The following is a 144,179-nucleotide window of genomic DNA, read 5'->3' as shown; positions in this document are numbered from 1 at the left end:
CCTCAGGGTACACACTGCTCCTCTGAAACCACGGAGCCAGTTAACCCGTCACCAAACCCAGGAGGCCCAGGTTCCTCACCAAATTAAGCTTGCCACAGTATCTTCTCAACAAAGGTAGATATCTGCACAAAGGACCTTCAGTCCGTTAGTGAAGGGGGCAGAGACTTCTCCATCAAACTGCATTTCTAACAATCTTGGAGTTTGGTGTTCCCTACCTGTTCCACACTTAAGAAGTTTTCAGTAATATAGGGAAAGGAAGAAATATGTCTACGAAGATGATTTCCCTATGAGATAATTATCCGAGAAACTCACATATCAATATAAATTAGAGTCATAGGAGAGATAGTATATAAGGCTGTGATTTTGATGGCCAGCAACAAAATCTTATCATGCCACCTACTAGCTGCATAACATAAATGAGTTAGTTAACTTCTTTGTGCCTCAGTTTCCTCATCTTTAAATTGGGGATATTATTAGTATACATTCTACATAGGTTTATGAGAATTGAGTTAATATGGGTAAAGCAATTAGAACATTACCTGCCACACGGTAAATGTTAGTTGTTACTGTTATTATTTTTATTTATATTAAAAGACACAATTCCTCCAGGCTAAGTCACACACATTTGCTGGGTGTGTGGGGGAGAGTGAGCGTGATAGGGGTAACCTTATTTTGTCAGCTGCCACCTGGAACAGGGTCGGTAAGTCTCTCACAGCACATAGTAGCAGGTGGGCCCGGTGAAGGCCCCTGAGCCCTGACCACCTACCTCTCTCAGACAGATGGCTTTAATGGCAGGGTACATGAGGTCCAGCATTAGGAAACTGGCTAAAGCTAATAAAGATAAGTTACAAAATGTGCCAAACACTTCTATGACCTTTCTGGGAAAAAAAATAAATTCTGAAAGCAGCCTGTTTCTTCACCAGTCTTCTGAAAAAGCAATGACTTCTAACCTGATGGTTAACGGAGTTTCCCAGCGTTAAGCAGAATAAGGAAAAATGAACTATCTTTGATTTGCCAATGCTGAATAGAGTTCAGAGGTGTCACATCTTCAATGTCAATGAGAGCATGCTGTCAACTATAAGCCTCATACAAATATTGCAACTGATGTTTACTGGAATCTTTTGCCATCGTCTTCTGTAAGTGAAAGAAAGCCCAAAGTAAAAGCGCTCCCAACGGCGAAAGCTAGAACAATTTGAGCAACAAAAGAAATAACATAGGATTAGAGTATAATACAAAGCATAAAAGTATTCATGAGTCCATGCTAATATAAATAAAAACAATTAATTTTAAGGGTAAAGGTCAAATCTTTCTTACAAAATTTCAAATAATGTTTGTAGATACTGCTCCCTCCAGGTGGTACAGCTTAATTTCCCCTCTCCATGAGTGGGCTGGACTTAATGACTCACTTTTAAAGTATAGAGAATGGAAAGGAATAAATAGTAGCTTTACATTAGAGGAGCCTAACAGACACTACCCTAAACAAATGATCAAGATCAAGGTTAACATCACCTGTAATAAGTCTTGTTGATATCATGCACCCCACCCCACCCCCACCCTGCCATATGATGTGATGAGGAAGGCACTTCATTTCCATGGAATCCTTCCCAGAAGCCATTAACTCAAATCTATCTATAAGGGAAATACCAGACAAATTCAAACTGGACTCATTCTCAAAAAAAAAAAAAAAAAAAAAAAAACTATCAAGGTCATGGAAAACAAGGGAAATCTAGGAAATTATCACTGACTCAAGGAGACTAAGGAGGCACCACGACTAAATTCAATGAGGTATCCTAGACTGGATCCTGGACTCCAAAAGGGAGTGCGGAGATTTAGTGTAAAAATCGGCAAAATTCGAATGAAGTCTGAACTTTAGTTAATAGTAAGATACCAATGTTAATTTCTTAGTTTGACCAAAATACTGTAGTTATTTTAAATGTTAATACTAGAATATATTGGGTGAGACACATATAGGCACTCTCAGCACTATCTTTGTAAATTTTCTGCAAGTCTAAAGAGTATTCCAAAAGTGAAATTTTTTTTTACTGGATCCTAAAACATTTTTTTAAACCAGTACTTAACCCATAATAAATGTTCAGTGAGTGCTAGTTATTATTATTATTGTTACTCTCTTACATCTCCTGTTCTCTTAACAGGTCTATTTCTTCCCACTCATAGTCCTGCAGTTTGGCTTCCTCTGTTTTTTTTAAGCACATAGTAGAGGGTAGTCACACCACAGTTTAGCACCTACACAATGTAAATCATGAAACCAGCATAACACTGACTAGTGTCTCTAAGCCCCAGCTGCAAACTTCCAAGAGAGAAAACTCGATTGGTCCAGCTCGGGTTAGGCATCCTCCTATGGTCTAATGGCCTGTGGCTGAAGGAAACGTCCATGGAGTGCACACGAGTCCCCAAAAACCTATTATTCTGGAAAAAGAATAGGAGTTTAGGGATGGGGCAAACACTCAAAAAACTGTTTATCTCAGTAGTACTACTCCAAGTGTAGTCCATGGGCCAACAGCATTAGCAGCATCTGGGAGTTAGTTAGAAATGAAAATTCTTGGCCTCACCCCAAACCTTTTGAGAATCTGGGAGGGAAGGGGTGAGGGGGGCCATGAATCTGTTTTAATACAAACTCTCTGATTCTTATGCATGTTAAATTTTGCAACACACTAAAGTACAGCATTATTTAGTCTGTGAGAAAGAAAAAAAAGTCTTAATTACATCCTCTCAAAATGCTGGAGGAGAATTAGACTAAAATATGTACATAAATATTGTAATGACTTAACCACAAAAAGGCGACGCAATTTGAAAAATGGGCAAATGATCTGAATAGACATTTCTCAAAAGAAGATGTACAAATGCCCAACGAAAACACAAAAAGACATTCAATATTATTAGTCATTAGGAAAATGCAAATCAAAACCCCAATTAGATACTACTTCACACCCACTAGAAAGACTAGAATCAAAACATCACATAATAGCAAGTGTTGACAAGGATGTGGAAAAGTTGGAACCCTAGTATATTATTGATGATAAATGGTTCGGCCACTGTGGGAAATAGTTTGGCAGTTCCTCAAAAAGCTAAACATAGAATAGCCATATGACCCCACAATTTAACTCCTAGGTATATACCCAAAGAATTGAAAACAGGTACTCAAACAAGCATGTGCCCACGTATGGTGATAGCAGCACTATTCACAATAGTTAAAAGGTAGAAAGAGCCCGAATGCTCATCACCTGTTAAATGAATAAGCCAATTGTGTTATGTACATACAATGGACTATTATTCATCCATAAAAAGGAATTAAATACTTATACATGCTACGACATTGATGAATCTTGAAAACATATGCTAAGTGAAATAAGTCAGACATGAAAACATCACATATTGGGTGATTCCACTTAAATGAAATATCCATAATAGGTAAAAATATAGAGACAGAATGCAGATTGGTGGTTACCAGAGGCTAGGGAGAAGGAGAGAAGGAGGGAGAAATTGCTAAATGCTTAAAGAGTTTTACTTTGAATGAATTGTAATATTTTGAAACTAGATAGAATGGTGACTGCACAATATTGTGAATGTATTAAATCCACTGAATTGTTGACTTTAAAATGGTTGCTTTTATGTTGTATGGATTTCATCTCAATCAATTATTTTTTAAAATATTCTGATGGCATTTTTCCTGATTCATCTCCCACTAACAGGAGGAAAAAGACTTAGATTATGTGATTTTACCACAGCCAGGATTGACCTTAGCTCAAGCACCAGTGAATTTAAGACAGCGTAAAGGTCCCCTAAGACCCCCCTAAATTCTTCCCCACCAACCTATTCCTAACTCCTAAATAGTCATTATTAGGCGCTTATTTCCACTGATTAGAAATAAAGCTGAAACAGAGACAATATCTTGAAGAATAATGCCAAGATTCTTTTCAGTTATTTGAGGGAAAAACTATTTTAAATGCCACCTAGCACTTTCTATATGAAGTCACCATAATGATCAAGAAACCATTCCTTCCAGCAGTTGAAGGTCGCTTCTCCTTAGTCAGTCCACTGTTGAGGTAGAGACCATGGCAGTGATCCTAGCAGTGTCTTAAATACAAGACAGCTATTAAATCACTTTCAATTCTCCTTTTTTTCAGGCTAATGAACATCAAGCCCTCTATCCTTCTACTCAAAAGAATGATGTCCTTGCCTTTTATTACAAGTGTTGTATTTCTCTGTTCATCGTGCCTGTTTCTCCTCACCTGTCAAACCGCACCGCTATAAACTATACAAAGTTCTTATGTAGGGGCCAGACTAATATCAGCTAAAGTGTAGAGAGCATTTCCCAACTCCTGCATGTTATATTCCTCTTGGCACAACCCAGGAAGCCTTTCTCTTGAACTAATTATCTTTTCTTAGTTTTCAGCCCTAGCATTTGTCCCAGCTGGCCCTGGAGCACAGGTATCATCTTCTCTCGGTTTGGGTCTTGTCCTAAAGAGTCAGTCGTTGGATTCCTTGATAGAAGAGGCTGTGATTCAGCAACAAACCAGATGTTTGGCATTATAATCCTGAGAAAAGTGGTGAAGTCACAAACTCATTTAGGGGCATTTTCATTTTACTTCTCAAAAGGGCTCATACTAAGTCCTTGATTTTATATATTAGGTTGAATAATTTGCATTTGGATTTTTGTAAGTAAAAGAAGGGAAAATAGCAGAAATTTCGTATTGTTCAACCAAATCAAAGAAAATATGAGCAATAATTCATAGGCAGTAACATACAATGTATATGGCAATTCAGAAGCATAGCTAGGGCTGGCCTAGATGAGCAGATGGTGCCATATCAGCATGATGACAGAGCAAAGAAGCCTCCTGCCCCTCAGAACGGCCCCCATCTGTGCCCAGAAGGCTAAAATTTAATTCAACCATTTGAATATTGGTAACCCCTTGGATAATCTGCTAAACGCTATGGATGGACCCTCTTCATAATAATCTCCTTGAAAACATAATTACCACTGAAATTAATTGTACACAAGTTCATTTCGCCAACATATGAATTATACAGACAATGCTCAATGCTTATAATCTTTAACCTTTAATGCAAATAAAAAACACAATATAAATTTTTTAATGATCCACAAGACAGTTATTATCGTAAACTAGAAGCCAGCAATGCTCTGAGATCAGACCTTTGTGTTAGACAAGCTACATAAACACTTGAGAGAAGACAGCATGGTGACTCACACCTTCATGCATTCGCCACCTCAAAAGGCTCCTGAATCCAAATTGATCTTCATGTATACTAAGAACTGCCTCTCAAGCCAAAGTAGGGTGCTTAATAATTTAGCTTGTAAAACTAGTTTCACTCAATCCAAACAGACATGTATCATGGCATAACTGTCAAGACCTAGGAAACAGAAGAATTTTCTATGATCTGGAGCTAAGCTAGGAAACAAGACTTCTTAATACTCACTGCCCCCACCACACCAGCACTCAGCACCCAGAAAGTCAAGAAATTTTAGCAGACATGCACTGGGGTGCAGGGCCACGACTGCTTTGGAGGCACAAGGCAAGAAAAAGCTCTTGTCTTCATACCAACCCCAGCCTGCAGAGGTAGTCACCTTTAACAACACGACCAAAATTGTGTGTTTTAATTTGTTTGAATCTCATACACTCATATTACAGGAAATGAGGCATAAAGTTGACTTTTCATGCAGCGATTTTTCTCTTTTAGACCCACCTGTCATTTTGTTTCTCTGTTTTTCAGCACGAGCTTCCTGTTTTATATTACAGCTATTTGTCTATCTGACTATCTTCTCCAGATTACAATTTCCTGTTGGACTGCAACCATATCTTACTATCTTCACTGCTTAGCATTGCTTCTGACACTAATTTGACGCTAAAACCTCTTTTGAATGAAAAAATGAAAAATTAAGTATTAAAGTTGCACATCTTAAAAATACAATTGCTAATGACAAGTAAGAAGACATAAGCATGCCAACCATAAATCTGGCTTTCGTAGCAAGCATTGACTTAAGTATTATTTTTCAGTTTTGCATATTAAATGCACTAATTTGTGCTGTTATTATTCTGTCATATATAGCTGTAAACTCTAGTCTCATCCGCCTCTGATTCATAATTCTTAAGAAATTTACTGAAATCAGCATAAGAAAAATATAAAGTCTATCTTAACAGGCTGTCATACTAAGACTTCCTTGAGAGATTTCATTTGAGGAAACAAAGGCAACTCTATTTTAAATGACTTTAATGTTTTTACTGACTTCCTTTCCTAGCCAAGAGGTGTCATCTGGCAGGCAACAGAACATCCCACCCCCTCCTTGACTAATTAAAATGTGTGGCTCTCCTGAGGAGAAGAAAATAACATTTGGCAACAGGTTGCCAGTTTTAAGAACCAACAAATAAAAATGGTATGAGAAAAAAATCAGCAACACCACCCCTCGCTTGTATGGTAATTGACATTTACAGTGCACTCAAAGCCTCATAGCTGCTGATGGTCTTTTAGGTTAAACAGAAGAGTCTTCATGACTCCTGCCATTTTTTCATTCAACAATAATTTGATTCCAGCTTCGGCAGCACATTACTTCCTGAATAATCTCCTCCTCTAAGGTGCTCATCATGGCTGCCATGTTCATAATCAACTCTAAAATGGAAGATGAACACATTTTAGAATGGAAGCGTCCAGATTTTACGGCGCATTGAAGCTAGCCTAACCAGTCATGGTAAGTTAGAAATAGGCATTTGGTCTAATTTTTATTTAAAATAAATGCATTTGCCAATAAATGTGTGGGAAAATATTCAACATCATTTTAACCAGAGAAAAATAAATTAGAACTAAAATGAGATAATATATGAGCCTATTAAGATGGCAGGAAAAATTAATTACTGTATGTAGTATTGTCCAAGAGTTTGAGGAGAGTAACTTGATATTGTTTTGTGCCAATTTACCAATATTGATAAAAGCCTTTAACTCGTTTCCTGGTTAGAAAAAAAAAAAGTGAAGCTCACTGATAGTATTAATTTAAATTTTTTTTTTTTTTTTTACATAAACATGCTCTTTGAAGCTGAAGCAAATCCAACTGGTTTTCAATGTGAAAGTAAAATATAAAAACTGTTCTTGGAGTTATTTCTAAATAGTATTTGTTTCTAATCCTACTGTAACAGAAATGTATACATAAATCAGATTCATCAAATGAATCTTTAGCTAAAAACTGTTCAAGAACAATGTTATTATGCGTAGGAGTGCTACGTTTTTTAGGATTTGACATTTTCAGCCATCAAGAATTACTATATTTTGTAAATGGAAATACCACTACTAAAAACAGAATGCTGTAAGTAAAATGATATCATTTGTTTCCAAATACTATAGATATACTAGAGTGATGCAAAAACAATGATACAAGCGAGCTATTTCATGGCAAACTTTGGGGACAGGGTTAGTTAGGACTGTCAACCGCGAGTTACCTCAGGGTAAATGCTGCAGCCACAAGCACCACTGGTATTCTCGGGGCAAACAGGAAATAGGTTAAAAAAAAAAAAATGCCTTCTGACCCAGTAATTACATTTATAGGAATTTATCCTGAAAAAGCAATTAAAAATGAAGACGAGATTTAACTATAAGAGTGTTCATTGCAGCACCGTAGCAAAAAAAGATGAAATCCACTTAAATATCCAATAACAGAGAATTTATTGAGTACATTATGCCACAATGAAGCATGATATAGCCATTTAGAAAACATTATCAAAGTATCTTTAATGACTTGGGGAGATGTATATGCTATATTTCGAACGCTGAAACCAGTTCACTGAAAATCTACACGAAATTACGTATGGTAAGATCATTTTTATAGAAAATATACTACGGAATAGATACAGTGGTAATATATCTCAGAAGTGGAATTATGGCTACTTTTAATCTTTCGGTTTCTTTAGTACATTATTTCTCTACGGCGAATATGAATCCTGTGTGTAATAAAATGCATTCAGAACAAAATACGTTATGATGCAGCACACCACACTTTGAAATCTGACGATGGTGAGTGAATGCCACAAATCCCCTTATGTTAGGGATGATAGCATTAGCTGGCACAGTTACAGAAACCATGGGTTTCTCCTGTTATCAAGGCAAAACCCTTGGAATAAGCAGTGACTTTCAGAGTGGTATTTGAGGGTGAGCCTTTCCATGCCCTCTGAAGCCTCATACTAGTCAATCGTTTCGGTAATGTCCTTGAAAGCCACTCTTTCACTTTTGAAAACTCTATAAAACTGGGTGGGAAAATAATTATACCTTATGCTGTCAGAGTAGGGATGAACTACAAAAACTGACACCTTTGGCAAACTATGACATTGCACAATCTTTTAGGAAACAGTTTAGCAAATACCTATATGTGGAGAGGGATCGGGAAGCCCCATTGGAAGCCCAGGAGCTTTGAAGTCATACAGACCTCAGTTCAAATCCTATTTCGGCCTCTTCTAGCTGCGTGACCTTGGGCAACTTACTTAACGTCTCTGAGGTTGTCTCGTCTGCAAAAGAGAAATATAATAGTTCTACCTCTAGTGATATTGTGGGAGTTAAAGTAATATGTGTAAACATCTGGTAGCATAGTGCCTTGGCACAGAACAGACACTTATCAAATGAGGTTAATTATTATATCTATTTTTGTCACTAGACACTGAGCGCACTGAGTGCAGGTTCTATGACTTTCATTTGTGACAGTTTAAGACTTAGAGTACAGCAGACCCTCGATAAGTGTTTGTTAAGTAAATTGCTCATCTCTAACATTGTTTTAGCCTTTGACCCACTAATTAAACTACTTGAAATTTATTCTATGGAAATCATTCAAAAGGAGAAAAGAATTGAAGACATCTCTTTTTCAAAGCAATGTGGCTGATAATGGGGAAAAAATCAGAAATAATTCACACATCAAAAAAAAAAAAAGGAAAAATGGTAAATAAGTCATGATACGTCAATGGTATAAAATACTATGTAATCATTAAATGTGATTCTGACATCTATGTAACAACATGGCAAACTAATGAAATGTTCGGATAAAATAAAAGACTGAAGTGTAGCTGTGCTGAGTCACTACTCCATAAAGCATGGAATGTACAAAGACTAGCAGGAAACTCAAAAAATAAAAACCGTTAACATGGTTAACATATTAGAAGGTGGAACAGTGGGGGAGTTTTTTCCATTTACTGTTATCATTATACCGTTATGCAATAAATAAAATTCACAGAGAGATATGCAAAGTTATGATATGGAACAATAAAGACACGAGGTCATTATTTTCCTTTAATTTCTCAGTAAGAATTCAGAACACTATCTTCCCAAGCAGCGTCCTATAGAAACAGGCGATGGGACCGAACCTTTGAACAAAGGAGCCAGGAAAGGTTTGAATCCACAGGAATTTTCTAAAGCCGACTCAGGGAGCCCAAGCAACATTGAGGAATGTTGGGAATGAATATAAGAAGAGAAGACACCAAAGTTAAAGAAAAAGCAAAACATTTAGGGCGAGGGCCCAAAGACCCGTTTGTCCTTTATCACAATCTTCCCCAGCTAGGCCTGGCTTTATCTCCTTCCTCATCATAGCCTTCAGGAAAGGAGAAACAGAGCTGTCAACTAATATGCTGCTACCTCATGCCAACAGACACTGTGTCCTATGAGAAACACCTGGAAAACAAAAAGGAAAAAGAAAACCTCATTTGGTAAATGCTAGTTGGCCAGGACAGCATTTGAGTTGCACTGAAAGACAATCCTGCCTGGAGACTCCATCCGCTTAGGCTACTCGCCTTCCTCTGAGGCTCAGCCAACCACAGGGTAGAACTAGCTTCACGGATGGAGGGGGGATCCCAGGACTGGGGTCAAGCAACTCAAGATCCAGGCCTGGCTCTGCCCTGTTCGACACTTTGCCCCACAACCTGCTGCTGACCTCAGTTTTCCTGTCTGTAAAGTGGCATGGTGGAACTAGAGTCTTGATGACCTCCAAGGATCCTGCCAGATCCCACATTCTGTGGGCTTAATGTTCTCTGAATTCCTTAAAAAAAAGAAAAAAAAGAAAAATTCTTACATATCTTTCTAAAGCCAGGAGGCACCCTTGGATAGTCACAGCGACTATGAATCTGATGCTTTTGTTAATGCTAGCTGCCTTGCACGCCTGAAGCTCTCGACAGCTTAGAAAGCAATCCCCATACATCATCATTCTGAGGATTGCAAAGACTTGTTACTAAATCATTTTTCAATTGGAAAAAAATAGAGGATAAAGCAGTTTAAATAGCAAAATCAAGGCTCAAATCCAAGTCTTCAACTCCAAAGTGAACCTTCTGTTTATAACAAATTTGATTCTCATGAATTGGGCCAAAAGCTGAGTGTTTCTGGAGACCCCAGATGTGCTAAGAACAGTACTTGGGAGATAGACAAATGTGTACAAAAAGGGGAAACTGAGGCAAGGAGACAGTTCAGAAGGAAACCAAGGATGTTGGGATGGGGCCCAGTAGCAAACAAACCACAACTAACTTCAAGTCCTTTCATTTCCCAAGGGGTCTGGGCATTTAATTATCCAAAGGTGGAACACTTATCAAGTTGAGTGATACTTTGGCAGAGGCCTCCTATTGATGGAAAATTTGAGCTCACATTTTAAAAGCCTCAATCCCTTCTCCTTCACATTTCATTAATAACCCTGTAACACATTTTGTTCCGAATCAGACGCCTCATTGATCCTTTGTTCAAGGGAGAAAACTAACTTCTAGAAAAGAAGACAAGCTCTGGTCTACTGATGTGTTTTATATTTGGCCACAGGATGGTCATTAAAATGTAATTCTGGCTCCTTCAGGAGCGTGGACATTTAAAGCAAAGTTAATTTACCTCCTTGCCCAGTGATATCCATGTATGCTCATTTACTAATAAGCTACACACCCTTGTATTCTGGATGGGTACTTCCCTCATGACCACCAAAACGTTGTGATAACTCAATCTAAGCACGGACAGGGAAGATGTCTCAGACAGAATGCTACGGGAGACACCGAAGCACAGAAGGGCATGTGTAACACAGTCCCATTGGGACTTCTGGGGTGACCCTTTCCTGTGACACTCAGATAGAATGACTCAAGCCTTCATCCTCCAGGATCAAGGCAGCCTCCCAAACCCAGGGATGCCCCCCTCAATATTTCTGAAGGTTCTTAAGAGTCCATGGCTATACCATTCTCCACACTTGTATTTTATCATGCAAAGTACCTTATTGCTTATTTGTCTCAACCTATCCCTGTTGACCGGGCTCTGGATCTCATCTGTGTTTTTTCAAAAAGTTAATGGAAGGGCTTTGGTTTCCTAAACAAAAGGTCAATCTCTTCCTGAACAAGGGGCACATATGGCTGACAGCTTTTGAAAGATTAATTTTTTTCTGTTTCTGATAAAATTATGTACAGAACTAGAAATTGGAGTTAACATTTGAACAGAGGAGAGTTTCGAAGGTTCCAAAGCTATCTGTTAAGGGTGATCTTTTAAATCTGGTGAGTGGGATTGAGGGAAAAGAGAGCAGGGATAAATGCTAATATTTTATTTGGTACTTCTACATGGTTTGAATTCTAACCGAATAAAAATATTAAATTATAAATACAGTATTTGCTATTTTCCCTCTCTTTTAAGGAGGTTGGGCTGAGGATTACACTATTTTGAAAAAAAAAAAAGGTAGGGGGATAGGAGGATGACAATGCTTGGAGATGACAAACGAAGGAAGGGAGAGAGAATTTAGGGGCAGCTTTTGTGAGCACTTTGGGAAAGGGAGAAATCTCTAAACGTGATTTGCGGGCAATGAAGCCATGTGTTGTGCTGTGTGACATTTTCTCCTGGACCCTCCAGGCAAGGCTTTTTCTTTTTCAAGACCAGACGTGTTTCACTTTAAAAGAGTCCAAGTCTCTGGTTTTGTCTGGTGGTTGCGGTAGGGATTTCACAAGGAAACACTCAGAGGTCCATTGCAGCTCGACAGCAGCTCCACATCCGAGATGAGGCTGCTGAGTGGAAAGTGCTGAGACACACCTCACTCCACAGGATGGGCTTCGCACACCCAGCACTTATTTCTTCTGGCCTCCAGATCATATATATATATACACTATTAGTTCAGAAGGAAATGCAATCTAACGCAGTACCATGAATTCTCCTTTTAACCCCCCACCTCTTTGCCTCTCTGAGTTCCCAAGATAGTGACAACTTCTATATTCTGTGCAAAGAGCTAGTTCTTTGGAATTAGCCAAACCTGGGTTAGAATCATAGTTCTGCCGATTTCTACCTGTGTGCTTTTGAACATGTTGTTTTCAATCCCATTGAGCCTACATTTCCTCATCTGTTTGAGGATTGCAACACCTCTCTTTCTAGTGGTTTTTAAAGATTCACGATAAGGTCCTAAAAAAATCATTAAGCACATAGTAGATATTCAATAGATGTAAGTAACCATATGTGCCCCACAAACAACCGGAGCTGGTCATTACGTAAATGAATGTTTTTCTAAACATCTCTCTTGTCAAAGATCCACTGAAGCCACCACAAAAGAGTTCAAAAAAATGAAGTATAGGGAAAAAATCCCTACGCACTAGGAGGTTTTAATCTGGTTGGGATGAAATGTTAAACAATAATTAACAACAGAGGACCACAAATGCTAAATATCTGACAGACCATAGAAAGCATCACTGAAATGAATAGTTTAGGGGACACTTAATCCTGCTTGGTGCTTCCTGGATCTGTGGTTTGGTGAATGACATTTCTTTGGGGACATTCTGTGTTATTATTGTTTCCAATATTTTTGTTCCTTTCTTTCTTCTCCTTCTGGTATTCTCTCATTACTTGTATATCTGTCGTAGTTATCCTACAGTCCTTAATTTTCTGTTTTTTTCAGTCTTTCTTCTCTTTTTTTCCCAGTTTTGGAAGTTTCTGCTGAGATATCCTCAACCTCGGCTATATTCAGTCTACCACTAAGCACATCGGAACCATTCTTCATTTCTGCGACAGTGTTTGTTATTGCTAGCATTTCTTTTTGGTTCTCTCTCAGGATGTCCAACTCTCTGCTTGCATTGCCCATCTGTTCCTGCATGCTGTCTACTTTATTCATTAGAGCCTTTAGCATATTAATCATAGGTGTTTTAAATTTAATGCCAACATCTCTGCCATGTCTGGTTCTGATATGTGCTCTATCTCTTCAAATTGCGTTGTTTTTTTTTTTTTTATTTCATTTTTGATTTTTTGCCTTTTGGTAAGCTTTGTAATTTTTTCTTGATAACCAGATATGATGTACCTGATAAAAGGAACTGCTATAAATAGCCTTTAGTAATGTGGCAGTGAGGTGTAGGGGGAAAGGAAGCATTCTATAGTCTTAAGATTGTGTCTCTGTCTTTTAGTGAGTCTATGCCTCTGGACTGTGAACTTCACAAGTGTTTCTCAGCTCTTTTCTCTCCCAGGTTGGAAAGGATGCCTAGAGCAGGCTGCCTACAGTAGGATGCCTAGAGTAGGCCAGGGGTGGGCATTTCCCTCCCAAGGTCAGTCAGGCTCTGATAATACCGCATACTCTGGATTCTGTTTCTCCTGAGGACGGGCTTTCTTAAGAAGAACAGAACAGACTGTTCTGTCGTATTTCAAAATGATTCTTTTTTCCCTCTCCCTGCTGAGAGCACAAGAGGATTTTTCTCTGATATACACTATGGGAACATGGTCAGGCTCCTGGAATCGATCCCACAGAATTGTGGGGGCCCGATGGCTGGGGCCCCCTGGAGTTTTACCTCTTAGAGTTGTCCACGCTGAGCCTCCAGCAATTCGTCAGTTGCAGTTCTGATAGTCCTACCCAGAACCAGTTCCAGCAGCAGTAGTTGAGTCCCTGCTTGGTAAGTTGTTATGCTCTGTATTCACCTCTCTGTCTCTCTACTCTTGCGGGTAGCAGTTTGTCCTGTTTCCTCACCTCTCTTCTGGATTCTAGAAGAGTTGATTATTTTTCAGTCTTTTCAGCTTTTTACTTGTTAGGACAGAGTGGGGATTTCCAAATTTCTTATATGCAGAACTACTAATTTATTTGTTCCTGTTAACTCCATTACTTTTCTAATCACATTCGTCTGCTTGTTTTCATATTGTTATTATGGGAAATGTCAGACATACAGAAAAGCTGAGAGACTAGTATAATGAACCTTGTCTCCTAGATCCAACAGTGAGCCTCACGCACATGGTATGAACTCACAGACAATTCCAAGATAGTTTTGAGGCAGAATAGTTAGCCTAGGGAAGTCCACCCTATTCCTGCAGGATACGGCTCTGGAACTTTTCCTGAGTCCCTTACTCCAGGGTCCCCAATCCCCAGGCCATGAACTGGTACCTGTTGGTCCGTGGTATGTTAGGAACCAGGCCGCACAGCAAGAGGTGAGTGGCAGGAGAGCTAAGCTTCATCTGTATTTGCAGCCGCTCCCCAGCGCTAGCATCGCTGCCTCAGCTCCACCTCAGATCATCAGGCATCAGATTCCCATAGGAGCACTGCTCCCTGGTGCCAAAAAGGTTAGGGACCGCTGCTACTCAGTCTTCTCCCTGTTTTGACTCCAAGCATGAGACTCCAAAATGAGAAACAAAACAAGGCCAGGAAGACAACAGAGATGACCCTGGGCCTCTGCTCCCCTCCCTGATAAGTCTCCTGAGTCTTTCCTTTGTCCTTTGCTCAGCTTTGGCTAACCGTGTAATATCATTATCATCTCCACTCCCCAACCCCAAGAGAACAAAAGCCCGAAATTCAGACAGCTTGAGGCGACTCTCTCTCTGAGCTGCCCACACTTTTCTCTTAAGTGTGTACTTTCGCTTTAATAAAACTCTTGCTTTCCTGCTTGCTGTTTGTCGTGGCCCGGAATCTTTTTCTGTAGCGTAAAAAAAGAACCTGATCACCCAAGCTGCGAGTCAGGGTCCCTGTTTGGACTCCCAACCCATTGAGCTCTCCGGCATCCTCTGGTCCGTAAATAGTTCAACATGTATCTCTAAAAGATAAAGACTCTAAAATATAACCGCTACATGATCACCACACCTAAAAATAACAGTAATTCTATTTTTAAAAATCACTAAATATCCAATCATCGTCTCAATATCCTGATTGTTTCACACATTGTTTGTTCAAATTAATATCCAAATAAGGTATATAAATTGCAACCAGTTGATATTTCTATAAAATCTCTTTTAATCTACAGATTTTTAAAAATAATATAAGTGATTTTTAAAAAAAAACAACTTGAAAGCTGTAGGGAATTTTGTTTGTTTAAAACCATAAAAAGGTACAATTTTGTTTGTTCACAATTGGCAAATATAGTTATGTCAGATAAAATAAACTTAACTTTAATTTTTAAATGATTTTTTTTGTCATATATGGAGCAACAAGCTGCTGATCCTAAGGAAGATGTCATCTCTAATTTTCACCAAATTGTGAAAAGCAAGAGAATACTTTAGAACTGAAAAAAAAAAAAACACGAACATTATAGCAAGGAGAAAGAAGTTTTGTTTTCTGAACATAATTCCCTTTGTTATACCAAACGCATGTCAAAAAAACCATTTCTGAAAAGGAAGTGAGAGGAAAAAAACCATTTCTTTATATTCAATCTGTGTTACATGAAAGTTTGCCTAATCTGTTCTCCTTTCTGGGCTATCATAACACACAACATACCGAGGGTTGGGTATCAGTTAGAAATGTATTTAGTCACAAACAACAGAATCAAGAGAAGCTTAAACACATGGGGACTTATTTTTCTCATGTTACAAAAGGAGCCCAGGGTCCTTGAGTCCAAAGTTGGGATAGCTGTTCTATGGTGTCATGGACCTAAGCTGCTTCTAACTTTTTGCTCTGCCTTCTTTTGTGTGTGGCTTTAGTCTTCATGGCCGCAAAATGGTTGGTGCACCACCAAGCATATCTACATTCCAGATAGGAAGAGGAAAAAAGGGCAAAGAGCAAAGGGCAGAGGTCTTTCTCTGAATGAGGCGTTGCCTTTTTGTTTGGAAAAAGACGGTCTTCCCTTCAATGCTAATTACCTGGAGTCAGGTCAGATTGCACATGTTAAGGACACAGTCTTTTACAAGACTACCCTCACTTCAGATTATCAGCCACAAGCTTGGGGGTTCCCAGACCTGCATTTCTAACAAACCGGATACAAATTTAGAGCTTCCTACTATAACCTCAGGTTCAATAATTTGTCACAATGACTCACTGGAACTCCTAGAAAGCACTATACCTACAATCACAGTTTTATTACAGTAAAAAGACACAAATTAGAACCGGCCAAAGAAGAGACCCACTGGACCAGGTCTGGGAGGGTCCCAAGCACAAACCTTCTGTATCCTCATCATGCACACACTCCTGGTACTTTCATGTGTATCAGCTTTGGGTAGCCAGGAGTTTTATTAGAATTTCATTATACAGACAAGATCAATTGGCTCATTGGCCACATAACTTAACTCAACCACCGACTCCCCTTCCCTCCCCAGAGGTCAGGCTGATATCAAGTGGCTCAAACCCCCAACCCTCTAATCACAAAGCTGGTCTTTCTAGCATGGCCACCCCTCACCCCGCCCTTCCCCGCCTCAAGCTATTTAGGGGCCCACCGGTGAGTTGCCTCATTAGCATAAACTCAGATATAGTTTAAGGGGCCCACCATAAATAATAAAGACACTGTTCATCTGGGTAAGTTCCAAGGGTTTAAAGTCTCCCTGCCAGGGAGTGAGAACAAAGTCCAGGCAAATTCTTTATGATACAACACTCATACATCTTTTTGGCTGGAACTGTGTTGCATGGCTGTCAGGGAGGCTGGAAAACTGAGTTTTAGCTTTTATAGCCTCTAAGATAGAAGCAGACAAGGGGAACACGGATGGAAATGGAGCTTACCCAGTCAACCCGCAATGTCTGCCATAACCATCAGCTGTTTGGACATTTGAAAACTGAAGTTCTGTTTAGATTAAAACAAACTCCCTTTCCTTTTACATGAGACTTTATTTCCTAAAATGTGATTTTTGTAACCATAAAACTTTTCTCTCACTTGTTGCACATACCCCTATAGTGTTTGACCCAATGAATCTCAGAGAAGAAGCTTGGACTCTATGATCCATTTTTATTGAACTGAGATTAATTTCTTGGGCTTATACAGACTTTTGTAATTTACAAAGCATAAGGTGTCCTCACGTGCAGACGTGCAGCACAGGGGAACATGCCAGGTGGATCTAACTGTGTGAGAGTGACCAAACCTGAGGCGTCATTAACAATACCTCATATAGTCCATGAGAGAATTAAACGATGGAGCGTAGCTGAAACACCTGAGTCAATGCCTGACACCCAACATTGTTTATCATGAATCCCATAGTGACTTTTATCAAGTTCACTCTTCACGCTTTCCAAGTTCATTTCCAAGGCAGGGCTTGAACCAAGTGGTCCAATTCTAAATCCAAAGCTCTATCCACTACATCAGTCTGGTTCCCCACATTTACCGCTCCATGATCCAAGAATCCATCCCTTCACATAAAAGGCGTCTAAGTGACGAGATAATCCAAAATTGTTTATATATTTAGTCTCTGAAATTCCCAGACATGATAAATATTCCTAACAAGTAATGAGACTGGCAACATTTTAGAATGTACTTTCACCAATTTAATGTCAAACCACTTAAGACCAAAATCATTCTACTCAAGACTCAGAAGACTTCTGTGATTAATACCCTCCCGTGTGAGCTACTGAGAAATAGTCAAGATAAAGAAACCTCCGCATAGTAATCAACCATGTGTAGCTACATCTCAACTTTGAGTAAGGAAAGGAAGTTGTATTTAACGATGTGAAAAGTACTTTTTAGTACCTCAGCTTAAGGACTCAGACTGTCCAAACAACCATTAATTTCCCTACCACTCTTCATCACTGTTTGGACACTGTACAGATGTTTTACAAAAATGCTTCCCCTTCTACTCTCTGTTGTCAGTGGCTTATATGTGTCAGGCAGCAATTCCCAAAGAAACAACTGAGATTAAATAGCCCAGAACTGAAGAGGATGTTCCTGGGCCTTTTGTGGGTCTGCTTCTGAAAGAATGTGCCCTTTTTATAAAGTGAGGAGTACAGGAAGTCCAAACCATTCATGGAAACTTATTCCTACTGTCTTCACAATTGAAAGCCTGCTACATTTAAAAACAAACAAAAACAAAAACCAGCCCCTTAGGTCCAGAGCTAGAAATGAGGGTAGATTTATTTTCTGAGCTGTTACTTAACCTCTGCCCTCACATAAGAACTGCCCTACTTAAAACTCTAGACCTAGGCAACCTCGACGAGACATGCGCTCAAGTCAGCAAATGGTCCGTTAGCCAGCTAAATATCCTTTTAAATTTAGCAAGACACAGCAGGCTTTAAAAAATAATTGTGAAGCAGCACATCTCAACTAGGTCTCTCTGTCAGCACACAGAATTTTCATGGAAGGAAGCGAGGAAGAATGGGAGAAAGGAAAAGAGGAAACGGGCAAGCATTTAACTATTTGTTGACTATTTACTGAACTTTTTCACATGTACCATTTGATCCTCACAGCAGTCATGTGGCAAACCCAGGTCTCTCTAACCCAAGCTCATGCTTTTTCAATCATGCTTAAATAAACTCTTATAGTTTAAATTAAATGATTAAGGATTTACATTCTAAATAAGTTAATAGATATTTATTTCACCAAGACATAATAGATTAACAAATATTTACTCCCTCTAGACCTAATATTATTGAACAAAATAGGAAATATAAACCCCCACAATAAATATTCTTGCATCTTACCAAAGGAACTGGCACTAACCCAAGCGAACACAGATTTGAGGGGCCACTAATTTGTAATCTTTCTTTAAACTAAGCTGAAGACCTATAGCCCCTTCCGATTAGGGGGTATGGCAAAGACCGCTAGTTGTCACCCAATATCCCATCCTTCTTTAATAACAGAGCCCAAATTTTTTGGTAGGCACATTATCACCTAGCTAAGATTACATTTTTTTAGTCTCTCTTGCAGATAGCTCTGGTCATGTGACCAATTTTTGGTCAACAAGATGTAAGAAGCTTATGTGCTATGTCCAGGGGTTCTCCTTTTTAAGAAGGAAACCAGTCCCTCACTTTCCCTCTCTCCGTCCTACTACCTGGAACAAGATGTGACGGCTGAAGCTCTGGCAGCCATTTTCAACCATGAGAACAAGTGCCAAACCCGAGGGATGATGGAGGGGAGGGCTGGTAGGAAACTTGCTATTTTCAGACTTCTTGTACACAAGAAAATGTAATCTGAAGTTTAAAGCCACTGCTATTTTGGCTGGGTGGAATCATTCATGTTAGGGATGTCAGCATCTTAAGTAATTATTTTCTAAAAATCTCTAAGATGCTAGAAAGGCCTGGTTATAATTTATGTATCATTGGGCAGCACATAGCTGGGGAGAGAGACCTGTTGAAATAACACCCTATTATAAAACAGCACCCTGGTTAGTTAGTTGTCCCATCCCAGTAGAGAAGAGCTGCCATTTCTTGCTCTGTACCTCCACATGGTAGGGTGTCGATCATCAAATGCATGCAGGATCCCTGAACAAAAGTAGTCATAATTGGGGTGGGGTGGGGGATAATTTGAGAAATTAAAATGGGGACTGTGTCTCTAATACAGTCATTACTGTACACTGTTTTTGTCAGTGACAAACTACGTATACAACAGTGGTTCCATAAGATTATAATGGAGCTGAAAAATTCATATCACCTTGTGACACTGTAACCGTCATAAAGTGATAATGCATTACTCAGGTGTTTGTGGCGATGCTGGTGTAAACAAACCTACTGTGCTGCCAGTCATATAAAAGTATAGCACCATGCAATTATACTGGTCGTCTGTACCATCTGGGTTTGTGTGAGCACACTCTATGATGTTCACACAACAAAATCACCTGTTGATGTCTTTTTCAGAAGGTATCTCCCTTGTTAAGTGGCACATGACTATACTAGTATATATCAATGTTAATTTTCTTACATTGTAATAATGATAATTATTGGGTAATTTTGATACAGGTATTCCAGGTGTTCACGATATTATTCTTTCAGCTTTTCTGCAGTTCGTTTTTTCAAAATAAAAAAAAAAAAAAGCCGGGAGTGAGGTGGGAGGGTGGGGGGGAAGGGGACTGAGGAGAAATGGACCCAAGTTAAGAATCTCTCCCTGTCGTCTCACTGTTTGAAGAGAAACTATTTCATCTCTTTGGTAATGGTCACTGTGTCTAGTTCATACATTGTTTTAAAAGTTTGAAATTATTAAAAAATCATTTTAACCTCCATGGAGGGCATTCATAGCACCTACCATGGATTATCGTCTGCACCTGCTATGGGGGACCAACCGAAAGTGAAATGAGATACAACTTCTTTACTGTGAATGCAGCATCCAGACATTTCTGACAGAATGTGAGCTGAGTTACTCTTCTTTAGCTCCCAAAAGATTCTTAAAGATCCTTCAGTTTAAGAATAGAGACTAGGGAAAGGGCAGACCAGCAGCAGAGAACTAGGAAGTAAACCCCACGCTTCCACGATGCATTGGATGTCACTGAGTCTGGAGCTAGGCAAATAGCAGATGCGCGTTTTAACAACGGGAGGGGGTTGAACAGCCACTGACTTGCTGAAGGGCTCACTTTCGTCTGGAATCCACTTGGTAGCTGAAAGGGAAATTCCTATTTTCCCTATGGCTGTTCATTGTGAAAAGCAGAGACAAGCAGAGGAAACCAGCTGTCTGAAAAGCTTAGGCACACAGAAATTGAAGCGGGACAGGCTGCCATGCGAAGGTGCCCCAGAAAGGCTTCTGACCAGAGAAAGAGAAGTTTCAGAATAAATTACATCCTGATTCTGAGAGACCGTTAGAGGATTTGTTCAGACTAAATAAAGGAGCCATAAGACTTTAAATGGGCTTAGGGTTTTTTGTCTTTCAACTTTATTCTATTTCATATAGTATCTACTTCCTGTCTTCTAGAAACTATTTACACAATGTGATTACATGTTAACGATGAGGGGATTTTCTGAGCTGATATTTGCTAAAGTGTTCCTGAACTATTAATGTGTTTTATGGAGAAAACAGTTACAGGGTCAAGAAAATTTGGGAAATATCACAATAAAGACAAAAAAGTTTTATTTACTACAGGACTTTTTGGAGTCTTTAATAGGCTATTATTCACTTTGAATCTTTGTGATTAGACTATATAATGTTACACTTGTTGAAAGTATGTATTGTGGTGCGATCAAATCTAAGACTCAAGGAGCTAGTTGAGATGAATTGTGAGCCTTTATTAGCCGGCCAGCGACTGACTCTCTACCACGAAGGGTTAGAGGAGATCAGCCCGGAGCTTCCAGAGGGGATAGCTTAAAAAGCCCCAAAACCCCCTCCAGCAAGCAAGAGGCTGGCCATTAACACATCTTTACATAGGATATCTCCTAGAACTACACCCTGTTTAACATTAAACAGTGGAAGCAGAAGTTGGCCATTTGAAAATTTTCCACCCTTAACAGTATATTAAATTTTTAGGAAATAAAGGGTAATGGAAAAGTATTATAAGCCAAATTGAGGTGGAAAACATAAGATTACTAATATGTTAGTAATCATATCAGAATTCATCAATAGTTCCATTCATCCTTAGAAGAAGAAAAATACTAGATTCCAAACTTAAAGTCTAGTCATTTATTCCAAACTTAGGGTCCAGTCATTTATTTCATAAATATTTATTGAGCATCAATTATTTAATCAGACAGATTGAAATTCTGATTTGTGTTAAACTTTATGTAAATGGCAATTCAACCTATGCAAGAATTCTCCCTGCATGTAATTATCTTCCAAAAAGCTATTCATCACTCATTAGTAGATGATAACTTCCACCCCATTTATTGGTGTTGGACACAAGTAATGGACTTCTGTTCTGACATTGCATTGCAGAGAAATAGTGAAAAATGCTTTATTTTTTTTAAATTTTGGTTTTCCAGTCTGAAAACTAGTTATTTAGATAACCCAGAAAAATAAGTAACTTAATAACTATCTCAATAATATAAACATATATAATAACTAAAACTGGATAGCAGTTTGGAGTTTATAAAGTACTTCTCACTTGCATGATTCTCCCCAACAGTCCTGTAAGTAAGGCACTATTTGTGTCCCTAGTTCTTATTTCACAGACTCAGGGGTCCCAGAAACAGAACCTTCTTTATTTTTCTGTAACAATTCCCATGTTGAGCTTATTTGCAAATGATAAAAGTGTGATCTTTATTGAATCGGTATTCTCTGATGCATTACCTTGGGCTGAAGTCTCAGAGGGACAACAAACAGGAAGGACGGGCATGCCATGAGGAAGAAGGGCTGACGAGTCCTCAACGACATCTGTCCTCATGGGTAACTGCTGCCTCTTCTGCCTTCACAGTCCTTCCAGGCCCAGCCGACCTCCTGGAACTTCTGTGCTTCAGGGCATCCTTCTGCCTCTTCCTGGCCATTAATGGGCAAGAAGTTCTCTCTAGGCCTCAGGGAACCTATCTGTCTAACCATTTACTGGGGCATTCCCTCTCGAGGTCCTGGAACCTCCTTATCGATGACTTTATCTCAACTAAGGGCTTCAAAATTCAGTCTTCTCCCTTTCCATATCCCTCTTGGTCTTGCTCTTCTGCTGGATGCTGCCTGGACGTAGCAGCCCCGGCCCCCTCTCTGAAACCCACTCTTCTCTCTCTCTCCCAAGCTCGGGGAGTCTTTCTCTAGGCTTAGGGAGAAGGAAAGTTCTTAAAATGTAAACATTTTATATTCTCTTAATATTTCTCCAAATGTTTACTTTTATGTCCAGGGTCCTCTCAGTAGCACTCAGGGCTTAGACTTTCAGAAACCAAAGTAAACAGAATTTTTTCCAAGCTCTTCACTCTGACATATCTCTGGAAACAAGGAGCTCTGCACTTCCTAAAAGGAGGGGTGCAGTGGGCAATACCATAAAGTATTTGCTGATAACTCCTCTCTCTGTACAGTTATCTCTGCTTTTATATTTGGTCATGAGAAGCCACTAGAAAAAGCAATGTCAATAAGTCAGTTGGTCTGTCATCTTTAAGGCAACTAACTAGACCAAGCTTCTTTATATGGCAGTCTCAGAGCAAAAAAGTGAGAGCAGAAGTTACAAGTCCTCTTGAGGCCTTGCTTGGAAATCATACAATGTTTATTCTCCTACATTCTATTTACCAAAGCTAGTTGCAAGTATAGCCCAGTACAGCCCAAATTCAAGGAACTGGGTACTAGGTTCCTCTCCTGATGGGAGCAGTGGCATTTTAACCCACTATACCGTTAAAGGTTCTTTATTCCCTCCTCCTGAGACTGAGTTGCCTCTTCCCATTGTCTTCCTTCTTTACTCTTTTTACTTGAAATTCTAGGCACAGCATTTTCTAGGTGGATAAGAACCGATAACAATAATTCGTTCTATGGTTTATAACCCTCTCCTCAAGAGAGAGAAAGAAGTTAAATAAATTTCACTCTCAGAAGATAAGTAGAAATGTCAGATGAGGAAAATGATAAAGTACAGTTTACTGTTTGGTCCCAGCTCCCAAAAAGGCAATTGAGAAGCATAATCTAGAAGATTGTAAATAGAATTCATTTTCTTCTGTTTTTTGTTTGGAGCCTGGTATTTCTCCTAACTAATTGCATTTACATGATCTCTTTGTTAATTGTTTAGAAGCAGCTGGTCCAAAATAAATGGAGACAATGATAGTAATTTGCATATGTTATTTTATTATAATTGAAGTTTCAAAAACAAGCTTGAGTTCATACAATGTACACTGTTTTACAGAATGTGCTCATGGAAATGTTGATACATTGGATTTGTCCAATTTCCTAGAACCTTAAAGTTAACTGAAGATTTCAGCACTCCACTGTGAAAAAAAAAGCAAATTAAAAAAAAAAAATTGATGACTGACTTATTAAAAACAAAACTTTCTAGAAGCAGTACAAATTCAATTTCATTCTCTTGCAATTAAAAAGAGGCAATCAAAGAAAAAAGATTCAATTTCAATCATTATAAGGATGGACGAGACATGTTTAAAAGTTTGGCATCAGAATGGAAACAAAGGGTCCTCTGGCATTCAGTTAACCAGAGAAATCCATTAATCCTGATAGCCTTAACCGCACAAATATGAAAGTGAGTGGGAATTTGTTCTTATTTAAAATTGAGTCAATCTTATTGTTTTGCTACCAATAGCTACCACATATTGAGTATTATCATATTTAGTGGATTACATAAATTATTTAATCTTCATAATAGCTCTATGGATTAGTTTTGTAAACAAAAGTCTGGAGATATCCTTTAAAAAAAAATTTGAAGAGAGTTTATTCAGGTAATAATTTGCAAACTGGGAAACACAGTCCTCTGTATGAACTGAGAATACATTCCAAAAATGGAGGAGATGGGACAGGGGTAATAAAGGCAAAAGTTGCAAGGAGCTGATGATGAAATAGATGGGTTGCGAGGGGGAAACGAGATCAGAAACTTGCATCATTTGTTTGCTGATTGGTAAGGGCAACTGGACTTTCAGTGTTTGGCTGACCCAGGGATCGAGCAAGTGGAGTTGGGTAAGAACAATAGGTAATAAATGATCAAGTCTTAGTTTCAGCTTAGGCCTATGTAACAAAAAGGCTGTCTTTGAACACACAATCATACATAGTACAGGGAGTATTATTTAACAATGATGCAAGGAATACAATTTATCAAACAGTACAATCAGCATGTGAGGCTGCGGTGGGGGCAGGGAGTTGCTGCCGGCTCTGCAGGCAATTCCAGAGTCCAAAAGGCTAAGTAATTAATGCTCTGCAAGCAGCTTCAGAGCTCAAGCTGCAAAATTGCTAATTGTGGGCCACAAGTTATGATATTAAAATTTTTATTAGTTCTCAGTTTTCCAGGGCTGACATAACAAAGCATGTTCCATTTATTTTCTCACAGTTCTGGAGTTCTAGAAGTATGAGATCAAAGTGTCCACAGGGGTGCTTCCTTCTGAGGTGTGTGTGAGCGAAGAAGCTGTTCCAAGCCTCTCTTCATGGCTTGTATCTGGCCATCTTCTCCCTGTGTCTTCACATCATCTTCCTTTTCCATGTGTCTGTGTCCAAGTCTCTCATAGGTTATCAGTCATATTGGACCAGGGCCCATTCTAATACCCTCGTTTTAATTTAATCATCACTTTAAAGACCCTATCTCCAGATATGATTACATTCTGGACACCCTACCTCCGAATATAGTACCAGAGTTAGGAATTCAACATATGCATTTGGGGGGAAGACATTTCAACCATTAACATGTATTCTGATTTTACAGCTGAGGTAACAGGCTTGTCCAAAGTCTCTAGTCAGTGGTGACAGAGCCAAGACAAACCTGGATCTGTTGAATTCTGAAGCCCAGCTGTTAACCGTGACACAACACTACTGTCGTTAATAATAATCAGATGGATCTTTTCCCATCAGAGTCCCTGCCCAATTTCAGGCTCCCCTACCCTCGGGGGCTCTATTACCTTACACCAGCTACTATTCCCACGCTAGCCTCCAGTTATACTCACTCTCACCTCCCCAAGGTCCAGCCAAATGTTCTAGCCAGGACTTTCCTCCCAGGAGAATCTCTGCCATTCCCAGCCTCTACCACGCCAGCTCCCATCACTTCCAACTCAGCCTTCCAAGTACCCACAAGTGAGACACCATTGCCATTCTCTGTCAATGGTCCTCAACCTTTTTGGCACCAGGCACCAGTGTTCCTACGAGAATCTAATGCCTGATGATCTGAGGTGGAGCTGAGGCAGTGATGCTAACACTAGGGAGCGGCTGCAAATGCAGATGAAGCTTTGCTCACTTGCCCCTTGTTGTTGGCCTGGTTCCTAACACTGGTCCCACGCACTGGGACCAGTCTGTGGCCTGGGGGTTGGGGACCCCTGCTCTGAATCACATTTACACTGTATCTCCCAAAGGCTCTCCAGGACTCCAACATCTCAATCCACTAGCCAACAAAATAATCCATGATAATGGACTCAAGAGAACATACGAGAGGCCTGCAAAGTAACGTGTGTGCTCACTACACCAATTCGCCACTCACAAGCCACCTCCTTCATGAGCCTTTTCTGTCCCCCACATACACCTCCCAAGTAGAACCACTTACCCCACCCAAATAGACTTTCATCAGACACCAGCATTACCTTAGTATGGGAATTTATTTTCACATCTGCCTTTCCTCCAGACTGCGAGGTAGAAACTGTATCTTATCCATCTCTGAATCCCCAGTGTTTAGCATTTTCTCAGTTCTTATTGGTGAGTATGTAATAAGTGCTTGACGAATGAGTGAATGAATGAATGAAGGAATTCTCCACCCTATACCACGAGATACTTTCCCCATTTGGCCAAATGATGCATACAATTTTAACATTAGATATTATGAGATTTTCTCCTTTTGGTTTAAGAATATGTGCCTTATTAAAGGATAGAGGCTCTTTGGTTGTTCAAACCATGTGAATGATTTCCTCAGGAGGCTGTGGATGGGGATATTAGAAGAGATGATTGCTTGAGGTGACTAATAAAGGGTGAGGGAGGGAAAGATACAGAAAGATCAAAAAACTAAAGGAGCTTTTCCTCCTTAACAGCTTTGCTAAGGAGCAGCTCTGGTTGCCATAGCAACAACAGCAATTTGTGGTACTAACTTCCAGCTTCCTACATGCTGGTGAAGAGGACCTGAAAGCCACAACCTCTTAACTCAGCAGGACATCCTCCTGGCATCTCTCGGAGAGCAGGAGCCTGGGTAAGACTCGGGGAGGTGGCAAAGGGAAGAAGCTGAAAGGAGCAAGGCGGGACCACACTGCTGCCAAGAGGCAAAGGCCAACGCGTGGGCACGAGTGACATAGGAATAACGGTCAGCAAATAATCGCAGCTGGGGCAGCCGTTCTCAGAGCTGATTACCTAGAGATCCTCTGGCTTAACTGATTTTATACAACCTCCTGACTGCAAAATTGGGAGCCTCACACAATAAAGGCAATTTTCAAAGGACAGCTGCCTGCTCCAATGGATACTCCACACAGAACCGTTTCCTAGCGCTTCTAATGATTTAGTCTCCTCAATCAAGCCTGAAATATTTTTCTAAACGAGAAATGGGAAGAATGCCAGATCTATGAATAGGAGATTGGGCAGGAGAGTGTGTCGCTACAGTGTGTAATTAGTGGTCTTCCTAATCAAATCAGCAGCTTTATTGTAAGATTTGCCCATTTCTGCAGCAGAAATATGATTTGGAAATGCTAACAAAACGGCACCATCTTTCTAGGTCCTTCTTTCTGTTCACTCTGCCTTGGGTATAACTCAAATCAACAGTATTTTTTTTTTTTGTAAGGTATGAAGAAAGAAAGAAATTAAGGGTAATCATAAATTACATTTATACTACATTTGATATGTGTTTTAATAAATTTCATTTATTGTTGAGTAACAACGCAAAATGAAGACATAAAGAATTTGTGTATTCAGAAAAAAAATATATTTGGGCTTATAAAGGTTTTCTTTTAGAGAGAATTATCTTTTCTATCAACACCAAGGGAAAACTTATCCAAACAACTCTTAGAGTTGATCACAGTTCATTAAGGAACAAACCAGCAGAAACATGTAATTTCATGGCAAGTCCCACCAAGTGCAGCCTCTCATTACCAGCAACAAGCCAAATAATTTACTTAGCAACCCTGCTGCTGGCATTTAGCCTTTGTCTTTCTCACATCTGGTGCTCCAAGTATGATGCATTTAATAAACATGTATATAAGCTGGTGATTTATTTCTGGCACTATTTTTCCTTTTTTTTTACACCAAACTTCATTCATGGGGAGGAAACACGTTAACTGTCTCATTGTTAAGTGACCTTTCTTACTATGTTGTTATGAGATTTTACAAAGCACACAAATGAGCGTGATCCTAGAAATCAAGCCTAGTATAAGATGTAAGTTAACTTTTGAACAAAAGTCAGAAGTGAAGCCTCAGGCCAAGGTGGGGTGGGAGGGAGACCCACCTGCTAACCATTCCCTGAAGGCCTCCCACACTCAAAACAACTTCAAGAGAGCACTTTGATGTATCTCGTGACCTCTTGATGATGATGTGTAGTGTTTCATTTTACTGCTACGTATTAAGATGGAAAATCAAATAGAGCTAATTTGATTCGGTTAATGAACATTTTATGTAAAAAAAAAAAAAAAGGCAGATGGAGATGCCAGATAGCTATAGAACAACAAAAGACTGTTTGCTTTCTTCTAAAACAAATTTATTTTACAAAAGCTAAACGGATCTTCTTTGCATAAGGATGTTACCTACGAATCCATATGGCTACTGTTGACCCCCTGAGGGGACAGTTCATCAAGGGAAGGCAGGTAGATGGATTCAGTACTATGGTGTGGTAAACAGACACCTAGACCAGAAAGAAGAAACGGCCTGATTCTAATGCAGGGAGGAAGCAAGAGAATTAAAATGTTAATCAACCCACAATCAGAGACTGTCATATGCTGATCAGCCCTGCTGCAGCCAGGCCAGGAGGAGACCTGCAGAACAAAGGAACATTTCAATTAGAATTGCTAACAACCCATTCCTCACACTTGTGAAGGGGAAACAGGAACCAACAGACTCATTCTCTATGGCTAAAACCATGGGGAACCTATGAATTAAAGGCTGGGAACTGCCAACAGGCTTTCACTCTACATATCCTTACCTTTTCATGCTGCATACTCTTCCCCTTCCTCACAGTATGTCCATATCAAAGGAAATGGGTTAACAAAGTCTTTGAAAACTATAACTCACAGGAACTAAAGAATGACATATAAACTAAATTCCCCAAACACTCAGGGTCCCTCTCACTATTCCTACCCATTGCCTTTCCATTCCACGTCCCTTAGTGCCTTTATTCTTTCTCTCTCTCTCTCTCTCTCTCTCTCTCTCTCTCTCTCTCTCTCTCTCTCTCTCTCTCTCTCTCTCTCTCTCTCCCCCCCCCCACCCCACCCCCTTTCCTCTTCTTTCTCACTGTCCCTCTCACTCTCTGCCTCCGAGATGCCTGAGAAAATACCTCACTTTGGAGTTTTCCCTTTTCTAATAAACTTTGGCATGTGTGTTGAATTCTTTCCACACTCTTCTTTATATCAGTTAGCTACTGCCATGTACCAAACCACCCCAAAAGTTAGTGGCTTAAAACACGAAGCGCTCATGGTTTCTCACAAAACTATGGCTAGGTGGTTCTGCTAATCTGAGACAGGGTCAACTAGAGTTTGCTCATCTAGCTGGGGTCAGTTGGCAGGTGAATGGGGACTGGTGGTTCTAGGATGGCTTTAGCTGTGACAGACTGGTTCTGCTGCATGCAGTCTATCTTATCCTCCAGGCTAGCTCAGGATTATTCTCCTGGTAGTAGGGGTAGATACAGGGGAAGAGAGGAGGAGGGGAGGAGGGAGGAGAAAAGGGAAGGGAAAGTGAGGCCTAGGCCCAGAACTGGCCCTCTGATGCATCTCTCACATTCTCTTGACCTGACCTTTTCAAATGATTGTCCTGAGTACTAAATGAGGTGTTCTCGGTGTAGAATTTATAAATCATGAAGTGTCATAAAGCACATATAATGTAATAAAACGTCCGCTGACGTGTCCTTTGTGCTGTCTTTCATAAGATAAACCAACTTATACCCTCACTAGAAATGAAGCCATCAGTGACATCGGGGACAGAGAATGTCATGTACGATATTTTGTGTATTTATGTCCTTTACCTTGCTCCACAAAACTGAGGTAACCTGCTACACATCAAGATCCAAGGTTAAGGGTAGTAAGAGATACTACCCCAAATATGCAAGCCATAAGGACAATACCATGACTATATTTCTATATTTGGTTATATACTTTCTAAAAGTAAAGCTGAAAGAGATGTGTTTTCCTAAGTGTGGACCACAAGGCTGCCAGCACACACGTGCCCTTTCCATCCCCTGTGTACTAGTGGCTGAGAGGTCCCTCAGCGAGTGGCAATGCAATGCGCTTCCTGTCCACAGTCTCGCCTCACCCCCACTGAATGCTGAGTATTGCTGGGAGGTGAGCAAGAGGCGTTCTGGGCTCTCAGCTGCCAGACGTGCAGCGCTCAGCCACAGGCCAGCAGCACGGACTGTGTGCAGGCTGCACACTGGGGTTTGTGAAACCAGATGAAGGGCAAGTGAGACGGATTTTTCCTTTCACGCTAGTGACACAATGATTCCTCTTTAAATAAAATTTAAGTTTTCAAAAGTCAGTAGAGATATCAATATTAAATAACTAAAAGTATGGATAATGTAAGGGTAAGGCGAACTTGTGAAGGTATTATCTAAACTCCTGGAGTTTGGAAAGTGGTTCTCATTTGGGACATCCATTGAACTTTCCGGATGAATTAGCAGCAAATCTCTCTCTGACTGTAGTCTGCTCACACTGTAGGAGCCATGTAAGACTGGTACGTAGGAAGAAAATAGAAGTTCTATCTACAAATGTAACAACATGAAAGGAGTCACACTGTAATACTATTTAAATATTCCAGTTGACATAGGTACCTCATCTGCTTGGTCAACTAGCCAGATGTTACCTGCTCAGGTTGCCCCCTGTGGTCCTCTGGGCATCTTGGGGAATAAGTGTAAGTTCCCTAAATAGAGGATTGACACATTTTTTGTTCGCTTTCACCAAATGGTCACATGTTGCAGCTTGGATGTGTCTAAGCAGATCTATAGAATGTAGACTCTAATTTCAACTAAACTCATAAAATGAAGAGGATTAAGGAAATACCAAAAATACACACAAGCAAACAGAAGGAAAATGGCAGAGCCTGCATTTCTCTGATTCTTAGAACGCACAGCTTCTTATCAGCCACATTATGAAGTAAAACAAGGATCTGATTGTATCTGAAAAAAAGGCAACCCCCACATTTAACATTCATAAAAAGACAACTTAGCATACACACTTGTTCTTTATGAACCTTGCCTTGAGTTTGTAGTGTGCCTTTGATATCAGCTTATGAGAGCATGAAGCCATCAGGATTAACAAAAAATTTTAACAGGAAGCAGCCAGAACATTCATTGTCATAGTTGAGTGACATTATTCTATTAATGAATAAAATAAGAAAAAAAGTCACTTATTTCATCTTTATGTCATCCTTTTGAATTGCTATTTTATATATGTTTTATAATATAGACAACATATTGATATAATAGCACTTGTATTAATTTATATATAATAAATTATATGTAACTTATATATATAATTTATTATGAATTATATTACATATAACTTATAAATATATTTATGTAGATTGGGAAAGCATGCTGACACATTTCTTCACTAATGAGGTATGTAATTAAAACAGTTGGGATACCACTGCTATAAATAACTAAAAACTAGCTCGACTGAAATTATTAAACTTAGAATCACTACAATTGGAAAACACCCACATAATAATTATTTTAATTGTAAAATAGTTGATCTAGGACTAGTCTTTCTGTGTGTGGTCTGAGCATAGGGATACATCACCCACAGAGGCCACTTTTAGATTGTGGCATTAATATTTTGTATAGAAAGAAACTCATTCCACTATTTTCTCTGGCCAATGGACAGACATCCACATTAACCAAAGTCAGTTTCAAATCATTAATATTTAACTTATACAAAAGGGAGTGCAGGAAAGAGCCCCATTTTATGCCATTGCACACTGTTAGCTAAATCATCAAAAGATAAGCCAGAAACAACCTAGTGTCTGTCAATAGATGAATGGAAAATTTTCATACTTGGTTCATTTTGTTCTGTGAAAGCAGTGGGACATGTTTGACAAAATGAAATATTACATGGGAAGTCTAATACACAAAGCAGACTTGGAGTAGTACCAGGACCACGAATTCCTGCAGATGTGGCCCCTCTCTCCCCCTGGAGAGTGGCTGGGGGTGGGGGTGGGGAATGGCCTTAAGGCCCAATGGTGAAGCCCTTGAGAGTTAGAGCAGGAGAATGGACAGTAAAAGGGGGTGGGGGAAAGAAATACTGGGAACAAAAAGGAAATTGCAATGAGCTATTTGCTTGCTCTCCCTTCCTTTTTCCCTTCCTATTGTCCTTCCTTTCTTCCTTCTTTTTTTCCTTCCTTCTTAATAATTTAGGCAAGAAGTGATAGGGGCTTGAATATAAGCACCCCAACCTTTCTGATATCCGCTAAAATAACCACTGCTCTGGACCTAAGGTATTGAAATAAATTTCTAGGCTCAAGAGGAGCCGCTCCTGCTGGAAGCATAATGTCAGCAAAAGAAACTTAGATAACTTCTGCGCCCCTGTAAATGCTCCCCTTGATCAGAAACGCAGTCTATGTGGTCAACCAGTCCCTAAACGCCAAGCCAACTCTGAGCTCTATATTCATTTCCTTGTTCCTTATTCATTTTCTATCTTTCTCTTCCTTGTGTCTCATTCTTTATCTTATAAAAATGTCCTGCCTTCTGCCCCATTCTGCAGTTCTCAAGACCCTCTGGACAAGACCGCCCAGTTCTTGAAGTGTTAAACACAGCTTGTTTGTTATCACCTAAATCGCCTCCTTTAATCATTTTTAACACATAGTCAGAAGGGAATTCAACTAACTCCTCTTCTCCCCATTCCTCCTCCTTTTGCATCTTGATCTTTTCTTTCTTTTCTTTTTTTCCCTTTTTAATGTTAGCAAATTATCTAATACCTATCAAAGAACACACTGTCTCTTGAAGTGTCAGCCTCTCTGCTGCACTGTGAGGAGCTCAGGTGGGAGGCGCATGGGAGATGTGTTGTTGAAGCCTCAGGTCTAATTCAGCACCTTGCATACAGTAAGCACTCAACAAATGAATGTGGAATTAAGAATGACATTGGGGATAATATGCAGAATTTTTTAAGTTTATTGATTTTAAATACTAAGTTTTTTTACTCTTGTATTTAAAAAAAATAAGAACTAAATAGCAGTGGCGTTTTTCGGGTGAACATTTGCTGATGACTAATTTCGGCATTCTCTCAGTCCAAGCTTCTAATACCCAGCACTGCCTGGCTTCTGCAGGTAATGGTCGTTCATATTCTTAATAATGAGCCTGCAGCTCTGCAGAACTCGGAATCACTATAGGAGCACAAATTACATTCAGTAGGATTTTAGAGGACACGTTGCACTGAGCCTGGCACTGCAGTGACTGGCAGTGACTTTAATGGCTCACTGGAGGTATCAGCCCAAAGCCTGAATGACCACCAGAGATGGTCAGGAGGGACCCCTAAAACAGCAAGGGTGAGGGGAGAGCAGATCAGATGGTACTGTGGTCTGCTAATATAATATTCTGTAGTCATGACTTGTAATTTTTTAATTGGCAATAGAATAGAGGTAGTTTTACATCGATAGGAATCTAGTTAAATGTATTCTGTTCTACACACAGGAATAACACACAAAGAAGGAGGTAGGGCTGCATATATAGACGTGGAAAAAAGCCCATGGTCTATTTTTGGTTTTTTGCATTGAAAAAGCAAATTACAGAAGATTATGTATATATAAACAATTTTAATTTTAAAAAGTAAATTTTGTATGTTTGGAGATAGAAAAAAGAGTTCTAAATATGCATAGAAAAATCCAGATGGCTATAGACCAGGCTATTGGTGGTGGTGAGCTCTGGGGAATGAGATTAGAGAAGGCCAGGAAGTAGTGGGCTTGCATTTTTACACACATTCATTTCATTTGAATTTTTTTACAAGTACATAGCATTATGTACTTGTAAAAAAATATATAACCAGTCACCCAATGCATCCTAATTTTCTTTGTGCCGAAGTATGAATGTCCCCTTACTTACACAGGAGAGTTTACTATGTTTGGAGCAGGAACAATAGACCCTATTCTCACCTCTGCCCCAACAGCTGTGTGCCCTTAGGCAAGTCACCTACCTCACCTTTCAGACCTCTATCAAGAGGATGGAACCAAATTTCCTCTAAAGTTCTTCCTAAGCTCAAAATTCCTTAAGGAGGAAATAAATTATGTAAGTGTCCATTTAAAAACCTGATTCAGCGGCAACTACCTAAATATAATATTCCCTTGGTGAAATCAGACAGTTCAAAAATTTGAAGAAAAAAATTCAGTGGGAATTTGAAAAATAAAATCTATTGGACTTTTATGCCCAGTGCTGATTTTCCAATAAACTTTTGCCCATGAGACTAAATTTTTTCTCAGTTCTCTGATTCTGTGTATAATGAGCCCAAAGTTACCAAGAGCTGCAAATTGTTTTTTCCCACAGCCTCCTGCTCTAAACTTATTTATAATTTTCCGTCCTCTTTCGGAAAAAAACAATAAGAAATTACACAAGGGTTTGCTATGGGGGATATCTAGCCAGCCATTAAGCCAAACTTTATGACAAAGTAAGAGTTAGGAATAGAGACAGAATGATTTATTTTGAACCTAACTAAACATTTAAATATAGAATGGATAATATATCAACACCATGAGATTTCATGTAAACCCTAGAAACCAGGAAATTAGTTATATTTCAGTAATGTTTTAATAATAAGTAAATTTTAGTTGGAGCAGTCTAATGGGTTGTGTTTATCAGTCAGAGGGAGACAACTAATAAATAGGCTGCTTAAATGCACCTTTTTTTAATGATTTGATTATCATGTAAAGAACTGTGGCCTCGAACACAGATCCATTAAATTGTCAACAGTGACATTAACGCAGGGTTTCTGTGACTCTCCATACAGTGTGTGTAGTTTGTGTGTGGTTTATGAATATTGGGACAGTTGGGCTGAGCCTGCACAGCCACCCCAGCCAAGACCACCCTGGTTTGAGAGAAGTCCCATTTTGAAGGCCCCATTAGAACAGTCTAGTCGAAGGTTGTGCTCCATGGTCCCTGGCGGTTGTGGGCTCTGGAGTAACAAAAGAAAACATTTAAATCCATCTCCATTTCTTCCTAAAGTGAGCCACATAACCCTTCTGAACTGAGGTAAAATGGAGACAATACCTAACACAAGGACATGGTCACACACAATGAAAGAACACAGGAAATATGACCTACCATCGGTGCCTTAGACAGAGTAAACACTGAGCAAATATTAGTCTCCTGCCTTCCAAGCAAAAACTCTATTTACAAAGCCACCGGATCCATGATTTTACTGAGGCAAAACTGACGACCACATGTTCCGAAGTAAGTCACTGAAGCGATCTTCCTATTTGTAAAACTGGAATAATGTCTCTTTGCCAGCCTACTGCATAGGGATGTCATGGAGATGGAGATTTCCTGTTTCTATATTCATATGAGTGTGAGCAGTAACATCATCATCACTACGCCCTTCAGATGAAATGGCTTAAAACTCTAAGGTGAGAAAGAATCTTACAGAACACGTAGCCTCTTCTCCAGATTTTGCTATTGGAAAACTGAGACCAGAGAGATGAAGTGACCTGTTCAAGATCACACAGCTTGTTAGGGACGGAGCTAATATTAAAACTTGGTCTCCTGGATCTAGAATAGTGCAGGCACCACTGAACCTCAGCCAGGAAGGGAGGTCAAGCTCTAATGAAGCCTGTGCAGACCAAACTCCATCTCGGAATCCACTTCTCCATAACCTAACCTGCCACACTTGGCCACACTCAGCCATTCAGGTGGCTGGGAAACGTAGCATTTTAACTTGCATCCATGTATATTCCATAGTATCCCCATAGTAGGCTTTGCACAATGTCTAATATGTAGGAGGTATTTAAAAATATTTATTGGATAAATTAATGAGAGAAAATTGAATGGATAAATGAATAACAGGAATCCCCAGGGAAAGGACAAAGAATCCAGTTAAATATATTGGTTATATACATATTGGTTTACGTGGGTATACACACACATAAACGCTTCCGTTACCAATAGTTAGAAATATACAAATAAACTTTACGACACTCGTTCTAATTTTACTTGAAGGATAATTTCAAACTGACTTTATTATATTTGTAAGAGGAAAAATTTTGTGTCATTGTCTGTGAGACTTGCTAATACATCACAACTAGTTGAGAAAAGGTGTTTTCTTGTTTGTTCGTTTTGTTCTGTTTTGTTTATTTCCTGGCTTATTTTTGCCAAAGCGGAGAGCACTTAGGAAAGACATCTGCTGTTTTCCGGGAGACTCAATTCCCTGGGACAGAAAAGAGATGAAAAACTTTGTACTTTTCAACACATTTGGTGAAAGTATATATACTTTTCTCAGGGGAATAAAACGTTGTCAGACTCAACAGTAAATGCTCTACGGATGCAACACGCTTCAGCAGGGAGGGAGAGGGAAAGAGGAGAACCCGGATAGTGGTCCAAGGAAGATCCCTCAGCCCACAGGGGCTCGGAGTCTCAGAGCCTGGAGGAAGGATTCTGGGGCAGCACAGCGGCCACCATGCCCACGCTGCTCCCTCCAAGGCAGGGACCTGAGGTATAGAACAGGACACCTCACATGCAGCATTTCAACAGTGACCTTCTGGAGATAATGGCTAGTGACAAAACTTTGGGCCAGTGGGCAAAGAAGATGTTCAGGGGTGTGAAGGTCCTCAGACAGGCCGAGTCCCTGAAGTCCTGGAGCACACATCCTGCATTCAGATGAACACCATGAAGAGAATCAAAATGTAGACAGAATTCAACTAAGAACACAGCTCAATGGCTTTTTTCTACTACAGGCCCTTTAAGAAAATTCCAGAAACAGCCTGTGCCTTTGGCAACTTCTGGGAGGAGTTGGTCTCCCCAACATCTCAGTGTCCAGGAAGCTCCCTCTCTGAAAACCCAGAGCCAAAGCTAAACCCTACTGCTGACGTTCCATTTCAATTCAACTGTTTTTAGTTAATGTCCAGCCCAAGACCAACAACATGATACAGTTTCACTTTTCTTCTGGAAAGCAAACAAATAAAAGGCTTTGCACAAGGAAGAACAAAACCCAAACACGGCTTTTATTCCTCATTAAAACTTGAAGTGTCAAGCTCTAAACCCCAAGGAGGACACTGAGAGGCAATAGCTTTATTGATTAGAGAAAGGCAGTGAGAGATGAAAGAGGAGGATGATACAATATCTCCATCTCTCTCTGTTATGTCTCAGATCTCACTGCGGGGAGCCTGGACAGTAGCAGGAGTTTCCGTCACTTGTCTAAGCCTCATTTGTCATCCGCTAGCTCCGACTGCTGTCCCTGAGAAGGAGGCAGCCTCCTTCATACCAGGAGGGGGACGGTGGGCATCCTCTCAGCACGGCAGGGGCCTCAGACTCAAGACTCCCTAATATTTCAGACTCTAATCAAAACGAAGATGCATTATTTCATTTCATCTTCATTACAACTCAATGGAAAGAAACTATTTTTATTCCCATTTTATACATGAGGAAATTAATATTTAGAGAGATTAAGTAACTTGAAAGAGAGTAAAACTATTAAATGGAGACTCAGGATGCAACGGAGATGCTTTCTGTTTTGGAGGAGGAGGATGGGTATGAAAATGGCAAAAACATCCTCTTTTAAAAAAAAAATTATGTCTCCCACATTTTCTCTTTGCTCATGAGCAATACGGAGAGGGCAGCTACGTGGAGAAGAATACATTAGACCATAGAGGTAAGGAGACACGGTGGCCCACAGTAAGTGCAGCGACAATGGTAGTGTCACCGTCCGTCCTCCTAGCATCCCTGTGAAAAACTGGTGTCCTCCCCCATTTACCCATGAGGACACTGAGGCTTGGTCAAATTGAGATGGGTCCAAGGCCATCCAGGTAGGATATGGAGTTGCTGGAAGGGGCTCCAATTCCCACCCGGTCTGGAACCCTCCCCGACTCTTCCTGCACTTCCTGTGCCCCACGCTGCGCTATGCGTTTATTATTTCATTTAATGCATATAATAGCCTGGTGAAGATGGTATGTCTTTGTATATTAAAAATTACCTAGTATTAGAGCTTCGAGACTTCCAAATGCATCTTTCCTCTTCAATCCTTGTACTGTTACCAAGATTTGGGCATTCTGAGAACAGCTAAGCAGGGAACACGTCATTCATTTTTGTAATATTTCAGCCCCAGGTCTGAAAGATTTAAGTTAGAAGAGAAAAAAATTCATATAAAATGGAAGAAGATTAACGTTCTCTAAGTATTTAAAAAAAAGAAGAGAGAGAGAGTGAGTGAGAAGGAAGGAAGGAAGGAAGGAAGGAAGGAAGGAAGGAAGGAAGGAAGGAAGGAAGGAAGGAAGGAAATAAAAGAAAGAAAAAAAAACCTTATTTCTCATTTGCTTCAACCAGTCCAGGTAACAAGCAGTACCTCCAGGCACCTTTTGACATCACTGCAACATGATGACTTTTCAGACAGTCTCCTGGGACCGGCTTTACTCATGTAAAGCTGGCACCGAGGTTATTTTAAAAAATGTTTTAATTTCTTCATCCCACCATGATAGAATTATGTGTCTGCATCTGAAGATCTTTTATGACATTATGTTCTCAGAATTAGCTGGGAATCAGGAATGAGTCTGCCCTAGAGCTGCTCCACTGACTTGATATTACGAAGTGAAAATCGCATATGTAATAATGCATATCTGACTTGTACTGTTTTGCAAAACTTTGAGACTAACAACCTTTCGAACCAAAGAAAAAAATGTAAAATCTCACTTTGGGTGGGTAGAGTAATCTTCAGGGGAATATCGATAGCAGTGTTCTGAATTTTGTCTTTGCCCCTTACCATAGCTTTCTAAAATATACCCCTGAGGAGAGGGAGAGTTTGTGACTTGGGCAGGGGCAGGGAAGACTACTGCTGGCTGTCAGGATTCTGGGGTCCCAGAGCAGGGTACAGGGGTGCTACCACCTAACAAGTGATTAAACTGTCCATGTTTTATGCAGTGTCCTGTGTTCGTTTGTTTTAAAGAGACATACTGTGGACAAGGCAAGGTGCTAACTAACTCTGTGGGTTTAAGATCCTCTGTATCTGTTTTGTTCACTGCTGAAATTTTATCACCTAGAACAGTGCTTGACCTATAGTAAGGTCCCGATAAACACTTGTCAAAGATGATTACACAGATGAAAAAGACATCGTTCATCCATTCCCTCACTGAAGTGGGATACTTGATAAAATACAAATACTACCTTGAGGTTAGTCTCATACAGTAGGTCTGGGTTGAAGCCTAGGAATAAGGGTTATTTTTAACTTTTTATTACAAAATTTCCAAACATATAGAAAAATAGTGTATACTGACCACCCATATACCCATTATCTATCTATATTAATAGTTGTTGACATTTTTAGCATGTTTGCCTCATCAGTTTTTTTGCTCTAGTATTTTAAATAAATTTTTTAGACACCATGAAAATAAGAACGTTTTCTCTCTTAAAATCAATACCATTATATAGCTAATAAACTTAATGATAATTCTTTATCATCATATACCTAATCTATATTCAAATTTTGCCAATTGCTCCAAAAATATATGCTACTCCCAATTTAGTCCTACCAGGATCCAATGCACATTATGTTTGGTTGTCATATCTCCTAAATCACTTATCACCTAGAACAGTGCTCCTTTCTTTGACATAACATCAACCAGGTGAAGAGACCAGTCCAGCTGTCCCTTAGAATAACCTGCTTTCTGAATTTGTCCAACTGCTGAGTGTGTAGCCTCACTGAACTTATTCCATCACTCACGCATTCTCTGTAAGCTGGAGTTTAAATCTGGAGGCTGGACTACATTCAGGTTATACATTTTAGTGAAGATATCATTATTGAGGATGTATGATATTGCAACACATCGTGTCTCATTGACCCGTTATCAGTAAGCCAGAGAGAGCTTCATCCTTCCATTGTAAAGTTCCCTTTTTCTTTTTAAATCATCAAACAATCTGTGGAGTAATACTTCAGCACACTAGAGTATACAATTCTCTATTACTTAATGGATTTATCATTTGTTGACGATTCTTGCTTCGTTCAATTACTATTTTAAGGGTTGCAAAATGTTAATTTTTCTATTTCTATCATTTATTCTATATCTGTTAGCTGATAATCTTTATGAAAGAGAAAGAAAGAGCAAGAGAGAGGGAGAGAGGTTTATTTCGTCAACTGCTCCTGGAAAAGCACCTTTTTGAATTATCACTTTTCAGAGTAACGAGTAAATAACATGGTGTTTTGTTTGTTTTGTTTTCTCTTTTCTGAGTATTATTTTATAGATTTACATTTTTACGTATGAAGTGTGTTTCATTCCATTCTTTTGAAGCTCAGATCGTCCCATCTTTGGCCAATAAGAGTCCCTTCAAACAGGCTCTTTTTCTAGCACCGCAAGATGTCCCAGGCTCACCTTGTGCACTCTCTCACCCAGAGCCAGAAGCAGCCATTTCTCTAAAGAATTCTGATTCCTTTCAGCGGGAATGGTACCTAGAGACCAAAATCTGGATGCTAGGGGTACTCACTGATGCTGGCAATGCTTCTAGTCCCTTCCAATGGGCAGAGTTGGGGGGAAATATATATGTATATATTTTTAAACCATATATTCATATTGAAGTTTCCAATTAAAATTTAACAATACCAAGGTTTTACTTTAACATTTTTTGATTGTTAAACCTATATTGCTTTCTCCCACACTAACAACTTAGCTCCTGCCAACACTAACATATCACTTACTTGCTTTATCTTGAAATATGTATTCGTTTCAAATTAAAAATATCAATATTATTACTTGCTTTAAACTCTAGAATTAAATTTGAGATTTCTTTTGTCTTGAGAACATATCCTATCAAGCATATTAAAATATTGTCTTCTAAAGCATTTGACATAGTTATTTTCTTGGTGTGTTTGTTACTAATTCGATATACCATTACATTTATTTGTTTTCAATTTAAGAACTCTCTTTTTGAATACTAAAATATTTGTCAAAAAGCGAAAATCATATAAAAATGTACATGAGTCTTGATTCTATCTCTGTCTTCTCCATCTTGTGACTTTTTAAAAATGCTGACATGCTTCCACATTTTTATCTTCTTCCTCCCTCCCTTGCCTTTCTGAAGTATTCAGTCCTTAAGTAGGTGGCTATGTGGAGGGTAGGAGTTGCCGTGGTCGTCCAAAGTAGAAGCAGGGCCCAAGACCAATCAGGAGAGTATCTGTGGGTGACGGCAGCCTGGCATGGGTAGTCAGAGCCCAAGAAGGGTGAGAGGAGAGTTCACCGAGGAGGACTACCTGGAGCCCCGGCAAGGCGAGGACTGATGCACGTATCAGAGCACAAGTGGACAGAGGAGAACATCTGTGTAGGGGGAGGACGCAGAGGCTAAGATGGGAGATTGGTTACATACAGGTGGGTTGAGCAAATAAGTGACTATATTAAGGAAAACGGGAGCGAGGTTTCTTGGTGTCAGAGAAGCGGGGTTACAAGTAATAGAAAGGGAGAAACCTAGAGTGAATCCTGTGATGTTAGACAGGAATTGCAGATATCAGGGGAACAGTTTTTGAAATATGTAACAGACGCAGAAGTAAATATAGATATAAATTCCCACACACACAAATACGTACATCGTCTGTCCACTGAGATTGCCTAGGAGAAGCGACACCCCAATAGTAGCAAGCACAAGTGGCATGTAAATCTTAGTTTCTAAACACCATTTTCCACCAAAAGGAATCAGGGATCCTTGGAGAAATGGCTGATGGCAGCGCTGAGGCTGGGAAGGTTCGACAGTGGAACATCGTGTGCCAGAAAGCGAGGAAGTACTCAGAAAACAATGAAACCACCTCACAAGGGCAAAGAAGCCATCTTGAAGATGCTCTCGCTAATCCAATCTGGGACAATTTGGGCCTCCAAATAAATAATTATAGTAACAGATTATAATCCACGAATAAAACAGGAAATCATGATATTAGTTAATTAAAAGTTTGTTGAGAAAGAAGATATTTACATAGTTTCAAAGTCCCTTCCCACAAATGCTTATTAATTATAAAGGGAAAAGGGGTAACCACAGTGGATCACCTTAATCAAGCGATCAAAGTTAACATCATCAGTAATGAAACAACTCAAATTATGCACCATCTGATAAGAGGTAATGAGAACACACATCATTTCTGTGATATTCCTGCAAAAACTGTACAACCTTAAATCTAATCATCAGTAATCATCAGACAAATCCAAATCAGGGGACATTCTTCAACATAACAGGCCTGTAATATTCAAAATCCTTAAAAAGTCATGAAGGGGGGAAAAAAGCAAAAAAAAAAAAAAAAAAAAAAATCAGTATATTCCCAAGAGGCATCTTATATATCAGTTCCGACAAAGCAGTTTGATGGATATAAATCTTTTTATCAACCTCCGAGGTGCTACAAACATAGAAATAGTAACTTCTCCACTCCACTTCACACCCCAGCATATTAGTTCAGGGAAAAGAATAATTATTTGAGCAATTAAACCTACTAAATGTTAAAAATGACACAAAGCAGCAACATGGAGATTGGACTATAAAAGCTTTAGAATAGAAAGGCTTGGTAAAGAAAACACAGAGAAAGACTGAAAGAGAGAACAGAGAGCAGTTTAAAGAAACCTGTAGCCCAAATTGGGGAGGGCTCGGGGGCCGTGGAGGAGGAGGCTGGGGAGGAAGGCTGGGTTTCGGCTTATGTGATGGCTGCAGGGTCTGATGGCTTATTCACTTGCTTATTTATACTTTTCCATTAACCTCTGCAGTCCCTGAAAAGTCAACACTGATAATACATGAGATGCAGCTGAACAAATGTTCATATTTTTTTAATGAGCTCAAAAATTGTTTAACATTGATGCCGCGGCCGCTAAAGCTAGCTTCTATTTCTACCTTTCTGTGTGGTTACACCTTAATGTTTTTCTACATTAAAAGGTATCAGAGCCTCCTCTGAAACTCCTGAGTCAGGCTCTGCTTGATTCCTTTCTTCTCCCTCTGTGCTCAGGAATCCAGAGAAACCAGGTGAGGCCGGCTCACCATTCCCTAATACTGTGACCCAGATTGAGTCTGTTTTATTTAATAAATAGGAATAGTTTTAGCCGCAGGCAAGCAATACATCTAAGGCTACAGTGATCCCCCAGGTTGTTTATGAGGGATATTTTTGCCTGGGGTAAATGTAAACATCAGCTGATTTCTTCTGAGTTTGTAGAATGGTCCAAGGAAAATTTATTTAGTCTTTTCAAAAATGTTCACAGAGGTGTTATCTCTGTCTCTTAATATGCTCGCGAGAATTTGTAAAGTTCTTCCCCAGATAAACTTGGAGATGTCTGTCTCCTTCTGATAACTTACTGGAAAGAGACAATAGTACACGCCAGCACTGAGTGCAAATCATCCTTCTAAATTGTCCTTCATAATGTGCCATGCCCAGAGCTAAGCACTTTATATTTATTAACTCATTTAAGCCTGATGAGTATGTTCTGAGGTAGATACCATTATTATCCTGTTTTATGGATATCCAAGAACACACATCTATTAACCTGAATTTGTCTTAATCTGCACACATTTAACTATTACCCCAAGTTGGGGGGAGGCTGAGCCCTGCATAGAAGGAAGAGGGTCCTTTGGCAAAGAGTGTGGTAAGAATTCAACACACACACCAAAGTTAGTCAGAAGGGAAGTTTACTAGAAATGGAATAACACTCCACAGAGTGTGGTCTCCTCTCAGAGGCAGAGAGTAAAAGGGACAGTGAGAGGGACATGGAAAGGCAGTGAGTAGGGGCAGTGAGAGGGACCTTGAGTGTTCCAGGAATTCAGTTTATATGTCATTCTTTAGTTCCTGTGAGTTATAGTTTTCAAAGACTTTGTTAACCCATTTCCTTTGATGTGGACATACTGTGAGGAAGGGGAAGAGTATGTAGCATGAAAAGGTAAGGATATGTAGAGTGAAAGCCTGCTGGCAGTTCCCAGCTTTTAATCCATAGGTTCCCCATGGTTTTAGCCATAGAGAATGAGTCTGTTGGTTCCTGTTTCCCCTTCACCAGTGTGGGGAATGGGTTGTTAGCAATCCTAATGGAAATGTTCCTTTGTTCTGCAGGTCTCCTCCTGGCCTGGCTGCAGGGCTGATCAGCATATGACAGTCTCTGACTGTGGCTTTATTAACATTTTTAATTCTCTTGCTTCCTCCTTGCATAAATAAAACTATTCTATGAGTACATAGGACTACAGACTCTAAATTGTTTTAACTATTGTAATGATGAGGTTCAGGACATGCTAGCCCAAAATACGGCACCTTGGCATATTGAATATTTTAAGCTGAAGGAGCTTGAGAAAACGGCAGAAGCAGGAAGGTCACTCTGACCTTATCCTGACTTTCTCCCCTGAAGCAAGTCATAAAACCCTCATGCGCATATGCCTTCCCTATACCCAGGAGTAAGAAGCATCCTTCTCCACAAACACTAAGAGAAACACAGATTAGAATCCTAACAATCAGGCCTTGCTAAATGTCCCCAGTTTATACTCTTACCTCATACTCTTTAACCTATCATATTCCTCCACGACTGTCCGCTCTTCATCAAACCCAGCATGAAAGTACTCAGGTTTAAACATTTCTTCAGGTCTTCATTTGCTTACAAAGGCTCCCATGTCATGGAAAACTTACACTAAATAGATTTGTATGCTTTTGCTCTTGCTAATCTGTCTTTACCAGTTTAATTTTCAGACCCAGCCAGGGACCTAAGAGGGTTGAGGAAAACTGCTCTTGCTCCTGCAGGGATCCCTCTGGGTCCTAAGTGCAGCCTCTAAAGTGGGCATCACTCCGTCTCTCTTGCAGATGAGGAAATAGAAGCTACAAGTTTAAATATCTCACCCAAAGTAGGGTTGCTAGACTTAGTGGGGAAAAACACAGAATACCCAGTTAAATTTAGATTTTAGATAAGTAACAAATAATGTTTTAGCGTAAGTATTCCCAAATATTATTATCAGGAATTCAAATTTAACTGGGTGTTCTACATTTCATGGCAACCTCGGTCCAAAGTCACCGTAGTGTTGTGAGGCAGGGGGGACTGTAAGAGAGGGCTTCTCTAAGCCCAGGGTTCTTTCCACCACCCTGGGTAAGGGACCTAAAGTCCCCATCTGGATTTGCAAATGGAGTTACTGAAAACTGCTTCCATCAGATGCTCAAATAGTCACATAAACTAATATTTTTCACTATCACTAAATTAACCTTGTAGCAGGTATGAATCTCAATCCATATAACGTGGTGTCAAAAATTACACCTTTATTTTTTTATAACTCAATCTAGTTTCCATTTTAAGTCCTACTGGGGCAGTGGAAGCAGTACTTGCCAACCCTCTTCCCGAGATGCTCCACTGTGAGATGACAGAAAATCTACGCAGGGCTCCCAAAACCCTTGTCATTTCCTAAATAAGAGCATTAGGAGCACTTTTGTTCTAATTTTTTTTTCTTTGACCCTTGTTCCTCAAACAGAGCTCCCAAATTTCTTGGAATTTCCTGGATGACAACAGTGTCTTTTGTTCTAATGAGGTGACCCTAAATGGGCTCCTGGATGGGAGCTGGTCACCAGAAAGACCAAGTCTTGGAATTTTCAGCCTCATCCCCAGATCTTCAGAAAGGGGAGAGGGGCTGGAAATGGAGTTAATAACTGATCATTCCCATGTGAGGAAGTCTCCACAAAATCCCAATAATAGAGGTCTCTGTCCCCAGTTCCACAGAGATAGAAGCTCCTGCTCTCGTGACCCTCCCAGACCTTACCCTATGTCTCTCTTCATCTGGCTGTTCATCTGTATCCTTTATTATAAATTAACCAGGTAAACATGTTCCTCTGAGTTCTGTGAGCTGTTCTAGCAAATAATCTAATCCAAGGAGGAGGAGGTCATGAGAACCTCAGATCTTTAGCCAAGTTGGACAGAAATGTGAATAACCTGAGGACCTACTACTACCTGAGGTTGGCATCTGAAGTGGGAGCAGGCTCACGGAACTAGGCCTTTAACCTGTGGGATCTGATGCTATCTCCAGGTAGACAGTGTCAGAATTGAGTTAACTGTAGGACACCCAGCTCGTATCACAGAGAATTGCTTGGTGTGGGAAAAAGACACACACATCTGATGTCCGATGTGCTGTGAGTGACAGCAGTGTCAGAGTGAAACAGAGGCATACAGGAGGAAAAGTGTGAGTTGCCTACTCGGCCACAATTCTGTAATCATACCCAGTGCCAGGTGCCATGGGAACAAGGTCCCCACCGGTAACTAGGTCAACTGTCCACACTGGATGCTATTCATGAAGTCCTTTGAGTGCCAGGCCTTGGGGAAGCTGCCGAAGGCCCCATCTCCATGGGAGACAGGCCACCTCCGCTGGGCTCTGCCTGGGAAGCAGTGTGCAGGTTTTCTCTGCCCTCATCATCTCTCACCCACCCCCCACCCTGGGGACGAAACTGATATTTTTCTTTTTCTAATCTTTGCAAAATCACACCTCCCTTCAGTTTCTGGTCAAGAACTCTGATCTTTTCTTTAGAATCCTCTTCCTGTTCCTTGGGGTTTAGACTTTTGAAAACTGAAGTCAGGAAGAGTCCCACACTTCTCTATCTCTACCACATCCCCTTCCTGTGGTAAGGAACTCAGGAAGAGATAGAAAGAAATTCAGGGAGAGTGAAAGAAAATATCCATTAGTATCTAATAATATTCTACCACAACGTAATGTAAAAATTGTGCTTTCGTAAATAATTTATATGTAATGGTTTGTTCATTCAATTCACTGCTGTCTACAACTCAGCAATTAAAATTAATACAATCATCCTACACTTTGCAGCCAGACTAATTTCCAAAAGGCAGGCTCATCAAATGATTTCTGAGCTCAAATTCCTCCAAAGGCTCCCCTTTGTCTCCAGAACGGAGTCAAGATTCCTTGGTTTGGTGCCTGACTACGTCCATGACCTACCTCATTTTCAACTCCATGTTCTATGACTCCTCCACGCGGCCATCGCAGCCCCACCACATCCACCTGCCCGCACTGCCTCCCTCCCTCCCAGCTGCCTCTCCAAAGCTGTCACTCAGGAGCACCGAGGTCTCGTCACACCATCCACAACTACACGAGCCCATACCAAGCCATTTCTGCTCACATCGACCAATTCCTCCTCCTTACTTACTTGGTATCCCTTTAGACCTCGAAGAAAGATACACCGCTATTTTAAAATATGAAAGAGAAAAAAAAAATCACATTTGCTACCACAACAGAGCTGTTAACTAATATGTCCAAGTTTCTTTGCTGTGCACTGGAATCGCACCACCTCAATGTAGTAACACTGGTTATGTCATAAAAATGAATGGCTGGTAGAGTTCTGATCAAAAAAAAAAAAGGTGAGAAAGCAAACGCTTTATCAAATGCAGTGTGTCTGGTAGAAAAATAAGACGCTCACTGAGATATAAAAGGCACCTTTAAGAGTGAAAATGTCGAAATCATCCAGTCCGGTATCCCCTTCCTCTTACGGTGGAGGAAATACCTTCCCCACCCCATGCCCCCCACCACCCAGAGACAAGGTTCCTCCCACTGCAATGAAGGTGATCCTTTTCACACACCATGGGATGTAGAAAACCCACCTGCTGAGAAGCTTAAAAAGCTCATAGGCATAATTAATGACAGTCAAGAAATACATTAAATGTGTGAATGTCATGAATGACACCAAAACGGAGATACTCTGAGAAAGGCATTGAGGAAGGAGGACGATTTTCCAAACTGTGTCTTTCCAGGCCTTCATCTTCAAAGTTGCCCCATTAGAGCACCATTTATCGGTGAATTCCTCCACAAAGCTGTGGTTAGTGCCTGAATGAATGTTCTTAATTATCATTTCACACTTGGACATGTTAAGACCAAAACTGCTTCCTCTAAGCAGAGAAAGGATCTCACCTGAAATGCACCCTCTTCTTGGGCAGCTGGAGAAAGGTTCCTCTTTAGACAGAATCTAAAACTGAGTGGGAAGTCCCTACATGAGAGGCAGAATGAACATTTTTCCTTGCCCTTGGCCTTGCCCTTGAATAACTGAAAGTGCTGACATCTGGAAAACCAGATTCTGGCATCTGGGAAGAGAGAAGGTGCCCTCTCCATGGGGGCAATCAAGAAGCTGAGACCAGGAGACATGGGAGGACACAGCACAATGCTGCAGGCCACCCGGGGTGACATAAGGGATCTGTACTGTGTGAGCTGAACTTTTTATGTCTCTAGTATCTTCTTCCTTTATAGTCTATGTTCACTATTGGAATTTGGAAAAGTCCTCTTAAAAATGCCAGTTTGTCTGAGCTCTGTGGAGGGGAAACAAAGAATGGGGGTTGTATCTGCTTGTGGGCCTGGACTGTCAAGCTTAATCCTCTCACCCTAGGATAAGTGCTCCAAGGGAAAACCAAGTCACGGCCCTTTGGTCTTACCACACTTCCCTATCTGACTGGTCCATTCAGCCCTATAAAAGAGACCCCCACAAACCTGGCCTACAGGAATACCATCAGTTACCCCTAACTCCCAACCCCAGCTCTACCCACCAGTGTTACTGAAAATAGCAACAGAGCCCAGGATAACAGCTGGCCCTTAGCAACATTCTCTGTCCAGTACACTTCCCCCTGCAGATCTCTAGCTTCTTCCCCCTGCAGATCTCTAGCTTGCTATTACATCATTTTTTGTGGAGAGTCTATCTACTCACCCAAAAAAGTGCCAGACAAGTCCTTGGGACTCTGGTTTAAGAGCCTGTGGGGGACATCCTGGAATTACTGGTAGACGAAGGCACAGCTTCAAGATACCACTGGTATCACTGGCTGAACAATTTCCTGGTGGGAGGAAAAAGAGAAACGCTAACCCACAGCCAGAGCCACTGTGGTCTGGCTGAGCACCAGAGCAGTCAGCAGGGAGCCCAGACTGCAGCAGGAGCCCGGGGCCTCTGTTTTTGGAGATCCAAGTCTTGACAACTATTCCAAAAATAGGAGCTAATAGCCAAAGGGCTCTCCAGTGAAACAGAGATTTAATTTAGATAGAGCATGCAGAAGGAAGCATGAAATCCGAACAGACAGCAAATAAAGGGCTAGCATGTTTCTTCCCGTACGTGACCCAGACTCTAAATGAGAGAAAGTGATCTCGACCACATCTAAACCACATGGATTATTAAAGTCACTCAAGGGCATCCCTAACCGCAGAGTGCTCCCTGCCGTAGGACTGATGCCTTCACTGTAAATGAAGAGCCTGATTCTCGGGCTGCAGGTGAACAGACAAGAGCTGCTAAGGGGCCAGGAGAACCTGCTTATGACCCTCTCAGTACCAGGATGTCATTGAGGGCCCTCATTATTAATGTCTCCCCTTCGAAGTGGTTTGTTGATTTGGGTCATGGACGTAATTGGCTGGATATGGCTCCTCGATAAAGTCTTTCTGAAACAGGTCTCACCTTAGATGTCACTTCATTTGGGGCAGCCTGTCCTCCACCTCCCCTCGTATCCCATTTATTACATCTTACTGCATTCTTTTCCAATTTATTGTATTCTCATTAGAGTCACTACCAGTAATAATAAAACATAACATTTATCGTCACTGACTATATTGCAAACTCAATACCAAGCACTTCAGGTGAATTTTTTCATTTAATCCTCACATCAGCTCTGTGAAGTAGGTGTTTTATTCTTATCTCCTTTTTAAAGGTGAAAAATCTGAAGTTTAGAGACTTTGGATCATTAGTCCCAGAGCTAGAATTCAAACCCCTGGCTGCCTGACTCCTGAATCTATGTTCCGATGCAGGACAACCTCTCTAGACTGCAAGTACAAAGGTAGGAACAGTGCCATTCATTCATTCACTCAACAAAATTTATTTAACAACTATAAACTATTCTAAACTATTCAAATGCCAAGTGTATAGTAAACATGCAAGTTCCCTGTTTGCAAGAAGCTAACATTCTAGAGGTTAGAAAACAAATAAGAAACAAGTAACTAATAAATAAAAAAGATAAATCAGGTAGTGATAAATAGGTAAGATGGCAATTTAAAAAAGCAGGTATGCTGGCGAGAGAGTAACTATTGCAGGTATGTGGCCAGGAGGGAGAGCGTAGCTTCAGTCTGAGTGACTGGGAAAGACCTCTCTCAGTGTTGTGGCCGCCAGCCCCTGAAAGACACACGGACCACCAGAACTCAGTGAGTGAGTTATAGGAAACACTCTTTATTCAGCCAGCTGGGTCTGCCAGGGGTACGCAGACCCCAAATTAAGCAGCCCCGAAATGTAGAGGTACAGGGTTTTTAAGCCCAAAATCCCATTCTTCATTCTGTCTAAATACAAAGGTCTATTTTTCTTCTATTCATTACCTGTCAACTCACAGGTCAGGTGCTTAAGTGGGGTTACAGAAGCAGAAAGCTCATTGTTAGAATGTTATGTTCCTATGGGTGACAGCCTATGTTCCCATGGACATAGCCATGTTCCCATGGACACAGCCAAGCAGTCATTTTCCTGCAAGTAATAAATTTTTAGCAGTCATTTTTCAGCCATTACATTAGGAGGTAATCTTTGAGCTGAGATCCCCAAGATGAGGTGGGAAAAGAGTCCCAGGTTAAGACCTAAGGGACCTTCAAGAAATAGAAAGGAGGCTCCTTTGGATGGAACGAAATGAACAAGGAGTGTCCACCTGATGGTTTTAAGCCAGTCTGTACCTAACACTGCCTGACTCATGTTGCCTTGCTTTCTCATTTGTGATGTGATATCGGATGAAAAAGGTTTTCTGATCATTTCCAAGCCACAAATTCACCATGGGAAGTAAGCACACAGGCCACTTTAAATAGTTACCTGCACATTCTTGTTTACCAGAAAATGTATCAGCCAGTCCATGTAATGCTTCTACCCCTCCAAGTGCTCAAGATAGATAACACATAGATAAGGTCAGAGAGACAACTCCTGGACTAGAGAGACAGTATGGTTCTCAGGGGCAGCCCACAGTGTGACAGTAAGCTGAGTGAACTTTGACCTCCGTGATCTACTTCCTTACCATTTTTTCCTACCATGCTCACCACCAATACCACCACACCCAGAGACCCATGCTACTGCAAGAGGTGGGTGTAGAGAGGCAGTGTAGTTTGGAAACAGACCTGGTTTTGAATTCCAATTTTACTACTGTTAGCAGTGTGACCTCAGTCAAGCTACGCAACCTCTATGGGCCTCAGCAAGCCAGTCTGTAAATTTAAGAGGATAGTGTTGAGAATATTAAAAATGTAAAAAGCCCCAGAGCCACTAGCTCCATATCTGGCATACATTCAATACTCATCCTTGTCCTTCTTGCCTCTCCCCTACGACCAAAGGCCCATTCCCTTGTCCCTAAGGACACCAGCTAGCACAGAGGAAAGATGCTCACAAATTTATTTTCATTAAGACATTAATGCCCAATAACAGTTTTATGTGTTTCTCTTGCCAGTGATATTTGTGCTCCAACCAGCAAAGCTGACTCTGTAGCAAAAGTCCCCAGGTCAGGGATTTCATATTGTGTGTGGTCACATTGGTACGGGGTAAGTGAGCCTTCCCCAAGTACAGCACATCCCCCTGTGCCAAACCCATGGAACAAGAAAACCAGGGCTACTGGTAAGTTTACCATGTTCTTATCCCCACTTCTGCATGGTGCAACCGTAATGCATTCAAATAGAAGAGGCAAACTGAAGAAAAATCACATAAAACCTTGAACGCAAAATCTTAGAGGAAGAAAATTTGTATTGATTCTAGGAGATAGATCAAAAATTCATTAACTCAGAAAAGAATGAAAGTCTATTCATACAATTTCAACCAGATTCACTTTAATGCTGACTTTAATAAATATGTGAAAGTCCAGCCTGCTTTGAAAGAGCTAGCTAGCTGGGACGTGTGCTCTTTCAAGCCTCTCTGCTTTCACATCTCTTCTCTCTACCTGGAAGGCTCTGATTGCCCCTTCTGCACCTGGCAAAATCCTACTCATCTTTGAAGGCCTCTAGCTTAAATTCTATCTTCTCTGTAAAGCCTTTCAAAATGTTCATTCAGCCATCCTGCAAAATTAGTCACACAATTCTTTATCTCTTCATGTTTTGTTCCTACCTTTGGAATAAGGCCTACCACTGTTTATCCACTGTAGTACAATGAGTTTTTTGTGAACAATTAGAGGTCAAGAGCCCAGCTTTTTCTCGTTTGTATTCCTGGTATCATGTACTATGTCTAGCATATAGTGTGTCCTTAGTAAATATTAGTGGAATTGAATTCATTAATGTTAGGGGAAGTGCTGAATCTCCATGAGCTTCCGTTTCCTCTTTTATTAAAGGTGACAAAGATATTTGCAACAAAAGGTCAGTATTCAGATTCAATGATATGTCAGGTATGAAACACTGTCTTGCATCCAACACAGAACCTGTATAGAATTAGCTCACTAGGAGTTGATTCAGTTCATCCATCCAGTAATGTCTCCAGTGCATTTCAGTTAAACAGGATAGGCAATGACCCTGATCTTACGGAGTTTATATCTCAGAAGGAAAAGACAGCTGATAGCCAGTGAACAAAGAAATATGCCAGAAATATTAGTGATAAACACTTTGAAGAAAATTAAGCAGGCTATTAATACAGAAAGTTATTTACATAAGGGTGGTGATGGTAGGGAAGTCTTCTCAGAGGAGATAATGTTAAGCTGAAATTCACATGACCAAAAAGAACCCTGTGAAGATCTGGGAGAAGAGCACTCTGGGCTCAGCAATAGTAAGTGCAAAGGCCCTAAGGCAGCTACAAGATGGAAGTAATTAAGAGAGAATGCTGAGGTAAGTATGACGGGCGCATTTTGACTTAAGGGAGGAATAAAGGAGATACAGTTGAAGATATAGGCAAGGGGCAAATAATTTGGAGACTAAAGACTAGGACTTAAAATTAGGAGAAGGAATTCATATTTTATTCAAAGTGCATTGAAAAACCATTAGAGGTTCTTAATTAGGGCAGTGAAAAGAAGCGGTTTATGTTTTTAAAAGTTTACTCTGACAACTGTGTAGAGAATGGGTTTTAGGGGCAAGAATGGAAGCAGGAAGACCAGTTACTCCTAACTGTAGAAGTCTAGGAAGGAGATGCTAACTCGACCTTGGGCAATGAAAGTAAAGATGGAGAGGAGAGGATCTGAAAACGTTTCCGAGATAGAGCCAAGAGGAGTTACTGATGGAAAATAAGGAAAAGTGAGGGATCGAGCATGATGTAGATTTTGACTTAAGCTTCTGGGTGAGATTAAGTTTGAAAGTACATAAACTGTTTTAAAACAATTAGTGGTAGTGTATTTTTCCCTATTTTTTCTGCTAAGTACAATGAAAAACCTTGGACATTAATTATAAATCAAATGTAAGAAGACTGAAAAGTAGAGAAGGCAAATGGATTAGGGATGCTGGAACCCAAAGAACACAGTGGTGAATGCTTTGGGCTGTCTTTTTGCCTCATATACCCCAAACATGTTGCTGAAGAGGCCAGCAACCTGGAATCACCAACTGGCACATAACAACAACAACAAAAAAATCCCCCCAAAAGCCTGTTCTCTCTAGCCTAAGGACCAGGAAAAGAGCCAGTCAAAAACTTGTAGATAATAGCTGTTCTACTATAGACAAACATCACAGAAAAATCTGTGGCTCTACTCTCTATCTATCACACCAACAAATTCCAAGTAGGAAGCCTAGAGTACCACCCTTACCAGGTTCTAATGAGGAGCTCCAACACCCAAGAAGAGCTTCTCTTCTCTTTCTGGTATAAGGGAAGCCAAGTAGAGAGCCAGGAATTCTATCCCCATTGGCCAGTAACTAGCACACCAACCTCTCCTGGTATCAGTGGAGACACAGGGGGCAACTGGACTTCTATCCCCATCCAGCAGTAATGAGATGCCCATCCCCCTTCCAGATGAGGTGGTCTCAAAGGAGGCCTAATGGAGAGTCAAGACTTTATAACATTGTCTGATATGGATCTAAATGTATGTAGAAAAAAATATTTAAGATGTATATCATTAAGTTATGTATATACAGTGTAAAACTAAGAGCAACCAATAAAAAACTTTACTAAAAGATATACTTTTTAAAAAATAGATGAATCTAAATGGTATTTTAAAATGTTCCAGTAACACTGAGAAAGTCAAGAAGAAAAAAATGAAAATGAAAAATAAGAACAAACAGAAATATCAATAATTATATTAAATATAGTCTAAAAATACAAATTAAAAGACAGAGATCTACAGGTTGGATTACAAAATGTGACCTAACTATATGCTATCTATAAGAAACGCACTTTGAATACTTTGAATACAATAATATTTGAAGGTTGAAAGTAAAATGATGGAAAAAGTCATAACATGCAAACATTAATCAAAGGAAAGCATGGAGTGGCTATATTAAGTAGACTTCAGAACAAAGAAAATCACTAAAAAGAAAAAGAGACATTATGTAGTGACAAAGGGATTAGTCCACCAAGAAGACATAGCAATCCTAAATGTGTATGTACCAAACAGCAGAGCTGCAAGGTATGTGAAGCAAAAACTGAGAACTGAAATGAGAAACAGACAAACCCATAATTGTAATTAGAAACTTCAATATTCCTCTCTTAACGACTGATAGAACTAGCCAAAAACCAGCAAAAACACAGAAGAACTCAAAATCATCAACCAACGGGTTGGCATTTATAAAATATTTCAACCACAACAGCAGAATCCATAGTTTTTTCAAGTGCCCACAAATCATATACTATATCCTGGGCCATAAAACAAATCTCAAAAAATTTAAAATATTTGAAATTATTATTTCAAGGATAAGAAAATACTACAAACAAATCTATACACACACATCTGACAACTTAGAAGAAATGGATCAATACCTCAACAAAATAAAAACCACAAACTACCATTACCATTCAATATAAAACAATTTGATAATATTTAAATTTTTTAATTTGTAACTTAAATCACCCCCCCCCCCCAAATTAAAATCTCTAGGCCCAGATTGTTTCACTGGAGAATTTTATCTAATATTTGAAGAATTAGTACCAATTGTACACAATCTCTTCCAGAAAATAGGAGATAACATTTTCCAATTCATTTTATGAAGCTAATATTATGCTGGCACCAAAACCAGACAAATATCCCTCATGAATATAAATGTAAAAATTCTTAACAAAATATTTTATATAATAGAAATAATATTTGGCATTATATGAAAAAAAATCTATACTGTAATTCGATGAGGTTTATTTCAGGAATGTAATGCTAGTTTAATACTAGAATATCAATCAATGTTACCCACCATATTAAAAAGCTAATGGAAAAAATATCACATGATCTTATCAGTGCAAAAAAAGCATTTGAAAAAATTTAACATCCATTCTTGATTTAAAAAAAAAAATCTCAGAAACATAGAAATAATAGGAACTTTCCTCAATTGGTAGAGTATTTAAACACACACACACACACACACAAAATTACAACTAGCATTATACTTAATGGTGAAATATTGCTTTCCCCCTAAAGTCCGAGACAGAACAAAAATTTTTACTCATCACTTTTATTCAGCAAGATACTAGAAAATTTGGCTGGTGTAATTTTTACATACAAACTCAAAATGGATCATAGATCTAAATGTAGAACCTACTTCTGAAACTGAAATGCAGAGAAAAAAGAATGAAAAAGACAGATTAGAATATTCAAGAACTATGGGACAACTACAAAAAGTGTGACATACATATAATAGGAATACCAGAAGAAGAAAGAAAAATTTGAAGCAATAACCAAGAATTTCTTAAAATCATTAGACACCTACCCTTTAATGTACCTGGTTTCCCCTAGTCCATTAGAGCCTTTCAGGGGTACTGGAACGTAGAGTACATTCTGTATTAGTTTGCTAGGGCTACAATAGCAAAATACCACAGATTATGTGCCTTAAACGACAGAAAATTATTTTCTCACAGTTCTGGAGGCTAGAAGTTTGAGATCAAGGTGTCAGCAGGGTTGGTTTCTTCTGAAGGACTCATTCCTTGGCTTACAGATGAACATCCTCTTCCCTGTCTTCACATGGTCTTCCCTCTGAGTATGTGCTAATCTCTTTCTTATGAGAGTAACAATCATATTGGATTCGGGTCCACTCTAATTACCTCATTTTAATTTAATTACCTCTTTAACGAACTGATCTCCAAAGTCACATTCCAAGAAACAAGGGGTTAGGACTTTCACATATGAATTTTGTGGGGGAGCACAGTTCAACCCAACACCCATTACCTTACGCTCCTTCATGCAAATCCTTTCTGAAACTCCCTCTACCTTCGTCTTTCCAAAATTGGTTGAAATCTCGTTTCCTAATGCCCTGTTCCTAATGCCTTTCTTTTTGCTGTTTATGATTTACTTGTTTTTAATCCGTGATTATTATTTTTAGGAGGATCTGAGGAGGGGGAGAAAAATAGGTGTGGTTAATCCCCCATCTTTATCCGCAAGTCCCTACCCACCCTTCTGATTACCACCTCTTTCTGAGAAGCCCTCTTGCCAATGTCAGACCACAGTCATCTCTCCTTTCTCTTAACTCCTAATTTGTTTAACATATAACCATCTTCTGTTTCATTTTTACTAGCCTTGTGAGTTCACATATTTGTATTTTACCCACTGAATATCCAGGACAGTATAAAGTGTTCATTATTTGATAAAAATAAGTCATTTTATGAATTTATTATATAACCCCATTTCTATAATTCAGATTCAATTTTTTATTAATGTTCTAATGTAGTAGATCAATAAACCCATTACATCATGGATTTCACAAGGTACCACCCTATTATACATGACAGCTTTTGGAATTATAAGATTTCAAGTCCACGTCCCAAAACGGGAAGCACACTGCCATCTCCTGGATCAAAGCCAATAATGCAGCCCTTTAAGAAAGGACAATACAGCTTCAAGTAAAATGCAGGTCTGCAAAAATTATGCAAATACGACTCTTTGCTTTTCTTCTAACAAATGTTAAGAGTAATGTAATTAAAACCAATGTTGATCATTATAGTAATGACAATCCTAGTTCTGAATTCAGGTCATTTACAGATGGTTAAGTTGACCTGTTAACAAGATCTTCCAAGTTCATCTAAGGAACATTATTTCCTCATGTGATTTTCTGAATTTGTACTAGACCTGGATTCAATTTTTCTGGTGGTTATTTTTATATGAATTGGTTAGTGAAAACTTTGTTCTGCTTTGTTCTATCAAATGAAATGACAAATCGAGTGTGATGAAAAATGAGGCGACACATGCAATGTAGCCTTTGTCACATTGCGGACTGCTAAGGCTAGAGTTTATTAGACAGACTACACACAGAGTTTGAACATATTGACAGATACCCATTGGAACAGACACAAAACCAAAAATAATTAAAGCCAACATTTGGGAAATCACAGCATTTTTTGCATTCTTGTGTTTACTGGACTTTTTCCTTTGGGAAGCTACTCCCACTGTTCTGGAAACACGATTTGTTTTGGTCAAGCATGTCTAAAGCAAGTGCCTTCCTAGTCTTTGAGGGAAGTCCTGAAAGCAGGTATGATCCAAGTGTAAGTGCAGAGGCTGTAGCCTGAGATGCTGAGGAGCTTCTAGTAAAGCCCGTCTTCACAGACAGCTGGGAACCTCTGACAAGACTATGAGAGAACAGTAACTGGTTTTTGCTTTCTCTGGCTTAGGCCAGCTGGGAGAGAATTCTGGACTTGAGGAGGGCCTCTGAGCAAAGTAGCAGTGGGCTCCAGGAACACAGATGCCTGTCCTCTTCTCTATCCCATAATCTTCTGAAGACATCCTCAAGTATTCAATAACATGTTAGGAGTATGCCTTCTAGTATCACTTGTGTTTGGGAGGCTAACAGAGAAGCCTGTGCCCACGTTTGGGTTAAGCAGGCCTGGGAGGAGCAGAAGCCAAGAGAGGAGGCTAAGAGGTGGCCGTGGCAAGGAAGCCTGCAGCAGTCACCAAGATTGCTGACAAGATGCAGTCAGGATGGATTTGCGCTCATGTAAATACTCGCTGGGCTGAGTGTTGCTGGGAACTGATAAAAGATTGATGTCTTCCAGTCATACAGGAGGTTCAGTGTATGTTTAGGGGCAACAAGGGGATGAATGACCCCCTAGAATTGGAGCCCTTGAGGATATCCAGGTGATAGTTATATAAGTCAATGTGAACCTAGTACTCTCTGGATTCTGCATAACAGGGGCTTTAGCTTTACTATTTGGTTTGCAGAAGGGCTGAACACAGTGGGGGCTGCTTTAGAACATCCTCCTGAAACTCCCCCCACCACTAACCTCAATCTAGTCATTACTGAGGTAATAACTAGAGCTTTGTTATGCGTGCCTGGCACTGAATCAATTCAAAACACTCACCCTAGAGACCCACAGATACTTATGTCAAGTTGTAAGCCTGGGACCTCAATGTCTCAAGGCCCCACTCAGGCAAAACTCTGAGCCTGTGGGAGGTAGACAGGTTCTGCTTACCTTTCTCTTCTTCTCCATTTCCCCAGTTAGATCACTTCCTTTTCACTCTGGATTACCTGAACTCTACCTTGGCTTTGGCCTCCAACAGCCTGCTCTTGCATTCCTTCAGAATTCCCTTGGGCTTTCTCAGATGAAATCATCTCTGCCACTGGACCAATTAGCTCACGTTACTTCTTTCGAAACATCATAATATTGTTATTTAATAATTTGCCTGGGCCAAGATAAAACTTTGTGTCTCCTAGAGGTCTGGAATAGGTTTTTCAGGCATTGCAGCAAGCCAGAGGGGAGAGATATTTGGCAAAGGGGCCCCCTGGCACTTCTTGGTGGCTGTAATCCAGGGCTGGAGCCAAGGGCATGGACAAGTCTATAACTAAGCAGAGCGTCCACCATGACCAGACTCTCAGGATAATACTGCATTGGGTCTTGAATTGAAGGCTTTTACGGCTAACATTAGGTTAATAGCTGGAAAAACAAGCTGGCACATCAGCTGTCTCTACTTATTGCGGGGTGATATATGAGTGCTTTGCTTTGGTCCTCCCACCGTCCTAAGAAACAATGGGCAGCCACTTATCACAAAGAATTCAATGACATTTAGCATTTACAAAAAGCTTGGTACAAAGAATAGAAAAGAGGACTGATCGTGGTATAATCTCTGGGATATCAAACCAATGACCACTGAACTATGACTTCTTGGTCTCAACTGGTCTTTTGCCATTGCAAATGCACTACTCTACCGTAGTTCAGGATCTGCCCTGACTTTGTAGTTTTGCTCCGATGTTACAGAACGTGCATATTCAATTACCCCAATTGAGAATAAATACCAAAAATCACTGTATTTTATTATTTAAATGAGTCCATAAAGTAAACATCAAGACTATTTTTGATGATGGAAACTAGGAGGCAGGGAAAGTAGAACAGGTATCTCTGTATGCCAGTAGTTCAGACAGATCTGAGCATCGTGTACAGACTCAGCCATTTCCCACCACAAACACACGCACGTGAACATGTGCACATGCACATACACGTGCACCTCCTCCCCGTCACAGGAAGAACATTTCTGTAAACTCCTGACTGCATTTTTGTGACATTGCTTCCTCTCCAAAGTCCAGTCTGATGTTTTAGATCCAGTTCCCATACACCAAAGTACTAAATGGAGTAAGAATTGCCCTTATACCCACCTTCCAGTCCCTAGAGAGACCTTGTGACACAGTAGAAAATGGAGCTCTGCTTGGTGTACGGTGGAGTTTCTGCCGTGGCCATTGCTGGGCAATGACTTTGAGGTGTGCTCCTGCCTAGACACTCCCCCAGTGATCTCAGAGTCTCCTTGTGTGACCATGGCACAGGATGTCAAGCAACCATGACAGAGTGAATCAGGGGCCCAAACAAACACCAACAACCTTTCCCATGTGCCAACTACCCAATCTAACCACCACAGTGACAGGCACAGAGGGGGCCTGCAGGACCTGTCTGTGGTAGATTGAATGAACTAAAGAACTTATGTAGGACCAGCCATTATAAATTGTGTTGGCCACACTCCCTCCTTTCACCATTTCCTCCTCCTGGGTTTCAATACTGGACAACACGATCAAAGATTATACCTTTGCATTTGCTAGGTGTGCTTGAAGATCTGCTAAGGAATTAAAATTCACTTTCACTTTGATTCCTATCAATGCACTTTCATGAACTGCTATTTTCTGAAGATCCGGTGGGTGGCAGTAATACCAAAGAAATGCCAGCTGCCAGACTGCTTCTCCAGTGGTCCTGCTTTTGTGCTACCATATTTAGCAATGACTGTAGCATAAAAGAGATTGAGTGTCTAACTCAACTGATTCTGCTCGACTCTCACCTTTGCAGGCCATTCTATCTCTCAGAGCCTGTTTCTAGGATTAAGACGATATATGCAAAGCCCCTGGTGCAGTGCCTAGCACACAATAGTGTGTGTATAAGTGGCAGCTAATATTATCACTAAACCTGTTTGAACTGTTATGACCAATAAGAGTTCCAGACAAGAAAGAGAAAATCCTATTCCTGTTCCACACTCATTAAGTATTTAAAATCCATTCAGGGAGAAAGAGCTATCTCAACACAATCATGTGAAAGATAATTAAATTAATCCCCACTGATGATGAAAAGGTGTTTTTTAATGTTCAGGGAAGTGCTCTGAACTAGACTTAAAAGGCTGTTCATCTGGATACTTAGTTTCTTTTAGTGTTTGAATTCATTCATTCGTTTATTCAGGAAATATTTATTAGCTTCATATTATGTGCCAAGTAACAAGTTTTGGAAATCATCTTTTGAAAACACACTGCATGTTTATAATCCCACTGGCATACAAACTAATTCTAGTTCCCACTGAATCTACATTCATCACGTCATCCATGCACACAAACTTTAGGACAACTCACTTGTTACAGGACAGTGATAGCCTTCTTTTAAAATTAATATTGAAACTCATGGTTTAATAGAGGTCTGATTTGTGGATCTAATTTTAAATTCAGCAATATATAACCAGAAACTATAGTAGGTGTTACAAATACAAAAATTAAAGCCACAGCCTCTGCCTTCGAGAATCTCAGAGCCTAGTGGGAGAATCGAACAGGTATCAACTATAATAAAAGGTGACAAGTGCAATGATAGAAGCCCAAGATGCAGGACACTAAGTTCACCTGATGGGATCAAGGCAGGCATCCCCAAGAAAAGACATCTAGGCTCAGACACGAAGGATTAGAAATAATCATCCAGGTGAACATGGAGGAAAGCATGGTCCAGGCAGAGAAGAGCTTAGAATGGAGGGGTATAAGAATGGAGGGATTTGCAGGCAGTAGGGTGCTTGTGGCGGCTTGGTTGTAGGGAGATGGGTGAGGTGGTGGGAGCCATGTCATGAAGGGCCTTCTATGCAGTGACAAAGAAGCCAGTTTTCTGAAAGTGATTGGGACCCACTCAAGGGGTTAAACAAAGGAGTGACCTGTGATTTGAGTTTTAAGATCATTCTGGTAGCAATGACGAGGGGTGGGTTGCTGATGGTGTGGCTGAAACAGGAGACCAATTAGAAGAATACTGCAGGAATGCAGAAGTTAAATAATGAGCATCTAAACTAGTAAAAATGGAAAACAGGCTAACTTTTTTTTTTTTTATTTTAAATGCAAATACTAAAGTAAATCTTTGGATTTATCCTTCTTCGGTTCAGTCCCTAAACAAGTAACACACATAAATAGTACAACCAGAGTAGTTCAAATAGCTGAAGATTAACAGAAGACAGCAAGTTCTGAACTTGCTGTGCTATTTTTTAGCTCTGTAATCACAGAAACATTTACTGAGTCTCCTTTTCTTACCAGCAGTAACATGACCTGCCCTGACTACTTTGTAAGTTTCTTCTAAGGACACATAATATGCAAAGGAACTGTTTTGCCTTTAGAATGCTTTTCTATATATCAAAATCAACTTCTAATTAATGACTTGAGAAAAATTCAAGTCATTCAAAATTCAATACATATAGCTTATGTATAAGCTATACATGAAAGACTAAATGTCAATGCTTGTTCATATACCATAAAGCAATACATTTAGCAATGCATAACATTAATAAATTCTACCCTAAGTGTATTGCAAAACACTGAGGCTAAGCAAATTATGATCATTTCAGTAACTTATACTGTGCACTGAGGAAATTATCTTTGCAAATAGATTTTTCCTCAAGCAACTGTAAGCATAATATAATGCAACAAAAATTATCAACAGCTAAATAAATTTAAAAAAAGAAAAAATTGTACACCTGAAACTCGTTGGATTTTGTTAACCAATGTCACCATTAAAAATTTAATAAAAAAATATTATTGACTATAAAAAAATTGTCAACAGTATAAAATAAAGTTTTAAATTTGCTTTATTGATGCTGATAACAGCTATATGATGGTGACCTAATTTTTTTTAACAATCTGATAGCCTCTAAATTTCAGTTGGTTTTAACAACTTATAGGATGCCCAAAATTTGCTAAGTGGCTGCTTTAAACATTTAACTAAAATTGATTCTTGCTGTCGAATTCAATTAAACTGTATAAATGTCAATGAAGGACCTAACCAGATGCAAAGGACTGTGCCACGGCTATGCAGAACTAAAATAAAAGAGAACAATAGCTCTGCTTTCAAAAGCTTATCAACACCACAATCACATAACACATATAGGCAAGCTACATGCTATTATTTCAAACATTCCTAGTTTTTAAATTGTTTATGCCACGATTTAGATTATGTGCCTTAAGTTAATAGGTAATGTGGATATGAGGAAAAAAGCTGAAGCATTAAAATTTAAAGATGCTGTGATTCTTCAATTAACCTATATAAAAACCCCAATTAAAAGTATCTTTTCAACAAACATAAATGCTAAAAACATATCCTGCAATTAATTTTATGTTAGTGAACTGGCATGATGATATTAAAACGTTTTATAAAGAAACAATCTAGTTACCTACTTAAACTTCCTGTAAACAAATACAACTTTATTCATATGCTAATAAAGCAATCTGGTCATGTGGTCAGAAAACTCATGAAAATATAATGTTACATTTACAGGGCACTGAAGACTGTATCTATATCTAACATTTATATGACTTATAAAATACTGACCTTTACAAGTATACTTCATTATTTCTAATTTTATTTTCAGAAAAAGACATAAATAGTTCACTTGAATACATTTCTCATGAGTTAAATCAATTATTCACTTTATAGTTAATTAACTTATATCCAAAGACAGTACTTTCATTTTCTTAAAAGCAAATACTTTCTATAGAAAATTTATGTATGAAAGTCAAAGACAATAATTTCAGTAAAAATGGAAATCAACCACCATATCTTTTCTTGAGTTCTTCAACAGAATTACTCTTCAATCCTGATTTGTCTATGTGATTGAATAACACATGTGCAACTGAAAAAGAAAAAAAAAAATTTCATTTGAATCCTCATTTTTAAAAACTAAGAAACAAAAATTATAGAGAGTAATCTGATCTGTCAAAACTTTTACACTTGAAACCAATAATAATTAGGATTATTTATAAATTCTAATTCAGATATTTAAAAAACCAATCCCAGAACAGAAAATTCTACAGCAATCCAATGATATTTCTTACTGGAATATTTTGCTTTCTAGTAAAAAATTCCCCCTATCGTCAATATTAATCTTACAGATTAAACTTAACTCATTCTGAGCTTCCTAAAATTTTCACTCTATTTAACAAGTGTCCTTTTACTTATTATTATAATTGTTTTGCAAACTTAAATTTTATTTTAGAAGAAAATTTTATATCACTACTCTAAATTGAAAATTGGCAATAACATCTACAAAAATCATGTTTGATGGGCTAGTAATATATTTTTATAATATATAATAAAATATATAACTATTAAAAGTTAAAAGATCTTATGAGCCATGTAAAATCTTATCTTTCATACCACTGAATGGTCAATAGTCAACATTTTTTAAAATACTGTTATTGTTTATATATTTCTCAACATTTAAACTAGCTAACAGTGTTTAATGATAATGGCAATAATAAAAGACTACAGAAGCTAATATTTAGAATGGCAGGAACCATTCTAAGTTTCCCACGTTTAACTTAGTGGACAGTGGTGACCCAACCAAGATGGTACTGTTGGTAAACCAGTCTGACGAGCCAACTCACATTCTTTGAGTATACGTGAACTTATCACTATAATGTGACAAGAAATTCATTCATTCGATACACTTACACTAAGAGGTTATTATGTACTAAGTTCTGTTCTATGCTGAAGCCTAGAGAACAGGGTAGACAAAGCTCCTGCTCTCATGAAGCCTTCCACCTATCAGGGAGAGAAGTAACAAACATATACATGAAACACTGTCAGCTAGTTAGATATTACAAAGAAAAATAAAGCAGGGTAAGAAGACAGAGGGTGATGAGGTAGGGGAGGCAGGCAGTTATTTTAACTAGGGCTGGTGAGGAAAGGTATCTCTGAGGTGGTAAGTTAGGTGGAAATTTAAATGAAGTAAGGTAAAAGATGTGTGGGAAGATATTCCAGGCTAAGGGAACAGCCAAATGCAAAGCCCCTGAGGCTAAAATAAGTCTGGCAGTTCGGTATATTAAAAAAATTGTGGTGTGAAGGGGCAGAATGATTGAAACAAGTGGTAGAAGATGAGGTCAGAATAGTAATTAGAATAATACCTTTTAGAGAATTTCAGGGACTGTTTTTGATTAACTGAGGATAAGGCAGAAACTTCTTTTGGTTTAAATTATATTTAAAAATCTCTCTAAATTAAAAATATATTTCCCGGAGTACAATGTAAAGAGTATTATTCATAGTGATTGAGACTCATTCAATGTCATTGCTAGAAACAAAGAAATAAGAAAGGAGCCCTAAGTTCATTTAGTCCAAGAGATCTGAAAATGGCACATTGAGTTTTCACTATTTTTAAATCTATAAAAGTCTGGTACTTTGGCATTCTAATGATTTATCTTTTTCCTAAAACTAGAATATAGTCCAAAACTCTGAGTAAATGAAGTTTCTGCGTTTGATTTTACTTAAATTAGAGTTTCCCAAGACACGCACTTTCTGTCAAAGACTGGTAGAGAAATCAGTAAGGGATCTAATTCTTCAGGCTCATCGCCTGCCACTCTTTACCACCTAACTCTACAACCTAGTCACACTGCATTTTTAATTTTCTCAACTCAATTTTCTTTCCTGCCTCAGAGCCTGTGCACACATTATTCCCTCAGTCTAAAACTCTTCCCTACCTGCTTTATCTAACTGACTCTTGTACTTTGAGGATCCAGCTTAAATCAAACAAGCTCAAGGAAATTAGCGCTCACAAGATGAATTGGACTTCCTGTGTACCCATGCCTCCTATGGCGGAAGCTTAACCATTACTCTTATTATTGTATTTTTAAGTAAAAGAGCCCAGACTAGAACAAGACTGTCTAAGTTTAAATCCTGAGTCTGACTTCCTAACTATGTGACCTTGGTCACAGTTCCTTACCTCTTTATGCCTTGGTTTCCTTCTTTGCAGAAAATATCATACCGACGCCCCATAATGTTACTGTCAGGACTGAAATTAATTTTACTTAAACTATAATTAAATTAATATGATTATATAATTTAAATTTAATTGTATGTACTTTGGACATAGTAAATAGTCAATAAATGTTTGCTATAGTTAGTTAAAAAAGTAAGGGAACAATACAAGAATAAAGGGATATGGAAAAGCTTTCTTCACAGAACTTACTTTTTTTCTCAGGTTCTGACATAAACATCACTGCCATATCAAACCTTTTTACTTCAGAAAGCCTTTGTAAGATTTCAAAGATGAGTGATGGCTTTTCTTTCCTGAAATAAACCAAATATAAAACAAATGCTCCACTAAAAGTAGTTCATTTAATTCTTTACTTATACAATATATACAAGATCTTCATTTATCTTTTTTCCCTGGACGCTACCTATATTTTAAGTGCACAAATAAATTTATCAAGTTAATTGAAGAAATTATAAAATTCTTAAATATAAGGCTTAGCATGGACATTATTAATCTACTATAAACTGTCATTTCTATACCCTACCTTTCTCTTGAAAAAAAAAATTAAAGTCCTTTTTCCTCCTCCTACTAATCATTTCCCTTACTACTGCTTGCACTTGTCATCTTCACAATTTCTGCAACAGTAAAATTTACTAGAAAGCTAATTGCTATATAGAAGGTTATAATATGATATCAAAATGAATTTCCCAAACCACTAGAAATAACACAGCATTACAATATGAAAGTATACCTAAAAAATGTCAACTTACTTAATGTAAAAGTCGTGCAGAATTTTAATGATTTGATTGAATACATCTGGATCTAGATTTTTCTGAAACAACTTAGGATACAAGGATGGTTCAATTTGCTTGGAAAAAATATAGTTAGAAAATTAAATTATGGCAACATTCACATATCATAAATTATTTATATAATAATTACTAACGTAAATATAATAAAGAATAACTACTATGCATTAGTACTTAATAAACAATAACTGGGGGAGGGGGTGGTTACACCGAAATGTAATTAATGATCGAAGAAAGGTTAGAGGAACTGTAATACAATCACTCAGTTCAAGTCAGAGAAAAACCTCATGAACAAGAGATGACCACCACCCTACGAAAGACAGGAAACTTGAGGGCTCTCAAGGAGAAATAAGATAAAATTTTAAAAATAAAACTACATGAGATAATGCACTTGGAAGTAACTGTATACTGCATAATTATAAAGATCATTATAATTGCACTGAAAAAAACCTATTCTAATCCATTATTTGGTAAATTTCATATGATTGGATTCTTTTTCTTGGAGCAAATAAAAGCTCACTTTCAGGAGACTGCCTAAATAGTGCAAACATTACTTAGCACACAGAAAACAGAAAACTTGATATATTTTAGCTTCTTTCCCCGGCTTGAAGGACAAAAAATTAAGTTTAAATTTGATATATGAAATTAGATTAAATTATTTTGAACAAAAGAATTCAAAATATGACCTATTTCCATAGGTTCCCTGGCTGCAAATATTTAAAATGGTCTAGCCAGGGTGATAGATACATCAGGAAAGGGATAAGAGCATTTTCTACAATCATATTATACGAAAAGCAAATATAACACTTTATTATATAGTGACAAAAATTCTTTGACCTTTTACTTAGAACTACTAGCTTCCTCTTTCTTACCTTCAAATACTGATATAACATATCTGGAGAACTTTTCAGTTGTCTGAAATCAGATTCAAGCTGGAATGAGTTTGAAGGAACTGGCGGAAGAACGGTTGTAATTGACTGAGCAGGTATTTTGTCTACCTCTATAGAAATCTTCTCACTGAAAGACTGACACACATCCTGTTTCAAATTAACTTGAGGTCTGGAAATATTTCAGAGGCATCAATCAAACAACTGAAAAGAACTACAAATAGTCGAAGCTTATATAAACATCAATAGAGATTTTTACATTTCTGACTTTATTGATATTGTATTATCTATTTACATTCTGAAAATGGTAATTCTTTCAGCTGATAATATATGTATATCTTTCGCAATACAGATTATGCCTTTACAAATTTTCACATGCTATGTAATGACTATTCTCATCTGTTGAGCTATTAGCCTGACCACCTTCTGAGCACACCATTTCTATACACTGCATTACTACATCACATATCCTTACAACCCAGCCTTCTAGAAATCTGAATTATCAGTTTCAAAAAAGATATTCTAAGGAAATAAATGCTTCCTCCTTAAAAAAAAAAATCTGTCTACTTAGTGTTTCCTCACAATCCATACTATCATTTTAAAGAGAAATATTACAAATATTCAAAGTTTGAAAAAAAAAACTACTAGGATTGCTGAGTGCAATGCAGGAATATGTAAATAAAGTTACAATACGAAATAAACTTAGCTTATATTTTTTATATTCTCATAATGAAGGAAACAAAAACATGAGACTTTTTTAAAATTCCAAATAAATTTTAAACGGCCCACAAATAATCTTAAATATGAATGGCTAGAATAATGATAATGCCTAAATTTTACATTTTTTAGAAGCTTCCTTTTAAAAAGTTAAAAATTTTTGTTGAATTAAGAAGTAAAACAATATACTAAAGTTCTAGAAAAGGAAATGAACGAAATAAATCTGTTCAAGATACTTTCTTATTATCTCTAAATTCCCCACTATGGTAAAGGAACAGTGATTATTCCATAAGCAAGGCCTCTTTAACAGCAAGAATTAAGAACAAAACAAAACAAAACAAAAAAAAACTCAATGAGAAGTTGAAAAAATTATGGTGTTTAGTACAAACCAGAAGTCTCATCAGTAATAGTAATTTTCTAGTGGAATTATCATCATTCTAGAGATTATAAGAGTGTTCCTACTCACTGCAGAACTGAAGTATCACTGATTTCTTCTATTTTCAATACTTTTGCTTTTGGAATATCACTCGTGGGCAAAAGGTCATCTTGGCTTGAATTCTTCTTACTCGCAGCGCCTGTGCTTGCTATTACATTTGCTAGATTAAAAGGATTACTCTCTGGAGCAGCAGCAGTCGTGCTATCTGGCACATCAATAGTTTGTATCAAATTACCAGTTTCTTCAATAATAACCTTCTTGAGTGGCTTCTAAAACGATTAAAATCAATTCCTTAAATCAACACATACAAGTTTTCTATTTTAGGGTTGCAAACTAAAAGGTTGCAGTGTTCTTACGGCCAATATCCCAATTATAAGTAAATTCAATTTGATGGCTAGGAGTCATACTCTTGTCTGAGAATACAAAAAGATGCACAGCACCTATCCTACATAGGTCTAAGTGTGGGAAAGAAGATGTATTATAAATCATTACAAAGCAATGGAATGCACATCAAAAAAGATGAGAGCACAAAATTATAAGAAAACACGAAGAAAGGTAGATAAACGGCATCAAATGGAGACTTCACAGAAAAGTACACAAGAATGGCAATGTTGAAAATTATGGTACGGTCTGTGGAAAGGCAGCAAGTCCAATGGGGCGGGTGCAACAGGAGGAGTGATGGAGACAATGCCTGAAAGGCTGCTTAAAGATAGCTTATAAAAGGACTTGAATGCCATGTCAAGGAGTCCGAACTTTATCCTACAGACAATAAAGCCAAGAGATAGCAGTATTGTGGGCTAAGTGAAGGCAAGAACAAGGCAGCCAATAACTTTCACAAAAATGTGAAAGTTTAAACATTTAATCATCTTTATTGGAAAGAATAGCAAAAATGAATATAATGAGTGAAAATTAATATATGAAAGCAATTAGACTTATGCCCAGCATGTGAAACAAGTATTGTCACAAAAAATTCAAGAATAAAGTCATAATAAGAATACTAGGACAGTATTAAACTAAGGATTTCCTCTATTGGCTACTAACCTAAAATATGAACTTAGCAAAACAAACATTCTTTGCCTCACTTTCTTCCTTTGTAAAAAGAGGATAAAAATACCTGCTCTGACTTCCTTATAAAATTATTTTTTTAAGAGCATTGGCCATGCATAAGTTACTTTTAGAGGGCAGGGAGAGGATCGTGATCAGCAAAGGGGCACACAGGGCAATTTTGGGAGGTTGATACCTTTCAATTTTTTTACCTGTTTGGTGGTTTCGCCCACACACATACACAAATAAATACACACACGTATGTAACTATGTAAATGTTAGAAACTATAATAGAGTCACATTGGACTCTATTTGCCTTAAATGAAATCAATTTCAAAGGTTTAGCACAAAACAAACTCCTGAAGTCATGCAAGCTACTCTTTCTTTTCTAATATTGTAGGAAAATAACTGGCTTTGTTGGACTTACTGAAAAGCAATATAGTATACCAAATAATGTGCAGTGTGTATTTTTAAAGATAATCTTGCCTATGTAAGATTTTTGCCTATGTGCTGATTTTAGATCTAACTCCATACAAGATGTAAGACATTGTAATAAAATCATAATCTCAAATAAGAATAGTAATAGAAATACAAAATTCTTTATTACAAAAGGTAAAACCACTTCAAATTCCTTTAATATCATAAAATATGTGAAAATATTTAAATTTATAGTGTTACATTAAGTTACTTAAAAAGTTACCACAGAACTCTAAGTAGCTCAAATTCCCCCAATTTTATTATATCAATAATCCTTGGAAGTACCTTTTAAAGAGTATAAAAATGTCTCTAGGAAGAGATTTCAATATTTCTTTTAAGAGATTAATTCAACAGTTTGTTTTCAACTCTTGTTCATAGAACGCTGATATTAAATAGCAAGGAAAACAATGAAAGAACTTACAGTTGATTCAAGATGAGGTGGATTATCAATGGGTTTTATCACATTTTGCCTTTGAGTAGAATCGAGAAAAACATCATCCCAGTGTCCTTTCTCAATTAATTCCTTGAAAATAAATTTGTAATCATGACTACAAAAATATTCTCAAGATAATTATTCAACAAATATATGTGTTTATGCTGCAGGAAATAAGATATTTTGGTGAAAAGATTACCTTTTTAATTTTGGAAAGTTCAGTTACTGCTTGCTTATTTCCAGGTTCTAAAAGTAAAACAGTTTCAAAATCTAAAGGGAATTTTTAAGAAATATAATAAATTAGTGAAAATACTTTATGAAGTTCAAAATATATTTAGTTTAGTAACCCCATATTTAACTTAAGAACTACTACTCAGGATGCTAAAAACAGGTGAGCAATAACAAGGACTAACATTTATTAAGTGCTATGCTAGCTGCTTTATATGAATTCTCATGTAACCCACTTGTTACAACCCCACTTAACAGATGATATGACTGAGGCCTAGAGGTTATCTAACTTACCAAAGCTCATGCTGTTAACAGATGACAGAGTAATACACTAAATGTAAGACAGAATATAAGAGAATTCCATATAATGGAATATTATTCAGCCTTAAAAAGGAATCAAATTCTGATATATGCTATGAAACAGATGACTCCTGAAGACATGCTAAGTGCAGTAAGCCAGACACGAGGACAAAATGGTGTATGATTCTACTTATGTGAAGTAACTAGAATAGTCATATTCAGAGATAGAAAGTGGAATGGTAGTTACTAGGGGCTGGAGAAAGGAGAATGAAGAGTTATTGGTTAATGAGTAGAGTTTTCAGAATGGAATAATGAAAAAGTTCTGGAGATGGATAGTGGTGATGGTTGTAAAACAATGCGAATGCACTCAGTGCCACTGATCTGTAAACCTAAAAATGGATAAAGAAAAAATTTTGTTATGTGTATTTTACCATAATAAAAAAAAAATGCATGGACTATAGCTGAAGCCAGCCTTAGAGAGAAACAGATTTAAATACAAATATAAGGAAAGAAGAAAGGCTGAAAATCAATTATCGAAGTATTGATGTCAAGAAGTTAGAAAAACAGCAAATTAAACCTAAAGACAGTTGAAGGAAGGAAATAAAGAGCAGAAATAAATGAAAGAGACAACAGACATGAGAGAAACAGGTTGGTTCTAATAAATAGTTAAAAGACAGGTCATGGAAAAATAAAAGAAAGAATAGATAACCAGTAGCAAGGAAAAAAGGTGGCATCGCTAAAGATCTCAAATTATCCTCTATCCCCTAGATCAGGGTCCCCAACCTCTGCACTGCAGACCAGTACCGGTTCATGGCCTGTTAGGCAATGGGCCACACAGCAGCTTCATCTGTATTTGCAGCTGCTCCCAGAGCTAGCCTCACTGCCTCAGCTCCACCTCAGATCATCAGGCATTAAGACTCTCCCAGGAGCACCAGTTCCTGGTGCCAAAAAGGTTGGGGACGCTGCCTAGATGCTGATTCCCTTTCTCTTCTTGCTGATTCCCTTTTTCTTGCTTTTTTCCTTTTTCACCTTATAATTCAAATGTTTCATTAATTCTGAATGGCAATTAGCTAGATGGTACTGTGTGCTATTAACAAACAATCAGGTCCACGATGGAAGCTGTATTCCTTCAAGTCTGCAAAGCTATTCATGATCTAAACTTGGTAGAAAATGTACTTCTCTAAGTTCTGTATTCTTGACCATGGGAAGGCTCTGCCTATCTCTGATGCTATAACTTGGGAGTCTCGTCAGGATGAGTGAGTGCCAGTTGTCATAAAAATAGTCATACCTTGTTTGGCTTCATTTAACTTTCCCAAAAATGTTCTTGCAGTTCCTCTTCTGGCAAAAGCTTTAGAATATGAGCCATCTAATAAAATAGCTTGTGTGCAGTCTTTTTCAGCCTCTTCATATCTATTAAACATGATACAATAACCAAATGGAAAAATGCAGCCTACAGAAAAAGTTCATGTAAACTGAGTTTCTAATGTAAAAATCATGCAAATAATTTAAATTACCAACTCTCAAACCTGTGTCTGAAGGAAAGACTATTTTTAAATTTTATATTCTCACCAAATCTTGGAATCATCTGGTAAGAAGGGAGAAGGTACCAGATTAAAGAAAAGTCAGAAAAGAGTGTGCTGGAAGGATGGAATTGATGATGGTAAAATATACATAGAGCACACAAAAGACTATCACGGCTGGCAGTTTACCTTCCCTCAACCCTCAATAAGCACAGGACTACATTAAGAACTATAACTGATATGAATTTTCTAATAAAACATCATTAACATTTACCTATAGTACACTTTAAGGAAAAACGACCCATGTAAAAAACATTATATGAGAGTAATCATTTGACACTTTCATAAATTCTATTTAGCCAGGCAACCAGCAGTCATTTCAGCCTGACTGGGTACTTTTCTACGATAACAAAGAGCTAAGAGCAGCTAAAAAACAAACAAAATGTCTGTGACCTGCTTTATAATTCGGAGGGAAAAAAGGCTTAAACAAATGTGACAAAAAAAGGTATGTTAAAGGCTTGTTAAAACTAGACGCTTTGATACATGGAGCTTGTTATACATTTCCATGAAAGTTTGAAAATTTTCATAATAAAAATATTATTTAAAAAAGAATTTTCTGTGATTACATCCTCCACAAGGCCTAAACGAACGCCATACTATCCTCGAAACAAGACCTAATATGAATAAAATCAGATTTTCTAATGAACTTAAACATCTCTGAATTAACTTTTTAACAAGAAAGAATATATATGTGTGTGTGTATGTTCATGACCTTTCCAATTTACTTTCTATATGACTGATTAAATCATTTTCCCATTTAAGACACCTGCATGGCCCCCACACCTTTCAGGATCAAGTCCAGCTTCTATGCAGAGCACGAAATCAGGGGCCTGACTCTCTAGCCTTATCTCTGCCCCTGCATGACAGCCAAAATATGAACCACTTGCCCTGTCCAGAAGTTACCATGAAATTTCCCATTTCTGCACCTTTGAACCTACACTGGGACACTCGACCTGTTTTTTCACCTCACTCATACTTCCCCATTAGATCTGAGTTTGGTTCAAATTCCTCTTTAAAATGCTCCCTTTATGACTCTCATCTAGTCTGTAATATCTGACAAAGTCACCATATAGTTGAGAAAACTTTTGATATTAAGTGTAAATCTAAAGGATAACTAGAAAAAAATGCAAATAAGTCATATAGTTCTTTGTATTTAAAATATACTGTTAATTTTCTATAATATACTGATATGATTATCAACTAACAAATAAGGCCAATACAATAAATTAGAGCTCTCATAAATGTAGATATAATCTCTCACCTATTAGAAGGTATTATTCTTGGCATTAGTCAAACCTAAGAATCAAGGCTTACAATTGTTAAATTATGCACAATTCCTGAATAGCAAAGTAAGCTAGCAGGAAATGCAATGATCTCTATTCTGACTAATCAAAATAATGTCTCTAGTTACATCTATTAGTTTCAATGAGGTTAAATATACAACCAAAATTTACTTCTGTGACAGGGGTTCCTAGCCCAAGGTCCTTTGAAAGATCCAAAAACTTGGATGGAAAAAATATTACATCCTTATTTTCACTAACTTTTAAATGAAATTTAGGTTTTCTTTCTATTATAATTGTGGATAACAAACCATACTTATAAAAGCAGTATCTATAACTTTGTTACCCATAAAAATCATAGATATGTTCATATCACATTTGTTAGAGATACCTCAAATACTGTTTTGAGATATCACCACTATTTCAGAATTACAGTAGCAATTTAACCTGCTATTTGTTTGCACGCAATCACAGTACCCGTTTACAGACACTCCTATGACATAGGTGGCCAACTACTAGGCAACTCTGCCCTTAGTAGTCACTCATATGCCAAAGCATGAAGTCATATGTTCTCACACTGGTAACATAATCATCAGCTGATTTCTGAGTATTCCTTATTCGCATATATTAGTTGATCAATATGTGGAAGAATGTGTGAAAGATCACCCCAAATCCTAGTGCTCTTATTCAAACTTTCACATTGTTTTTAAAAATTTTTTAACTTTGTTGCCTATATTTTAAATGTTGTTTCTATGCAATGTATTTTAAAAAGTACATATATCACTATATCACAAATTTTAATATTTTTAAAACTATATTTCAATACAACTGGTTTCCTTTGTAATCTTAAATGTATAATTATACCTTTAAAAAATTTGAGAAAGGTTCACCATTCATGGCACCAAAAAAGTTTAGAATCCCTATTTATAATATTTATAGTTATAATATTTATAGTCACTAGGTGTGTAAAGTATTATTAAAACAGATACAAATAAATGTAAGATACAGTTTCCACTATCAGATATTATCCTGCTGATTGTCCAACTTGGAGCCCTAAGTGTATACGAAACAGGCGGTGAATATCACAGGAGCAAGTTTTAGGCGTACATGTAATCAATCGGTAATTTCAATGACAGCAATTCCTGTCTGCTATATATGTATATGTATATATAACGCACTTCTAGATTAAGATTTGGCCCAAAGTATTCTGAGTTAAAAATAATTTTCAAATCACTGATTTAGAATAACATGCATAAAGCAATTTAAAGTGATAATTGTGTAATTCCAGACTACTAAAAGTGAAAAAATATTAACATGAGCTAAATTTACTAAATATGTACTATGAAACATATATGCCCTCTTTGTCTAATTCTCAAGAATAAATTTTAATTGTTTAGCTAATTTACCAATTTATGGTAAATTTCATTTTCATCCTGAAAAGCATTAAATGTAACCAATACTTACTTCTGAATCTTCAGATAGGCCATTGCTCTGTTAGCTGGAAGAAGGGCATTAGCACCATCTGCTGCTATCCCTCGAGTATAGCATTCAATTGCTCTTTCATACTTCCCCTCTTTGAAATATCCATTCCCCTATTATATTGTAAAGAAATATGAATTTTAAAATATGCCAAAAAATTAAATTAGAATGTTTTTTTTAATTTTTAATTTTTATTTTTTAAAATTCTTTTAGGCACAGTAACCCCTGGTTGACCTCACAGATTGCAAGGACCTTGTCAGCTTACGATCCCTTATTTTTCATTTTTTACACCTATAGCACCTGGACTTCCTAGCTGGTCTCCCATCCAAGTACTAACTAGGCCAGACGGGATCAAGCTTGTTCAGGGTGGCAAAATTCAGATCTTAAGAAACACTGCAAAGATACTCATCAATTTATTACATCAGTAATTACATTACATTTTAATTGTTAAAAATCTAGTCCAATGTACATGTTTTTAGAATCTGTTAGCTTGGTTTGTTTTTATCATATTATTCTCTTTTCAGTACTATAAAGAAAAAGTATACATAACTATATTACTTTGCAGCATTAACCATTTTCTACTAGTTATTAGTTTAAATTTAAAAACACATTTTAATAAACATAGGTCCAAATATTACACTCTTTACTTATATTAGAAGCTATACAAATAAATTTCACAATTCCATTAATGTCTGTGAAAGAAAAGAATACCAGAATTGTATAGCTCACTCTTCAAAACTTTAATATGTCCAAACACAGGATGAATTAAACTGTATTAAATGTGTACACCAGATTTCATTGTAACATTTATTTATAAACAGTCAGATATGTCACAATCAATAATCAGTCCATAAGTATTAGGAATCCTCTGTGGGTCTGCATAAAGCTGTAAATTTATTAAATTAAATCTCAACTCAGGATTTTTCCTTCTTTTTTTTTTTAGGCAGCAACCCTTGGTTGACCTCACAGATTGCAAGAACCTTGTCAGCTTATAATTCCTTATTTTTTATTTTTTACGCCTGTAGCACCTGGTCTTCCTAGGTGGTCTCCCATCCAAGTACTAACCAGGCCCAATCCCACTTAGCTTCCGAGATCAGATGGGATCAGGCTTCAACTCAGGAATTCCATAGGAATTTTGATCATAAATAGTCCAGTGTGAATTAATAAAAACAAATTATAAATGAGAATGAATTGTAACTTCTGTTAAATTTATAACTATCTATATGTAAATGTGTTAAAATGTTCAAAAGTAATTTGTTCACTAAAATTACATATCTTTAATTATGTAATGTCATCAATTACTCAAATTTTGAATTAGTAGGCTCCAGAAGTTTTAGTATATTTAATTTTCAGTCCCTATTAAAAAATAATTTTAATACTAGAAAAAAACAAACTTCACCGATATATAAGAAACTAAGAGTAAATTCGGCAAAACATATATATGTTAGAATCTCTCCGGATTACCATATCTTTCTCTGAAATGGCCTGCTGCCTATTCTGTTGCTCTTCAATTTGTTTCTTTTCTCCTTCAGTTGACTTAATCATCGTGTCAGCTTCCTTTGGATATGAGTTTTCTTTGGATATCAAAGCCTAGGAGACATAACAGTCAGCTAAACTAAAACAAGTAATGCAAAATGATATATATTTGACTTTAAAACACTGTCACTCAAATATACTAAAATTTCTGCCACATTTCAAATTAATAATTAAAATAATAATATTACTCTAATTTGAAGTCTTTCTACTTATTAAAATAAAGCAAAAAAAGATTGTAATAAATTTAATGCTCATTTATTCCAAATAAAATAAGTAATACCCACAAAAGGTAGTTGTTCATTTATTTATTTATTCGACAAATATTTGTTGAATCTCTACACAGCCCAGGTACTATTCTTGGAACTATTTTCAAAAATAAAAGTTTATTAAGACCCTATCACCAAATTTCTCAAATTTAAGACTTAGTCATTATTAGACCTAGTACAAAATACAAAAATATACAATACAGTTCACAATCATAATCAAGTTGATTTATTTACAAACAGATTTTCTTTTAAATTTTTTTAAAAGCAGATTTTCCCCAATGATTTTTACTTTTTTCTGTTATAATGGGTGGCAAAGTAATTACATCTCTGATTCAAAGGCCAAATAAAAGGGTATAGAACTGTTCAGTAGCATTTAACAGCAAATTTTACATTTAATAACTATTTTCTTATTGTTAAAAAAAATTAGTATAAATTTTGCTAAAATATAAACTATAAAAATGCAGCAACTTAAAAATTACAAAATCAAAGCAATACACAAAAGTTTAGCACAGAAATCAAAACATAAACCAAAAAAAAAAAATCAGTGGGATAAATAAAACTAATTTGTCATCTGGGGAAAAAGTTAAGCAGCAGTAGTCCTAAAGATCTCAGACAACTTTCTTAGATGACGATTAAGGATCTTTACCATTATACTACTTCTTGCTTGCAAATTTGGCAAAACTCTGTAGTACAAAGAATTAAAATTAGAAAAATGTCTATATTAAGTAATCTATAATACAGTCTATACTAAAATCTTTACTTCATAAAAGTAATAAGTAATGCACTTAATTTAAATAACTATAGATTACCTGATTAATTTTCCTGAGTTCATTTGTGGCTTCAAAGTTATTTGGTTCCAGTTCTAACACTTTTTCATAATCTGAGTAAAATAGAAGGTAAAGAATATTTGAAAGATATATTTAAAAATCTGTATAAAACAATAATCATTTGCTACATGTGACAAATAGGCATCTCTCCTATAACAAAATTAAGAGGAACTAAGAAATACTAACATTAGGCTACTGGGCTCTCTCCACTTTCCCCCAGGACAGATGAATTCTGACATAATCACCTTTTTTCACCAGTGCCAGGAAGAATACTTGCTGTCATAAGGCATACATCGTAAAACCAAAAAAAAAAAAAACAAAACAAAACAGCAGAATCTTTTAGATATCAACTTTGTTCAGTTTGTGATTATACTACACAAACCTATTTTATGGAATAATAAGAGACTTAGAAATTACAGACATGTAAACAAAAACATGGTAATAGCTTTACTTGCACTACCTCTAGATTCACAATAGCCAATAAGATGTTTTAATCCTTACATTATAGATGAGAAACTGAAATTCAGAGAAGATAATCTTCCTCTGGTCACACATGGTGGAATGAGAATTTGAATCAAAATCTAATTAGGGCAAATAATTCACTCTTTCCCAAAATACCAAGAATCTCTTTTTAATTGCAAAAATGAGTTTATTCAAACATAGAAAGCTCTCTGAAGGTAGTAACTGTGATTATCTAATATTCTTTGTATAGTGTCTATTAAACCACTGAAGAATTTTAGACAACAAAGACCTGGAAAAATAATACCTTTTATGGCATCCTCTAATTTTTGTAAAGCAAACCGAGCAGCACCTCGTCTTGCATAAGCCTTTGTATAACTTCGATTTAAGGCAATTGCTAAATTACAATCAGACTCGGCAACAGCAAATCTACAATTAAAAAAGTTAAAATAAAGTGAAATTAGCAAAAATCATTTGTTAAACCAACACTTCAGAATTTGATTGGGATTAATTTCCCAACTGAAGGCATGTTTCCCACCTTCTTTTATTTTAATTTAGTGTACTAACAGCAACAATTTTTTATGGTGAGATGTAAGTAACATTCCCCTTAAAGCAAGGAACGACAATATCTACTATCATTGCTTTTTCTCAGCATTTTATGACAGATCCTGGCCAATGCAGTTCCATAAGAAATACTGAAAAGACTGGAAAAGAAGAAACAAAATCGACATTCCCAGATGAAACAATCTAGAGATATTGTAAGAAATAATGAAACTTAAGCAAGGTGACTGCTTTACTAGAGAGCAACAAAAAATAAATCTAACAAAAGCTGTATAAGACCCATATGCAGAAAACTGCAAGACTGTCTTTCAAAGACATTAAAGAAGACTTAAGTGGAAATATTTCATATTTACCTATAACAAGGCACAAAAACAATATAATTCTCTCCAAACTGATCTATAAATCCAACTATAATCAAAATCCAACAGAATTTTTCATGGAATTTGACAAGATGGTTCTAAATTATATTGATAAGCAAGTCCAAGAATACCTAAGACATTCCTGAAAAATAAAGAGAACATGCCATATGCCAAATATCAAGACTTAGCAATTATAATGTTATAACAATTAAAGATAGTGTGGAATGAAACAGGCAACGGATCAATGTAAAGAATAGAGATGATAAAGAAATCCATGCAAACCTGACAAATGACAATGGTGGCGCTGCAGATCCATGAGAAAAGCATGGGTGTTCAACTAATAGAACTGGAACAATTGAGATATTCATATGAAAAGATACAAAATTGGAATTCTCCTACCTTCATCACATATAAAAAGACTGAAATGTGAAAAGCAAAACGACTTTTAGAAGAAAATATAGTGGACTACTACTGTAAGCTCAGGGAAGGAAACTATTTTAATAAATCATATTTTTTAAAGTGCTAACATTATTTTAAAAATAAACTGAAATGCTAAAATTAAAAATTTGTTTATCAAGACTCCATAAAGAAAGGTAAAAAGCTACAATTAAGATAATTATAAACAAACACTAAAGGATTAGTATCTAGAATAAAGAACCTCTCAAAATTCACTAGTAAAACAGGCTAACAGAAAAATGGCCAAGAGACAAAACAAGCATTTCACAGAAAATGCAAATGGTGAATAAACACATAAGATGCTCAGCCTCACTGGAAATGGGGAAATGCAAATTAAGACCACAATGAATTACCATTTTATTCCCTCCAGAATGAAAATAATTAAGAAGCCCAATTATACCAGAGTTGGTAAAGATACAGAACAAGAATTCTATACACTGCTAGTGGGAATGTAAACTTGTACAGCCACCTTTGCAAAAACTGGTCATCACCATTTAAACAATACGCACACCTTACAACCCAGCACCAAGAAACATGTACAAGTGTTCACAGTATTAATAACGAAGGAGAGTAGGAGGTAATGAGAGAGTCGGGAGGAGGGGGGAAAGGAAAGGAAGGAGAGGAAAAATCAACCAACAATCCAGCAACAGGAGAATGCATATATAATGGTATATTCCTAAAAAGAAATTGTAAATAACAGTGAAAATGAGAGATCTATAGCTATATGCAAAACATGGTGAATCTAAGAAATATAATAATCAAATAAGCAAAATTATACAATATACCATTTAGGGGTACATATATAAACTTTTTTATGCAAAGAATGATAAATATTCAAGTCAAGATAGTGGTTAACTGGGAGGGAAAAGAATCAGGTCCGGGAAAGAAGTACCAATGTAGCCTCTAAAATAGTAACGTTCTGGTTCTTAAGTTGGATGGTCGGTTCGTGTGAGATTATTTAAAATTATTCTTCATTACTTACATATAGTAGATATCAAATATTACAAAATGTAAATATTCCCTAATTTGTCAGGATATTAACCCATAAATTCCAAAGACCTAAAAATATGCTATTTAAAATAGTAAAAACCGAAAAACCAATGTAATTCATATTTCCAAATAATAATTAAAACAGTATGAATGCCTTCCTTGGTGGTGTGTCTCTTTGAAAATTCTTAGGAGGACGTGGTTCCATAGTGTAGCAGTTAGCATGTCTGCTTTACATGCAGAAGGTCCTGGGTTCTCACCCCAGTGAAGCCATGGTCCATGGTCTACAGCCATGCCACCCTGAACAAGCCCAATGTCTGATCTCAGAATCTAAGCAGGGTCAGGCCTGGTCAGTACTTGTATAGGAGACCACATAGGAAGATCAGGTGCTATAGGCATAAATAATAAAATAAAATAATAAAATAAAAATTCTTATGATAGGTCAATTCTTTGCTTATGATAAGACCATAACACACTTATGTTCTTCAATAGGAAGTATGTATTTAGAGTCAATATGATTTAAAGATAAACAAATGTTGGGATATACTTTAAGTTCACCATAATAAAAGTTCTCTAGGTTAAACAGCGCATAAATGATTTTTCAAAATAATAGAGGGAAATTAATTTCTAAAAATTTTTACCCAGCTAACTTTTTTTTCTTTCGTGAATTAGCTAAAGAATACCATTATTCAATTTTTGGAGAGCACCTTAATAAAGTAAGCTATAGGGGGCATGGTTTGAGCACCTGAATGTTTAAAATGGCTTAAATAACTCAATAAGAGGGGGGTGAGCTTTAAGAATTTACAGTTGAAAGGAAATGGAACACTTTTCAATCATTCCCACACATTTCACCATGAAAATTAAAAAAAAAAAAAAAAAATCAGTCTCCATATACACATGAATTATTCACACACATTATGGAAATTCCTTACTTTTTCATTCTAAAATATGCTGATGCTCTGTTTGTTGGCAACACAGGGTTATATGGATCAGCATCCATGCCTTTGGTGTAGCATTCAATTGCTTCATCATATTTTCCTTGTTTGAAGTACTTATTGCCCTGAAAAAGCATACAAATCAGATATATACTAGCACAGAATTCTAGAGCCATTTTTTTCACTATTATCCATCTCATTCTAATTCATTAGCTGTGTGATCAAGGCTAACAGGAAACAAATGAGAATGGAGCAAAAACGGTCTTTTTACAAGTGCTGAAATTCACAATATAGTTATAATCCAAGAGTCCTGGCAGAAAAATGAGTAAAACACTTAGCACTTATTACTGACAATAATAACCCACAGAAATGTAACCCAAAAAAAGCAATCAAGATGAAGTTCAATTTGAAAAGCAATACATCTAGTTTTATATCTTCCTCAGGGAGATGCTGAACATTCCAAAAAGTAACCATGGATGGCCTGTGATATGGAGGGGTGAAATATAATATTCATGTCAAGAATCATATGCTGATTTTTAAGTTACTTCAGTCTACTACTAAAACCCTGGAACTACTCTCTATATGGTCCAAGCACTTTACATGTAATAATTCATTATTTAATATTAAGAATAACCCATTGAGGTTTAGTAATAATCTTATGTTACAGCTGAGAAAACTGAGTACAGGCAATTTAAAGAATTTGTCACAGGATCTGAACCCAGGCAATCAGGTTTCTGAGCATACATTCCCAACCATTATGCTATGCTGCCACCTGATTGGGATATAGCCAATAACAACTTAGCGTGAACACCCCCTTAATTATGTTGAAGAAATCTTGGGATCCACATGATTTTCTACCTACCTGAAGGAAACTAAAGCTAACCTAAATAGTACCTTTTCTTTTAGAGCAAGAGCCTTTTGTGAATCTACATGGATTCCATCTTCTTCCGACTCTGATTCTTGAGATAAAGAATCATGAGTACTCTCTTCTTTGTCAAGCTCATCAAGGATACTTTCCTGAAATCACAAGTAGGAGAACAGTGCTCATAGTTATATGACCATTAAAAAAAAAAAAAAAAAAGACATAAAAAAAGTAGTCAACAGAACTTAAGTTATGATCTATGGACCTAAAGGCCTATAATAGCAACCCAAATAACCTCTCATTTTAAAGATAATATCCAAAGAAAAAGGTACCCTTGTTTAGAAAACCAAGACCCAAGCCACTTAAAGATTCTAACTTTGAACTCAAAAAGTAAACTCAGTCAAGTCTACAAACCACCCCTAAATCACCAACTATTAGCAGTGAGGTATTATGTTTTGACATAAAGAATTTTACAAATAACCCCAAACTAATGTAATAGCAACCAATAGCAGAGAAAGGGTTTTTTTTTCTAAAACCTTTTGTTTTTAAAACAACAAAAGGTGTTTGAAAAGCACAATTAACTCCTGATTCTCATAAGAAGCTATAAGGTAGGTATAATTACCCATGATTTTCAGTTGCAGGAACTGAAACTCAGTAGTTAGTTAACTTACTCAAGGCCACTCAGTAACTGGCTGAGTCAGGATTTGAACCCAGGCAGTCTGTCCCCTCCAGAAAGCTCTCAATGACTATATTATACTGTATCAGTGTATTCCAAAATATAGCTGGCTCAACCAAAGACTCTACTGACTAGTTCATTAAAGCTTATTTTTTTTCACTGAAGTTTGTTTAAACAAAAATTTTAATCATTACATAAACTCCTTTTTTATTTTGCAAGTAACAAAATATTATTTTAAATAATTCATATAAGAAAAAACATCTTGTTGATAAATTAAAAAACAAAATAAAATCTATGCTTAGTTTCATTGAATGAACATTAAAAGATGAACTGAAATTAAGTTTTGTGTTTTAGTGTGAGGATTCTAGAAAAACCACCAGCCTACCAACATTAAAGCCAAGATTGTCCCACTCTGTTATGCTGACATGTGTAAAAAACTAATGGCAGCAAAACAGTAAAATCGCCGCTCAGATCTGGACTAGAATGGAAATGGTAAGTAAATACTTATATCTTGTATAGATACACTAAAATGACAAGGTAAAGCAATGCAGTACAATCATGATGGCATTGGCAACACAAAGCAGTAGTTCAACTGTTATCTGTTGAATGAGTAAGTGACTATAGAAAGCATTTCTCTAAGAAGTCATCTGGTGCCTTTCAGGAAAAAGCGTTATAAAGAAGATACCGACTTATGAAAAGGAAATATAAAAAGGGGTAAAATCACAAAAAATGACAGACTAAATAATTCTTACCAAAAAATAAATCATTTTCACAAAGTATCATTTCCAACAGCAATAAATTCAAGACTCCAAACCACATTTCACTTACATTAGAACAATACTAAAACAGATGGCAAACTACTTAAATAATAGTGCCAGCTCTCTTGAGTCAATTAGCCTTGGTTTCATTAAGAAAAACACTACTAATTTGGAAAACCATTTGGCAGTATCTTCTAAACTTAATTGTCTATATAAACTATGACCCAGCAAATGCCATCAGTGCTTATATTCATCAAAATGCATGTACAAAAATGTTCACAGCAGGTTTATTCCTAATAGCTGAAAACTGGAAATAACCTAAATGTATGTCAGTCAGTAGAATGAATGGATACAAAAATTGTGAAACAGTCACACAATGGAATTCTGATCAGTAATGAAAAAGAACTACTGCCATTGACAATATGAATTGATCTCAGATGATGCTAAGAAGCCAAACATATATTTATATGAAATTCCAAAACTGGCAAAACTGATCTCCAATAGTGGCTATATTTGGGAGGTTATCGACTGAGAAGGGAAGCTTGTGAGATGCTAGAAATGTTCTGTATCTTGCTCTGGCTGGCGGTTTCTCAGGTATAGACATGAGTAAAAATCCAGGTGGCTGTACACTTAAGATTTTTGGATTTTACTGTATGTATATTATACCTTAATTAAAATAGAAAACAGAAAAGTGCAAAGAAAATAAAATAGTAGTTACCTCTGGGGGTAGAAGAGAAAAAAGATGGGAAAGAGGAGCACACTGGCAGCTTAATGGGATTGAATAAATTCTCTTTAAGTTAGATGGTAGGTTCACATATTCACTTTATTATTATGCTTTAGAACATGTATCTCCACATGCTTTTTTCTATGAATCAAATATTACATTAAAAACTTTTTAAAAGACTAAAAGGGAATGCATATTCCATATCAACCTAACCAAACCAATCAACCCTTAAAGTGGGTCAGATTCTAGAATAAGGCTGGCCAAAAGGTTCCCTTTCATAGGTTGATCTGACAGTGGCTGCCTAGAGCCCTGGGTAGAGGGTGCCAAGGTTGAGTACTGGTGATGATTCTCCAGCAGACTGTGTGTCACATGTGGGAAATGGAAAACATGCACACATTTTTGCAATCCCTGTTCTAGAAGGGTGAGGCCCACCTTCCTAAGATCTAAGACTTGCTTTTATTGTCATGTAGCCCCAGCCCTAAGAAGAGACACAAAGGTGTTCTCTTTTTACTAGTATTTGACAGGTCCTTCAGTCTATAAGAGAGATACTGGCAGAGTCATTCTTTTCTGGGAGTATTACTATCTTAGAATTCTGGCTGTTTAGGGGTTAGAGATGGTGGGGAGGAGGGAGGTGGGTTTAACTATAACACAAGGGAGATCTTTATGACGTGCAATATTTCTGTATCTTCATTGCAATAGTGCTTACCTATTCATGTGATATAATGGAAAAGAACTAGATATACATTGTACCAATGTCAATTTCCTGATTTTGATACTATACTATAGTTAAGATGTAACCACTGGAGGAAATTGGGTGACCAGTACTACAGTAGACCTCTATGTGCTATTTTTGCATAGAGAGAAAACAGAAAAATAAGAATCCTGGCTGTTTTAACCACTATTCACTGCAAGAGGACTGGAGGGAAAAAAAAGTCTGGTTAACTGAAAAGCTATATAATTAAATTTTTATTCCACATAAGATAGAAACAGGTTGTAAGAACTCTACATTATTTTTCATTTAATCCATGACTCTTAGCTAATACAAAGACAATTTTACTCAAATATAAAAAGCACATAACTAGATTAACTTACCACATCAAGTTTTGCCCATGCCTCATAATCATAAGATTTTATCCTGTTTTTTGTGTTTTCATCTTTGGTTTTCTTAGCAGACTCTTTAGCTTTGCCTTTCTTCTTTTTCCTAAAATTCTTATTTCGAATAGGAGGTAAATTCTAGAGAGTAAAAGAAAAAGACAACATGTTTTGAGCACTACTGTTACTTTTGCATAACTAGTAATGTTTAAAACTCTCACTAAATTATACGTCAAGAAATATTTTTAAATTTATTTTCAAGTGCTTAAAAATATCAATTTACCACCTTAACTTATAATGTTAATTTATGCTTGAAAAGTTTAATTCATCCTCTGATGAAGGTTGGACATTGTTTAGTCACAAGAAATATATTACTTAGAAATTTTAATTATACACTTAATTTGCAATCCTAAATTTATTCTTCAAAAACTATCTGAACTTCAGCTTAGTACATACAACAAATCAGCAGTTCAATGGCAAAGTCAATAGCCTCCACATCATTACATCATTATATAAAAAAGCTGTAAATATTTAAAGGCACTATCTTTAAAAAATGTTTGATTAAACTCAGACACTATCTACATTTTTATGGCAATAGTGTATGTTAACATAATTAAATACATAATTATATGATATACATGAGATATATATATACATATATACACACACACACACCCCTACATACTTTACAATGCTATTCATTTACCTGAAAAATTATCACATGGTCTTATTTTCAGTAACTATTTACTAACCTTAAAATGTCTTAATACAGTTAATACGATTATTACAAAGACTTTTAAAAACAGAATTTTTCGAAGGGTGTCAATATTTTCACAAACCATTTTAAAAGGTGCTTTATTTTAAAATAAATAGTTTTTTACTGGATTCTGAAGTAGGAATTTAATTAAGACATTCAATTAAGAAGTTTACCTCTTCAGGAACACCATTCTGTCTTCTCAGCTCCATATCCTTTTGTTTAATATCTTTTTCCCAGTTTTCTAAATCTCTCATAAAGTCTTGTAATTCTTCTGCATTTTGTTTCACTTGTAGTTGTAATTCAATTGCTTTATTTGTTGAAGTCATTATGGCCTGCAGAGTTTTGACCAATCAACCTCTGACAAGAATTAAATAGAATTACTTGGCTTAATTTTTTGAAACCTAGCTAAATAATGGCTTTTCAGCTTTTCATAAATGGCCATCATACATGGATAGAAGAGAGCCTAAAGTGATGTTGAAGAAAGAAAATGTCAGTATATTATTTTTAAAATGAGTCAATCAATGTTTGCTGAACAAATGAAAAACAAACAAGTTTGGGCATCCTCACAATGAAATATGAATGAAAGGCAATGAGGCAGGAATCACTGAAACTAGCAAGTAGCTAGACTAGCTGCTCATCTCTAGAGTTTATAAATTTATCCTAATTACCTCCTTTTTTCCTTTTTCTTTCAATATTTATTAAACTTCTGCTATGTGACAGGTCCTGTATCAAGATTTAGGGATGCAAAAACTGGTAAGACAAAGTCCCTCATCTAATGGAGAAGAAAACAAAACAATCAAACACTGAGTAACAAAATATTATACTAGGCAGGGTTTCTCAATCTTGGGACTATTGACATTATGGGCTAGATAATTTTTTGTTGTAGCAGGGCTGTCCTGCACATTGGAGGATGGCTGGCAACATCGCTGGCCCCTACGAACTAGGTACCAGTATTATCGCCTCTCCTCCAGACCGTGACAACTGCAATGTCTCCAGACATTATTAAATGGCCCTTGGGAGGTATAATAACCCCTGGTTGAGAAACACTGTGCTAGAGATACATATTGATGCTATGAGAATGACGCAAAGGACAGGCATAGATAAGATGGTAGGGTGGTGGGCTCAAGAAAAAAGGCCTCAGAGGTGCTGAAACTTTAGCCTGTTTCTAACGGGGCCAGCCAAGTGATTTACATGGAGGAGTGGTCAGGCAGAATGAGGGACTATGAGGGAGAAGGACAGAAGAGAAGGTCAACAAGGTAGAAATGAAACAGATCTTGAAATGGCAAGCCATGAGGTCAATCCTATAGCCTGAAAGCTACATGAAAAGTATTAAGGTAATAAAATAAAAGGAGCATGATGACTGATTAGGTTGAGGAACTGGGATGCAAAGAACTTAGTATTTTAGATTTCTTGTTCGGAAGCCTGATAAGATTAGCAGTGCCATTATGAGTCAGGAATCACAATTTTAAAAGAAAAAGAGCTTTCAGGATTAGAGATTAAGTGGGAAGACAGATATTTCAGTTTGGGATATACTGAATTTAAGTGCTTATGGGACATTAGGACATACCCAGTAGGTAGTTACAGAAGGCTAGACATATACATTTGGGTGTCACTAACATAAAGGTGGAAGCTACAATCATGGGATTTGGATGTTTAATCACTGTGACTATGGAGGGGAGAGATCCTGGAGAACACTAATATTTAGGGAACAAACCAAGGAAGAGATGACATAGGAAAACTAGGCAGTAGCATCTAGGGAGCTGAGAAGAAAACTTGGAGAGTACTGTCACAGAAGAGTATTTTCAAGAGTTCAAGAACATGGGAGAAGTTAGCAGCACCAAATGTCACAGAAGTATGGAGGAAAGAAAGTGCATTATAGTTAGTCATATAAATATTAGTGAGAATTTTAATGGGATTTTTAAAAAGAAGGGAAATAAAATGAGCAGAGTAAATGAGATTATTATACAAGAATTAACATAATTTTAATAAGATTTTGATAAGATTTGCTCATGTGCTGCATAACCACATTTGGTCAATGATGAACCACACATACAGCCATGATCCCATTAGATTATAAAGGAGCTGAAAAAGTCTTATTGCCTAGTGACATCGTAGCCCTTGTAACACATTCATTACTCACATGTTTGTGGTGATGCTGGTGTAAACAAACCTATTCCACTGCTAGTCATATAAAAGTTGAACATATACAATTACGTACAATACATGGTACTTGATAATGATTTAAAAAATGACCATGTTACTGGTTTATATACTCACTACACTTTTTGGCATTATCTCAGTGTACTCTTTCTACTTATTAAAAAGTTTGATGTATAACAGTATGCTATGTTACACCAGCTAGAGTCTCATACGTCTCTAAGTAGTTTTGTACCGTAACATGTTGTACAGGCTTGTAGCCTAGGAATAGGCTGTACAATATAGGTGTGTAGTAGGCTACACCATCTAAATTTGTGTAAGTACATTCTACAATGTTCACACAACTAAGAATTGCCTAAAAACGCATTTCTCATAATGTATCTTCATCCTTAAGCAGTGCACGACTACAGTCTGCTGGAGAGCCCCAGCAAGAAACATGGTAAAAGAATATATAGCTCTCGGGAAAAGGAAGAGGAAGGGCCCCAAAAGGTGAGGGAGGATTCAAACTTTCAAGGGGACAGGAGGGTAGGACAGGAATGATTAGAAAAGGGATTCCTCTAGAAGAGACGGTTACAAATGCAGATAGGTCTAACCCCCAGCCTAGCCTCCAAAACTAAACTAAGTTTAAGCTTCTTTCAGGCAGTGCCTATGTTTGATATGTGTATCTCATTTAAAAAACGAGTCCCTGCTTGGGGCTCAGAAATATGAATAAAAGCGCAGCAAGACACTGAGATGCTGTACGGGGTCAAAACATTTTACATTTCGCCCACCAGCTCTGCTAGTGCTGCAGGCCCTACTACTCCCATGGATCCTGCAACGGGGCTGAAGTCCAGGAAGAGAACCAGAAACTTCCAGCGTTTGGGGATATCACTTTCATTCCCAATATCTAGGCGAGCACTACACACTCACGCCAAAAGGGGGCGGGCCCCACCACAGTCTTCTCGGAAGGGTGGATCGGCGGTACTGACCACGGCAAAAGCCCAATGCCCTGGCAACCGGGGTGGAGGGACTCTCAGCAAAGCAGAATGTCCAGGCCCGGGCCGCGCGGAAAGAGCCCCTAATGGAGCACGTTCCCGGATACGCCGCTACGCAAGACACCGCCGTGCCCCAGCTGCCGCTCTCGCTCTCTCCGCCTCACCTGGGATCCAGGGCTGCACCTGCTTCTCCCGCCAAGCGCCCCTCAAAGGCCTCTTGGGCAATAACGGCAAAACCGGTTCACCTCACTAGCCGTTACCTCCTACACCTCTGCAGCGTCCCGCCCGCAGGGACTCACGCCGGACCCCGCCTTCGTGGACTTTCCCACAAGTCCCCGCGTGCCCTCGCCCCGCCCCCGGAACCCAGGCGGAGCGTGCGCAGAAGGTCAGATACAATCCGCCCTCCTTCTCCGGATGGAAACAGCTTAGAGAATTGACAGGTGTGTTAAAGCGAAATCTGATGCGTTGCCTGCTTCCAATATGACTAAACTTCACAGACGATAACAAACACTGCAGGGTCTTCCTGACTTGTTCTGATTCCCAAAATAGTAATGCCTTGAATATTTCTTTGGACTTCCTTCAAATAGTTTTATCCTTAATATTTGCCTTCCTGGATATGTCATGACTTTGGTATGATAATCATGTGAGAAATTTACTGTTTCTCTACCGTGAACAGACTATATAAACTTGTAACTGGCAATTTTGCAGGGTTTTTTTCCCCTTTAAGTACGTATATTAGGCAAACCAGTTCTTCAGTGTTGCTTCCTTGCACCTTTTCAAGTAAACTCTCCTTTTCTAAGTGTCTATCTTTGAGTCTTTCTAAAACGTGTATGAGTATTAAGGTTTGTCTTTGGATGTGCCCTGTCTTACAAAACTGAAAGGATATGAAGCTTTTAACATTTCTTGTTCCTGCGTCCTGTATGAGTGAGCTTTTTTTTTTCCATTTTTATGACAACCCTAAAATTGTAAAACAAACATAATTTTTAAAGTCCATGAAAACGAACAGAAACAAGTAAAACTTTCCAGTTTGAAACAGCTCTATGATCTCAAACATCAGCCCAAAATCTAGATCTGTGGCTCTCAAGCTTGGCTCAACTTTGGAATCACTTAGGGAGTTTAAAAAAAAAAAAATGATTTCTAGGCTCCACACCCAGAGATTTTGATTTAATCAGTGCAGCGTGGGCATCATGATTTTTTAAAGCACAGGATATAGTTGTGCAGTTGGACTGGAAACCCCCAGGACAGGCTTTGTACTCCATGAAAAACCACCCTGGAATCCTCCCTTACAAGGTCACATCATTAGCACATCTTTCTCACTGTATAATTATTTGGTATCTTTGTATTTTAAAGTTACAGTAATCCAATTATTAAGTGTCATTAAAAATATTTACTAATGAAATGATTCTTTTGTTTTTTGTGTTAATAGGATAGATAACTAAGAGTGTTTTGTGTTTTAAAATTAGTAATAAAAAATTTTAAGATATATTGATTTTAAATGTTCTTAACAAAAGCAGCTATTTTTTTTTTTTAAATTAATTCTGGCAGAATTGGTTGAGAAGGGAGCCAGCTGGCTACTCCAGTAAAATGTCATAGACCCTTGGGTGAATCTTCTTTCCTTTCTCTCTCAAGTCATGTAATAATAATGTTGTATTGATATATTCTCCAGCTCAGAGACTCTTTCCTCAGCCATGTCCAGTCTACTAATAAGCCCATCAATATCATTCTTCATTTATTTTACAGTGGGTTTTTTTTTTTTTATCTCTAGCATTTCTTTTTGATTCTTTCTTAGGATTTCCATATCTCTGTTTACATTGCCCATTTGTTCTTGCATACTGTCTTATTTTACCCATTAGAGCCCTTAGCACATTAATCATAGATATTTTAAGTTCCTAGTCTGATAATTCCAACATTCCTGCCATGTCTGGTTCTAATATTTGCTCTTTCTCTTCAAATTGAATGTTTTGCCTTTAGGTATGCTTTGTATTTTTTTCTTGATAGCCAAACATGATGTACCGGTAAAAGGAAGTGCTATAAATAGGCCTGTAGTAATGTGGTCGTGAGGTGTGGGAGGCAGAAAAGCATTTTATTATTAGGCCTCTATAATTAGGCCTCAGTCTTTTACTGGGCCTATGCCTCTGGACTATGAATTTCATAGGTGTTTCTGTCCCATACATGGGACAGATGGCTAACGTGGGCTGGAGTTGGGTATTTTCCATCCCTGGGTCAGTTAGACTCTGATAATACCCCAGGGGGTTAGGTTCTGGTTGACCAGTTACCCCTGAGGGCAGGCTTTGTTAGGAAAGTTGGAGTGCTGAGTGCTCTGGAGGATTTTTAAATGGTTTCTTTTCTCCTGGCTGTGCCAAAAGCTTGAAGTGATTTTTCTCAAACATTTAGTATGGGAACCTGGTTGAACTCTTGGAGGTAAATCTCACAATATTGTGGGGGCCCATATGACTGGGTCCCCTAAAGTTTTTAACTTTCAGGGCCATCTGCACTGAGCCTCCAGCAATTTGTCAGTTATAGTTCAGCTGTTCCTACCCTGGCACTGGTATCCTCTCCTGAGCCTCTGCTCTAGTAAGTTTTGTCTCTCTATATTTACCTGTCTTTCCAATCTTGAGGACAGAGGTTTGTCTGTGTCCTCTCCTCTTTTATGGATCCAATACTGGTTTTTCAGTATGTTCAGTTTTTTATTTGTTAGGATGGAGTGATGACTTCTAAGCTCCTTATATGTGGAATCAGAAGCCAGAAGTACACTCCTTCCACCGTGCACACTACAAGTCCACCAGGAAGAATTCTCTTCCCATCTTAGCTAGAGAGACTTGGTAAGAGTCCTCAGGGACTTCATCAAGATAGCACATCCTTCAGGCTATCCTGAAGAGACAGTAAAGCAAGAAGCATCACTCTCAGCCCTACTTCAGGGAAAAGAAAGAGAGACAGACAGTTGAGAGGGGGCAGTTATAAAAAAAGAGACACATTTCAAATTTTCTTAAATGATTTTACTTGGAGACTCGAACCCTCTAAACTATTGTTCAAGCTTGGCTCTATGGGACAGTATCTGGTTCCAGTGGGGTTAGGGAAGAAATGCATAATTGGAATTGAAATCCAGTCTCCCTGGTCTTCCATTCTAGAGTTTATACAAATTATGGCTGCTTAATAAGTCTTAAAATAATTATGTTAATGACATAAAGCTATAATCTCCTTTCTTCTTTGAATGCAAAATCTTCCTCCTATGAGGGAACTCTTTCACAAACTATTTGGGCTCAAAATACAGCTCTGTAACTGCACTAAATATAAGCAGCAAGATTCTCGATGCAGTTACTGAACTGGCTGAAAAACCCTCAGGCCAAGAGAAATTGACTTCTCCCCCAGAACACTCACTGCACCAACCTGTTATCCTCTCTATCCAGCGTTCAAGTTCTCCCACACCCTGTTCTGAGAGGATTTAACCCTAGAAATGACCATGATTTCCATGTCTTCGTTGAGGCCCCAACATAGGGCTGAATTACAGTTTGAAGAGCTGTGTATAATAACAGCCATTAGAGTAATCTTGAATTTCTATCAGCCGTTCTTCCTAAGAACAATTGATAACACTTTCACAGTAATAATCATCAGGTTTTCCCTCTCACCAACCCCCAAAACAAGAAAGAGGGCAAACCTCTTCCCTTTACATTAAGGAAATATGAGGCCTGGAGAGGTCAAGGACTTGTTTGTGGTTCCAGCTCCCATCAAGACAAAGAGCTATTGAGGGCCCCAGCTTCTCTGAATGCTGTTTCCAAAATGCTGGAGACGAAGATTTGACTGTTTCTCTGCATTTTTCTAATTTGTATCTTTTCTCTCTTCCTCATATGGGTATTTCTGGATTTGGGAACTCCTCACAGTCTCCTCCCCATTCCAGTCCAGAGCTGAAAGCACTTCAGTCCTAAAAGAGCTCTCACTACCTTCATGCCCCTTTCTGGCTCCAAGCTCTATCGGGTAGAAGACACCACGTAGGCTGTGGCAATGTACTTCTTGCCATTTCCGTAGGTGGACTTGTTCCAGGCATAGGTCTGGATGGCCAAGGTATGTCCACCCAGGCTTAACTGGCACCTGTGAAGAAAAATAATCAAATCACAGGGACCTGCTTCACCTTGCCTCTGTCTCCAGGCAGGAAAGGTCAAGCCCAACTTATGCAGAAGGGCTCTGCCATGACTTAAAAGGCCTCTAAGAGAACTGCCACAGCTTGCTTCAGCCACTGCCTCCAGCTCCCCTGGAGTGCAGGGAGCCTTCTCAAAATCTATGCCTCACTTTCTATCTTCTTTAAGAACACCACTCCTCATCTTTCCCAGAGCAATATTCTAAATTCCCGGATTCTAGAGCTGAACCTCCAGAATTTAAATACCCGCTTACGCTTTCAGAAGTAGCAGGACCTAGAGTCCTCAAGTGCTAGAGAACACAAGGGTCAATGGTTTCAACTGTCCTCTTTGGGACTCTAGAATTCCCTCAACCAGCTTCGGGGGTGGGGGTGGGGGAGGCAGGAGGAGGCAATTAAGAAGCTCAGAATGCCAGGGCAACTCCGTTTCTCACTGTTTTATGTTTAAAGGTCCTGCATAAGGTTCTGCTGCTCAGATGAAGTATGGCAGCCATCAATCTAATCTAACAGTTTCATTTCCCAAGTGAGAAAACTAAGGTCAGAGTGGTGATTTGTCCATGCCCTCTGAGCCACCAAACAGCGGAATCCAGGTCTCCTGATGGTCCTGGCTGAGGACAGCCTACGGCCCCAGCCTTCTCCCCAGGCCTGGCTGGCCCAGTACTCACGTTTTGCCTGGCCTGGCGATGAAGCACAGGGAGTAGAGTGCAAACTCAAACTCGGGGCTGCTACCGATGAAGGCTGAGCCCACTTCTTTATAGTAGCCATCCCAGTTGAACTGCATGGCTAACACATCGGGGTAAGACTCCCACTGTGGAGAGAAAGGGGGTCTGGTAAATGCCACAGAGTGGAGGCAGACTGAGGGGTGGCAAATGGCAGCAATCAGCCAGGCTTTGTTGAAGGGCCATTAGGGGCCTATGTGAGCTTTCTGGGGAGGCTGGATTCTTTAAATCAACAGAGTAAAAAGTCTGCCCTGCTATGGTGTGTAAGCCCGACCCAGACCCTCTGTCTGGAGCTGCCAGAGCACATCTCCCAGGGAGGCCAGAGTCAGCATCCATATGACCAGTGCCTGGGGAGCAGATACACACACAACTGTTCCCTGTAGCCCTCACATGTGAAAGAGAAGAATCATTTATTGCCTCCAAATTATTTCCTGGTATGGACAGCAAAAGTTTCTTTTTTATAAAATATAAGGAGTTTAATTCAGACTAGCCAAACTGAAACTTCCAGCTGACACCCATTCTAAGGAAATTCAGGCAGGAGGTAATAGTATGTCTTTGGGTCTCCCCTCTGATAATTGTCCCCTGCCCTCACCCTCTCATCCAGAGATGGTGCCTGCTGCCTCTTTCCCTGTAGTTGTGGAGCCTTCACTATTTGAAAGGGAATCCCAGCATCCTGGCTGGCTAAACTTGCTATTCAGCAGATGGGGAAGACATATTCACAATCCCTATTGGGCTGCCAGTGAGGGTCAGATGAGAGACAAGTCTGACAGTTTGGAATGTGGAATGCGGGGAGGAAGTCCGGGTACTAACAGGCTTTTCCAGCCCATGGGGTCAGCACTCAGTACTCACGGGTCCATCATAGTTGTGGCTATAATAGTCAACCAGGCCCTCCTTCTCTTGCATGTAGAAGCGGATCCAGTTATGGAAGCCAGTGACCTTGCCTTTTTTGACTTCACCTGTAATAAAGAGTCCAAGGTGGACGATCTCTTTCCTTTCTCCTATGCCACGGCTGTCCCCCTGTCTCGAGTCTCTGACTCCTAGATTGTTCACCTACTCAGCCTCTTGGCGTGACTTCCCAGAGTCTCTCGCATCCCTAACTCTCACCTCGGGAGGGCCCCCATTTGGGGTTAACCCCTTTGTGAGAATTCCTCTTCCCAGCTGACCCTGGTGACCAATCTGAAGTACTCCTATCATCCATTTCTCCAGAAGCAAGCCAGACTTGATGGGAGCTTTATGGCATGGGGCAGTGGGAGAAAGTCAAAGGCCCCCTTGGGAAGCAGCTGACCAAGCCCTGGAAGCTGAGGGCCATTTAGAGGTAGACAGCCATGGCCTCAAACATACCTTTCTTCCTACATGTGCCCTTGGGAGCCCCAGTATCTGGTCTTCTTTCTCCCTTAGATACTCCAGAGAGATTATTCCTCAATCTCTCCCTCTTGGCCTGAGAGTAGATGTGTCCCTCCCCAGTAGTTGGTGTGGCTGCTTATTCATTAATGTCCAATGACACCCTGCTTCTGAAGGAAGCCACCTCTCTTCACCTCTCCAACTCTTTCTTTCCAAGTAGAATGATCCCACCTGAGAAGACGTGTTCAAAGCCACTTGAGTCCCCCTCTTCATTGCCTCTTGAATAGAGCCCAAACCACATGTTCTTCAAGTCATTGACGAATTCTTGTTCTGAGCTGTAGCGGTCTATGGGGAAGAACACAGAGGACTTAGGAGAGGGGAAAGCAAGGCTAGATGCTGGGAAGCAAGGAAGGGCCACCTGCTCCAGCATGTCAAGAGATACATGGGTTCAACCAACAAATACATTCGGTTGTTTGTTCAATAGTTATCTATGGGGCATCTGTTTTGTGCCAGGCCCAGATCTAAAGTCTGAGAATTCAGCAGAGAACCTGAAAGATGAGATCCCTGTCTTCATATTCCAGCAGAGGAAACAAATAATAAACAAATAAACAATAAGTAAACAATATGATTTCAGAAAAGTACTATGAAGAAAATACAGCAGATTATTCTGTGATGACTAGAGGTAGGGGTGGAGGTAGAAGGCTCTTCTAGAAAGGAAGATCAGAAAGGTCTCCCTGAGGAGGTAGCACAAGTCAGAAACCTAAAGGATAAGGAGCCAGCCTTGCAAAGATCTGGGGCAAAGATTCTTCCACGTGGAAGTCGATGTGGCCCCAGCAGAGTGAGTGGTGGTAGGAAAAGAGGTTGGAGAAATAGGCAGTGGCCAGGTCACGTAAGCTGTGGCAAGAGGGTTGGATCTCAATTAAACAGTAATAATAACAAAAAAATATTTTAGATTTACTGAGTGTGTTCTGTGTGCCTGGCAATGTTTTAAGTGCTTTCATTTCTCAGATCGAATCTTCACATCAGGTTGGTACTAATTATCCCCAATTTAGAGACGAGGGAACTGAGGCAAACAAAGGTTATGTAACTCACAAAAGATTACACAGTAAGAATAGAGATAACACTTGAGCCCACACAATCTAGCTCGGAGACCAATCTCCTAACGACTCTATAGCTTCTTGGTGGTGGGAGAGCCACTGAGGATTTTCAGCAGGGAAATTATGTTCTAGGAGCTTTATTTTTAAAGGATCTCTCTGGTTGTGTGTGTAAAAAGGTCTACGGGGCATATAAGCAGCAGAGAGACCAGTTTTGAGGCTCTTTGTCCAGAACAAGAATTCGTCAATGACTTGAAGAACATGTGGTTTGGGCTCTAAGCGGTGGTAGCTTAGACTTCAGTGGCAGCCATGAAGAGGGGATGAGGAGCAGGCAAGTCAGGGATAGATTTTGAAGGTGGAAGTGATAGATGTTACTGGTGAGGAAATGGGGATGGGGAACAGTGAGGTAAAGTGAAGAATCAAATATAACTCCCAAACTTCTGACTTGAGCAACGGGATGAATTGTGGTGTCATTTGTGAGATGGGGAAGACTGAGGAAGAGGGAGGAACCATGAGTTCTCTTCACACTAAGTTCTGAAATGGTGCCTATTAGATAGGTAGAGAGGTTGAAAGGCAGTGGGGACCCAAAGGAAAGGTCAGGGGTGGGGATCTAAATTAGGGAGCCCAGAATTGTGCGTGGAGGATACAAAAGAGCTACCAGACACATTTCCTTTCGAGGACTTAAAACACAGTTGGAAGCAAGACTAAATATACACGAAATAACTAAGAACAGTTTCACAGTCTGAATGGCTACCACTTACTTGGTGCCAGGCTTTCCACTGGATGATTTGTATGCATTAATCTTCCATGACCCCTTTTCATAGTTAAGACACAGGTAACATAAGTTGCCCAGGGTGGCACCACCAGTAAGTGGCAAAGCATGGAGTCAAACCAGGTGTCTCTGGTCCAAGGCTATTTAGGCCTATATCTCAAGCCTCTGACCTCTGAAAGGAAGCTGAAAGCAAGCTGTGAGCTAGGTCAAGTGCAGCTTTTTAAATGTGGTCGGGTATGAGGTATGACTTTAAGGACAAGTGGAGTTTGGACAGGGAGAGGAGTGAAGACAGGATGAGTAATGAACAGCTTGGCCTCGGTACCGAAACCCTTGGTTCCAGCCTGGCCCTGCTTACAACTTCTTTTGTGGCCTCTGAGAAGTCACGGAGACAGAGCCTGTGTGGGCCTCCATTTTTCTCATTTGAAAAGTCAAAGGGCTCAGTCTTGACCGAGTCTCTCGTGTTTACTACAAAGAGAACACCAGGGGGCAGCGCAGGACTGCATTCTCCTCACAGGGATGCCTTGGTCCTTCTGGCTTTACCTAACAACAGAGCATGTTACTAAACGTTTAACAGAGACACACAGATGGAATGCAGCAGCCATGAGTAGAGGAGATCCCACAGCCAGGGAGAGAAGACCTAGAAAGAGCCACTCCTGAGGCAAAGCTCAGCTACCTAGAGCTCAGGAAAGAAATCTTCAGGACTCTAACAAACACAACCCGTGCCAAGAAGTCACTTGGCCTCAACCAACCTTTTTTTGGTCTGATTTTAATGTATCTCTATCTGGAGCCACTCCAACCAGAGCCCTTCTAGCTAGAACTTCCTCCTCTGAGCCTTTGTTGATTTTCTGTTGCTGTTTACCCAGCAAAAATGTAGAATGGGACAACCTCCTTCTTGGACTTAGAGCAGGGGGAGGGAGCAGAATCAGGGACTCTCCGAGCCTGGAAAGTGGTGCTGACGCTGGGGTCAGCTGCAGTGGCTGACAAGTGCCCTGTGTGGAGTGGGGTGGCACACAGCCCTGCAGAGGACCCTGAGACTGAAGCAGCAAGTTAGGGCATAAACAAGGTAGCTGAGAAAAAAAAATCAAAAGATGGGATGACTTCCAAGACAGAGAATTCCTCAGCTCCTGCTTGGTCCATGATCTCTCTGGGCTCCTCTCTGCTCCCCCTTCCCAAATGTACACCAGCCTCCCAGCCCCACCCCCACCCCCACTCTTAACCTCCCCACCCATATCGTGGAGCCCCCAGGGGTGCCTGGCTCTCCTGCAGACAGACTTGAGTCCTTAGCACTACCTCGTGAGGCCTAGGGAGGGCGGCTTACTCTGGTGATGGAGGAAGCCATAGAGTTCCTTCATGACTGCCGTCTTCATGACCTCTCTGAGAAAGGCGTCCTGTTCAGCCAGCTGCTGGGCACTGAAGTGCTCCCCACGGCCCGTCGCCCGCTGGTAGTTGTTGAGGAGGTTGATGAAGGCTGCATAGGTCGGCTTGGAGAACAGCTTCTCATTGACATATGTGAAGAGCCTGGGAGAGGCAGAGAGAAGCCCAGTGAGAGACCTAAAGTTGGAGCAGAAACCCCTCCAGGAACTAGCAGATGGGCCAGGGCGGGCCACTGATGGTTGGGTTCAGGATCAGAGTGGATATACTCCTGAAGGTCATGCACGAGGTCGCTCACTTCTTATGCTTTGGCTCTAGAAAGGTTAGTTCTGTTCTCAGCCTGGCCAATCACAGAAACTCTCCTGACTGAATACCCACAGTCCCTTAAGATGGTTTTATTGGTCTGTGGAGACCTATTTTTTCTCTCCCTTTGATCCTGCCTGCCTGGAAGAGAAGAGAGCTGAGTCATCAAAAGAAGCAAACTTGGGAGAGAGATTTCGTAGGAAGAGGAAGGAAGGGAACTCACGGCTCTGGGCAGTGGTCCACTTGGTCCCTGGTCTCGGAGGGCGAGATGCGGTTTTGGCTGTTGAGAATGATGTCTTCCTTCTGGGCTTTGTTGATGTCCGCCTTGTAGATCTTCTCAGAGATTCCCTGCAGTTCCTCCTTGGTTATGGCATCACTGCTGTGGGAAAAGCCCTCTACGAGGAATTGGGGAAGGGGTGTCTCAGAGCCAGGGGGAGGCCAGGGGGAAGCAATTGTCTGTATGCATCCCCTCTGGGCATCGTCCAGAAGCTAGTAGTGAAGGAGAGGGGCTGCAGTCAGGTACCCTAGTGACCAGAGGGCAAGGGCCTCAGGCATTGCCCACAGAATGTCCACACTGCCCGCTTCCTTTAGGAAGGTTCTCAAACTTCGGCATGCATCAGAATCACCTGGAGGACTCATTAAAACAGATGGTGGACCCCACCTCAGAGTTTCTGATTCAGTTGGTTCAGGGTGACACCCTAGAGTTTTTATTTCTAATAAATTCCCAGATGATGCTGATGCTGCCAGCCCAGGGACCCCACTTGGAGAACTATTGTTCTAGAGAGTCCCTATTGCTCTATAGTCCCTGGAGCTATAGTAAAAGGAGTAGGAGACTGACCGTGGCCACACTGGCTCTCAAAATCCTCGCAGCAGTTCCCAAACTCTGGGCAGCGGGCATTGCAGTGGCATGGGTGGTGCTTGTGGAAGGCTTCACGGCAGCGACCCCGGCAGGAGTTGGGTGCTGAGTACAAGTCTGAGAGAACAGGAGAGTTGTGTGCTGGGAAGACCTCTAGAGGTCGCTCCATCCCACCTAGTTCCCCACTCAGCCTGGCTGTCCTTACTCCTATCCAAGATCTCAAGGGAAGGAAAACAAACAAGCTCCACTGGTGCACACCCTTCACACTCAGGAAGTCCTTTCTGATTCCGAACTCTACTTTCTGTCCTGTTGTTTTTATAATCTTCCCACTCTAAAAATAGGATCTCTTCCACTTCTCAATCCGGCCTCTCTGCAGGCCTCAGGCTCTCCTTCCTGCCCACCCCCCTTCCCCCACCCCAAGCTGCCGAGGCCCCAGGCTTCTTTCCATCCAGGACCCAGAGTCCAATGAGCGCCTCTTAGCACCTCCAGGTGCTGGGTTTGGGGGTCTCTCTGGTTTAGACCTAAGCCTGTTGCCACTGGTAAGGCTGCCCCCTCCCCTGTCACCTTCTCATATCTTTCTTTATCCTGAAGGCTCCCTTTGGGGAGGCAAACTCACTGCTAGCCGGGGCCTCCTCCGCCTCTTCCTCCGGCTCCAAGGATGGTTCTGGCTCTTTGGGGTCCTCTTCAGCTGCAAAGCAGAGACATCAAGTCACCAACCATCCCTGACAGTTCCCTCAGAAACAAGCATGTACAGCGGAAGAAGACACAAAACAAGGGCTAGGAGACAATGAACAAATACCAAGTGGAAGAGGAGGAAAACTGAAAATGGAAGACAGAAGGAAACAGATTATTGAAAACTGTTATAAAAAGTGCAAAGACTCTCCCCGGCGACAACCCTCCTTACCACTTTAGTATTCTGATACTCAGTGTGCTCATTTTTAAAAGGGGGAGGGGTAGACAGGCAGTGGACCCTTCTAGATTGAAAACTCAGATTTGGTTTATGACTTTTCTTTAATGAAAGTCAATAGAGGGATAGGCTTTATAGTCTCCAACTGACAAGACCCTGACTCAGGAACATCCCATACTTATACTAACTCTCAGTCAAAGTCAAGGGTGAACTCCTCCCAGAGTCTCAAGGAATAAGAACTGCTTTCTGAGTTACCAGGTTCCCTTCTTTCTTTGCAACACTTGACAATGGTCACAGAGGCTGTGTATGGGGGAGCGCATGTTCAGAAAAACACATTTCTATAGCTGCTCCATTCCATCAGCCTGCAAGCTGAGTACCTACAGCCTCCATGTGAGCTGAGAAGGGTGTGGTGGGGGTGGGGAAGAAGATGAGGCATGTTCCTGGGGACACTGAGCTCCTCTCTCATCACACAGTGGAATAATTTCTTCCAAAGATGTAACACTATGACAAAGTGATTCAGAATCTGTTGGTGAGTTCACCAGATGAGACTGTGTTATTACCACCAGAATCATGGGTTATTCATTCAGTCAACAAACATCTCCTGATCACTTACTTTGTGCCACGCTGTGTTCTAAGTGCTGACAACCCACAGGGTTCTTAACTCAGCCACACTTTATGCTGATAGACTTTTGTGAGCAGATCTAGAGTCTCAGTTGTCAGTTATAATATTTTGAGTTGCAAGTCAGAGAGTTAGGGAGGAAATGGCTCCCAAGCTAAGTATTGTCTCTACCTAGAAATGCCAGCCTGCTGGTCCGAGGTGAACAGGCCGTCCTGTGTCTGCTGAATAGGCACAGACTGGCCTAACGGGCACCACCTTTGGACAAATTAGGAAAAGGCACTCCTTTCTCTCAGCAGACACAGATCGGCACCAAGGCAAATGGCTTAGCAAGAAGGATACAGACTCAAATGGGTCTAATTTGCCTTCTCAGCCAGGTGCCCTTGTACGGCACACAACCTGTTCAACCGTATGCAGTGGTCTTACTGACCATTATCTATCGTGGCTTCAGTGACCATAGTTTTCAAACTGGGAGTCATGACACATGGTTTGACAGTGAACTTAGCAAGGCTTCATGTCACAATGCAGAAGATCATTTATCTGGAAGTCTAAAACGTTGGCAACATACCAAAAAAGGGATTATTCAAAATGATTTTTAAAAATAATTCATTTAAAATTGTACCATTGAAGGAACAGAGGAACGATTGGCTTTTGAGGGCAGTGCATGTCCTGTTTGACCGCTGGACCAGGAATGACAGGTTGGAGACGTTGCAGCCACTCGGTCTACTCACTGTAGATAAAGCACTATGAATTGTGACCATCACTGTGATGCCATGCAGTCTTCCTGGTGGTGCGCAGGTTGGAAAAGTTCACTGCCATTTTTACATATTTTTGCAACTTAAAGTGTCGAATATCAATTGGTAATATAATACATGCTAAAATAATATTTTTATCATTCCTTTTTTTTTTGGAATTAATTACACTTTCAAGATACCATTAATCTTGATGGATCAGATAGACAGTCCAGGTAAATGACATCTATTTTGTTTTAAGTTGGGGTTTTACACTGGGGACATCCTTGAATAACTGGGACAAGTAGTGGCCAAATCTCTGACCCCTGCTGTGTTCCTCAGTGGCCTCATCTCAGGCATTTTGAGCCCCATGATGAGTCCTGAATCCTGCTCCAGCCTGCTGGGCAAGTGGCCCCTAAGCCAGTAGCCCCTCAGGTAGGCTGGGCATGAACGTAACCTAGGCTGCCATGCCTTCCATATCCATCACCTCACAAGGACTCTCACCGGTACACAGGTGCTCATAGTCTTCACAGCAGTCCCCGTGCCGGGAACACCGGTGGTCACATTGGCAGGCAGCATCTCGGTTAAATTTCTCATTACAACGAGATGCACATGACTCCAGTTTTCCTATGGGCAGGAAAAGACACAAACTTAGCTCTAGGAAGATCCTATTCTCATCAAGTTACCCTCTGCGGTAGAGTTCACAGACAAGGGCAGGACCCCGACCTGGTAGAAAAGGTCTTTGCTATATTCAAGGGAGAAGTACATCCACGGCTTCCCATGCACAACATAAGCCCCTTCCCACTGCTGTCTACCATCCAGCGCCCACCAAATATTGCAAGGCTCATAGTATAGACCAGGATCACAAACTCAAATGCCTACTGGGGCTAGACATGTATCATAAATGAGTAAAAAAGCAGAAAGGCGGTAGGGAAAGGTGGGGCCTGTGACGAATTTGGGAGCGATGCTCTGTCTGAAATTGGCAGCCACTGTCAGCTCCAGCCATTTGCTGCCATGTTGGGATGCAGGTTCAGTGTTGCCAGAAACTCCAGTTTTTTTAAGAGAACCCTTAATATTTATGTAAAATTTTCCACTTTAAAAAAAAATTCAAGCAGAACCAAAGAAAGAGGTCTGAGGGCCGAGCATGGCTGAGCATGGCCCGCAGGATACTCTTCACCTGTCCTGTAGATGTATGTGAGTCACTGCTGCTCCTATGATCCCACCTGCCCTCTCCCCTCTGACTCATCCCCTTCCTTTTATCCTGTCCCTTTTATGTCTCCTGCTTCTTTGTTCTTCCCTCCCCTTAATCTGGTCTCCTCTGCACCCTATTCGCCTTGTGTCACATCTTTCTTTTTCTTGAGTCTTTGGAATGCAATCAGATTAGTTTATACTCAGGGTCGGGAATGAGGTGGGTGTGGGTAAGAATCGGCCTTTGGAATTAGTTTGGTTATGTAACCACAGACCACATCCCTTACTCCAGCCAAATGGCTTGTAGAAACAAGCTTTCAGTCCCAAGGGGCATAAGGCATGAAATTTTGAAAGAGGTGGTACACTACCACTCTCTAAAAAAACAAGCCCCACCAGGCGCACCCCAGCAAAGACAGTGGAGGGTGCAAGCCAGGGTGACAGCTGGCTGAGGGTTGGGGGGACTTCCTTCCACTCTGGGCTTTACTGGGTGATGACAGAAACTTTGTTTCCATCTGCGGTGCCTGAAGTTTGGATTTAGTGAGTGCTGGGGTTAGGGTCAGGCCATGGGTTACAGAATGTCAAGAACAGAGTCAGAGTTACTGTTAGCATTAGAATTTGTGTGAATGAGGAAACTGAAACCTAATTTGGGCCAGGGTTGGGGTTAGGTTTAGATTAAAATAGGATTTGCTCTTGAGTTAAATATATTGCTAAGTGACAACTTTGTGTTGATGTTTGTGTAGGGAATGGGGGTGGGTTTAGGACCACATTCAGCGGGGTGGAATGTGTCAGGATTAGGAGAGGAGAAATTAGCCAAGTTTTGCCTTAGATTAGATCTGGGATTTGGTTCTGTTTGTGATCCCACTCAGGTATGGTATCTCAATTTAGCCTGGATTAGGATGGAGTTAAATTTGGGGATATGGGTTTAGTTACTGGTTTGGATTGTGGGATTAGGGTTTATACTATGCTAAGGGTAGCATAGCAGAAAGGTCAAGAACTGGACTCTGCCTCCAAAGGGCTTGGGGCTGGAATTCTGGTTCTGCTGCTTTCTAGCTATGCAACCTTGGTGAAGTTATTTGACTTTCTGTGCCTCAGTTTCCTTGTCTGTAAAAGCAGGATAATGGTGGAGTCCATCTTATAGAATATTTATAGAATTAAATTAGCTAATATTTTTAAAGCACTTAGTACAGTACATAACACAGAGTAGCACCATATAAGTGTTTTTTTAGATAAATATACAGTGGCAATATTCCGTGCCCATATTCAAGTTGGCAAGTATTCAGACTGGAGACATCTTACCTCCCTGCTGAAGCATTTAATCTAGCTGACTCCCTCCCTGGGTTTCAACTGGGTCACCCCTTGGGCTGGGGTGTCTGTGCATTTACGTTGCTGATGGTTTCTTAGCTGACATCATCGCTATAGGTCTGTTTTCTTTACATCAAAGAGATGTCAGGACAAGGTTAACCCGGGTCCTAAGGCAATTTCACGTTCTGTACAGAGCCTCCAATGTGGCCAGGAAGGCAGGCCTTGATCCAGTCGAATGTCTCTAAGAAAGACCAGGCTCAAGATCTCTTTAGGCTGAGGGGAATTCCTCCTGAATCTTAAATGATGTTTCCTTGGGACTTGAATGCAAAAACCTTAAGGAGATATTTTCAGCTTGGGAAGAAGGTTCTGTCAGCTGCTTGCCCAGTCAGCCTGGCAGTACACCCAGAATCATACTGGAAATCCAATGTTTTTAATGGGCCAGATCAGCAGAGTCCAAAGAAAGAATTCACTCCATTCCAGCAGCTGGCACCAGTTGAGACAGGCTGTAAGTGAATAGCCAGCTCTGTAGAGCTCAGGAGAACACCCCCCACTGGCCCAAGCTGAGTGGCTTTTTCATCTCTGTTCAAGAACTTTGAACTCAGTAAGAAGCCCAGGGAAAGGATCCTTCACACTTCCCTTCCTGAGCTTCAAAACAACCTTGGGATCTGAGGGTGGGGAGAGGGGTGGGAGGGACTTTTCCTCATAGGCACCTTGCTGTACTGTTCTGGGGATACTCAGACAACGAGTCCGTCTGACTACTCACACCAGCACCCCATTCCCTGCCTACTTTTCACGTAATCACTCTGTGTGTGCCTCACTCACCAGCCAGCACCTGAATCACTGCTCCAGCTACCTTCTGCCCCTCAGCATCCCTCTGTCCCACTTCTGACTCTCTTTTTCTGACTTTCTTCATTTTCGCCTTTCTTCTCTCAGACTCAAATTCTCCCTCCATTCCCCATAAAGATCTTAGCCACAACCCCTGTCCCTACCCCTAGTGAAATGCTAAATTTCTCTGTACCCTCCAAGACATAAATATGCCAGAATGCTCACTCCTTATCCATACAACCCACCAAGAAAGCCTAGTTCCAAGCCTGGGGGTCCCTATATGCCAGAGCTCAGCCCCTCTGATGGTTGTGGCATCTGACATCTGTGCTTCTCTAGGGGCCCCAGATGCTGTTTCCATGGATACCCAGTCAACCAAGGAGATGCATTTCCAGGACCAGCTTCCTGCCTCAGTTCACTTGAAACAACCAAGGACCTGAGACCTACAATGCCTCCCCCAGATGATTCATATTCTTGCGCTGAAGTTCTGAAATGTCGAAGCAGGATAGACAAGAGCAGAGCCTCTTCCCTCCCATCCTAGGAAAGACAGAGGTATCACCCATTCGACCTTCACTTCTCCCTCAATGCCACAGCCAGATCGGATCACCACCCCTAGAGTCAGGGCACCACCTGCATTTCTGAAGCCACTGTTGCCTCTGCCCTTAGGGTAGCCCACTCCCAGGGACCAAATGTCTCTGAGGTGCTTTCCTCTCCTGAGCTGGGCTGTCCCAACCAGGCAGCCACTCCTCCACACTAAGCTAGAAGTTTTCATGCCCTCCCTCCAACTCTCTCACTGGCTCTCTGTTACCAAACAGAGCTGATTCCCAGCTGCTCTGGGTGCCAGAGTAAAGATACATGATCCTCCCAGTGCTAGGAAGCCTGGCAACAGCTTTTTCCTTGAAAGATTTACCACTTAAAAGTCCCATTAGGGGTCTCCTTATCCACAACCTACTGGAAATGACTCCAAGAGTAAGTTTCTCCCAGGAATATTTATAATCATAATCAAAGCCCCCAATTGATTGAGATCTCACCTCATATAGGGTGCTTCTTATACATTATCTTATTTTATTTAGTCCTTACAACAATCCTATATAGGACCCACTTGTGTTGGGTACCAACTTTCGATCTTTTCTCCTCTGGGCAGAGATGGATTTTCTCTACACCTCTCAGCTCAGCCTGGCTCCCTTGGCACTCATTTTTACTCACCTATTAACCAACAATTAACACATCAGCATCAGCATTTTGCCCAGCTGCTAAACAGGAAAGGGTTCCTGTCCTCTGCTGGTCCCATCCCATCCCCTGCACTGCTGATAGCTATGAGCCAGGACCCTTCTCTATGCTTTAGTTACTCTCTATGCTTTAGTTCCTCCAACATTGGAACAAAGACTGATTCTTCCGGCCACTTATACAGACCTAGATAACACATGGCCCACCTCTTGGTTTAGGGGCTCTCCTTCCAGTTTCCCCTGAGCCAGTCCATCTCCTAAGGCTTTACCCAGAGAAAGGTCCCATCTCAGGCAGTGAAGGGGGTGACCAAGGGCAGCCAGGCTGCTCAAACCCAGTAGACTACAGCTCCAGTTTTATACCATACGATGGCCTTAGTAAGATCAAAAGTCAGGTTGGACTGAGATGTTTGAGGCTGGTCTTCTATAGTGCCAAGAAAGGGCTCTCATGACATTAGTTCACCAGCCCTGCAACTCTCTTTGCACAGTCCATTTCACTCCAGGGCCAACTCCTACACCTTAGGCAAGGACAGGTCTAAGGTGCTCCATGAATTTAGGACAGAGCTGACCCTCCCTTGTCACATTTCTCTCACCCTCTACCAAGTTCCCCAAACCTCAGCTCCTTTATGTAGGATCCCTTTTTAGCCCCATCAGATAGTGACTTACCAGCCCAGGCCAGGCTGCAGAGCATGGCCACTATCAGGGGGACACAGGCCCTCATGGTACCCAGTTGGAAGCCAAAATGGGATCGACTGCTGGACTTTACTATTGTCAAGATGAATGTCACAGCTCCCAAATGAGCCTTAATTCCCAGGCTGATCCTTTTAAAGACATCAGAACTTGTGGATCTGGTACCTCCACATCCTCCAGAAAGAAAAAAGGGAGGGAGGGAGCCAAGATGGCTAGCAGGTGGACAGAGGGTGGGGCCCTCCAGAGGTTTAAAGCCAGAAGGAAGGTGACTAAGCAGGGAGGTAATGCCAGATGTTTAGAACAGGTAACACTAGCCATTTGTAGATAGAAAATAGGTCATGCAAGCAGGCACAAGATGGACTTAGTTTGAGGGGGTTCTCTGTGCAAGTTAGGGGCGCTCATGGGCTTACCTTTGGGTCATGCCCTCCAAACACCTACATACCTCTAAGACACAGGCCTGACCTGCCTACAGGGGTTGGATCTGACACACTGTTCCAAGTTCTCAGGCTTCCTGCTCATGTCCCAGGTCAAACAGTTGTGGTGGGTTAAGGAGAACGCCCCCAACCCCTTGTGTGGAGACTGGGTGTAGTGGAGAGCGTAGCCTGGGCAATCCACCTTGCAAGGGACTCACCTCAGAAACACACCTGAAGAGCAAGCCTGGCTTTGTTCTCAGGAAGGAAGCCGTGTCAAAGGGAGTCAGAGCAGAAATGGCTGCTTTGTTTGCATAAGTTTCATTTACAGAACCCAAAAGTGAGCTGTCGAGCAGCAGCCAGCCAGATTTCTCATCCTCCTTGGATTGCAGCACATGAATATATCTCTGATTCCAGTCGGTTTAGGGAATAAAGGAGAGTAGGCCGGGAAGCAATGACGCCTCAGAATTCGGCATTGGATGATCTGTCCCTTCCAAGGGCCCAGATGGGTGGACCTGACTGAGGTCAAAGCTATCAGAAAAGGAGTGAGATCTGGCTAGGGTTGCTCTGATATCCAACCGAACTGACCGTGGGATGGAGCTTCGAGGGTGGGAAGGCTTCTCTCCATTGGGAGAACTTTAGGTCAGGAGCAAGGCTAGAAGCTGGGGAGACAATTAGACTGACCCCATAGAGCCAGATAGGTCATGTGAGGACCCACGCGTTTCAGACTGGTCCCTCCAACAAGAACTACAATGTCAACTTAACAGCCATCACCAACACTGATGGAGCACTTACCATGTGTCACATGCAAAGAGTTCCCTGCATGCTCTCTCCTTCATCTTCACTACAACTCTTAACAGGTACTACTGTTATCCTCATTTTAGGACGAGGAAACTGAAGTATAGAAGGTTTGGGAGATGTGCCCAGGAGCCCACAATTATTAAGTTATACAGTCAAGTTGATCTTATAAGACAACATCCTGGTGAGCACCAAAGCCACATCACCCCTAAAAATAACACCTTCAAAATGCAACGGCAACCACTTTATTATGTTTGGGTTACTATGCAAAGTGGTCTAGAATCAGATTCATTGGAATTAAAGGGACCTCAGAGGTCGCCTACTTTCACTTCTCATAGGATATTGCAGTGCCCTAAATGATCCTAAGTGATTGTTTTATCACTATTTAAATATTTGATGGCTAAGGAATCCTACCCTCTCAAGGTTCATCCCTTCTTTCAAGATCTCACTCCCAAACCCTAGGACTTCACAACCCAAGACATGCTGACATGGGTGGAAATAGAACAGTAGAGAAAAATCCATTCAGCCAATATGTGAGCATACATCTGTACACTCATGTAAAGATGCCTCATAGATCAACTTAGATACATATATCTGTATATATGTATAGAGAAACAGACACATTAAATTGCATTTCAGACAGCTTTCTATTCCTGGTTGGCCTGGTCTCAACAGAAAATTCTGCTGCTCTTTCAAGTTCTTTCCCAGCAAGTCCCCACATCTGCTTTCCACCTTGACTGGAAGCTCTTCCCAAAGAGCCACCCATGCGGGCCAGCCAGGAGACTGGGTCCTGGACACCTGGGGTTGGGGGAGGATTATGAGAAGTGCATGGGGTTGGCATACCCATGATGAGAACACCAATAGAGATGCCTCCTCCACATTGGGAAGTGAGGAGAGGGTATAGCTGTGGCCTCTGGAGAGGCTTGAAGGGTGGGGAAGAGGGCAAAAGCACCTGGGCAAAGGCTCCAGGAGTCAGTCAGGTGTCAACAGTGTGGGGAATGAGAATTATACCAGCAAATATTTACGGGGTGTTCACTATATTCCTGGTCTATGCTGTTACTAGACTAGCAGGTTCAGGCTGGGTTAGAAAACTGTTTTTGGAACTGATTGCTTTCTAATGGGACAGAGGACAGCAAGGCCCCAGCAGTAAGCTGCTGTTCGAAGTAGACCCCACTCCTCTCTAGGCTACCAACATGGTCAGGGGTCTGTCTGGACCAATAGGCTATGGGAGAGACTGACACAGAGGAAACATGCCCAGGCCGGCCTATTGTACCACCCTTGTCCTCTGTAAACCAGGGCCAAGTAACTTCAGCACAGGATGAGAGACTGGAAGAACCCTGCAGGTGAGGCCTGAAGTCACCTGCCAAGGAGGCCCTGGCACTTGAAGATGCTGGATCTCCAGCCTCCATCCCACTATGGCCTGTGAATGCCCCAGTATGGAGGCCCAGGACAGTTGCCCACATCTGATCACTTGTGAACCACATCAGTCTATAGTATCCTCCTATTGAGTCTGAGAATGGCTCCATGTGTGATTTTCTCCCACACTGGTTTGTATGCTGTGTACCACATGTAGGTTTTCAGATATTTCTTTTTATGTATTTGGCAGCCATGACATTCAGCATCATAGTCACAGCCTACCCTGGGTGCTTTAGTCAGACACACTGCCTGGGCCATTCATTACAAATCCCAGGCTGTGCTTCTGGTTCTGCTGGCCAAGCCCCATGCCAGTCCTCTGCGTGGAATGCCCTCCCACCACTAGCCAGGTGTCCTCTCCTACTCATCTAGCCCCGGGGCAAATCTACCCTTCCACAAAGTCTGACTTCCTCCCCCCAGTCCTCAGGATCCCTCCTGCCTATGGACTCAGTTCTTGACATCTGTACTGTGGGTGCCTTTGACACATCACAGCCACCTCTGATCGATGTTGCAGCCAACACACTGTCAGTTAATCTCTGCACTGCCATCTAACTTTTTATCCATACAGATCTTTCTTCAGCTCACCTCTGAAATTCCCTGAGACTGATACCCTGCTTCATGGGTCCCCTTTACAGCTTCGTATTGTCAGCCAGTGTATGATAAATAACATGTGCCTGGGACCAGGAATGAATGAATGAATGAATGAATGAATGAATGAGTGAGTGAGTACACTGAGCCTTTCAGCCCTACTTGTTAAAAAGGCTTGAGGGAAGATGATAAGCAAAACAGAGAAAGCAAGTGGACCCCTCTCTGAGATCTGGAGGCTCCAGAGTTTATTTGTGGGAGGAGGGGGGATTCAACGGCAGTGTGTGGAATGGGGTCTAGGGATTCATTGCGTAGTTGTGTTTTCACAAAAAAACACAGCACTTTCAGCTATAATATCTTTATTTAGGACAAATGGAAACCTGGGGGGTATCTAAACCACCAAGCCACCCCTTGATACCACCACTTGCGGGGATCAGACAGAACCCGGGATTCCAACAGCTTCAAAATCCTCAATGTAGCAGATGACTCAAGTTTATCTTTTTAGGATTCCCAAAGCATCGACCTGCCTGCATGTTTTGCTAGCTGTACTAATGTTTGTTTAACACTGCCGAACAGTGATTACAAGATAAACTGTCTATCTCATGTCCTCAAACCTTGGTGGCTTTGGAGAGGGTCTGAAGGCAAAGACTGGAATTAAAGAGAAGTGGGTGAGACAGGCAGACAGTGATAAGGAGGCTCGGAGAGACAGGGAGGGTGTGAGCAAGGGCGAGATCGAGACAGACAGCCAGGCGGAGGACAACCAGGAGCCAGTTACTGGCATGAGGCGCCTCCCTGACCACTTGCCCCAGGTGTGCTGGCACAGCCAGCTGTTCTGTCCTCGCAAAGACAATAACAGGACCAGCAGCAGTGGCTCCTAGACCATGGTCTGAAGATCTATGATCTTTCAAAATTATCATAATTATCGGGCGAACATAGTTGGACTAGGGGCAATTTCCCCCTTTTTCATCCACTCGTTGGTTCACTGGACTGTGCTAAGCAAAGCAGACACAAGGGTGAGGAGCTCAGCATCTGATGGGGGAGGGAGATGGTGGGCAAAGTATATCGAAAGCTAGGATTTGGGTAGCAGAACACGATGCTGAGGCCACTGGTTCTAAAGCCAGGCTGCCTGGGTTCAAATCCCAGCTCTGCCCCTTGCCAGCTGTACAACCCTAGGCAAGTTCTCTGATGTCTTTATGCCTCAGTTTCCCCTGTAACTTAAAATAGAGCAAGAAAGAAAACCTTACAGAGCTCTTGTGAGCATTGAATGAGTTAATACTTTCAAAGCCCTTAAAACAGTGCCTGGAACATAACAAGATCAGATGAGTATGTGTTTTAAAACAATGCATATACATATGTGTGTATATATATGTATGTATATGTATATGTATATGGCCACTGAAGACCTAATTTAGGTAGGATGGTTAGGGAAATACTCCCTGAAAAAATAACATTTAAAACAGAAACACAAAGCATGAGAAAGTAGCAGCTTCTCTAACTTTTCCATAATTTGATCTTTTTAATTTCAGACTAAATGTGCATTTTAAAAATGTACATCCTGAGTATTTTTGTGTCTCAGGGATGACTCTTTAATGAGTTACACTGTCTAGGTGGCTTGGTTTAGTTACCAAAGGTGACCACCCATTTTCTGGGGGTGTGGCTGCAGCCTGGGGAACTGAGCTTTGCTCTGCGGGAAGCCAACGGCATCCTTGGGGAACAAATCCATGGCTCTGGCCTCCTGGGCCTTGTGCTCTATTTGATGAGATTACTAGCAGCTGCCTGACACGGAAGCCAAGAACCAAGAGAGGAGGGTCAGAGAAGTCTGGCCTCCTCAGCCACCAGACTCCATCCTAGACCTGTAGGTTCTCTCCACGGCACACAGATTGTCCCGGTAGGGCCCGGCCCCAGCAAAGCTGAATGGGTAAAAGTGACCACCTACCTCTTCCTCTGATTCTCTTCCTGGGAAAACCCTGTGCTACCCAGGGCCCTTGCAATATGCCCTAAGGAATACTCTGAACCTTTCCCCTCTCCCCACATCATGACAAATTCCCTAACGCCATTACTTCAAGGCTCTTCCTTTCCTTTTCTCTCCCTTAAAGTGACCATTAAAATCCTCCCAAGTTATATATCTACACAACAAGGGGCTTTCCACAGCTAAGCAGGACTCAGGCAGGCTAAATAGAAGGCAATATTTAGGGGCAGGGAACTCTGAGAACCCTTCTAATAAAACTTTCATGTACAGTGTGGCTGGGGGCCACCGCTGAAAGATGCTCAGAGGGGTTTGTGCCCTCTCACCCCTTTTGTTGCCTTGAGCTGCCTAAGTCATAGCTAACCATCGTAGGATCACATCCCTAAACTTTTCTAGTCCAAAGCCCTGTTTATAAGTAAGGAAACTGAGGCCCAAGGAGAAAAGGGAACCTGCCCAAGGCCACATGGCTGCTGAGGCTGAGGCTCCTCTCCCCCCACACAATGCTCAGTGTGGGAGGACCACCGTGACACCCACCTATGTCACCTCAAGCTCTGGTTAACAGAACACTTTTCTGGAAGGCAGAAGAAGCTTAAAATGTCACCCCAGAAAAATGTCACCCTCTCTCTACTCCTCTGCTAGCTAGAGTCCCCTGAGTGCCGGGAAGCCTGTACTCTCCTCCACTCAGCAACCTGGAAACAGCTCTGGCTGCTCACAACACGTACCCCAGCCAGAAAACTGAGGCCCTGAGAGCTTCCCAAGGACCAAGAGCATGGCAGAGTCAGGCAAAGCCCTAAGCATCCAGGATCCTGGCCTAGGGCTCAGCCTTCTTCTTTCTTCTGGGTATCACTGGGACCATTCTCCTTCCTCAGTGTTTCACCTACCATCAGCAGCAGCAGCCCCATCTGGCCCCATCAAGGCCACTGCCCAGGAAGGGCCCCAGGCATGGGAGAGAAGATGCTCTCGAAGTGCAACTGAGTCACACCCAAAGCTCTCAAAGCACAGCTTCTCAAAATGATCTGCTGTCATCACTGCCGGGAGGGATGGCAGCAGCCCGTCCCCCAGAAAGTAAGCCTCTTCATCCCCAGGTACTCTGTCAGGGTGGGCAGCAGGAGGGCAAGGTTCAGGTCTTAAAGAATCCAGAACCTTGGAGAGGGGTGTCCGGAATTGGCTGGGGCAACCAGACAGGCCTGCGTGGACACTTACTTAGTTCAAGCCCATAGCTCTGGCAAATGTGTGGGAAACCCAGAACTTTGTGGAGAAGAACACATTTTTGAAAAAGTATTTATTTTCTGGCCTATATGTCCATGGAATGAAGGGAGGGATCAAGGACTGCCAGGTCAGAGATTTTGCCCCAGCTATCAACCCCCATACCTGATACTCAGAACATCTGGTGGCTTGTACCACTGTGGAGCTGAGAACACCCTCAATTCTAGGAGGCAGAGCCTCGCTGGCTAGCGTGCAGGGCTCTGCGGGAACATGGCAGCACGGGCTGTGAACCTGCATTCCAACATGGGAGCATCTGTGGGCCTAAATGCTGGGGGGTGAGCAATGAGACCCTGCAGCGAGGCATCTATGGCTCTCCGGACTTGCCCGCTGGCATCTTGTGCCTTCTGATGGCCTTACTCTGCAGCCATTTGCCTGCTGGATGGTCTGTTCCATGAGGGACCAGGACCGCCTGTCTCATTCACGGAGCCCCTATCGAGCCCACAGTAAGTATTCTAAAATGAAGAGAGGGAGGCAGGAAGGGAGAGAGGAATGTATATGCCTGGGTCTATAAAATGCTGGGGTTCAGGGAGATTACATCTGGGGTGTCCAGGGCACGAGGTAAAGTCATGGGTGAGCAAGGCCACGGTGTGGACATGGCTGAAACACATCCAGCTCCTTCACCAGTCCACCTTGTTATTAACCAGTGATGTGACCTTAGGCAAATCTTTCTGTGCGTCAGTTTCCTTGACTGTAAACAGGGGTAAAAATACCTGCCCTATCATCAGGGCAAAAATAGGATAATAGAAGTGAAAGTGTGCTAGAAAGGATGAAAACTATTCAAATCTATTCGTAAGATAAATACTGGGAATAACAGCAATATCAAGAAGATTAATGTTTGCAGCTCGGGAAGCAGAGTAGCCAGAGGCCCAGGGCTTTTGGGAACACAAAAGCCACCTGGAATGTGAAAACAGGTTAACACGCTCCCCGCTCTCAAGCTCAACCTCCACACTGAGAACAGTGGTGGGGAGGGCGCTGGATCACCATCTCAGTGTCTGTCCTGTTTGGAGGGGACTGGGGATAGAGGGGAGGGCTGGATCCCAGGGAGACGAGCTGGAGCAGCCAGAGCGGGGGCCCCCCAGCCTGCCCTACCCCTTCACCGGATCCTGCTCTGCCTGCTGGAGGCATGCCTCTTCCTGGTGTGCACTCCACAATTAGAGTCCTGGCCTGGCCCCAGCCCGCCCCAGGCCTGCACAGCGAAGCTAAGGATAAGAGGGTAAAGGAGGAGCAGGGACGTATGAGTATTTGAGGAGGAATTACCCATCCATTCTGTTCTCTCCCATAGAATATACATTCTCTTCTTTATCTCTGTTTAAGGAAGGGACCTTTTTTAAGGCTTGATCTCACACTTTTTTCTCCCAACAATCCTATAAATTCCTCCTCCTATCACAGCTCTCCTGAAGCTGGGACACAAACTGGAAGCCCCCTACACACAGCCTGGGCTGCTCGGACACAAGAAAATGCTACCCCACCCACTCCTATGTGGGCAGTCAGGGTGACAGAAGGCGACACAGCCCTCAGAGCAAGAGTCACCAAGGCCTGGAGCCTTTCCCTCCTCTGAGGTGACTCAGCCCAGTCACTGGAGCCTCTGGTGCCCAGTGCGTCCTTCCTTCTGCCATTCTGGGCACTGTTCTCCTGCCAAGGCCTCTCCCAACAGGCTCAAAAGGTGTCCCACCCAAGAGACTGAAGCAGTTGGGAGGTTGCAGGGCAGTCCAAGGCTGAAGGGAGATTTGAAAGTTGCCAAAGTTCCATCAGGATGTAGGTGTGACCATAAAGAAGAAAAGAAAAACTGCTGATGGGGACAACAGCCCCCACCTTGCTTGGCTTCCATCGTTACAGGGCTGGTCTCGCCCTTGAGTCTGAAAGGAAGGATGGCAAAGGGCCACAGCCAGCTGGCTGGTCTTGGTGAAACCCTGACAGACAATGAATGGGTTTAGAGAGAAGAAAGCCCCTAGGAGTTTGACTCACCAAGGCTGAGGCTTCGTGTTGTGACTACTCAGCTCTGGAAGCTTCTGTGCCCAGTGGTACTTTGTCTCCGTCCACAGGCAGGGGAACTGGCTTGGTTACCCGTCACCTGCTCTACTCCAGGCCCTCCCTGGGGAGTGGGCTCTGCCCAACTTCACCCAAGGCAACGATGCCCATCCGTCAAGTCAAAGACACAGGACTGCCTGTGGCTGTCACCCCAGCTGCAGACGCAGGGCTGCAATTTGACTGGTTTGTCACTAAGAACTGGACTGAGATCATCACACGCATCTTACAGATGGAGAAATAGAGGCAGAGAACTGTTCATTGACATATTCAAATTCACTCAGAAACCTGAGCTTTAACGCCAGCTTTGTGCTGCCTCCTGCTGAGTCCTGATGCTTTCCAGAAGCAGTTTGCATGTCTCCTTGAGCACGGGGATGGGCTGTCTGGCAGTGTGGGGGTGAAGGGAGGCGGGATGTGTCCAGCCTGAACTCTGGCAGATGTACCCGCTGAGCAAGTATGGGGCCCCGCTTCCTCCATGTGCTCTGGGCCCTGCTGCTCAGTACCTACTCTGGGGTCATCCCAAGGCTGAGGGGTCCCTCTCAGGGCCAGATAGTAGACCTCCCCCTACCAGGCTCAGTGCCACAGGGAACAGAGAGGAGGGAGGCCCTGCCGAAGCTTCACCAGGTGAGCTCCCTGGGCAGGAGGGGTCCTCGAAGTACCTGGTTCCCCTGGGATATACTGAAGAGAGGACTTAATAGTGACAGCCTTCTGGGACCATTCTCATCACTGACAAGATATCCTGACCTCCTGGAAGCCTGCTAGGCCTAAGCAAGGGATGGGCTCCCCTCGGAAGCCTCTCTATCCCTGGCTACCTCATAGAGGCCTCTCAGTCCAGCGTGAGCTCCTCTGGACAGGGCGATGTACTCTAAGCAGAGGGACAGGAAGTGGAGCCGGAGGAGGATGTGGAATCAGCTGGGATCCGGGAAGAGCCGAGGGCTAGGCTGGCTGGCCACTGACAGGGGCTCCAGGCTCTGCCAGGTGCTGTGGCCAGGGGTGATTAGGTTTATACAGCAGTCAGCCACCCAGAGCCCTGCCTCGGTCCCAGAGACCACGCACAGGCAGTGGGGCTGCTCCGTCAGCCTTTCTGGGTCCATTCCAGGCCACGGCACCTCCTCCTCGGCTCCTAGCATTCTCTGCCACACCCCTACAGGGCTGGCCTCAGAACACAGGCAGCTCTGTTAATTTACGGTAACAATAAGGCTCCTCAGGGACCACCACTCCTGCACAAACAGCCCTGACCACACCCAGCTGTTTATCTCATATGCTATGGAAAGAAAAGCAGGACGGCCCCCTCCCCTCCCGTGCCCTCTCCACAACCGGCCCTGCCCCTGCCACACACATGCCACACACATGCAGACACTCTCCCAGTCCATTCGGAAAACAAACCACAGGGGCCAGGAGATGGATGGGCAACAAAGCCATAAGGCACAGAATCTGGAAAAAACCTGGTGTGGAGAGCTCTCTATTGAACAGAGTCCCAGCGCCTGCTCCGCTCTCCCACCCACTCCAGGGCCTCTCTGTCCCCCATTCCTTGGCCTTGGGCCCCGGATCATTCCACTCAGAGGTCCTCCTTGGTGGCCAATCATCACAAGGGACGGCTGCCTCCGTGCTGCCCAGTCCAGGGCCTCGGGTCCACTCCGCGGAGAGCCCTGCCCAGCTGTGGCCAGCCTGCGGGCCTCTTGGCCCGGGCGTGCCACGACTTTGCCAACAGGAAGTGCCTATTCCAGCCTCAGCCCACTCCTCACGGCTCCAGCTCCCGGGAGAGGCGGGACAGTTCCCGCTGGTTGTCGATGACCTTCAGCTGCTGGACATAAGCCCAGGTGCTGGCTGGACTCCGGGTGCTCAGGGACTGCTCCGAGCCTGGGGGCGGGGGGGAGCAGTCAGGGAGGGCACAGACACCACTCTGCAGAGCCCAATCCTTCCTCCTCCGAGGAGCAAATCGGCCTTCTTGCCCTCTACCGCCCACCTGGCCACTTGCCACTGCCAGTCCTGAGGACTGCTGCCCCTGCCTCGCACTGATCTAGGGGCAGAAAAGCACTGTGGTTGAGAGCACAGACTCAAAAAGCAGGTCCCCATGACTACATAGAGCATAATACCCCTTTTACGAAGTTCAAGAACAATTAAAACGAAAGAATATTTTCTTGTCGTTTTATATACGTATTATACGAGACATTTGAAAGATATGCATGCATGTATGTCTGTGTGTACATATATGATGGATCTATTTTTAAAAACAGGGAAATGGATAACTCAGAATTTAGGATAGCGGATACCATGAGTGGGGAGGCAAGGGGACAAGAGAGGGAACATCACATAGAGAGACGTACGTTATTGTCAGTGTGCTCAAACTTGGATAGGCTCCAGAGATGGTCATATTATAAGAATACATACATACTAAAATAAAGGGCTAATGATGACAGTGTGGTATGAACTGTGGATTGTGATTAACCCCATTTCATGCAACTGAGGCACCAATTTTAAAAAATGCAGGTTTGGAGTAAGACGGCCTGGGTCACAGTTCTATTGCTATCTAGTGTGGCCTTCTACAAGTCATTTCAACGTTCAAGCCTGTTTGCTCATCTTTAAGTTGGGATACGGTTCTACCTGCCTCACAGAGATGACGTGAAGTTATCAGCATAATCTACATGAGTGACTGTACCTGCCTGCCATGGCTAAGTCATTAGCACCCACCCTGCCCCTACTCACATGTGGAAATCCTCACCGCCTGGCTGTCCTCGTGGAGGTGGGAGACTCGGCTTCTGAGCGGTGAGAGAGGCACTGGGTAGGAGGAGAGCAGAGAGTCAGGGAGACGGGGCCAAGCTGTCACGGGGCTCTTACCCAGGGGGACCAGTCCTCTCACCATTGCTGTGGCTTCGACAGTGGTGCAGCATCCGCACAGCTCTGGCCATCATTCTCTGTGAACGAGCCAAGGATGTGAGACCAGGCCTGAGAGCAGAAGCCTGGCCTGGGCTGTGGGGCAGCTGGGGACCCAAACTCCCTTTGAGCAGGGTGCTCCTAGAGACTGACTAGGAGGCTGTAAGAGGTGGGGTCATGTCTGCCTTGCCCCAACACACACAGAGGCCCAGCGGGGACCAGGTAGCAGAAAGAACAGGAGTTAAGAAGGGCTTATAGAGGGAGAGCCCTAGCAGGGATTCTCACCGAAGGGTGAGATAGTTGAAGCTATCACCCCAGCACCCCCAATAGAGACCAGGCCCTCCAGGATGCAATGGAATAAGGCAGGGACTATTTGAAAATAAGCATTCATATTCATATTATTAATAACATTAAACTCTCTCCCACCCCCTGCCCCTTCCAAGGCCATAGTTATATCCCCCAACCCATACCAGTGGCAGTTCTCCTTGAACTCACCATCTTCTCAAAGTTGATGAGATTCTCCACTAGGGTGTGGTTTCCCTCATGGATGAAGGTCATGTCTGCAAAGAGTTGGGTTTTGCTCAAAGGTCCCCAAACTCCTTCCCCTTTCTGTAGCCCAGCAAAGGTGAAGGGTCAATAATGGGGAGCTTCGGGCCTGTCCCACCCTGTATGGCCCTCTTCCTCTGGCTTCCCTTTGACTCCCTGGAGCAGTGTCCTTGTATCTCATGTCATCGATATCTGTTTGTATGTCCTAACTCTGCTTCTAGCCAGTGAACTCCTAATTCCTCTTTGTGCTCCCCACGGTATCTGCACATTGAAATCACTCAGAGGGTATTAGGTAAACATACAGATAGCCACTGCGGTGGATGGAATGGGGCCGGAAGGTAAGCACTGGTCCCCTTACCTTTGAGAAGAAGGGGCATGAAGGGGATGATAGGGGGGGAGAGCTTGGTGAGAGCCAGTCGATACACCCGGTGGTTCCATGAAGGGTCCTGTGAAGGAAGAAGCCACAGTGAGAGAAGGCAGACCCCCCACACCATAACCCACCTTACAGCGCAACACAACCAAATGCCCCATGCCAACAAGGAGGGCCATATGCCCATCCCCGTGGAGCTCAGCTCCTCCTCAGCCCCAGATCTCAAAAAGGCAGGATCTGCAGCAGGCGGAAAGGCCATGTGTGCATGTGGCTTCCCGGCTTCCAATGAGCCCCCAAGGAAGCTTCATGGCCATTAGTCATAGGGGCCCTAAAGTTTCATGGGTCTCTCCCTCTCCCTCTCTCCTTCCCTCCTCTCTCTCTCTCTCTCTGGTGGGTAAATCCCTTTGAAACTCTTGAGCCACATGAGGTGATTTTTTTTCTCAAGAGCTCCCAGAATGATGCTGATAAAAGCATCTCTGTGCCAGTTCTCTCCTGAACACTGTCAAAATAACAACAACAACAACAACTCCTGGGTGTTGAGCATTCAGCTCCTCAACTCTTTCCTCATCTCTTGCCCTTGTCTGGCCCACAGGGGTTTCAAGTTTCCTGAGAGGTCGCTGACAGGCCCTGGCACACCGTGGATGCTGATGCCTGGAGCTGCTTCCTGAGTCCTGAGGCAAGTCAGCTGGATACCAGCATCCCCCTGATGCACCCTTGACACCTTAGACCCCAGGCCCTATCCTGGTCTTCACACAGGACCTCACAGCCACAGCAAATGTCCCCACCCCGCCCCTCAATATGCTAAATACCCCAATCCTCAGCCAGCTTCCCAAACTCACAGGCCAAAGGGAACTGGTCCCTGACCCAGGGCTGGGAATCCCAGAAGTGACCAAAGTCAGGTAGAGGGGCTGCTGAGAAGCCAAGAATCAGGGTTTCTGGAGGGAGAAGCCAAGTCCCCACACTCACCAGCAGCCTCTCAAGGGCGGAGTACAGCTTCCGGACTTTGTGGGGCAGCCTCTGAGAAGGACAGGGACATGGAGCTGTCACTGCTCTCAGATGGGAACCCCTTCCCCAACAGGACTCCCAGGACAAGCATGGGGACCTGACCTCGGGTGGGCAGGAGGCCCTGGCCGACCCCTCCAAGTCACACCTACCTCCCAGGTGCGCGCCAGGCGGCTGATGGCCGAGTTGCTGAGGCCAAACATGACGGCAAAGAAGGAATTAAGGTTCTTTTGTTCCTTGAGGCTGTAGGCAGAAGACCCAGAGACTCTCAGGGGGCACAGCCATACCCACAGAGCCCCTCATCCAGATAACAGACAGGCTTGGGGCGTCTGAGGCTGGCTGGATGGGATGGGGAGGCAGAGGCTTCAGGGACCCAGGGAAGCAAGGGGATAGAAGATTTGGCAACATACAGACCAGGGATGGGGCAGGGTTAATAAAAAGTGGCCTCAGGACTCTTCCACACATCCCATGGACCCCTGCAGGCACTCACTGAGCCGCCAGCTTAATGAACTTCCTGAGTAGCTGGGCCCGTGGGCCAGGCACAGCGCAGAGGCACAGCTCCGTGGCCACCCAGTACTGCAGCTCATTGAAGCGACGCATGAAGCGCTCCAGATTGGCGGTTGTGACATCTCGCAGATGCTGGGGGCCCAGCACATAGTGGATCAGCTCCACCTGGGTGGGAGGCAGCATGAGAGATCAGTGTATACCAGGCGGGGTGCCCCGCCACCTGCTCTCCTCCCCTCAGCTCTGCTCCCCGCACCTGGTGAATACTGTTGAAGAGGTTCCAGTCATGGTCCGTTAGCTGGCCTGCCAGGTCCTTAGCGCTCACCAGGTCTAGCCCCTCAGCTGAGCCAACGGTGGGCCCCAGCTGCTCTGGATGTGGTGTCTGCAAGTGGGGGAGTACTCAGTGGGGTGCTCAAAAGATCCAGGGAAAAGGTGCCATGTTGAAGGAAGGAGTTTTGGACAGACTCTGCGCCCATGATCAGAAGAGTGCTGGGGAGAACAAGGGTGCTACAGGGAATGGAGGGGCTTCTGACGGATGGGACTTCCCAAGGAGGCATCTTCCTTACAGCTCCCCAGTGCTGGGACCCCCTCCTTGTAGGGCTCTTGTCCCCTGGGGAACCCCTAACGAGGCAGGTCTTTCTTCTCCTTGAGAGCTCCCAACTAGCTCTCCCCCTCCCCCATCCTTTGGACTCCCCCATCAGCTGAGGCCCACTCTTTCTTCTTCCCTTTAGGGCCCAGCAGCAGCCAGAGCCAGGACCCCCTCGGTCTTCTCTGTGAACCTGCCTCAGCACCCGCCCCTACTACCCCCAAAATACAGATCCTCCCCGGGCCCTGGCACACTGCCTATCCCTACCAGCTCATGTACTTCCTGTGGGTTGACAACAAAGAGCCGCTCGTTGAGCCCCAGGGATGTGGCAACACCACGGGCCTCTGGCTGAAGGCCAATGGCATCTGCAAAGAGAGCAGAAGCTGTGCTAAGTGGGGACAGGAGTGAGGCCAGGAAACAGCTGGAGGCGGGGTGGGGATTCCCTTTGGGAGGCCGGAAGGTCTCTTCTCCCAATATCAGGGTTAGAGACCTGGGCAGATGCTCTAAATGCAAAGGTGCACATGCCTACACATCCACCCTGACCAGGGCAGCATACCCAAGGAGGATGAAAGGGGATGCTTAGTGAGACAGGAAGATCTCGGGCAGAGTGGGAGCCCTCCTGAGCCTCCGTTTCTTCCTTTGTCAAATGGAGACAATAAGTCTTGCCCTGACTATGCATAATCAAATGAGGCAATTTATGAAAATAGTGGCTATAAGTATGTGATGTAAATAAAAGCTCTGGAAAATTGGGAAATGCCTTAGAGAAGTCTTGGTGTCGATTTTCATCAGCTCCTATGGACTGGGACTGTGTTTTTAGTCATGTTTGAGCCCCCAGTCCCTAGACTCCAAAGTAAGGTACACAATGCCATCCATGTGTCTAGGAAAAAATATTAGCTCTTCTATTTGAATTTCCTTTTCTCATGTTGTGCTTCTCTATTTTGTGTGCAGCTTTATAATTACATAATGGTAGGGTAAGAATTTAGGTATATGACTTATAAGCAAATATACACATAGCGGGTGGGGGCGGTTAAGTAAAATACTGGTTACTGACAAGTGTATCAATCAAAAAATCTTGAGATCAGGGCACTAAACAGTGCCTGGCACACGGAAGGGTTTCAATAAATACTGACTTTGGGCAACCGCAACTCTCCAGGTGGCCACCAGAGGGCAATGCTTCCCAGAGTGCACAAAGGCACAGGTGACCTCATCCTCTCATCCCTTTTCCTGAAGGGAGAAGGCTTTGCTTTTCTGTCTCCACTCCGTACTATTATTCTCTGGATGTCCCTAATTCTAGCCTACCCTGGGCTCCAGCTGTCAGACCTGGGCTGCATTCTTCACAAACAACAGTGGTTTTTAACATCCCAAGTTCTCCAAAGGCAGGTCTTAACAACCCTTATGCTTCCCTGTTCTAAGCACTGACTTTGTGCCAGGCGGGCTCCATGCTAAGTGCTTAACACACAGCATTTCATTAATAGCCACGGTGATCTTGTGTGATACATTCACTTATAGTGCTCATTTGGAAGACAGGATATGGAGGCTCAGAGAAGTTAAACAACTTGCCCAGGATTACACAGCTAGGAAGCAATGAATCTCAGCTTCCAACACAGGTCTGGGAATCTATGGTCTATGCTCTTAACCATCAAGCTGCTCTATCTTACCTGCCATGGCACCTCTAGCTCCTAAGACATTGCTGGCCCACAGCGGACCCTCAAATATGTTTGCTGACTGACTTATGAATGAAGACTACTTAAATTCAAAGGCTAGCAATACTCTCCCTATGTGAGCTTGGGAAATTGCCTAATCCCCTTGAGCTTCAGTTTCCTTATCTGAAAATAGGAGAAAAGTACCTATCTCATATGATTGCTATTAGGGTTAAATGAATACATAAGAATGATAATAATAATAGTAGCAGCTAATACCTACAGAGCGCTATATGTCAGACACCATTCTAAACACTTCCACAGACAAGCTCATTTAGTGCTCACAACTCTCTATGATGTGGGCACTCTTATCCTTACTTTCCGGATGATGAAACAGAGCATGGGGAGATGAAGTAACCCTGCCCAAAAGCCTACAGACAGAGGGCTAAAGGCTGGGGCCAAATGCAGCAGGCTCCAGAGTTCCTGCTGTTGAGCACCACACATAAAGCACTTTGAAGAGACGTCATCAACCTCCCATAAACACCAGCCATCATGGTGTTAACATGGATGATGATAAACATGATAATGATCTTAATTCAGGGCATCTAGATATGGCTCTGAGGCCCCCCCCACCTTGGGGCCATCCTACCCAGAGACACAACTCACCACCTGCAGAGTTGACCTTCACCAGCACCTGCCCTTTGGTCCAGCTGTCCTCCTTGGCCAACGCTGCCATCACTTCTCTCACTGAGGCCGTAACAGGCAGCTGCAGGGTTAGTACTGAGTGGTCCGGCCGGCAGATGTCATAGGAGACTGGAGAGGAAGATCAGGCTAAGCTGTGGGAAGCGGCTGCTTGGTCCCCTCACACCAGGAGGGAGATGGCAGCAAGCAGTAGGAGGGGGCCCAAGGGTGGCCAAGGGTGCTGAGAAGCCTGAGTGGGCAGGCTGCACAGAGCAAGTGGGAGGCCCTGAGCTGAGATGACGGGGAATCTAGAACTGAGGCCCCAAGGAGAACAGCATGCCATCCTCCACTAAGCACAGCACAGTCAAGGATGACGACAGCAGTGTGTGGGCTATGCGCTGGCTGGTTCAGACCACCAACCTTTGTCCCCAACTCGGATGGCACAGTTGCTGCTGGGGAGGGGCTCGTCCTGGCTGGGGAGCCAAGCAGTCATGTTCCGGGCCTGGGAGAGAGAGAGAAAGTAAGACCCAGAGGACACAGATGACAGCATGCAGGGCCAGGGAGGGGCCTTTGTCACCAAAAGCATAGGACCCACATAGCATGCACAACCCCTGCAGGCTCTGCTTGCTGCATGAACCTGAGTCAGGTAAGGTGCTGACGACTGAGGCTTCAAGAGAGACAGAACAGAGCTAAGAACAAGTGCATGCCTGCCCTCTGTGTGTATTTAACCCTTCTGCCAATAGGCCCAGAGCTGTTCTAATATGAACACACCTCAGGTATTGACCCTGGTTTTCTCTTCCTTTTCCTCCCTCAGCCGCCATTTGCTAGTTTGCTATTTGCTACATGCCGGGCTAAGTACAGGCTAGTTCTAAGGATCTAAATGTTTACAATAGCCATTTGACAAAAACACTATTATTCCCATTTTATAGATGACATAAATGAGGCTCGGAGAGGTTAAGAACATCCCCAAGGCAAAGCCCTGCTGGAATCCTAACCTGCTCCTCCCTCCCTCTGTGGTCTTATCCACCAACACTCAACTGAGTCAACTGCCCTGTCAAACCCCACAACCCTTCCTCCGTGGGCCTCAACCACAGTGGGCTGATGGGGCAGCCCTTGCTGGGCAAAGGCTTCCCTAACACGGTCCCTCTGCCCACCCCGTCCCTCTGCCCACCCCGACTGCCTTTTCCAACTCTTGCACTAACTCTCACCCTCCCAGTTCTGAATGTGGCAGGTCGGTTTCAGACCTCAGCCCATGGTTCTTTGTGAGATTTCCAAATGTCAGAGCTCTCTCTGAAGTTCTTCACAGCCTCTCTAGCACCTCTCTCTCTCTCAAAACACCACCAGCACTGAACTCTCTTCCAAGCCATGGTCTCAAGTGCCTCCTGGATCCTTTTGCAACTGTGCTCCATCACCCCAAACTGAGCACATCCCTCAGATCCCTCACCCTGCCTCCCAGACCACTCCCGCTGGTCATTCTCCTGGCCTCAAGGCTCCTGCCTCCTCCTCTTCCCCACAGCTTGTCACTTTGTCCTAGGACTGTCCTTTGAAACGCATTTCTCTGCATTCCCCTCCCCAGCCCAGGCCAACCCCCCACATATCCTCACACCTTATCTGTTACAACGGCCCAAACTTTCTGCCTGACCAGAGCCAGGTGAAGCTTCCTAACAGAGCTCAAGGCCATCGCTGTCTGGTGGATAAGCACAGGCTCCTTAGCTGACCTAGTTGAGACACAAATCTGATCTTGTCAGTCTCTGGCTCAAATACCTTCAATGGCTCAATTGCTCTGAGGATAAGGACCAAATCCCTCACAATGGTCCACAGGGCCCTGCATGCTCTGGCCCCTGCTCGCTTCCCTGGTCTCCTCTTGGGTGCCCTCTAGCACACCCTCCTCCAGGGCTCTTAATGGGCGGGCTCCCCTGCTCCTCATACCTGCATAGAGTCTTCCTCTCCCTCCAACCTCACCCTGCAGCTCTCAGCTCCAGCAGTCACTTCCCAGGATGCTGTCCCCATCTCTGACCCTGAGCCAGCCCTTCCCTTCCCTGCTTTCAGAGATTCCTGTCTTGGCCCTTAGATAGCATGAGTTTATTCAGCAGCTCTGTGCCTTGCTTGACTGTAAGGCCCTCAAGGCCAAGGGTGGCTCTCCCAGGCCACTACTGTATGTCAGCTCCTAGCACAGTGCCCGGCATATGAGAGCCATTCCATGCTGGTTCCTGAGCGTCAGCCATAGGCCGGTGCCACGAGCCCAGGGGAAACAGAGGTCAAGGCCCCTCACATGTGAAGTCAGCAGTCTAGTGGGATGTGACAGATATTAACAACCAATAAGCAACTAGACAAATAAAACAACTCCATGTGGTAATAATGCTTTGAAGAAAATCAAAGTGGACACTTTCGAGGGCAGTGGCCAGTGGGAGGGGGGTGCTCTGGATAGAGAGATGGGAGGGGACCTCCCTGAGAACCCAACATTTTGGCTGAGCTCAAAATGATAAGAAGGATCCCAGTAGGCAAAGAACCAGAGAGAGAAAGTTCCAGGCTGTGAGGTGGGAACAAGTTTCGTCTATAGAAGAAAAAAAAAAAAAAAAACCCATAAGCATCTCCGACAGGGAGAAGCGGGACAGGATGAAATAAAAGAGGCAGCTGGGCACGGGGACCCTGGAAGGCCAAGGTGAGGCATTTGGACTTTATTCCCAAAGCAGCACTCATTAGAACCAGCCCCAACCTACCTTTCAAGTCCTTTCTCTCACCATTCCTCAACCAGTTCTTAGCTTGTCCCCTCTTCTTGTTCCCCTTTGCTCCCCAGGACCCCTGCCACTGGGTACCTCTGGCTCCCAGGAAGGACCTGCCTTCCTCTGGCAGGAATGGCTGGGTGTCAGAGGCTGCCTTCAGGCACCGTGTCTCACCTCCCAGGTGAGAACTGCTAACTTGCTCTAAGTGTGAGCATAAATTACCTCCCACACAGAATAGAAGCCCCTTGGGGTGCAGTGGAGGGGTGACCTTAGACCTCTGTGTCCCTGTAGGACCTGGCCCCAGCACCACACGCAGCCCATGTGAACACCCATCCCAGATCCAAGGGCGGGTCTGTGCATGGGGAACCTGTCCACACAGAGCCCCTCAGATGGGGGCTGAAAGAGGGGCCATATGGTCCCCGGAGGAGCAGAGGAAAGAAGCTGGGGCCAACAGACATGAGGAGCCAACTCAGAGCAGACACCTTGATCTGAGGAGATGCATTTCCACAGCCATTTTCCAACCTATGGGGCAAATAAGAAAGGAGGTGAGACTGGAGGCCAGAGACCCCTGCAGGCAGGATCTCACAGGGGCAGAACCCTTGTGTTCTGGATCCCAACCACCCTCGCTCGAGGCTCTAGGTGACCATTATCTGGAAAGGGGCAAAGCCGGGGCTGAAACCGGGACTCTGGATTCTGTGATTTTCCCAGGCCAGTAGGGGATGGAAAAGGAGTTCAAGAGGGACTGGACCTGGGTGTCAAGTGGAGCAGGCACTGGTTCCAGGGAGCTCTCCCTGAACCTCAAGCTGCCCCATGGAGATGTCTGGGAAGGGGAAGGTAGACTCTAGGAAATTCACTGGGTGGGGCAAGAAGGAACCGGCGCCAATGGTGCTCGATAATAAACATGTGAAGAATGGAGGAAGTGAGAATAGCAGGTGCACTTGAAATAGGAGAATGACACACGGATGACTGTGATGTGTGAAAATGGCTGAGCATGTGATGTGAGAGTGAAAACAGCAAGAGGACAGGTGAGACCAACTAATCGAAATGGGCAGAACTAGACAAATGAGCAACCACAGCCAACACTTGCATGGCACACACCACGGGCGAGGCACTGCTCTGAGCCGCGAACGTGCAGTAACTCATCCCATCCAGGCAATGAGGTAAGTGCGCTCCCAATTTACAGACAAGAACCCAAAGCCCTGAGAGGGAGGCAAGTAATGTGCTCAGGGCAGCACGGCCCTAAGTGGTGCAGCCTGGATTTAAAGCCACGTGTTTGAGTCCAGAGCTGGTGTTCTCAGCCCCCGAGGCACTGCCCAGCCTGCATGTGACAAGCTAACTGAGAGCCAAAGCATCACCTGTGGTGCCGCCGCCTCTCTGGCCACTGCTCCCGCAGCAGGTTACTAAGCCGGGCATCCCTGCTCACCAGCTCGGAGAGTTTCTGGGAAGAGCCAAGATGCACTGAGATGCTGTCCGCCTGGGCAGCCTGGTCCAGCCCTGCCTCACTCCCAGGTACCTGAAGAAAGCTGCTGGCCACGGGGTCAGTGTGGAGCATGGGGCCATACAGGGCCACCCACTGGCTGACCAACCGCAGGATCTGCTGCCTCTTGTTGCAGATGTAGGTGCTGCGCTCCTGCTCACTGCCCCCTGCGGGCTCCACGTGAAAGGTGGGCACCAGTCAAGGGAACCACAACGTCCAATCACCCTTTATGCCTTGGGTCAAGGAGGAGCAGGATGCTCAGGGCCTGCTGACAACCCGGGCCTGGCATGCGCCTGGTACTTCAGAAGGTTTGGCACAGCCATGCTGTGAGCAATTCCTTCTCCCTACTCTGCACACCATCCCAGTCGCCCTGAGGTAAAAAGGATATTGGTGCAAGAGAGCAGCACAGAGCTGGGTGCTGGGCATGAAGACGCTGTGGGTCAGGAGGAAGTCGCTGAGGAATGTCTCTGTAGGGTGGGGATGTAGGGACAGGCGGGGCTTCAAAGGTCAAGTCCACTAAGCACAGGTACAGGTACAGCTGGGGTGTCCATCGCCCAGTCCTACCACGAGCAAGGTACCAGCAATGCCCAGCCCCTGTGACCACGTTCCCCACCCAAGCCAAGAACACAGGAATGAGGACTTCCTGCCCGCTGGCCCCACATAACAATCCAGCGCCCGATGACGTCAGATGCAGATGCCTGGCCTTCTCCCAGCCTGTGCTGACCACCCAATTAGTCAGAGAGCAGGCAGGGTGTCTCCTGCCCCTACCTGTTGGGTCATGAGCACTGGAGTCAGGCCGCATGGCCTCCAGCAGCAGCTCCAGGATCTTCTCTGGGGTGCCAGACATCACCGTGTACCTGGCGAAAATGGCCACTCCAAGCGTCTGTGCCACCACTGCCCCCTCCCACAGCCCGGGTGCGCATCAATAATCTGTCATATCACTCTTCCCTATTTGCCAGCCCTGCCCCACCTTGGGGGTGCATCTTAGTTCCTGGCTGCCTCTCCACCCCCAGGAGGCCAACATTCAGGGTTATGACATGGGCGAGGGAGTAAAACCTGGGAAATGGAAGGAGAAGGGGTGAAGTGGGAGCATGGTACGTGTGTTACCGGTTCCTTCCTGGGGTTGGGGGGTGAGAAGGGCCAGCGCCCTGAGAGGTTCTCTCCAGCACCAACACCACTTTGCCATGTTCTTCCAGCCTCATGGTCTTTGCTTCCACATCCTAGAGAACAAGCCACACCTGGTGCTCAGCACACACCATGACTCCTTTCCCCAATATAAGGCCTCTCCCTTCACCTCTCCCACTCCAGACCCTGAGCCCCACAAGGACCCTCAGCCCTTCTACCACCCCCCTCAGCACCCACAGCTCAGATGTTCCTTCACTCCCACCCCTGTCGTCGTGGAGCCTGAGCCCCTCCTCCAGCCCATCCCCCCCCGGCTCCCATCCATGATCTCCCTCTCCATTACACGGCCCCCGGCACCCTAGTCCTGCATCCCTCTGTAGCCCCACCACCCCCACCTCCTCGAGCACCCAGGCCATGCTCCCTTCCAGCCACCATCTTTGAGCTCTCTCTCCTGCTCCTCACAGGCTCTCCCTGGTCCCTCTTCCTGCCCCATATCACGTCTCCAGGGAAGTGTCTTTGCCATGTCCCTGTCCCTCCCCACCCTCAGCAATGGCACCTTGATGATGCGGTTGAAGTCCTGCTTGTCCACGCGGAGGAAATGACAGTTGTCTTCTCTCAGGACAATGGTGGCCGCTCGGGGCGCATCGTTCACGAGAGCCAGCTGTCCAAAGTCATCTCCCTCATGCAGTGTGGTCACCAGCCCCTGTGGTCAGGCCTTGGTCACAGCCCATGCACCCCCCAGCCTTCGTGAAACAGACCCATGGTAGGGAGAAGCACCAGGGCAGAAGACCTCAGGGATCGGCAGCCTGGGTCCACCAAAGGCACTGCCCACGATGACATGGGCCAGGGAGCAGTTACAACCCAGGGGGCTGGGGAGGAAGGGAGAACTCACCTTGCCATGAGTCACCACATTGACAGATCCTTTCCAGATAATGTACCATGAGGTGCCCTTGTCCCCCTGGCTGAACACTGAGAGAAGTAGAGATCAGACCCACCCCTGGCACCCAGCTCTTCTCTGCGCCCTCCGCCCACGTCCAGGCCCCACCCCACACCCCGTGCCCAGCGCTCCTCAGCTCTCTGACTTACATACAGTCCCTGCCTTGCTGTGTGGTTCAAAGAGAAGAACTGCCGCTAATTCCCGCTTCACCTGTAGGGCAGGGAGACGTAGGTCAGTGGTTGAGTCCAGAGGGTGAAGAGGTAGGGTCCAAAGACACGAGTGCTCAGGGGGAGAGAATGGCCAGGTTGGGTGGCCTGAGATTCGGCGGGAAACAAAAGCAAGGGAAGGAAATGGGCTAAGAGAGGCGGAGGGTTTTCAGACAAGGATGCCGGGGCAGGAAATCAGATAGAAATTCTTAAGCCATAGGTGGAAGAGGTGGGAAGTGTCATCTAGCCCAGCAGCTGGAGCCCCCTAGGGGTGGTCACAGGAAGAGGATGCTCCTGGGGAAAGGGCGGGGTAGGGCCCTGCGAACTGACCGAGTTGGAGAGGTGGGCCACAGCCTTGATGTGTAGCAGCTCCTCAAAGATGAGGTCCAGCTCCTCATCTGTGCGCTGCCCTGGGCTTTAGGCACGGGAGGGCCAGGAAGAAAAGGATGAATCGTGGGCCCGAGGCCAGGGTCAAGGGCCACTTCACCCACCAAGCATGGACCTGGGGCCAGCCAGTGCCTCAGCAGGGATTGTTATCAGTAACTAGCCGGCCTTTTCCAGGTACACACTCTGTACCAGATATGGGACTAAGTGCTTCACATGCATCATCTCAACCTGCCTTCATGACAACCCCATGACGTGGGTATTCTTATCCTTTTTGGACAGAAGAGGAAGCTGGCAGGGAGAGGCCCAAGGTCACCCAGCTAGTAGCTAATGAAGCCGGAATTTGAACCCAGACCTGCCTGCAGACTCCAAAGGCCATCCTCTCTCGGCCACTGCTGCCTCTCAAAGTGGGCAGGGTCTTAGGAGGCCACATGCCCTGCACCCTCCGTTACAGAGGAAGAAACAGGTTCACTACCAGGAAGGAGGGCTGAGATCACACAGTAAGTCTGTGGCAGAATGCAGACCAGAGCTCAGGCCTCTAGTCCACCCAGGGTCCTTTCCCTCAGCAAGAAGTAAGGGTTCCCCTCAGAGATGAAACTGAGAACCATGAAGTCTGGGAGGCACGTGGGACCTGGGTCTCAGGGTGCAGAGTGCTGACTCACGATTTTCGCAGCGCCACTGTGAGCAGGGCGTCAGGCCCCCGCTGGGAGAGCAGGGCCATGGCCTCGACCAGCTCCTCCTCCAGCTCGTGGACTCCTGCTGGCTCCGGCTCTGGCCCAGGGAAGCGGTAGAATTGGGTGTCTCGGTCCTGGAAGGTCCAGTCGTGTTTCACTGGGGGGCAGAGGCCCCGGCGTGGTAGAGAAGAGGAAATTAGGCCGTGTAGGTATGAGGCCCCACTGCAATGCCCACCCCTCCTCACATCCAGACACCTGCTCTGCAGGACTGCCTGGCCCCGGGTGCCCGGCCCTGAGTTCAGTCTCACCATGGCAGAGGGCACCTTCATCCAGCAGCACCTGGCAGATTCCCACAGCTTGGCTCCGGGAATGGACCCCTAGCCCTAGGGCCAAGATCCCATCCACCAGCTCCCGGCCGGAACAGCACTGCCTATAAAAGTTGAAAGGGACAGAAAAAAAGGAGACTCAAGTGGCAGGAAGGGAGAGGGAGGCACTTTCCATCCGAAAGGCACATTCTTAGACCCAGCCCCAGTTCTGCTAGTAGAGCCAGGCCCAGATGCCTGGAATAGAACAAAAGGAAGAGAAATAGAGGGGGTGGGTGAGGAGGCAGGCAAGGCCTCCACTCACCGATAGAGCCTAAGATGGTACTTTCGGTCTCGGATGAGGTTCGGGCAGGTGGCCAGGAGATGTCGATGCAGTTGCTTCCCAGCTCTGAGCACCCGCTCTGTGGACGCCTAGAAGAGGAAGCAGCACAGCTGGCTCAGGCCTTGACCCCCTGGTCATGCTGTCCCCTCCCAGCCCCACCCTCAGGCTTATACCTGCTCCAGGCTCACACTGAAATCCAGGGACTCCTCGCTGTTGGTGAGAGGCGTCTGAGGGCAGTGGGAAGAGTCTGCGTGTTAGCGCCAGGCCTTCAAACCCGACTCCTAGAGCTCTTTCCTCCATTTTTCCCACCCCTTATCCAGTCCCTGACTCTTAACACATCCATTTAGCCACTCATTCACCAGATACAGTAGTATCCCCTTGTCTGTGGTTTTGTTCTCTGAGGTTTCGGTCACCTGCATTCAACTGTGGTTTGAAATAATTAAATGGAAATTTCCAGAAATAAACAATTCATAAGGTTTAAGTTGTGCACCATTCTGAGTAGCATGATGAAATCTCACGCTGTCCCCCAGGACGTGAATCATCCCTTGGGCTACCATATCCACACTGAGTACTCGAGCCACCTGCCTGTCACTTAGTAGTAGCCGTCCCAGACATCAGATCCACTGTCATGGTATCCCAGTGCTTATGTTCACGTAACCTTTATTTTACTTAATAATGGCTCCAAAACACAAGAGTCGTGACACTGGTGATTCAAACATGCCAAAGAAAAACCATAAAGTGCTTCCTTTAAGTGAAAAGGTATGTATGTATAGGTAAAAACATAGTATCTATAGGATTTGGAACTATCCACGGTTTCAGGTATCCACTGGGGGTCTTGGAATGTATCCCTTGTGGATAAGGGAGGACAACTGTAAACAAATGCTCACTGAGCATCCCATGTGCCTGACATTTACCTCGTCCCCACCCCACTACCCTATCACCAGACCCTTGTCTTTCTTCCAGATCCAAGCACTGCATCCCCACAGTTGAAAACCTCAAGATCTCCCGTCTGCTTACTCAGGGCCCAGGTGTGTCCAGGCTCCCAGGTAAACCACACCTAGAAGAACATGAGGCTGTGAGATAAGAAGTCCCGTGACGGGCCAGGTAGTGAGAGGCTTAGGAGGCCTGGAATACTTGCTCCTGGGCTGGGGTCACAAGGCCTAGTATCCAGCCAGCATTCATCCCCGACCACAGGACTGTGGGTCAACCTCCTGCCCTGTGTGGGCCTCGGTGTAGCCTGGTAGTTATCACAAACCTTGGAGCCAGGCTCCTGGATTCAAATCCCTACTCCTCCATTTACTAGGGGTTTAACCCCAAACATATGATTTAAGCTCTCCCTGCTTCAGTTTCCTTGTCCTTAAAATCTATAAAACACTCATGATACCAATTCAGGCTTTTCAAAGGATTACGTGAGTTAATACATATCGAATGCTCAAGGCACTACCTGGCATACAGTTGTATGTACATGTTAGCTATTATTACTCATCTGTGCAGCAAAGGGCGGCTGCTTGCTGGAAGGCCCCTTTCTTCTCTGAAATGCTGCTGCTAGTCTATAACCTGCAAAGAGTGAGTAAGGCCTGGTGGCACACAGGATGGGCTCCGGAAGACAGGGTTTATGTAGAAACATTGGCTAACAACGTTTCCTGCCTCTGGTATCAATCGAGCCATCTAGGACTCCCCAGCCTGTGCACCCTGGGATATGGACCATGCAAGCCCCCTCCCGACGCTTCTTTTCCTGCCACCTGAGAATGAGAATTTGCAGACATCTCTGGACAGGATGTCCTACCCTCCAAGAAACCTCCCTAATGCAGAACATTTTACAGTTTACAAAGCATGACCATCTCTGTGATTCCCTCTGATCCCATATTAAACAGGATCAGATGTAAATTAGGCAGGGCAGGTATTATCTGTCCTCTTTGATTTATGAGGAAACAAAACTCTTGAGGTGAAGTGCCCCAGATAACTCAGTCACACATACTTGGGACAGCCAGATAGCCATGGATAAACTCGAGTTCCTACCAGAAGTGCTCACATTCTTGGTCTCACTCCACCCACCACACCTGCCTCTTGCCTCTCTCTTCCCCCTTCTTCTTACCAGTACTCTCTCTTGCTTTCCCATCTGCTCTCAGGTCCCTGAAAAAAAACCTGGCTGGGGAGTTGTGGTATAACCAGGTCTAGGGTCAGAACTCCTTCCCCGGTCCCAGCGTCTTCCACCCACCGTACGCCAGGCAGAGGCCTGAGGTCTGATGTGTATAGGTGCCTGGCCCAGCACTGGATGGAAGTCACTAGGTGTCCCAAGGGTATCCCTGCCTGGGTCATGGGGCTCAGCCCAGTGCCAGACAGAGCTCTGGAGACTTAGCAACAGGAAATGAGGAGGAGGAGGAGGAGGAGGAGGAGTCAGGATAGGAGGAAGGGCAGGAATGCTACCCAGCCAGCCCCTGTGTCAGAACAAACAGTGCTGAATGCTAATGACTTGTTGTTGTTCATTTCAAAATGCCCAGGTGGCCCCAGTCCCTGCCCCAACCCCCGTTGATGCCCACAACCCAGGCTTCAGCACTGTTCCCTTCCTGGTATTATTCTGACCCCAGAGGGCATATCAGGAGGGGAGGTGCCAAGTCATGTGGCCAGACTGGTCACAACCCAGATCCCAGTTCCACGGGCCTTGCTTAAACCATTTCCTGTCCTGCCTTAGGGGATGAGCACAAGGGCCAGAGGCTGGAGGCTCTGACCAATCAGAGCTGAGGAAGGGACCTAAAGGTCTCCCTCTCATTTTGCCTAGGAAAGCAGGTGCCCAGAGATGAAGTAGTTTACCCAGAGTCACACACTGCTTAGAAATGGAAGATCCTAGTGAATAGCTGCTACCAAGGCAGAGTCTGAAAGTAGGTGTTTGTCTCCTATTTCAAACATTAGAGAGAAGGAGGCTCAGAGGTTATATAACCTGCCCTGAGAGTTGGTAAACGGAAGTACCAGGATTCACACCATGCCTGTCGGGTTCCAAAGCCCATGTACTTAGCCACAATGTCCTGCCATCTCCATGGCACCTACCCCATATTTCCCACACTGTGCCATGGAAACTGAGATAGTAGAGGTATTCTGCCCTCAGGACCGTTCCATAGGCAAGTAAGCTTGGAAAACACTAGGTTCAACAAGGTTCATTATAGTCCCTCTGGGCCCCTACCATGTTCCTGTGCACTGGGAACGTCCTAGGATCAGGGCAGGGGTACTATTCAGGGACAGTGGTCAAGTGTGTGGGCTCCAGAACTGAATCCCTAGGTTCAAATCCTGGTTCTCTCATTACCAGCTGTGACCTTGGGCTGTTATTAACCTCTCTGTGCCTCAGTTTCCTCACCTATAAAATGGAGTTGGTGATAACAGTACCTACCCTGTAGAGTTATTATGAAGATCAAACAAGTCAATAATAGAAAGCACACGGAGCAGTGCCTGGCTTGTAGTAACTGCTTAATAAATGTTAAATAACTTAACTCAATTACATTATTTCATGATGGGCACCTATTACCCAGACACAGTGCAAGAAATGTTCTTTGGTTGACCCTGTCCCTAATCTGAATGTCGGCTTATGGGCTCTCAGTTGGAAAGAAGTAGCTGGTATGAGTTAAGATAAAGGCCCTTGACCACCGCCTCCTCTCATGCCTGGACAGGAAGGACTCAGGGTAGAAGAGGAGGTGCTAGCTAGCTCCCCTGGCACCATTGACACCGTCCCTCCCTGTCACTGAGTGTCAGAGTCCCACTAGTAGGGCAGGCACAGAGCCAGACAGGCACATGGGGACCTGTCAGACCAGTTCCTTTAGGCCATGGCTAGGGTCTCAGGCCAGGGCTATGAGTGGTAGAACAGGGAAAGGATGCATGGGGTGGGGGGATGCTTTAGGGTGTCAGTGTTACCATCTGCAGCAAGAGGAAGTATATCCTGAGCTTGAACTCTGCAGCCAGATTACCCAGCTTTGTCCCTTAGCAGCTGTGTATCCCCAGACCTGTCACTTAGCCTCTCTGTGCCTGTTTTCGCATCTTTCAAATGAGCTGATGACATTACTATCTATCTCATAGGGCTTTTGTGAGATTATTTAATATGATAAAGGCAAAGCTCTTATAATAGTACCTAGGACATAAATACTAGATAACTATTACCTACTACCATTATTTGGACAAGTTGGATGTTTTCTGAGTTACAGCACAAAGACACCACCCCCAAAACAATCAAAGAGAAGCATCCCAGGCTTCTCTGAGCTCGTAGGACCCACCAGAGGTCATCCTGATCCTGCCCCCTGCTTCTAAACAGATGGATCCCTCTGTTCATTCCCAGACACCAGTTAATCTTCTCTCCCCTTCATATTTTTCAAAGAAGATATACTTCCATCCCATTCCAAGGTCACCTTTGCCAGGGTTGGTAAGTCCTTTCTGTGTCTAACCTCAGGCCCTCCTGCTGTAACCTGCTTTTGTTCTCACTTGTCCTGGTCGAGTAGGAACAGAAAGTGCCCTCTTCAGCCCTCAAGAGGTTGGTGGGTTTCTCCCTTGGTTTTCTAAGAGGTAGGCATGGCCTGTATCACTCCCAACACTATCCTCCTGGGACTCTGGGCTCCACCACTTCACATCACCCTCCACCCTGTGCATACATACTCCCTGCCTGGCATTTGTCCCTCATGTGAGCTTTTCATGGACCAAAGGAATCATCAGAGATCAGAAGTACAGCTTTACAGGTACCCAAGGCCTCTTAAACACAGACGCAGTGGGATGAAACCACCCCACCCCCATTCCCCAGAGACAGTCGTCAAGAGAGGGTATGGCCCCTGTCCCTAGCCCTAAAAATCTAAGTTCCCTCTAATCACCAGTCCCCATTTGCTCTCCTCCATGGCAGGGGAGCAGCCTTGTTTTTGTGCTTTGACCCCATTTACACTCCAGCAACCTTCACCCCCACCCTTCCGGCCTCCCTAAGCACACTAGCCCTTCCATTCTGGGGGGCTGAGGGAGTCAGGAGACAGCCTGGCGGCCTCCTCCATCCCCTCCCAGACTTTGGGTCCCAAGGGATCCTCCAGTGACCTCATTGTCCTGGCACCTGACCTTCCCCCCAATCCCCACCTTGCCTCTACAAGCTGGGAAGGGGACAGGAAATGCACAAGTAATTATAGCCTGAGAGGGAAGGAGGGAGGGAGTGTTCCAGCTCACTGGCTCCAAGCAATAGACACTGCCAGTGACCAGGAGAAGGTAGGGGAGACAGCTAAGCCCAGGAGTGACTGGCTCCCCTGGCCCTCTACAGCCCCATCTTGAGCAGGACCCAGACCCAAGAGGCCCCTTATCAGAAAGACCCTGGGAGGGAAGGGTTGGGGGACTGCTACCTAGATTCTCCTATCAATTCAGATTGTGAGGAGGACTCCCTCATGTTGGTGGGTCTATTTTCTCAACTCGGCCTCATGTTTTGGTAAATATAAATACTGGTTGGGAGAAGTAGGAAAAAGGAGACAGAAGGTGGTGGTCATTCTACTCCGAGGGACTTGTCCATAAGAGATGAGCTCTCCCAAGTCTGTTATCCGCTCCTGCTTCCCCAGCACCCCTCTACCCCTTTATCCAAGTGCACTCTCAGCACCCCCCCACACACACACACGGATGGGCACACATAAAAACACTCAGTCTCAGGTGAAGCCACTCTAGTAGGTCTTAGTGGTTGGGAAAAGCTTCTCTGCTGATTTGGATCCCGCAACCATTATCTTGCACCCCACCCCACCATTTTCCCCTCCTGCTCTCTCCTTCACCCTTGTAGCTCCAGAGGTTTTCTTCACTGGCAAAGGGAGCTCTAGTCATCTCAGATTCTCCAAACTTCTCAGAATCCTTCCCTGAGCCCCTCCTCCCGAAAGCCAGATGCCAAGCAGTGTTCACATGACCACCTCGCCCCAAGATCGAAAAGAATCCATGCAGTTCAGTAAGAATGCTGCCACGGTGATGTATCAAGAACAGCAATCAAGCTTACCTCACCCCCACTTGACTTGGCCTCCAGTATTTCATGCATGACTCTCACCCCCACCTGGAGAGCACACAAGCACCTAACCCAAGGCGCGGAGAGGTGATGGATAAACGACAAATCCCTTGCCTCTTCCCTCCAATTCTGAAAGGGGGCACTTGGGCACCACACGCACACAGACACACTCGGCACAGCTGTGTGAGCCACCCCCACACACTGCAGCCAAGCTGCCTGACCCACTGTCCACTCGGCAGTAACCCCTACTCCCCCAGAGCAAACTGGGCCAACTGCAATAGGCCCATGCTCCCAGACCAGGTCCCCCTCCAGCTCTGGTCCCTGGCCTGGGCAAACAACTGGCACTCACCCAGCGAAGCCCCTGAATGCGGCTGGGGCGCTGGTGCTCCAGGAGCAGCTGGTAGGAGCAGCTTCGGGGCCTGTGCATCCTCCTCAGCACCATGTTGAGCAGGGTCCCCTCTGCCACCACGTCTGTAAGGCTTCCCACCAGTGGTGCTCCCAGAGCAGGGCTGTCCTCCACAGTCAGGCCCACCTGCCAGCGGCTTTCACCTGGCCAGCCCACCTGTGACCAGAGGAGGAAGGCAGACAGCCATGGGGCTGGGGCAGCTAGACCAGGGCACAACTGCCCCAGACAGCACCACTTCCTTAGAGTATGCTGGACTGGTCCGGCGGTGGTGCTGCAACCTTGCCAGGAGCAGGGGGAGGGACAGGAAGACCTTCACTGGGGCCTGCCGGTCTGGCGCACTTAGGGGTCTCCAGCTGGCGGGAGATCGGGCGCTCCTTCCCGGTCTTCTTTGGACTTCTGCCCCACCCCGCTGCCCAAGTCCCTGTGGGGATCTCCACCACCTCCCAGCATGAGGCGATGGACTCACTGGATCCCCCAGAAATGCAGCTTCAGCTCAAGCACTTTTTCTCCCCTCCTCCCTCACGCCTGCCCAACGCTCTCTCTCCCACCCAAACTCCCCACCGTGTCAGCTTCCTCTCCTTCTAGTCCTTTCCCCTGCCCCCCACCTTACCCACCTTCATGTTCCTTCTCAAGCTCGCCCAACCATGCAGGCTCTAGCAAAAGGCTGAGGAGACCCCCGGAGAGCACCGGCAGCTCCAATAGAGGGATCCTGGAGGGGGCTTCTAAGTTCCAGGCGCAGTGACCAGAGCCAATTTCCAGCTAGCCCGGCTACCAGAACAGCCAGAGGCAGAGCTGGGTGGAGAAGCTCCTCTTGGGTGGGTAGAGGGCTGGGGGTTTGGGGGGGGGAGTCCCCCCTCCCCCAGCGACAAGGAGCCCCGAGACTTCGCCTCCGTCCCAGTCGAAAGAGCCAGCTGGCACGGGGCACTGAAGCAAGGCTGCAGCTGGCACTGGTCCGGGCGGGAGCTGTCACACCCCCTGTGCTGCCCGCCCCCTTCCCCTCCCGGACGGGCTGAGGGGGCGGGGAGGAGACGCCGGGCCTTACTGTAGGGGAGGGCGTAGGGCAGGGGACCCGCAGGGGTGGAGTCCCGACTCGGGTACGCAGAGCGGGCACGAGCCGGAGCCCTGAGAAACCCCGGGGGCAGGAGCAGCCCTGGGATGTGTGCCGGGGCAGCAGGGCCAGGGTGTCCGGGTTGCCGCGGCGAGAGGCTGCACCGGCCGCCACGTGGCCGGGAGGAGAAATGCAAACAAGGAAACTGGGGGAAGGGGGAGGGGGATGAGTCATTGCAGCCCCACCCGCTAGGGAAATCCGGGCTGGGGCCGCTTCCCGGCCAGGGGCGTCCTGCCTCCTGTTTCGGTTCAGGGTCTCGAACAGGCCGGGGGGAGGGATTGGGCTGCTTTTCCGTGGGGAATCCCGCTACCCAGCCTCCCACCCTGTTCTCCCATACGCACACCCCATCCCCCCACTCCCCGCCCTACACACACACACACACACACCACCCGCCCGCCCTCCCCGGGCTGGGTTGGGGAAGCTGAGGCTGGAGAGGAAAGACTGTACTTCGGACTGGTTGGGGACAGGAGCTGAGGCTGAGCCTCAAGAAAAGCGAGGGGTTTAGAGGGCCACGCCCCCCTACCGCGCGCTCCCTGGCGGCGGGGTGGGTGGATGCCAGCCCCGGGGCTGCAATCTCCTGCAGTTTCTGTACCAAGGCTCATCGCCTCCTGGGGCCTCAGTTTCCACCACCAAGCAGGTGGCCCAGCGCCGCCCTCTTTGCCCAATTCCTGCTTCTGAGAGGACAGAGAGACAGTGGCTCAGCGACAGCGACTCCCGCAGCGCCGGGTAATTGTTCAGCAAGTTAATGAGGGTTTTGGAAAGAGGCGCACGCCCAACGCTGGCTTTCTAGGACTCGCTCCCTTTTGGCCCCATCTCTGTCCTTTACCAAAGTGCTGCTAAGCCGGCCTGGACTGGGGAAAACACATCTCTAGCAATCCGTACCCTTTGGTCTGGAACGCTGAGCCTCCATCTACCACTGACGATTATTTTTTGGAGCTAGGATGGGTTGGAGAGGCGGGTTTTAATTGTGATTAAAATCTCAATATTAATGTGTATTAGATCTTTCTAGGAGCTTATGAAGATGTAAATTCTGTCCCTCCAAATTCGGATTTTGTCCTATTGGTATGAAATGGAAAATCTGTATTTTGAACAAACACCCCCAGGTTATCTGCTGTGTGTCCACACGTTTGAGAAACAACGGTGGAGTTTTAGATGCCCCTCCAGGGAACGCGGGGAGACCTGAGAAGGAATCTGGCCCAAAGCCCAAACCCGCCCATCCAAGTTCTGGGAGTCTGGATATTGGCAGGAAGGGATAACAGGCTGAAGTAGCAGTTTGTGCTTGGAAAGAGTGTTGGGGTGGGGGGGGGGGTGGAGTTACAGATGGGAGTAGGAGTGTGAGTTGAGGTTTCAAGTTGCTATGGCCAGTGACCTGGTCTAAAAGCTCTTGCAGGGGAGTTTCCAAAGACTGTCAATGGGGTCAGAAATGGTCCCCCATTTCCTATTCATACTGCCCCTCCCTTGGACAGGTGGAAAAGGAGCTGGCAAGTGAGGCAGGACATCTGCTTCCACAGAACTCTCAGTGGGCCGCAATAGCCTGTAAGTGCCTGGCATGGTTGCAAGTGCTTCACATATATGTAATCTCTGCCACTACCTTATGAGGTAGTACCACTGTTATTCCCACTTTACAGATGGGAAAACTGGGTCTCAAAGATATTAAGTAACTTGTGGAAGTTACATAGCTAGTAAATAATGGAGCTGGGGCTTGAACCCAGGTTGCCTGACTTTACTTAACTCCCATGCTATACTGTGTTGTGTATATATCATATTCATTCTTCCAATCTGGATTGCAAGTTTAGGAGAGAAAGCTAAAGAAAGGGAAATCGAGGGGTGGGGTGCAAGGATCCAAAGAAAGTCATTCAAATCAGTGAAAATGAAAGCATTCCAAACCAACTTTCCCTCTATCTATGTTCCCCCTTAGCACTACCCTTTCCTTGCCTTTCTGTATTCATCTCTTATGTCTTCTCTCCTGGGGAATTGAGAAGATAGCCTAGAGTCACTACCTGTTCACTGGTAACCGGATGAATCCATGGAGGTTGTACCTTCTCCTTGTCTCATTCTTACAACTGGTAGGCAAAGCCCCCTGCCTCCTGCCAAGGCAGATGATGGGGCAAGTTTTTAGCTCTCAGGATTCCTGGGTGGGGGCTGGGCAGTGGAATGACTGACTGTTCAGTAGATATTTGACTGAAGCTGAGGCCTGGAGTAAGGCCTAAGGGACTAGGGAAGTGTGTCTGAGGAAGGCATCCCAAGCCAGGTAGTGAGTCATCTTGGGGACAATTACGTCATGCCCTGATGCAGCCTCCACCCTCCCCTGACTATCATTAGATTCCTGGCAGGTGTGTTTGACAGGCAAATAATAACAAAAGCTTACATGTACCGTACCCTGTTCTTGATACTTTATATACATTCACTGACTTAATCATTACAACAATCCTGAATATGCATTATTATTATCTCATCTTATAGATGAGGAAACTGAAAATGAAAATATCAAATGACGTGCCTAAGGTCTCACAACTAGGAAGATGTGGAACACTGAGTGATTCTGCCAAAGCAGTTAGAGTCTGTGTGCTTTACCACTCTGCAATCTGCCTCTCAAATATACTGACAATTCCCACCAAGGGGGAAAAGCCTGTATCCAGAGTAATTTCTTCCATGCCTTGATGCACAGGCTGCAGAGGTGGAGGAAGAATAGGCAGATGATGGAAACTGAAGAGCAGGGCACCTTGACATAGCCTACTCATACGACCAGCCTTTTTGCCCCATTCGCTTTATGCAGGTGGCAGACTCTAAGGAATAATCAAGGAGAGTGAATAGGGACTGTATTCCTTCTACCCAGGCCTATAGCTTCCTGGATCTTCACAGGTGCCTCTCACAAGGTAGATCTGAAACTCTTTTCCCACCCAGGCCTGCCCCTCCTCCTGTCCTGCCCCTCTCAGCTCCCTGCTCCAACAGCCCCACCACTGCCTAAGCAAGGAACCTCATTCTCTCCTCCTACATCCAATCAGCCACAAAAGTCAGGTTGATTCAACCAATGAATGATCTGTTGCATCCATCCATTATGCCCCATCCCCATTGCACCTACTCTAGCCCACTGATGGTCTCTTCCAGCACTCATTATGTGCTTGCATAGTTTGCCAGACATCATCTTTGAATCCTCAGAACAATGTCTATTTGCTAGTGAGGACACTGAAGCTTAGAGAAGTGGAGTAACTTGCCTAAGGTCACACACTGAATTGGGCAGAGCCAAAGTCAGGCAGTCTGACTACAGAGCCCACACTCAGCCACTGTTTTGTATTGCCTCCCTAATCACTACTCTCAACTTTCCCTTCCTCAGTGCTTCCTCCGTGATGCCATAAAAATCTTTCATTCATTCCACAGCATTTACTCTAAGTGCCGGGAACTCTGCTATCCACTGAACATCTAAAACTGAGCAGATACTGGGCTTCAGGACCAGAGTCTAGTGGAATTTTCTTTTATCTTCCTAAGCACTAATCTGGTCAAACCTCCTTACCCAGCACAATGTCTGGCATAAAGTAGATGCTTAATGATTATGGCTGGAAATGAAATGAATGAGCCTATGGGAAGACGGCTGGTGTCTGCTTAGGGCCTATACCCAGGGAAGGGGGAAAAGGATGGGGACAGGTTTTCCAGTGCATTTTCAGTGCATTTCATTCCATCTCCCTCTTTCCTTGCTGTTTCCTTATTTTCTACTCTTTTTCTCCTTTTGTCTTGTGCTGCATACTTTGCTCACAAACTCAACTATGTTGTTTGAAGTTGATTGGTGGCATAGAGAGTGGGAGGTTAGAGGAAGTTTTAACTAACAGCCCTCCAGTGGGCTGGACCTCCTACAGAAAGGGCCAGCTTGGATACCAGAGGATGTGAAGGTTGTACCTGGTGTCTTGGCCTCCTTCAGCATCCCTGGGACTCTGCCTTGGCCATGGCTGATTGACATGGAGAGGGATTGAGAAGAGAAAACAGGTACCCTTGTGTGAATTTTACCTTCTGGTGCTGGAAGATTCAACATCCTCCAATGCTTGGCAAGGCTCCTTCCCCCAAGGGTGGTTCCAGTTCAGTTCTCCCATCTCCTCCCTGCCCATTCCTTGGGGTGGAGGCAGAGGCAGAGAGCTGGAATGCTGATGGGCACTGAGCCAAGCCTCCCTAGGACTAGCAAGTCATATTCAGTCATTCATGAGCCACTTATGACAGTGGTGGAGCAGGGAGGCATAGGAGAAATGGGCTTCTCCATGTAGGGGAGGTGGGCAAACTGGAGGGAGGTTCGTAAGGGCTAGACAAGGCTGGTGGCCAGTGGGGAGATGACCGAGGCAAGGACCT

At 42.7% G+C, this 144,179-nt stretch overlaps 3 protein-coding genes across 5 annotated transcripts; all 3 read right to left on the bottom strand.

Moving 5' to 3' along the window:
- Nucleotides 1–62,219: 62,219 nt before the first annotated feature.
- On the bottom strand, nucleotides 62,220–89,784 carry RPAP3 (RNA polymerase II associated protein 3). The gene is made up of 17 exons (XM_016124472.2): nucleotides 89,617–89,784; nucleotides 86,495–86,678; nucleotides 85,565–85,705; nucleotides 82,347–82,469; nucleotides 81,450–81,577; nucleotides 78,462–78,583; nucleotides 77,678–77,748; nucleotides 76,531–76,656; nucleotides 75,052–75,179; nucleotides 72,016–72,137; nucleotides 70,399–70,469; nucleotides 70,188–70,289; nucleotides 68,276–68,514; nucleotides 67,078–67,264; nucleotides 66,167–66,264; nucleotides 65,610–65,710; nucleotides 62,220–63,278 (listed from the first exon to the last, which is right to left on the bottom strand). Exons 2-17 carry the CDS (start codon nucleotides 86,645–86,647, stop codon nucleotides 63,193–63,195), a joined length of 1,998 nt encoding a protein of 665 aa, XP_015979958.2. The 5' UTR covers nucleotides 86,648–86,678; nucleotides 89,617–89,784; the 3' UTR covers nucleotides 62,220–63,192.
- Nucleotides 89,785–90,564: 780 nt separating this feature from the next.
- Nucleotides 90,565–112,079, bottom strand: ENDOU (endonuclease, poly(U) specific). The gene is made up of 10 exons (XM_016124474.2): nucleotides 107,493–112,079; nucleotides 102,796–102,918; nucleotides 100,654–100,725; nucleotides 100,020–100,154; nucleotides 99,405–99,576; nucleotides 98,826–99,025; nucleotides 95,873–95,986; nucleotides 95,150–95,256; nucleotides 94,247–94,389; nucleotides 90,565–93,538 (listed from the first exon to the last, which is right to left on the bottom strand). Exons 1-10 carry the CDS (start codon nucleotides 107,545–107,547, stop codon nucleotides 93,418–93,420), a joined length of 1,242 nt encoding a protein of 413 aa, XP_015979960.2. The 5' UTR covers nucleotides 107,548–112,079; the 3' UTR covers nucleotides 90,565–93,417.
- A 2,642-nt stretch (nucleotides 112,080–114,721) lies between these two features.
- On the bottom strand, nucleotides 114,722–139,912 carry RAPGEF3 (Rap guanine nucleotide exchange factor 3). 3 transcript variants are annotated; one of them, XM_016124470.2, is made up of 28 exons: nucleotides 139,354–139,911; nucleotides 138,683–138,895; nucleotides 132,524–132,577; nucleotides 132,333–132,439; nucleotides 132,014–132,135; nucleotides 131,694–131,862; nucleotides 130,978–131,062; nucleotides 130,591–130,651; nucleotides 130,397–130,473; nucleotides 130,061–130,207; nucleotides 129,490–129,602; nucleotides 129,151–129,239; nucleotides 128,771–128,849; nucleotides 128,419–128,569; nucleotides 128,261–128,343; nucleotides 127,388–127,427; nucleotides 124,603–124,684; nucleotides 124,168–124,314; nucleotides 122,129–122,226; nucleotides 121,532–121,657; nucleotides 121,262–121,443; nucleotides 120,924–121,014; nucleotides 120,736–120,786; nucleotides 119,758–119,845; nucleotides 119,349–119,413; nucleotides 118,840–118,894; nucleotides 118,686–118,757; nucleotides 114,722–117,839 (listed from the first exon to the last, which is right to left on the bottom strand). In XM_016124470.2, the coding sequence occupies exons 1-28, from the start codon at nucleotides 139,357–139,359 to the stop codon at nucleotides 117,721–117,723; spliced, it is 2,772 nt and encodes a 923-aa protein (XP_015979956.1). In that variant the 5' UTR covers nucleotides 139,360–139,911; the 3' UTR covers nucleotides 114,722–117,720. The 3 variants fall into 3 exon arrangements, with proteins under 3 accessions (XP_015979956.1, XP_036092273.1, XP_036092274.1); XM_036236380.1 differs by lacking the exon at nucleotides 132,524–132,577 and having other exon boundaries at nucleotides 117,429–117,839; nucleotides 139,354–139,912; XM_036236381.1 differs by lacking the exons at nucleotides 138,683–138,895; nucleotides 139,354–139,911 and adding an exon at nucleotides 138,328–138,668 and having other exon boundaries at nucleotides 117,429–117,839.
- Nucleotides 139,913–144,179: the final 4,267 nt, after the last annotated feature.

The sequence above is a fragment of the Rousettus aegyptiacus genome, unplaced genomic scaffold (genome assembly GCF_014176215.1).
Source record: "Rousettus aegyptiacus isolate mRouAeg1 unplaced genomic scaffold, mRouAeg1.p scaffold_m13_p_2, whole genome shotgun sequence".
Taxonomy (NCBI): domain Eukaryota; kingdom Metazoa; phylum Chordata; class Mammalia; order Chiroptera; family Pteropodidae; genus Rousettus; species Rousettus aegyptiacus.
This window is presented reverse-complemented; position numbering and strand designations above follow the sequence as displayed.

What these genes read in the sequence shown, in the direction of transcription:
- RPAP3 (XM_016124472.2), bottom strand. Translation starts at nt 86,647, where the DNA reads ATGACTTCAACAAATAAAGCAATTGAATTACAACTACAAGTGAAACAA. An exon ending in GTTAAATGAAGCCAAACAAG is followed by an intron (nt 70,470 to 72,015) that starts GTATGACTATTT and finishes AATTCCCTTTAG; the next exon opens with ATTTTGAAACTGTTTTACTT. An exon ending in CTGCACGACTTTTACATTAA is followed by an intron (nt 65,711 to 66,166) that starts GTAAGTTGACAT and finishes GGTTTATTTCAG; the next exon opens with GAAAGAAAAGCCATCACTCA.
- ENDOU (XM_016124474.2), bottom strand. Translation starts at nt 107,547, where the DNA reads ATGAGGGCCTGTGTCCCCCTGATAGTGGCCATGCTCTGCAGCCTGGCC. An exon ending in GGAGGAGGCCCCGGCTAGCA is followed by an intron (nt 100,155 to 100,653) that starts GTGAGTTTGCCT and finishes CTGTTCTCTCAG; the next exon opens with ACTTGTACTCAGCACCCAAC. An exon ending in CTTTGAACACGTCTTCTCAG is followed by an intron (nt 95,257 to 95,872) that starts GTGGGATCATTC and finishes TCTTTATTACAG; the next exon opens with GTGAAGTCAAAAAAGGCAAG.
- RAPGEF3 (XM_016124470.2), bottom strand. An exon ending in TACCATCTTAGGCTCTATCG is followed by an intron (nt 132,136 to 132,332) that starts GTGAGTGGAGGC and finishes CAACTTTTATAG; the next exon opens with GCAGTGCTGTTCCGGCCGGG. An exon ending in TTCATTAAGCTGGCGGCTCA is followed by an intron (nt 121,015 to 121,261) that starts GTGAGTGCCTGC and finishes TTCTGCCTACAG; the next exon opens with CCTCAAGGAACAAAAGAACC.